The sequence below is a fragment of the Salmo salar genome, chromosome ssa04 (assembly GCF_905237065.1).
Source record: "Salmo salar chromosome ssa04, Ssal_v3.1, whole genome shotgun sequence".
NCBI classification, from domain to species: domain Eukaryota; kingdom Metazoa; phylum Chordata; class Actinopteri; order Salmoniformes; family Salmonidae; genus Salmo; species Salmo salar.
In genome coordinates, this window is record NC_059445.1 from 40677420 (window position 1) to 40820735 (window position 143316).

Here is a 143316-nt window from a genome sequence, read left to right on the forward strand (position 1 = left end):
AGAAGTCAACAAATGAGAGCGCCTGGGGAATAGGAATGGAATTAGGCACTGCAGGGCTTGGATTAACCTCTACATCACCAGTGGAACAGAGGAGGAGTAGGACAGGGTACGACTAAAGGCTATAAGAACTGGTCGTCTAGTGCGTTCGGAACAGAGAGTAAAAGGAGCAGATTTCTGGGCGCGGAAGAACAGATTCAAGGCATAATGCACAGACAAGAGTATGGTAGGATGTGAGTACAGTGGAGGTAAACCTAGGCATTAAGTGACGATGAGAGAGGTTTTGTCTCTAAAGACACCATTTAAACCATGTGAGGTCACCGCATGTGTGGGAGGTGGAACAAAAGGGCTAGCTAAGGGATATTAAGCAGGGCTGGAGGCTCTACAGTGAGATAAGACAATAATCACTAACCAAAACAACAATGGACAAGGCACATTGACATTAGGGAGGGACATGCGTAACCAAGTGATCATAGGGACCAGTGAGTAGCTAGGCGAGCTGGAGACACGGTGATTCCGACAGCTAGCGGGCCGGGGATAGCATGCTAGCAGAAGGGCCTTAGGGGGACGTCGCGACGGAAGAGTCTGTTGTAGCCCCCTCTGACGGTTACGTCGGCAGATGGATCGGCAGGGCTCCGTGTAGGGAGTAAAAGGGTTCAGGCCAATTGGCAAAATAGGTATTGTAGCCCAAGAAATTGGCTGATGGACCTCTTCAGTTAACAGTATGATATGCTCTAGACAGCTAGCGGGCCACGGCTAGCAGGCTAGCGAATGGGCCTTCAGGGGACGTCGCGACGGAGGAGCCTGTTGAAACCCCCTCGGGTGGATTATGTTGGTAGACCAGTCGTGATGGATCGGCGGGGCTCCGTGTCGGCAGTGAAAGGGGTCCAGGCCAATTGGCAAAATAGGTATTGTAGCCCAAGGAGTGGCAGATGGACCTCTTCAGCTAGCCGGGAGATTGGCCTAGCACGAGTCTAGTTCTCTGCTAACTGGTGCTTGCTTCCGGACAGAGACGTTAGCCAGGAGTAGCCACTCGGATAGCAGCTAGCTAGCTGCGCTGATCCAGGTGAAAAGGTTCAGAGCTTGCAGTAGGAATCAGGAGATATGGAGATTTGGTGGAGAAAAAGCAGTCCGGTATGCTCTGGGTTGAATCGCGCTGTGCAGACTGGCAGGAATTGACCGGGCTAAGGTTAGCTGATGACTGCTAGCAGTGGCTAACTGACTACTAGCTAGTAGCTAGTTAGCTGGCTAGCTTCTGTTGGGGGTTCCGGTTCGTTTTAATGGACAGTCCAGCAGCCATCGGCTGTGTAGCCGAGTGATCATAGGGTCCAATGAGCAGCACTAGATAAACAGGGAAGAGTTCGGTAGTCGATTACTACGTTGAGCAAGCGGGAGACACGGCGTTCAGGGAGCTAGCAGGCCGGGGTTAGCAGATGGATCATCACCAAACATCCACGACGCAGAGGCCGGTTGAGAGCTCATCGGCCAAGTTACGTCAGCAGACCAGCAGTGATGGATCGGAGGGGCTCCGTGACGACAAAGGGTCCAGGCGAATTGGCAAGAGAAGTGTTGTAGTTGGTGTACTTCGTTTGCTAGCTGGGAGATGGGCCTAGCTCGGGGCTAACTGGTGCATGCTTCTGGACAAGGGCGTTAGCCACAATAGCTGCTCGGTAGCAACTAGCTAGCTGCGAAGATCTGGTCTAATGGTCCAGAGCTTGCGGCAGGAATCCGGTGATGTAGTGGAAAAGAGCAGTCCGATATGCTCAGGGCTGGTATCGCGCTGTGCAGACTGGCAGGTATTATCCGGGCTGTCTAGGCTAAAGCGGCAAGAGTCCGAGCTAAAGGTAAAGACCGCTAGCAGAGGCTAAAAATGACTAAATAGCTAGTAGCTAATTAGCTGGCTAGCCTCTGATGGAGGTTCCAGTTATAAGGTCTAAAAGAAATAGCTGACCCATACCACAAAGGGTGAGGCGGGTTGCAGGAATGTATATTTATTTTGAAAATGGAAAAAGAGATTGAAATGTATACAAAAAAAATGAAAAAGACAATATTTACATGGGACGAAAACAAACACGTCTTACTGCTGCTCCATCTTGGATGGAACGCAGAGTCTCAATTTGGTGTTTGTCCCATTTTGTGAATTCTTGGTTTGTGAGCGGACCCCAGACCTCACAACCATACAGGGCAATGGGTTCTACAACTGATTGAAGTATTTTTGCCAGAATTGTCTGTTCCTTTTGATGGTGTAGAAGGCCCTTCTTGCCTTGTCTCTCAGATCGTTCACAGCTTTGTGGAAGATACCTGTGGTGCTGATGTTTAGGCCGAGGTAAGTATAGTTTTTTGTATTCTCTAGGGCAACAGTATCTAGAAGGAATTTGTATTTTGGTCCTGGCAACTGGACCTTTTTTGGAATACCATTATTTTTTTCTTACTGAGATTTACTGTCAGGGCCCAGGTCTGATAGAATCTGTGCAGAATATGTAGGTGCTGCTGTAGGACCTCCATGGTTGGGGACAGAAGCACCAGATCATCAGAAGACATTTGACTTCAGATTCTAATAGGGTAAGGCCGGGTGCTGCAGACTGTTCTAGTGCCCTCCCCAATTCGTTGATATATACAGTACCAGTAAAAAGTTTGGTCAAACCTACTCATTCAAGGGTTTTTCTATATTTGTAGTTTTTCTACATTGTAGAATAATAGTGAAGACACCAAAACTATGAAATAACGCATATGAAATGTATGTAGTAACCAAAAAAGTGTTGAACAAATCCAGGTGACTACCTCATGAAGCTGTCATCAAGGCAAAAGGTAGCTACTTTGAAGAAGTAACTTTTTTGGTTACTACATGATTCCATGTCTTATTTCATTGTTTTGATGTCTTCACTATTATTCTACAATGTAGGAAATAGTAAAAATAAAGAAAAACCCTTGAATGAGTAGGTGTGTCCAAACTTTCGACTTGTACTGTATGTTGAAGAAGGTGGGGCTCAATCTGCATCCCTGTCACACCCCACAGCCCTGTGGAAATAAATGTGCATGTTTTTTGCCCATTTTAACTGCTCTCGTTCTTGCTCCTTTCTGTCTCATTTGCAGTTGAGCCTCTGTGAGCATGGCTCTCTCAATCTGATGTCACTTGAAGGTCACTAACCAGGCCGGGAGGCGCATGCCTCAGTGCTGTGGTAATGGAACGGAGACTCACCCTGCTCTGCACCCCTAAGTCCCCAGAAATCTCACCTCTTATTTAATACAACTGCCTGAAATCACTTCAGAAGCCTGTGAGGGCAGCATTCTGGACCTGACACTTCTGTAAATCAAGACCTACCTCATCCCCATCCTAAACATACCCCTCTCCTGGCCTGGCCTGTTATCCGCTGAACAAACATCTTGACAATGCTGGGGCTGTCTGGTGCATACCCCAACACATCAGAGACACACACAACCATCACTCCATCACCTACCAATGTGGTATAACCTATACATCCACCTCATATCATACAAGCACCAGCACTATCCAATTACCATCAGCCATTTACAACCACATTATTGATCACCCCAAACCCCCATTTGCCAGGCTTTGTTCAGTGTTATCATAAACAAATAAAGTATTTGAGTTAGTTTAATTGCAGTCTTTATTTCACCGTGCAGTGCTGTTCAACAGAGGTATTGCTCTTCAGGTTTGTCCCCCATTAATACTATCCCTGCAATAACTCTTAATTACAACCTCTAAAATACGTACCTGACAACAATCAAGTTGTAAATCACACTTTATTTAATCTATAAAAGTAATCTATTTATTTTATTTTGTCCCATTAAGCGACAGCCTGATCCCTAATGAGTCTGACCCCATTCCTCTGTAGTAGTGTATCTCAGAGATGTCAAATACATACTGGCACCGTGATTTTCCAGTCCCCCCCTCTTCCAATGAATACTGGTGGAAAGGGCTGAAGGTGGGAGGCTGTCACAATGCAACGCATGCACCTCTCCCATTATGTCTTATTCCTGGAAAATCAAAGGACACATTTTGTGGTTCTGACAACTGAGAGTACATAATCTGGGAGTGCAGACGAGCATGTGCTGGGGAGAATGTTTACTCAGATCATCTCTCCTCCACCCCTCTCCACCCTCTGGCTCCATCCCTGCAGACCCCTCTCTCCCAGCCCTGGGTGAGTGAGTTACGGCCACAGGCATGGTCCACATTTTCACACGAGGCGGATCCACGGAGCAGATAATGGGTCTAATTTAACTCTGAGGCCGGTGGCCAGTTGCCAAGAGGCCAGGGATCAGACTCCTCACAGTGTTCCACAAACCAGTGGCACAGAGCCACTAGTCGGTAACTTAACTCAATTAAGCCTCACCAAACTGCCCTCTATGGGAAGAAATGACTCTGACCCACATTACCCTGGAGGGATTACACTCAACCAGGGTGCTAGACCAAGTCTACCAGATAAAGGTCAATGCTTGATCCCTTTATCTGGAGACATCAGGGTACATAGAGCCTGGCGTGGTGAAGTAGATCCTGGGGGTGTTGGCTGTGTGCTGCAACACAGGGAGTGCTCATGGATGGTTATTGTATCTAATTAGGCAGTGGGCTAGTTCAACAGCTTTGTGTTGCTGGGTCAGAGAGGGTTATCCTATCAGGTGCTAGTTGTGTCATACGGAACCTTTTCTAAGCAGTAGAAATTGGAGCATGGTCACAATGCCTCAATAATCATTGTTGTTTGTGTTGTATTCTTGGCCTTTGCTAAACAGACCTTTGGCCTTCAGAAGTAGGCCATGTCATCGGGGAACCATTCAGTTCTGGGGAAGACCTGGCCATTCTTAGAAGGAATTCCATCTGCAGCCCCCTCCAAATAGCGCAGGTGTTTGTTGCACGTCAGCTGACCCCCCCACCCTGGCAAGAGGCCACTCAATTCACTTAGATGGCAGGCTACCATTTAACCTGTTTCCAAGAAGCCAGTGGCACCACCATTAATAAAATAAGGGACCCGCTTTGGTTTAAACACCCAGAACAGATTTGGTTCATGAGTAACAATAGAAGGTAAGTGTGATAATCTGCTGCCCTGCATGCCCAACATTACGGGCATACTTCAGCGGTACAGGGACATGGCATCCTGCCACCTCCACTCAGAAACTCCACAAGGCCACAGATCATGTGTGTGTGGCGCCAGGCCTTCTTAGAAGACAAACACTGTTGGAACACCAGCCAGACATGCTAGAGCCAACCCTATTGCCCTACGGTCTATATTCTCTCCATTTTAAAACACACACCGGAAGAATGTTGCTTTACAAACCAGCCTTTGCCAACGCCATGTCATGTAACTAACTCTTTCTCTCTGAGATATGGGCACCATCTGGTTGACAAATAGTACATGCACATCCCTATGCCACACTACACAATCACTGATGCCCAGAACATGTGGGTAGCCGTGCACTCACTGATGCCAACCATCATATGAGTACATAGCCACAAAAAAAACTTCCTTCTACACATCGTTCCTTCAACACATAGAAATCGTTCTATACAATACCATACAATGAAAAGGATTCATGTGGTTAAGGGTTGGAAGTGGATAACCCATACTTACTATCCTCAGAGGTACAGACCTAATGCCACTCTGACAGCCAGCTGATGGCCAACATGCCACAGTGGCCTACAGTCTGTCTGAAGCCTAGCATCTCCTTCAACAACATCTCCCTCTCTACAATCACACATTGGTCCTGAGGGACAGATCCCCTTCCCCAGGACCCATTAAGCCATACCGTGAACAAGGCTGGCCGATACATGAGAACCGTCGTTGAGAGCTTGGCGGCTGGGTGCTGTCTAGTTTGGAAGTGTCACATTTCTCAAGAAAGGTCCTGTCGTGAGTACCTCTCCGTGACTATTGTATGTCAGGATGGGATATTGCGGGGACACTGTGGAGGAGTGGACCCATTCAATCATCTCATTGAGCAGTGGCCATTAATTGGTTAAGATATATCCTAGTAGCCCTTTCCTGCAGTCAAATGACCTAGTGGCCTCATGGTTGAAATGTTATTCATCTTTTGTATCATTTCATAATTAATAAACATTATTATTTTTTAAACTGCAGAAAATCCGGTGTTTCCATGTTAAACGGTTTTGTTATATTTCAGTCTTCTGTGAAGTCTATAAAGTGTAATATTGGGATGCAAACTTAAAATATCTATATTTTTTGGCCCATAACCATGTGTGTGAGTTGTATTCTTTTCTTTCAAGTAGATTGTGACCCTGATTTATCCCACTGCAGTAAAAGGTTAATAGAATTTGATTTGGTATCCTTTCAGAACACTAGCTAAATGGCCCGGCTGTTAAGGTAATATAATTTGTTGATTTGAGTGCTAAGCTGATAATTGGGAAAGCTGGGAACGATGGACAGTGTTCATTTATATGATCTGATAACACCACAGAACGCTTTGCTGAGAACACTGAACTAACAGAGGGTGACCAGTAGCGTTCCAAATGAGTCACATAATGAGGCCCAGAGCACTTGATTTGTCCCATTTGATCCCAGCGCAACAGCCCCAGTACTGTCTGTCCCCCCATAAGCCATCTATTAATCAAGGAGACACGCGCAGCTGTTTGACACCCCCGTTCCTCCCTCTCAGGGCCCCCCAACCCAATAGAGCAGATAAAAGGATTCTTCACGGTATTACCGCATGCCCCCCCCCCTCCCCCCACCCACCGTCCCCGACAGAACAGGTGTTCACTTGTGTGATGTCACCCCCACAGACCCCAAGACTGACTGACAACCCGGTTATGTCGGCAGCAGGGACCAGCGCAAATGTTCAGGACCTCTTACCAGTTGCTTTATTTCATTACCCATCAGTATGTCTTTTCTGAGATCTCAAAATTTCAATGAATGTTAAACCAGTCTCAATGAGCATTCAACCAGTCTTTCCAATGTTTCCAATGCGCAGTCGGCACAATATTTTGGAAAGCATTATTTTTTTGCAGCGCTATAAACTAGTACTCTACTGCCCTCCACTGGTTTGAAACTCCAAGGGAATAAAACACGATTTACGTATGGCACATTTAATTCAACACAGCGAATAGTGTGCTTAACTGTGACAGATACATAATATGGTCTGCACTTTGCAGAAACTGTTATTTTATCAACCGTCTCATAAACACTGAATTACAAACTCTCAAGGAAAAGTATGACGCCATGGTGTGTATTACAGCATGATGGAGATCAGGACACAACATCAAATCAAATCAAATGTTATTTGTCACATACACATGGTTAGCAGATGTTAATGCGAGTGTAGCGAAATGCTTGTAAAAAAAATGTCTACCTCCATGACATACTTTCTGATTCCACATAACCATCCACCCTAGACATTATTCTGAACAGCTGAAAGTCTTTACTGATAAATAACATGCTTGACAACAGAAATGGAATTGACCACAGACTTGTTGCGGAGAGTAGGTCAAAACAAAGGCTTTGGGTAACAGTTCCTTAAACTTCTCACTATTGCCAATGATTTGCTACCACTCAAATATTATTTTCAGATCATCAGGCTTTCCCCAATCTTGCTTCTCGAGTTCACCCTTACAAAAAAAAAACGTTTAAAAAAGCACATGCTTTTCAGACACGTGAACACACCTGTGAATAAATAACGTGATTTTTTTAAAATAAAACAATTCACCACTTCCAACGATATCTGGTCCTCATCCTCCGATCCAGGATCAACCCTGCTTATCTTCAGAGGAAAACCAGCAGTGGGGTGCAGGGTGCTGGAACAAATGTTAAAAAACTTCCAACTAGAAAAAAGGCAGCGAAAGCAAAGGCCAAGGTAACACAACCAAAGACAGGAAAGAGGGAGTCGTTTTATTTCATTGAGTATCATAAAATGTGATCCATTCATAATAATCAATTATTTTGGGTTGATGTTTTTCTTTCAATTTTAATTATTTTGGTTTGCAATACTAAGAATGTTGCGTAGTAGTAGTGTAGTCTCAAATCCATAGACTACACTACGGATGCAGGGACTGACCGTCCATGATATTCAAATGATAGTTTTAACCATGTTTTTAGGCTAAGCAGTGTACGTTTATATTTACAAAAATTGCTCATTTGTCATGTGTATTTTTGCAAGGGAAGGCCTAGCCTATAGCTCAGTGGGATAATACAGTCTTACGTTATAGTCCAAATGTCCATGGGCTGATTCAGGCATAAGGGCAAAGTGTCAATGTCCATGGGGTGATTTGGAAATCATGATCAAGCGGAATGACAGTCACTGATGTGTCGTGTGGGCCATTAATGACGTTGCTTGATTGATTGAGCTTTCAGTAAACATTGCAGTGGAGTACATAGACAGGCAACTTTAAGCTTCCTCTTGACCCACTGGAACAGCTTGTCCCACTACTATGTCTGGGTCCAAAGGTCGCCCCAGTCAGATAATTTTTGGGAGCAGTTTCTATTCATGAAACTCGGAAAAATCATGTTAAAAATAAAATTATAGTATTCCACGAGACCAAGTTGAACGACTGTTTCCAGTAGACACGCCAAAAACGCCACTTATTACTTTACACGTGTAAGAAAGTTCATAACAGCATGATTACATTTGCATATCATTTATAAGCTTAGACCATAAAATAAGAGGGCAGTCAGATTGTAAATGTCTGTTTAGGCCTACATGGGGAACCCTTGGTCCACCTCCTTTCCTTTACAGAGCCTGAAGTATCAACAACCCTTTGCCTTGAACTTTGCACATTAGATTTTCTTGTCACCAGGGTCAGACCAGCCAGCAACATGCAAACTTTCAAACTCCCTCATAGATAGCAGGAGTGCAACACTGACAGGCTTGGAGTACGAGCAAGCGGACGAGGCGCCAGTCGACAGGTAAACAAGGCAACAGAATATCCAGCATGGTGGGAAGGAGACGTGGCTCCAGAGCCAACGGCGGACCACACCAGCCCCAACAGCAACGCAGTGGGGGACCCCGCAAGGTGAGTTAGACTACCTATAGGAGGCTTATCAAACGGTTAATAAAAATAAAATGTAGCATATAATGTCTAATCTCTGCCAGGACTGAGGTGATTTACAGTCAGAGACTACTGATCCACATTTTCAGCCTATTTTTCAGTACTTCATTCTCAATGACAAACCCTATATGCAGCCAGCATTGCTGACTCAGCAAATGTTGCATTTTCTACAATTCTATATTTGATCTATCATTACTAATAATCATACCATAGCCTAGTGAAGCCAACAGCAGTCAATTATTATGTTGCTCTGGAAATAAATCTTGTGTAATATGATCTTATTGTACGCTTTAGTGAATCTGTGTACAGTATGGGAGTGCATGCGTCAAAGGTAGGCTATACCTGACTCTGTTCCCCAGTATATTGTATAACATAGGCAGCTACAAACGATTCCTCAATAAATGTCATGGTACCGTCACTGCTGTAAATGTCGTAATGTTAAAGCATTGTGGTATAGCTCTTCGCATGGTAAATTGATCTCTACCTTCAATGAAAACTTTTTCTTCCGCAGGGATTGAAGTCAATTCTTAAATCATGTACAGATGTCAAACAGCTCAGAGTTCAAAGTATACTGACAACTCTACAGATTATTCCTAGCAACCATGTACACACCCACTAGCCCTCACATGCAGATATAAACACTAATGAAGCCAGAAATTCCTCACATATCCAAACACTTATCACAGCCCCGATGATTTCCATCACTGTAAACATAAAATACTTTACTTATAGAGTATTTATTATCCCCAAATCATTTATGTACCAATATCCCCTCCCATGAGGTCGGTTAACTCTTTCTGTGTCATCTCAGACTCTGAGGGAGCCAGCATTATTTGCCAAGAAAACAGGATATGAGTCAGAAGTTCCTCATGAAAAGATGACCATCGCCCAGGCCAAGAGAGGCACGCCAGGTCAGTCTTCATTACAGGTCTCCACAGGTCAGACCAATCACAGACCAGTCAGACTGATCATAGGTCAGTTTCACCACCAGTTTTATCAATCCTCACTGGGAATATTGAAGGATGGGCAGCGGAAGAGAAGAGATAAGGGCCAGTCAAGAGAGAGAGAGAGGGATGTGAACGTGAGAGGTGAGACAAGGAGAACGCAGCGAGACATAGATACAGTTATTTTTGCTTTTCTTGTAGCAATCCGGCCAGTGCGAGTCTATGCCGATGGGATCTTTGACCTCTTCCACTCTGGACACGCGCGTGCTTTGATGCAAGCAAAGAACTTGTTCCCCAACACACATCTTATAGTCGGAGGTAAATAATATCTTTTGAATTTCAAGTGCCTTTCAAAGACTGTACAAACAAGCATGTACATAAACCACACACAGAGAGAATGTCATTGTGTGTCTGTCCTTGCAGTCTGCAGTGACGAACTCACACACAAGTATAAGGGCTACACGGTGATGACAGAGTCGGAGCGCTACGAAGCCCTGATACACTGTCGCTATGTGGATGAGGTGGTACGGGACGCTCCCTGGACCCTCAGCCCTGAGTTCCTGAAGAAACATAAGGTCAGCACTTCTGGGTCATATACAGTACACCACTCAATATTACAAACCATCTACATTGCTTGCGGTTCTGGGTTTTAGGCTGGGGTTTCTGTATAAGCACTTTGTGACATCTGCTGATGTAAAAGGGCTTCATAAATATATTTGATTTGATCAGTCCTAAAATATGATACAGATGTACATAGCCCATGTCGCTTTCTTCCACATAAAATCATTTTAGTGCTATTCTGGGATTTCACCAGATTGACTTTGTGGCCCATGACGATATCCCATACAGCTCTGCAGGATCAGAGGATGTCTACAAACACATCAAGGAAGCAGGTAAACAAATCTGCTCTGAAACAGACATGAACTTGTAGCCATTTGAGATTGTGTCTCTGTGTGTTTGCTGAGCTACCTACCGCCTATTCCCTTACCTGTGCCATCTTGGCTGAGCTGTGTTCTCTCTGTTGGGTCTCAGGGATGTTTGTGGCCACACAGAGGACAGACGGTATCTCTACATCCGACCTCATCACCAGGATAGTGAGAGACTATGACCTTTATGTCCGACGCAACCTGCAGAGAGGCTACACAGCCAGAGACCTCAACGTTAGCTTCATCAGGGTATGAACGGCATCACCTAATTAACTTAGAACAATGAATTAAGTTGGAATAACCATTTGTTACAATAGTTTGTATTTGAGGAAGTGAAGTGGTTGTTACAGTGTTGGTGGTTGATAAACAGAAGACCACCTTTAGTTGATGCCTTATAGCTGACCACTTGACTTGTCATAGACTGTTCTCTCTGCTATCGCACGGCAAACGGTACCGGAGCGCCAAGTCTGGGACCAAAAGGTTCCTGAACGGCTTCAACCCCCAAGCCATAAGACTGCTGAACAGTTAATCAAATAGCTACCCAGACTATTTACATTGACTTTATTATTTTATTTTTAATCCTTATTATTTGCATTGACTGTAGCACTGGCTCTATGCACACTCACTACCCACACACTTACACATACTACACTGACACTCCAACACACACACACACACACACACACACACACACACACACACACACACGTATTTTGAAGCTACGTACACACACACTCACACATAGACACACTTTCACAGTTCACATACACTGCTGCTACTCTGTTTATTATCTATCCTGATTGCCTCGTCACTTTTACCCCTACCTACGTGTACACACTGTATTACCTCAACTACCTCGTACCTCTGCACATTGACTCAGTTCTGGAACTTTACTTTCTATCTCTGCATTGTTGTGAATGGTCTCATAAGTAAGCATTTCGAGTAAAGGCTACACATTTGATTTATTCTGCAGGAGAAGAAAATCCGTCTGCAGAACCAGGTGGATCGTATGAAGGAGACGGTGAAGACAGTGGAGGAGAAGTCCAAGCACTTTGTGTTCAAGGTGGAGGAGAAGAGCCACGACCTCATCCAGAAGTGGGAGGAGAAGTCACGGGAGTTCATTGGGAATTTCCTGGAGTTGTTTGGTCCAGATGGAGCGTGGGTGAGTTTACCTTTAGCCCACAATAGATACTATAGTAGGAAGTGTTAACGGTCAATAGGGGAAGATAGTTAGTATTGATCTCATTCCTCTAAGCAAGTGACCACTCATTATGAACAAGTAGTTTAGTAAAGCAACAAAAAAATATTCATTCACTCTTTATCTCTCCCTCTCTCTGTCTCGCCCTCTCTCTCTGTCCCTTTCTCTCCCTCCCTATCTCTCCCTCTGTCCTGCACTCTCTCTCTCTCTCTCTCTCTGTCCTGCACTCTCGCTCTCCCTCTCTGAGCAGCATGTGATCCAGGAGCAGAGTGGGCGCATGCTCCAGGCCCTGTCACCCTACGCGTCACCCGTTGCCTCGCCCCGTGGCTCCCCCAGTAGCAGCCCCACCAGAGGGCGCTCCCCATCGCCCCCCTCCTCTCCCACATCCCCTTCCTCCCGATCCCCTCGTTCCTCTCCCACCTCCCCTTCCTCTCGCAAGGGTGCCTCTGCCCATCCCTTAACCTCCCTCAGCAGCACGAGTGAGGGGGATGACGACGAGTAGAGATGGCACTGTCATTCCCAAACAAACACAGACACAAACACTCAGTGTACATGGTTACTTTGTGCACTTCGTGTATGTAAGATGTCGCCCAGTTTACCATATTTGTGTTATTTGATTGTGTATGTTGTTAAGGTAACTGAATGCACTGTGGTATCTCAATCAGTTGACTCACTCCATTCTCACTTCTGATTCCTGTACCACACAAATACATCAAAATAATACCACTATTTCACTGTCTGCATTTTGCATCAACCAGGCTTTAGTTTTCTTTAGAAATACTTAGCGAAACACTCAAATTTGCATTCAGTTGTCTACGATATGCAGTAAAACAAAACATTTCGGACATTTTCTTTTTAAAATAATACACTGTTTCTATGAAATATTAAATACAAAACAATCATTTCGGAGAGTATTTTGTCATGCAATAAGTAATCTAAAGTAAGATATGTCTCAAATGATTTAGATATTGTTCCATGCATTTCATAAGCATCCAAAGTGATCATAATCTCTTATAAACATACAGTACCAGATTGCATCATCATGCATTCAAATACCATCCTGAGTAACATTTCATGTCACATGTCACAAACACATACATACTAACCTAATCCCTTTTTCTAAGCTGGGAAAATGCCCACTGGGTGAATCTATTGAAAACCATTGCACACTGCCATAAGATTATAAACTAATATTCTTGTTTGACACAGTATACTGTTACGCAAGGCCATTATTTGCATTAAGGGGAAAAGTACATTATTTCCCGTGGTGTCACTCTCACGTGACACTTATTAAACCTAATAACAGAGTCATGCTATCTGACGAAGGAGGTCACCAATCGCAATCTGCTACCATGGAAACTGTGGTCAATAATAACATACCAGCAAACAAGGAAATAAAGATGATCTGGATTAAAACTGTGTTTTGGCTTTACCTGCCTGATGGAAATAAATATGTTACCTGTTCAGACAATATTTCAGTCAGTGCTGTGCTTTAGTTCTGTGCTTCACTGTAGGAGTGGAAGGTAACTTAATTTGTTTGTCAGGTGACTAGTCATGACCTATGGCATGCAGCGTTGCCTGAAGGCCAGACTCAAGAGTTATTTGATCTTGTACTTGGCTGCATCACGTGGGTCACTGCTAGGGTTGCTCCAGTCATCTGCCTCAGGGCCAGTCTGGTAATGTCTCCACGCTGACTTGTTGAAGACGGGGAGACGTTCAAAGGACTCGCTGGACAGAGCCTGGAGGTCAGAGAGAAACAAATATGAAACCACAGCCAGATGATAACGACAGTATGCTACTTAACTAAACGCAAGTCCTTAACGCACCTTCAGATAGATGACAGCGTCTGTACCCACCCCCTCCATGGAGTAGAGGTTCAGGTCTCCTTGGAAGTAACGTGCATAAAGTCGAGAAATGGGGAGACCATACCCAAAGCCAGCCTAAGGAGGGAGAAGAAAGAGTGGTTCATACTACAAACTGCGGGTTAGTAGACTGGCCGCGTCATGAAAAGTTGCGGGCGCAGTTCCTCGTCAGAAACCAGCTCCTTTCTACTATGCAGTGGATACGAGAACATGCAACTTCAAATGCAGCTTGTGCTTGTTAACAAACACATTATCAGATGGTTATCGTCTCTAACATCGCTATGTCATCAGAGGATTGATTACCAAGCCAGCGAAGCAAGGTCAAATGTCACAAATAGAGCTAGATAAAGCCAGAAGAATAATATACTTGTTGAATATAGATAGCTATAGCCATCCGTCTGGTCTGTTTTCATGGTCATCACTCACTCCCTGTTAAGTTTGTCAAGGTCCCGGCATCAGTGTTAGCTATCACTCGAACGTGATGCTTGCTTGTAAACCAAAAAATGTCTCTATACACCTATTTGGGATGTGTTACCAGTGGTGCAGCCTGAGTTCCATTTCCTGGTTCAAGGCTCGGGGTGGGCGCGGTGGAGTACATGTAGCTAAAGAGCTTGTCGATCTTCCTGAGGGGCACGCCCCCTCCTCTGTCACTGATCTGAGGGGAGAGGACAGGCGTGTGACAACCATGAGGTCATCTAAAAACACCAGACCGGTGTCCGTGCCAGTAACAGACCTTGATCGAGAGGTCTTCCTTTCCAAGCGTCACCATGGCCTTCACTGGGGGGAGTCCAGCACTACTGTTCTCATGAAGCTCCACTATGGCCCGCATCGAATTCTACAGAGTCATTCAATAAACATTAATGAATACACATAACTCAATTGGAACGTATAAATACAACAGGATACAACCAATGATGATACACACATACATGTTACACACCTACAGTGCATTCAGAAAGTATTCAGAACCCTTGACTTTTTCAACATTTTGTTACGTTACAGCCTTATTCTAAAATAAGTGAATCCATTTTAGAATAAGACTGTAACGTAACAAAATGTTGAAAAAGTCAAGGGGTCTGAATACTTTCCGAATGCACCGTACACTGCAAATTAGGACCAGTTAATTGATAGCCTAGAGAAGCTTTCGTTCAGTACAACATAAATGCCAGTCACCTTGAAGAGCTCAAACAGCATATGGAACAGGTGAGATGGAACATAAACCACCTGGATAGCCTTCGAAGGGGCCTTGGCTGAGGAAAGAGACATGTATGTTGATGTGAAATAAAGGCAATCAATATGAATCAATCGTTCTCTGTTCACATATCATTACAGTAGTCATGTTTCACGTAATATCACACAAAATAGATTTCCATTGGATCTGCTCCTCTGTTTACATTTGCAGGTTCGGACAGGAGCCAACGGGAAACTCTGAGATGAGGCCAACTTTCCATTCCAGATGACTTTTTCCATTACAGCTAATAAACCTGCCAAATCCTAACCAAGAGCTTAGCGCATACTCAGATGTTTACAATCTCAGCGCCAGTGCCTTCTATCCTACCAATATTGCATTATAGACATGCTTACAAGCCTTCATATAAGCGAATGGCTCCGTACAACAGCTTATAAATGCATAGACGGCTATTCCTCTTTTATAATGCATACACAGGTGGCTCAGTGTGTTTAATTACATTTCAACTTACAATTGTACTCTTCTATGTTGAGCTCAGGGGCGACCATGTAGTACTGCTCACAGAGCATCTTAGCGGTCTCATAAGCATCTGTAAAAGACAGTAGCATAGGCACAGAGGACTAATATTACGTGGCACTGTGTTCAACTTTGACCAAATATCCGCCTCATTTGAAGAGAAAAAAAGTAGTAGTGCTAGGTTTTACACAGTCAGACGTAACAAATAACAAACAAAAAAAAGACATATAGAAATGTATAAATTATACATTTGTGATATCGGTATTTAAATACAATCAAAAATAATAATAATTCAATACAGTAATATTGAGATCTGTATGTAAAACATTTACATTTGCCATTGTTGTCAGTTAGCAGATTCATCTTAAGATTAATAATATTTTACACACACATATGAAGGTGTCCTCCATTTCAATAGTAATCATCCGCGACATCTCAAAACCAATATCCCGACTGGTGTGCACTGGGCTATTCTACAAACAGAGCCTGGTGGAAAGTCACCCCCTTATTCTAAAATGGATTCAATTGTTGTTGCTTTTCTCTTCAATCTACACACAATACCCCATAATGACAAAGCAAAAGCAGGTTTTAGAGTCTTCTGGGGTATGACGCTACAAGCTTGGCACACCTGTATTTGGGGAGTTTCTCCCATTCTCCTCTGCAGATCCACTCAAGCTCTGTCAGCTTGGATGGGGAGCGTCACTATTCAGCTATTTTCAGGTCTCTCCAGAGATGTTCAATCGGTTTCAAGTTCGGGGTTTGGCTGGGCCACTCAAGGACATTCAGAGACTTGTCCCGAAGCCACTCCTGTGTTGTTTTGGCTGTGTGCTTAGGGTCGTTGTCCTGTTGGAAGGTGAACCTTCGCCCCAGTCTAAGGTCCTCAGTGCTCTGGAACAGTTTTTCATCAAGGATCTCTGTATTTTGCTCCGTTTATCATTCCCTCGATCCTGACTAGTCTCCCAGTCCCTGCCTCTGAATAACATCCCCACAGCATGATGCTGCCACCATCATGCTTCACCGTAGGGATGGTGCCAGGTTTCCTCCAGACGTGACGCTTGGCATTCAGGCCAAAGAGATTCATCTTGGTTTCATCAGACCAAAGAATATTGTTTCTCATGGTCTGAGAGTCCTTTAAGTGCCTTTTGGCAAACTCCAAGCGAGCCGTCATGTGCCTTTTACTGAGAAGTGGCTTCCGTCTGGGGACCCTACCATAAAGGCCTGATTGGTGGAGTGCTGCAGAGATGGTTGTCCTTCTGGAAGGTTCTCCAATCTCCACAGAGGAACTCTGGAGCTCTGTCAGAGTGACCATCGGGTTCTTGGTCCCCTCCTTGACCAAGGCTCTTCTCCCTCGATTGCTCAGTTTGGCCGGGAGGCCAGCTCTAGGAAGAGTCTTGGTGGTTCCAAACTTCTTCCATTTAAGAATTATGGAGGCCACTGTGTTCTTGGGGACTTTCAATGCTGCAGAAATTTGTTGGAACCCTTCCCCAGATCTGTGAATTGACACAATCCTGTCTCGAAGCTCTACGGACATTTCCTTCGACCTCATGGCTTGGTTTTTCTCTGACATGCACTATCAACTGTGGGACCTTATATAGATAGGTGTGTGCCTTTCCAAATCATGTCCAATCAATTGAATTTACCACAGGTGAATTCCAGTCTCATAGCAAAGGGTCTGAATACTTACGTAAATAAAGTATTTCAAAGAAATGTTTTCATATAAACCTGTTTTCGCTTTGTCATTATAGGGTATTGTGTGTAGAATAATTTAATCAATTTTAGAACAAGACTGTAACATAACAAAATGTGGAAAAAGTAAATGGGTCTGAAAACATTCCGAATGCACTGTACTCTTTATTGAATACAGTTTGAATAAGCTGATGTTTCCCTGATGCAGTCTGACTCAAAGTTGCTATTTGTCAAGCATTAGGATCAGTGGTATTCTGCTCACCTTTCACCACCTCAGGGACATTGCAGGAAGGATCAATACCTCCTATGTGCTTGGGATGGGAGGTGGTTCTGTCATCACCAAAAAGGAGTGCTGAAACAAAAAGTCTCACCTGATCAAGATCCTCATCAACATCCACTATAAAATCCAAGTCATACACATGCACTATTTTTACACAACATCCTACACACATATATAAATAGCTGTATTGGCTGGTGGTGTCACTTACTGTGCTGGTTGATGAGCATGCGGAATGATATCCTGTTGGTGTAAAAGCGATCCAGGAAGTACTGAACGTTGCTGCTGATAAAAGGATCAAAGCCAAACTTCTGCTTGTACTCTATGACACCCTGGGCCATGGTGGGGACCACTTCATTGTGCCTATTACGGATTTTGACCAGGGTGTCTAGAAAGCTGTTCCAGAGAAATATGGTGTGAGGACTCTCAGAAGTCTCAGTGCTGTCTGAAGTCTCAGTGCTGTCTGAAGATGTGGTGGCTGCCTGGTGTGACTATGTACATGTCAACTCACTCGTTTAAGGTGCGGCTGTCCTCTGGACCCCTGTGTTCATAATTCAACAGCTCTTCAAAGCTCTGTATGTACCTGAAACACAAAGACCACAGCACACTCTCATACCCTCATACCCGTACACACAGACGGATGTCACCATGCATCCCAGAATACTGTGCTTACAGTCACCCCTGAATCAGCACAGAGGGACAGACAGAGGTTCTCACCAACTGTGCACCAGTTTGACGGACGGCTGGGTACGCAGGTCACTGGGTAACAGGTTGATTTCCTTCATGGTGTTGGCCCCCCGCACCGCAAGCTCCTTACGCAGGAACACGTAGGAGGTCTTCTCACATGCATTCTCCCTACCTGTGGAAAAACATGAGGTCAATAAACTGGTGACTGGTAACAGAGCAATACTTGTGCTGTGTTCATTTGACAGAGGTTGTAAAACAAGATTATATCAACAGACCTCTCATGCATGTCAGTTGGAACTTTCAAAGTGTCTGTCTCAGAAACACCTGAATTCTTGGAGCTTTCCACATCTGCCTCATTTGATGGAAGTTTGTGACAAACCACTGACGGAGGTTTGTATTAGTCCAAGACCATGGCCATAAGTACATATGAGGACACTGAGGCCTGGACCTCTGTAATGTTTTCTAATTTGAAAATAAAGAACTGGTCAACATTTAGCCAGCAGCTTACCACCCTGCATCCCACTTCTGGCTTGCTTCTGAAGCTAAGCAGGGTTGGTCTTGGTCAGTCCCTGATGCTACTGGAAGTGGTGTTGGAGGGACAGTAGGAAGCACTCTTTCCTCTGGTCTAAAAAAAAAAATCCCAATGCCCCAGGGCAGTGATTGGGGACATTGCCCTGCGTAGGGTGCCGTCTTTCGGATGGGACGTTAAACAAGTGTTCTGACTCTCTGTGGTCACTAAAGATCCCATGGCACTTATTGTAAGAGTAGGGGTGTTAACCCTGGTGTCCTGGCTAAATTCCCAATCTGGCCCTCATACCATCATGGCCACCTAATTATCCCCAGTTTCCAATTGGCTCATTCATCCCCCTGTACCTATTCCCCAGGTCGTTGCTGTAAATGAGAATGTATGCTCAGTCAACTTACCTGGGAAAAAATAAATCTAAACATTGCTCCCAGCGTTGATCACAACGCTTATATTCTTGATCTAACTTTGTCCTCTCGCGGCACAGGCAGTGGGCCTGAGACGTGAAACAAACTACCCGAGCTCGCAGTCGGCTCAAGTAGGCAACTAAAGACGCTGCGGACAGCGTGTTTGTGAGATGCCGGACAAAAGGCCATTTTAAAACCGTCACGCGACTCCTGCCATATCTACAGACATCCCCCAAACCAACAAAAACTGACTCTATGAGAATGAGTGCACAACTGGCAAACAGTCATTTATAGATAGCCCATGTCAGCCAGTCAGGTGGCTAGCTGCCGCCAGCGGCTTTTATTGCAGCAACGTTGAATGTCTCTGGCTAGTATTACTTAGCTTCTTACTTCATCCTTCTAACTGGCTAACGTTAAACAGAGCCTCTCAGCACTATCAGAAAATACACTGCTAAATTCTCATAATAACTTTGTTATGGGTGAAGCTGAGGCAGGCTGCAATGCACACAGGAGGAAGCAGAGGAGACAAGAGAGAGAGAGGAAGCAAGCAGAGAGAGAGATTAGTACAGTGGCTACAAAACATGCCCCATTCCCCTGAGAAAATCTGTACTAATCTTATCAAACAAGTTAGGAACTTAAAGAAAGGAAGATGTGTTTTAATATGAACATAACATGAACATCTGTAATCAAGATGCAAACAATGCAGTTCTATAAATGTCATATGTATCAGTGGGAATCATTTGTCATAACTCCCCCCTTTCAGAGGTATAACATTACAAATTGTATAGTTAATAGGCCATGTGTTTGTAGATCGACTGAGGTAATAATGGCTGTTTTTTTTCCTGTTCTCCAAAGAGCATTTTTAAAATGTTTTTATTGTAAAGAAATGCAGTAAATGAGCTTCCAATAGTATTATTATTTGCCAGTTACTCTATGAATATGTCTGCCACACATGCAGCAATAGGTCAGTGGCCAGCTCTCAGAGGCAGAACGACATGGAGCTATTTATAATGAGCTGCTGCTACGAACAGTGTTGTGCAACTGTGAGCCAAAGCAACGAGTGGACAGACAGAGAGCCTTCAGGGTTGACCTTAGACAGTTCAGCCGGCACAGTTTGTTCTCCAAACTTAAAACACTGACTCTCACAGAGCACGTGGCTTACTGAGAGACTGAAGCAATCCATCTCTACACCAACACACAAACTCTAGAATGACAGACAGTGGAAATGTATCAAGGCCTCTGTGAGGCTGATGTCACATTACTTAAATGGAGGTGGTAGCTGATGTAACTATCTACTGTTTATCAAAGCCACACTCAGGCATTATTGGGAAAGTAAGCGTTTTAAATATGCCGCAGTCCCATATATCGCGTAAACACAGTAATGTTCTTATTGCACACTAACGACAACATCTGAGGTATATTCATTCCTGCCGACTCTGTCGCAAAACGTTTCTTAAACTGAAGCAAACGAAACGGAGAGGGACCTACTTGAATTAGTCCAATAGAAACTCTCGTTTGGCTATGTTGGCTTCCGTTAGGAAATGGTCAACGTTTTCCATATACACCTGTTCGTCAATTAAAGCCATCAGTTATTTTTTTTTCAATCAAATGGCAACCCTGTGTCCATGACATTTAAACTCTTGGAGTATTTCTTTTTATACTCACCAAAGTCCAGAAACTGCTTGATAGACATCGGCGAGGGAGAGAACCTCGAATAATATTCTATTTTCGATGTTACATCTTTTAGTAGAAAGTTGAACAGCCTCATGATTGCTTCAAGTAATCACTTTCTAATTGTCAACACATATAAATATGAGTACAGTTGGTGGCATAAGAACGATTTCCAAACAACCCGCTGTCTACTTGCATCGACCAATACAAACACTCAATACAAGTTACATGCTGATATCCCCTATTTAGACAGTAGCCCCCCATGTTACTTTGATGCATTCGGAAGTACAGTGTGTGTGCGTGTGTGTCTTATTCCAACGCACGTGACAGCAGGACGTGCAACCTTATTGGCTGACAGAACCTCTCCCTTCACCAGAATGATACACATTTGCCATTGGACAGTTGGCATCAAAGTGCTCTTTTGTCTAGCTAGCAGGAACGTCACTGTAACTTCTTCAATGCCATTCGGAGGGAATTTACTGTTATGACTTTAGATGAGGGTATATAATTATTGGTTATGTATACCTTCTGGGCTCTTGTTCAGACAAACCGGACATGCAATTCCGTGAACAATACTGTTTAAGAGAAGCCGATGTTCTTCCAACTAATCTCGTAAAAAACGGAATGCATTAATCCAAATGTCATTTGGTAAACAGATAATACACTATATTTATTGATATGAATACAAAATACACATTTTATCCAACCATTAACCCATTTTGGTTTCTAAACGTATTTCCAATACCCTCACATATCCAACTCCACATAGCCGTGCTAAGAGCTGAGGCAATATGGATGGGACAGATATGTTGTTGTTGGAGGTATATGTTCTAACATTATATTCAGCATAATACAACTCAACTTTTAAGATAGAATTTACTGTAGCCTATGTTATAGGCCTACAGGATAAACCGAAAACTACAACAGCAGAATATAGGACACAATCAAGACAAAAGTCATAAAAATACAACAATAGTAACCAGGTTTCCATCCAACCTTTTTATGCGAGTAAAATACATGTCGGATAAAAAAAAAGTCATGACAGGTTTGATGGAAACAGAACATTTGTTGGTAAACTTTCCACAATTCAACGAAACAAAATATACTAGGCAAGGTAGGATTTTTTTATATCGGTAAAATTCCTTATGCGAGAAATGTCGGTGGAAACGCTTTTATTCTCAAATATTGATATACTAACCACAATATAGAAGTACATTTGAAGTCACGTGATGACATGTTGTGTGGTCCTACCACTATGACTCGGGAAGGTATGAAGTCAATTAGGTTACAGATTAAATACATTATGATGAACTTCGCAGGGTGGAAAAGAAGAAAGGGGATACCAAATCAGTTGCACAACGCATTCTAGCGAAATGCCCTCCAACCTGGTCTGGTCTATGTCTGTGGTGAAAGCCCAAAGTGATGAGCTTGATGCTCCTTTCCAATAATTATCGGGGGTCTTATTCTGGTGACATGATGATCGATGCTTGGCTGCCATTTGACAAATAAAAAGTATCTCGTTCTTTTGTCCATAATAATCTCATCATTTAGGCTATACCCGAACGAGCTGTTGGCTAGAGCGCACGTGCCAATACCAGAGTGGGCACATTCGCTTTATAACACAATCTTTTTTTGTGACAAAGCCATCAGTAGAGTTGAAAACGCGATGGAAACCCATGTAACTGGTATTTTTTATTCGGTATATGGGAATTTACCCGCAAAACAATTTTTTATGTGCACTATGTCATCACGCACATACTTTTATCTACAACAAGTACATTTGATGGAAACACATGTCTGGTGGGAAAATTCACATATTTGATTTCTGCATATGTTAGAATATTCGCATGAAAATCTGTCGCCAACAGGATGGAAACCTAGCTAGTGTACATTCATATTTGTTTGGTAGTGAGGTTATTAAAGTCTGTTGATACATCTCTCTCTCTCTCTCACACACACGCGCACGCAACCACACATGTGCACGCGCGCACACACACGCACCACCCTGTCTCTCTATTCACTCCACCACAATCTCTCAGGCAGCATGCTCCCACTGTGGTGCCTGCAGACTGATATTGGTGTTCTGGTCGTTGTCAGTCTCGTGGGGATCGGAGGGCAGTGGGTCATAAGTGCGGCGGTACAATGCCCGGGTGACCAGGGTGATGATGAACATCTCCACAATCATTAGCTGTTGACTCAACACTGCAGACAGACAGATAGACACATACCAGACAGGGTTGGAGGACACAGACGTCATATTGATCAAATAATGGCTCTCGTTTGGCCCTGTTTTGTCACTTACTGGTGCCACGGGCTCTAGAGGAGAAGGGTGGGGAGCAGGCAATGGTTCCATCCAAGGCCAGGACGTTAATAATGGCCGTCTGCAGCTGACTGAGCACCAGCACCAGCTATGGACACATGACCAGTGGCTTCATGGAGATACATTGAATATTAGGATGTAGGAATGGACACTGCCAGACCCAATCAGACAAAACATTCCACAAAGCCAAGGTCAAGGACTAAGTAAATGATAGCAGATGATGTATTCTCATCAATGGCACTTAGAAGAAGGCAGTTCCTTGACCAGCTGGTTGGTGCAGTAAGGTCGGACTCACCTGGTACATGGCATACTTAGGTATGATCCTGACGCTACGCAGTGTGTTGCATGTGTTCATGAACATGATGGCGACAGGCCAAAGGGAGATGATGGTGAGAACCCCTATAAATGGGTTGATCCAACTGGCCGTGTTTGTGATCTCAAGCTAAACATTGAGACATGGAGAAAGGTCAAAGAGGGTAGGTTATGCATAGTGGACCTACATGGCATGCCACCAGGCTCAGTTTGAAACGTAATGTGTAGAGAGGGGGTGTTTGTTTTTGCCGACAGGATTTTCACAAGAAGGAAGTTTATTACTTACATCGGAAGTATCAAAGTTGCCGTTGGTCCACAATATTATGGAGAGGATTGAGAGAAGTGTCTTTAAGATAGCATACTGAAGAGCCCCCAGCTTCAGCAGGAATAACATACGCCTGAATGAAAACAGCCCGGAGTTGTTAACATTTTCTTACCACTGTATACATTACCAACACAAAGAATCATCTGGCCCAAGAGTGACCTGTCATCATGTGACCTGATTTATGTTGAAAGATAAAGTAATGTGACAATTTATATATCTTCATAATAATGATTATCATCATAACCAAACCAGTTTGGCTAAGATATTGCTGTTTGATGACAGGCTCTGGTGTGCCACTGGTTACCGTGTGACTGGAATGCGGGGCAGGCAGGGACAGCAGCAGCAGCATGGTCCTGTACTGATCTTGAAGGTTTTCTTGTAATTACGCTTCAGAAAGGTCTCATTACCCCCACTCTCCTCTATCAGCAAAATTAAGACCTTATACACCACCACTGCAAAGTACCTATAGAGAAAAGAAGAGTGTTTACTTGCAAGATACAGTGTACAGTGCCTTCAGAAAGTATTCACACCCGTATCAATAATTTGTCACTATTTCTGAGGCTATATGATGTATTGTTCAGCAGATTTACTACGTAATATTAATTTATTTGTTTTTATCTCATGATTTATTTTACATGCTATCAAATTGCCGGTGGGGGGGATTTAAAAAATATATATCTATAAATGTATTGTATAAATCCTATGAATAGAAATAATAAAAATTGGATGTACATTTTGTTTTCATAAGGTATTCACACCCCTTCAATTTTTCCAGATTTTGCTGTGTTACATCCTGAATTTAAAATGGATTAAATGTAGATTTTGTGTCACTGGCCTACACACAATACCCCATAATGTCAAAGTGGAATTAGGTTTTTCTAAAGTTTTACAAATGAATTAAAAGTGAAAAGCTGAAATGTCTTGAGTCAATAAGTTTTCAACCCCTTTGTTATGGCAAGCCTAAAGTTCAGAAGTAACATTTTTCTTAACAAGTCACATAATAAGTTGCATGGACTAACTATGTATGCAATAATAATGTTTAACTTGATTTTTGAATGACTACCTTATCTCTGTACCCCACACATACAATTATCTGTAAGGTCCCTCAGTCGAGCAGTGAATTTCAAACACAGATTCGACCACAAATACCAGGGAGATTTTTCAATGCCTCGCAAAGAAGGGCACCTATTGGTAGATTGGTTAAAAAAAAGCAGACATTGAACATCTCTTTTAGCATGGTGTATTAATTCATTGGATGGTGTATTAATACACTTAGTCACTACAAAGATACAGGCATCCTGCCTAACTCAGAGGAAGGAAGAAAACAGCTCAGGGATTTCACCATGAGGCCAATGGTGACTTTAAAACAGTTATAAAGTTTAAAAGTTATGATAGGAGAAAACTGAGGATGGATCAACGACATTGTAAGAATTTGTTGTTAACTGACTTGCCTAGTTAAATAAAGGTTAAATAAAATTAAGATAAATAAAAAGATTGTAGTGACTCCACAATACTAACCAAAATGACAAAGTGAAAAGAAGGAAGCCTGTTCAGAATAAAAATATTCCAGAACACGCATCCTGTTTGCAATAATGCACTAATGTAACACTGCAAAACATGTGGCAAAGCAATTAACTTTTTGTCCTGAATACAAAGTGTCATGTTTGGGGCAAATCCAATACAACAAATCACTGAGTACCACTCTCCATATTTGCAAGCATAGTGGTGGCTGCATCATGTTATGGGTATGCTTGTAATCGTTAAGTACTTGCGAGTTTTTCAGGATAAAAAATAAATGGAATGGAGTTAAGCATAGGCAAAATCCTAGAGGAAAACCTGGTTTAGTCTGCTTTCCACCATACACTGGGAGATGAATTCACCTTTCAGCAGGCGAATAAACTAAAACACAAGGCCAAAATCTACACTGGATTTGTTTACCAAGAAGAATGTTCCTGAGTGGCCGAATTACAGTTTTGACATGACCTGAAAATGGTTGTCTAGCAACGATCAACAACCAATTTGACAGAGCTTGAAGAATTTTGAAAAGAATAATGGGCAAATGTTGCACAATCCAGGTTTGGAAAGCTCTTAGAGACTTACCCAGAAAAACTCACAACTGTAATCACTGCCAAAGTTGCTTCTACAAAGTATTGACTCAGGGGTGTGAATACTTATGTACATGTTTTAATTTATTTATTTAAATAGGCAAGTTAGTTAAGAACAAATTCTTATTCACAATGACGGCCTAGGAACAGTGGGTTAACTGCCTTGTTCAGGGGCAGAACGACAGAGTTCTACCTTGCCAGCTCGGGGATTTGATCTAGCAACCTTTCGGTTACTGGCACAACGCCCCAACCACTAGGCTACCTGCTGCCCCAGGTAAATTATATATTTCTGTATTTCATTTTCAATAAATGTGCAAAGATTTCTTAAAACATGTTTCCACTTAGTCATTATGGGGTATTGTGTATAGATGGTTGAGAATATATATTTTTTTATCCATTTTGTTTTCAAGCTATAACACAACAAAATGTGGAATAAGTCAAAGGTTATGTACACACATAACGAGTGTGTGACCAACCTTCAAAACCAGTTAGTCTGCACATTCAACTTTTGTTTGTGCCCCAAAAAGTTTGTGTTTGTTTGTGTCATTTACTGTATTTTTGTGGATGTGGTCTGATCTCTGATCTTTTCCATACACTGACACAGCGTAATGATTAAGAAACTGATTAAACTGTAGTCAAATAGTTGAGTGCATTCATTAAAAAGCCTCTGCTTTATGTCAGTGCTCCTTGCTATGGTTCCCTGTTAGCTCATTGTTACAGGAGGAAGAGCACTGCATCTCTATAGTAAAGTACAATACACATGTGTTTGCCTTTATAGGAGAGTATGTGAAAGAGAGAGAGAGAGAGAGAAAGAGAGAGAGAAAAAAGAGAGAAAGAGTGAGCGAGAAAGATAAAGAGAAAAAGAAAGAGAGAAAACAAGAACAATAGAGAGAGAGAGAGAGAGAGAGAGACAGAAGGGGAGAGAGAGCAGTAAGTAGTGTGTGGGTGAGAGGAAACTTACGAATTAGAAGTCATATCTGAAAACATGGTTGCCCTTGGGATCCACATACCAAAACAAGCCATGGTAGCAATGACCTGAAACAGAGACAGAAAGGGAAAGGAAAGGGAAAGGGGGAAACCTAGTCAGTTGTACAACTGAATGCATTCAACTGAAATGTGTCTTCCACATTTAACCCAACCCCTCTGGATCAGAGAGGTGTGGGGGGCTGCCTTAATGGAATGATACGTTCAGCCATCTATTCACTGTCCACACGGTTCTAATTCATATAAATACAACATCAAATAGTTTAAAAAATGTATTTAACCTTTATTTAACCAGGTAAGCTAGTTGAGAACAAGTTCTCATTTACAACTGCGACCTGGCCAAGATAAAGCAAAGCAGTGCGACAGAAACAACAACACAGAGTTACACATGGAATAAACAAGCGTACAGTCAATAACACAATAGAAAAAAAAGAAAGTCTATATACAGTGTGTGCAAATGGCATGAGGAGGTAAGGCAATAAATAGGCCATAGTAGCAAAGTAATTACAATTTAACAGATTAACACTGGAGTGATAGATGAGCAGATGATGGTGTGTAAGTAGTGATACAGGTGTGCAAAAGAGCAGCAAAGTAAATAAAAATAATATGGGAATGAGGTAGGTTGATTGGGTGGGCTATTTACAGATGGACTATGTACAGCTGCAGCGATCGGTTAGCTGCTCAGATAGCTGATGTTTAAAGTTAGTGAGGTAAATGTAAGTCTCCAGCTTCAGCGATTTTTGCAGTTCGTTCCAGTTACTGGCAGCAGAAAACTGGAAGGAAAGGCGGCCAAAGAGGTGTTGGCTTTGGGGATGAACAGTGAGATATACCTGCTGGAGCGCGTGCTACGGGTGTGTGTTGTTATCGTGACCAGTGAGCTGAGATAAGGCGGAGCTTTATCTAGCAGAGACTTATAGATAACCTGGAGCCAGTGGGTCTGGCGACAAATATGTAGCGAGGGCCAGCCGACGAGAGCATACAGGTCGCAGTGGTGGGTGGTATAAGGCGCTTTGGTAACAAAACGGATGGCACTGTGATAGACTGCATCCAATTTGCTGAGTAGAGTATTGGAAGCTATTTTGTAGATGACATTGCCGAAGTCAAGGAGCGGTAGGATAGTCAGTTTTACTAGGGTAAGTTTGGCGGCATGAGTGAAGGAGGCTTTGTTGCGAAACAGAAAGCCGATTCTAGATTTGATTTTGGATTGGAGATGTTTGATATGAGTCTGGAAGGAGAGTTTACAGTCTAGCCAGACACCTAGGTATTTTTAGTTGTCCACGTGTTCTAGGTCAGAACCGTCCAGAGTAGTGATGCTAGTCGGGCGGGCGGGTGCGGGCAGCGAACGGTTGAAAAGCATGCATTTGGTTTTGCTAGCGTTTAAGAGCAGTTGGAGGCCACAGAAGGAGTGTTGTATGGCATTGAAGCTTGTTTGGAGGTTAGTTAACACAGTGTCCAAAGAAGGGCCAGATGTATACAGAATGGTGTCGTCTGTGTAGAGGTGGATCAGGGAATCACCCGCAGCAAGAGCGACATCGTTGATATATACAGAGAAAAGAGTCAGCCCGAGAATTGAACCCTGTGGTACCCCCATAGAAACCGCCAGAGGTCCGGACAACAGGCCCTCCTATTTTACACACTGAACTCTGTCATTTGAGAAACCAAGGCTATTGAGTCTGCTGATAAGAATACGGTGATTGACAGAGTCGAAAGCCTTGGCCAGGTCGATGAAGACGGCTGCACAGTACTGTCTTTGATTGATGGCAGTTATGATATTGTTTAGTACCTTGAGCGTGGCTAAGGTGCACCCGTGACTAGCTCGGAAACCGGATTGCACAGCGGAGAAGGTACGGTGGGATTCGAAATGGTCAGTGATCTGTTTATTAACTTGGCTTTCAAAGACTTTAGAAAGGCAGGGCAGGATAGATATAGGTCTGTAACAGTTTGGGTCTAGAGTGTCACCCCCTTTGAAGAGAATGACAGACATTCTCATTTACATCTTGAAAAAGTTGCCATCAAAGCAAAGAGTGGCTACTTTGAAGAATCTCAAATATAAAATATATTTGGATTTGTTTAACACTTTTTTGGTTACTACATTACTCCATATGTGTTATTTCATAGTTTTGATATCTTCACTATTATTCTACAATGTAGAAAATTGTAAAAATAAAGAAAAACCCTGGAATGAGTAGGTGTGTCCAAACTTTTGACTGGTACTGTCTATGGTGATGGCTACTGAAAACGGGGAGCTTAGTTCTTACCGGTGCAGCTCCATTTACCCACATAATAGTTGTCTTCTTGGGAGACGGGACTTTTCTATAGATAAACACACACTCCTCCAGGTATAGTAGCAGGGACATTGTAGACATGAGGGTCAGCATGGAGTACAGAGCCACCCCAAAGACATCCAGCTCTAGTTAAGGGAGAGAGAGTGAGGAGTTCAGATGATAAAAAGAGAGAGAGAGGTTGTATAGGTCATTGAGAAATCCATTACTGGACCGTTTATTGTAATCTAAGTCGCAGCCCCTGGCAAAAACAACCCCACTTTAGGATAGGTCAGTGCCCTGACCACATCCCCATGGATTGGACACAACAGTACTTGTGAAACAGCATCAATTTAGACTTCTTATTTAGCTACAGCTTCTTTTGAGGTTGAGCGCAAATGAGATCCCAACAATACTTCACTCGGTCCAGTGAAAAGCCAGCTGCCTAAGTGTACCCTGAATGGTTTAATATGGACTGAGATCAAGGCTATCTGCAGAAATGTAAATTACTCTTAAAGAGATGTAACCTGAATGCAAAGGATGAAAGGTCATGCAAGTCATTTGTCCTTCATATCAAATGATCCATCATGCTACTTCTGAGGACAGAAAATGACTGTGGAGAAACCAAATATTCATATCTGTAGCCTACACATGGACATTTGAAAATGGGCAGAAAGAGATTTAATCAAACATAGCGTGAGCACAGCCAATGCTGTCCCTCTAAACAGCCTGTATCACAGACTGTAGCCTACAATTTGAAGGACATTGTAAGGTTCTGTGTTTATTTTTCTCAGTCAACCTTGTGTTCTTTTTCGTTGTGTTCTTGAACGTAGCCCTTGTTCTTTGTGTTCTTGAACGTAGCCCTGTCTTTCATTTTTGTTCATTGATTATTTTTTTTAAATTCAACTTTATTTAACCAGGTAGGCCAGTTGAGAACAAGTTCTCATTTACAACTGCGACCTGGCCAAGATAAAGCAAAGCAGTGTGACAAAAACAACAGCACAGAGTTACACATGGGATAAACAAAAGTACAGTCAATAACAATAGAAAAAAATCTATATACTGTGTGTGAAAATGGAGTAAGGAGGTAAGGCAATAAATAGGCCATAGCAGCGAAGTAATTACAATTTAGCAAATTAACACTGGAGTGATAGATTTGCAGATGATGATGTGCATTTCACCTGTGTTAGTTACTCACCTGGTCTCATCAGCCTTTTCCTAGCTCATTTGTGAGAACCAGTTATGGCCTTCAGTCCTAGTTTTGATTCACCTGCCTGTTTGCCTACCTGTGTATGACCATTGCCTGCCTGTGACCATGATTCCTGCCTTCTGCGAAGGCGAAATAATCACCTGCCGCGCTCTGCGCGTGAATCTACACCTTTTTCTCCCTGAGTATTCAGTACAGACATGTTTACTCAGAAGCTGTTTATTGGGCTTGCCTGTGTATTGAAGATGGCTCTGTGAACTGGAAAGTGAATTAATTAAATCAATGAAATAATGAATTTACAAATTAATAAATATGTTAACTCTCAAGCTACCAACTGGGGTCATTTTGACCCCTGAGGCATATTTTTGAATATACATAGGTGGTTTATTCAAACCTTAAAATGTTTCTTGACTTTGACAATCAACTTATCCTTAACGAATCTACATAATTATTTAGTGTTTCTGTATCAATATGGGCATTTAAAAAAAATTGGGGGGCAATTTGAACTTTTCTCTAAATTAAGTTTCTTCTTGCGGTCAAAATTACCCCAGTTGGTAAATGACACATGTAAAATATGTTGCTAACTTGAGAGTTAAGTTACTGCAGTAAATCAAACATTAAAAACCGTCTCCCAAGTCCCACAAATGTGTTATTATAACGTGCTTTAAAATAACACCAAAATCTATAATGAAACACTATTTGCGAACTGATAGATAATGTAATCTGTGTCACTCACGCTTTATGATATCGATAGCCAGCGGGGGTTCTTGTAAACAGGTCGGATGTATAGTGCTGTTGAGGGCTTCTTCCATATCCCTGGTCAGTTGAAGTCGCTAATGTATGGACTCGCAGGTGGTGAAATTATGGATAAAATAAACTATCCGTATCTCTTGGAAGTGGGCAGCAACAGGTAGACTATTGAACCTTCGCCCGCAATTCAATTCTGAGGAATGAGGGTATGAGTAAGATGTCAGCTCAGTGAATACAGCTGGGTCTACTAGTCAATGGGACCACCTCTGGATAGAGAATGGCAGATGCCTTTCATTCAAATCTTAGAACTACTGCACTTACTGAGCAACCTTGCTTATCAGGGATGCCCAATGCCCCACAGTATAGGCTCCTGTACCTCTCAGTGGAATTACTTGCCCATAGATTGTATTTAAGTTCACACAGGAGAATGACCTTTGACTGGGGAGTATGTCTTCTTGCCAGCCAATATACAGGAATAAAAGGTGTGAATCCAAGGGAAAAAATTATGTAGTATTGTTCAACCCACAAACTTAAAAGTTGTGGCTTTATTTAAACAGTATCACCTCTCTCTCTCTGATGACATTTCATTTCAGCATTCTGCCAATTGTATTTATGTCTCGCCTAAATGTCTCCAGAATTCATTGCCTTCACTGTTTTTTCATCATTCTTGTCATCGGATGTGTATCTCTGTCACTTTTAGCCCCACATCATCTGTCGCCATGTACAGTAGCCAGAATAAAGACTGTCAGGCAGTGGGATTTAGCTACTAAATATTGATGGATTCGTAAGGGGTCTCAACACTGAACTGCATAATTGCATTTGAGCTAAGAAAAACATGATTATGTAGTATGTAGGATGGGGAAATGAGGTCTAATCGGCTCACCTGGTTACAAATTAAGTGAAGGGAGAAGTTGGACCATGATCCAAAAACAGACCTGGATGGATTACAGTCAAACGTTGAGGCTTGCAATAATAAAATATGAAGAGAAAAGGAAGAGAGAGAACGTGTGCACGAGAGACAGCCTAAAAGACACTTGTCTGAATAAGAAGCCAAGCATTTGCTTTGCCTACAAAGATACCGGTAGATAGTCATGTGGCTTCACCAAAGACATGGGCTTCTCACACATTTCTCTCCATTCGCACAACTCCGGTGGATGGCAGAGAGTTCATTCCCCCACGGTAGACACTGTCACACTCTGTCCCTTCAAACCCCATCGGGGTTATAATCACATTCCTGTGAAGGGAATGTCCTTGAGATACAAACTAGTGTCACTTCAATGCCATGACCTTGCGGAGAAAACCATCTAAACCTGCCGCTTTATTTCGCCAAGACAAACAATTAATCCTGAACAAATAGTCTCATCAAATCAAAGTTTATTGGTTGCGTACACAGTTTAGCAGATGTTATAGCGGGTGCAGTGAAATGCTTATGCTACTTACTAGCAATGCAGTAAAATGTCAAACAGTTACACAATCAATAAAAAAGGGTAAATGTTAAAAAGAAATCAAGAAATATCGTAACAAATTAAATTAACAACCCAAATAGCACTAACAATAATCCAAATGCAATCTACACGTATCTACACCGGATTAATTTATACAAGATATACTAGGAATGATATGTACAGTAGGTATATTAGTGAGCTATGTCAAGAATGCAGTAATATAAAAAAATATGCGCTGTGTATAAACAGTGCAACTAAAATGCAATTTAAAGTAGTTGAAATATTAGAATGAACTGTCGAGAACAGTATACAGTACCAGTCAAAAGTTTGGACACAACTACTAATTCAAGGGTTTTTCTTTATTTTTTCTATTTTCTACAATGTAGAATAATAGTGAAGACATCAAAACTATTAAATAACACATATGGAATCACCTAGTAACCAAAAAAGTGTTAAACAAAAAAACTATTTTGATTTTAGATTCTTCAAAGTAGTCACCCTTTGCCTTGATGACAGCTTTGCACTCTTGGCATTCTCTCAACCAGCTTCATGAAGTAGTCAACTGGAATGCATTTCAATTAACAGGTGTGCCTTGTTAAAAGCTCATTTGTGGAAATCCTTTCCTTCTTAATACGTTTGAGCCAATCAGTTGTGTTGTGACAATGTAGGGGGGTATACAGAAGATAGCCCTATTTGGTAAAAGACCAAGTCCATATTATGGCAAGAACAGCTCAAATAAGCAAAGAGAAACAACAATCCATCATTACTTTAATCTTACATCTAGACGTTCCGCTAGCGGAACACCTGCTCCAATATCCAATGATAGGCGTGGCGCGAATTACAAATTCCTCAAAAATACAAAAACTTCAATTTTTCAAACATATGACTATTTTACAGCATTTTAAAGACAAGACTCTCCTTTATCTAACCACACTGTCCGATTTCAAAAAGGCTTTACAGCGAAAGCAAAACATTAGATTATGTCAGCAGAGTACCAAGCCAGAAATAATCAGACACCCATTTTTCAAGCTAGCATATAATGTCACAAAAACCCAGAAGACAGCTAAATGCAGCACTAACCTTTGATGATCTTCATCAGATGACACACCTAGGACATTATGTTATACAATACATGCATGTTTTGTTCAATCAAGTTCATATTTATATCAAAAAACAGCTTTTTACATTAGCATGTGACGTTCAGAACTAGCATACCCCCCGCAAACTTCCGGGGAATTTGCTAACAATTTACTAAATTACTCACGATAAACGTTCACAAAAAGCATAACAATTATTTTAAGAATTATAGATACAGAACTCCTCTATGCACTCGATATGTCCGATTTTAAAATAGCTTTTTGGTGAATGAAAAAAAGGAAACCGCACACTGTTCTTGATAGTATCACTGATATTTAATAAGCTTACGTATCGGCCTAACGGCCTTCGTCATAGCTTTTTTGGTGAAAGCACATTTTGCAATATTCTAAGTACATAGCCCAGCCATCACGGGCTAGCTATTTAGACACCCGGCAAGTTTAGCCTTCACCAAAATCAGATTTACTATTATAAAAGTTTGATTACCTTTTGTTGTCTTCGTCAGAATGCACTCCCAGGACTGCTACTTCAATAACAAATGTTGGTTTGGTCCAAAATAATCCATGGTTATATCCGAATAGCGGCGTTTTGTTCGTGCGTCCCAGACACTATCCGAAATGGTAAATCAGGGTCGCGCGCATGGCGCAATTCATGACAAAAAAATTCTAAATATTCCATTACCGTACTTCGAAGCATGTCAACCGCTGTTTAAAATGAATTTTTATGCAATTTATCTCGTAAAAAAGTGATAATATTCCGACCGGGAATCTCCTTTTCGGCAAACAGAGGAAAAATCACAAAGACGGGGGCGGCCAGGGCACGCGCCTAAGCCCACAGTCCCTTGATCAGCCACTTGAGAAAGGCGATAATGTGTTTCAGCCTGGGGCTGGGATGACGACATTCAGGTTTTTCCCGGGCTCTGAGCGCCCATGGAAGACGTAGGAAGTGTCACGTTAGAGCAGAGATCCTTTGTAAAAGATAGAGATGGCAAAGAAGTTCAAGAAATGGTCAGACAGGCCACTTCCTGTAAAGGAATCTCTCAGGTTTTGACCTGCCATTTGAGTTCTGTTATACTCACAGACACCATTCAAACAGTTTTAGAAACTTTGGAGTGTTTTCTATCCAAAGCCAATAATTATATGCATATTCTAGTTACTGGGCAGGAGTAGTAATCAGATTAAATCGGGTACGTTTTTTATCCAGCCGTGAAAATACTGCCCCCTACCCATAACAGGTTAAGATGTGAAGGTTAGTCAATGAGGATAATTTTAAGAACTTTGAAAGTTTCTTCAAGTGCAGTCGTAAAAACCATCAAGCACTATGATGAAACTGGCTCTCATGAGGACCGCCATAGGAAAGAAAAACCCAGAGTTACCTCTGCTGCATAGAATAAGTTCATTAGAGTTAATTTCCTCAGAAATTGCAGCCCAAATAAATGTTTCACAGAGCTCAAGTAACAGACACATCTCAACATCAACTGTTCAGAGGAGACAGCGTGAATCAGGCCCTCGTGGTTGAATTGCTGCAAAGAAACCACTACTAAAGGACACCAATAATAAGAAGAGACTTGCTTGGGCCAAGAAACACGAGCAATGGACATTAGACTGGTGGAAATCTGTCCTTTGGTCTGATGAGTCCAAATTTGAGATTTTTGGTTCCAACCGCTGTGTCTTTATGAGACGCAGAGTAGGTGAACGGATAATCTCCACATGTGTGGTTCCCACCGTGAAGCATGGAGGAGGAGGTGTGATGGTGTGGGGCTGCTTTGCTGGTGACACAGTGATTTATTTAGAACTCAAGGCACACTTAACCAGTATGGCTACCACAGCATTCTGCAGTGATATGCCTTCACATCTGGTTTGCGCTTAGTGGGACTATAATTTGTTTTTCAACAGGACAATGACCCAACACACCTCCAGGCTGTGTAAGGGCTATTTGATCAATGAGAGCTGATGGAGTGCTGCATCAGATCTCCCGACCTCAACCCAAATTAGATGGTTTGGGATGAGTTGGACCACAGAGTGAAGGAAAAGCAGCCAACAAGTGCTCATATGTGGGAAATTCAACTTGGAAAAGCATTCCAGGTGAAGCTGGTTGAGAGAATGCCAAGAGTGTGCAAAGCTGTTATCAAGGCAAAGGGTGGATACTTTGAAGAATCTAAAATCGAAAATGTTTTTGATTTGTTTAACACTTTTTTGGTTACTACATGATACCATATGTGTTATTTCATAGTTTGATGTCTTCACTATTATTACACAATATAGAAAATAGTAAAAATAAAGAAAATTCCTTGAATGAGTAGTTGTGTACGTAAGATGGCGTCGGAGATGAAGGCAGACGTTTTACGTGTCCCCAACCTATTGTGTTTTTTTCATTTATTTGCTTTGTTTGTAACGTATTTTTTAAACTTATTTTGTACATAATGTTGTCGCTACTGTCTCTTATGACCGAAAATAACTTCTAGACATCAGGACTGTGATTACTCACCACAGACTAGCAGAATCCATTTTTTCCTTTCACGACTCTGATGAGCCCGAGGCGAAGGATATACTGCTTTCTCAGGAACAGGCCCAGATCCCTGTGATTTGCGTGAAGAGGCACCGGAGAAAAAGGGGCCAAAGGGCCGCCTTCTGAGAATTCGTAGGCGATCGAATAAACCCCCACTTCCCTAAATTCTGCTAGCAAACACGCAATCTTTGGAAAATAAAATCTACGAGCTACGCGGAACATTAAACTACCAACGGGACATTAAAAACTAACATCTTATGCTTCACGGAGTCGTGGCTGAACGACAACACTATCAACATACAGCTGGTTACACACTAGACCGGCAGGATAGAACAGCGGCGTCTGGTAAGACAAGGGGCGGCGGACTATGTATTTTTGTAAATAACAGCTGGTGCACGATATCTAAGGAAGTCTTGAGCTATTGCTCACCTGAGGTAGAGTATCTCATGATAAGCTGTAGACCACACTATCTACCTAGAGCGTTTTCATCTGTATTTTTCATACAGTGGCTTATGAAAGTATTCACTCCCCTTGGCATTTTTCCTATTTTGTTGCTTTACAACCTGGAATTAAAATGGATTTTGGGGGGGTTTGTATCATTTGATTTATACAACATGCCTACCACTTTGAAGATGCTAAATATTTTTTATTGTGAAACAAACAAGAAATAAGACAAAAAAACGGAAAACTTGAGCGTTCATAACTATTCACCCCCGCAAAGTCAATACTTTGTAGAGCCACCTTTTGCAGCAATTACAGCTACAAGTATCTTGGTGTATGTCTCTATAAGCTTGGCACATCAAGCCACTTGATTTTTGCCCATTCTTCAAGGCAAAACTGCTCCATCTCCTCCAAGTTGGATGGGTTCCGCTGGTGTAAAGCAATCTTTAAGTCATAACACAGATTCTAAATTGGATTGAGGTCTGGGCTTTGACTAGGCCATTCCAAGACATTTAAATGTTTCCCCTTAAACCACTCGAGTGTTGCTTTAGCAGTATGCTTACGGTCATTGTCCTGCTGGAAGATGAACCTCTGTCCCAGTCTGAAATCTCTGGAAGACTGAAACAGGTTTCCCTCAAGAACTTCCCTGTATTTAGAGTCATCCATCATTCCTTCAATTCTGACGAGTTTCCCAGTCCCTGCCGATGAAAAACATGGTGTTCTCGGGGTGATGAGAGGTATTGGGTTTGCGCCAGACATAGCGTTTTCCTTGATGGCCAAAAAGCTACATTTGACCAGAGTACCTTCTTCCATATGTTTGGGGAGTCTCCTACATGCCTTTTGGCGAACACCAAACGTGTTTGCTTATTTCTTTCTTTAAGCAATGGCTTTTTTCCCTATTCTTCCATAAAGCCCAGCTCTGCGGAGTGTATGGCTTAAAGTGGTCCTATGGACAGATACTCCAATCTCCGCTGTGGAGCTTTGCAGCTCCATCTTTGGTCTATTTGTTGCCTCTCTGATTAATACCCTCCATGCCTGTTCCGTGAGTTTTGGTGTGCGGCCCTCTCTTGGCAGGTTTGTTGTGGTACCATATTCTTTCTTTTTTTATAATGAATTTAATGGTGCTCCATGGGATGTTCATAGTTTCTGATCTTTTTTTATAACCCAACCCTGATCTGTACTTCTCCACAACTTTGTCCCTGACCTGTTTGGAAAGCTCCTTGGTCTTCATGGTGCCGCTTGCTTGGTGGTGCCCCTTGCTTAGTGGTGTTGCAGACTCTGGGGCCTTTCAGAATCAAATCAAATCAAATGTATTTATATAGCCCTTCTTACATCAGCTGATATCTCAAAGTGCTGTACAGAAACCCAGCCTAAAACCCCAAACAGCAAGCAATGCAGGTGTAGAAGCACGGTGGCTAGGAAAAACTCCCTAGAAAGGCCAAAACCTAGGAAGAAACCTAGAGAGGAACCAGGCTATGAGGGGTGGCCAGTCCTCTTCTGGCTGTGCTGGGTGGAGATTATAACAGCACATGGCCTAGATGTTCAAATGTTCATAAATGACCAGCATTGTCATATAATAATAATCATAGTAGTTGTCGAGGGTGCAACAAGTCAGTAACACAAGAGTAAGTGTCAGTTGGCTTTTTCATAGCCGATCTTTGAGAGTATCTCTACCGCTCCTGCTGTCTCTAGAGAGTTGAAAACAGCAGGTCTGGGACAGGTAGCACGTCCGGTGAATAGGTCAGGGTTCCAGCAGGTCTGGGACAGGTAGCACGTCCGGTGAACAGGTCAGGGTACCATAGCTGCAGGCAGAACAGTTGGAACTGGAGCAGCAGCACGGCCAGGTGAACTGGGGACAGCATCTTATTTAGGGGATTCATAGCAAAGGGGGTGAATACATATGCACGCACCCCTTTTCCGTTTTTAAATATTTTGAAACAAGTAAGTAACATTTTTTAAATTTAACTTCACCAATTTGTACTATTTTGTGTATGTCCATTACATGAAATCCAAATAAATAGCCATTTAAATTACAGGTTGTAATGCAACAAAATAGGAAAAATGCCAAGGGGGATGAATACTTTTGCAAGGCACTGTAGCTGTTTACATACCACCACAGTCAGAGGCTGGCACTAAGACAGCATTGAATGAGCTGTACGCCATAAGCGAACAAGAAAACGCTCACCCAGAGGCGGCGTTCCTAGTAGCCGGGGACTTTAATGCAGGGAAACAAATTTGTTTTACCAAATTTCTATCAGCATGTTAAATGTGCAACCAAAGGAAAAAAAACTCTGGACCACCTATACTCCACACACAGAGACGCATATAAAGCTCCCCCTCGCCCTCCATTTGGCAAATCTGACCACAATTCTATCCTCCTGATTCCTGCATACAAGCAAAAATTAAAGCAGGAAGCACCAGTGACTAGATCAATAAAAAAGTGGTCAGATGAAGCTGATGCTAAGCTACAGGACTGTTTTGCTAGCACAGACTGGAATATGTTCCGGGATTCCTCTGATGGCATTGAGGAGTACACCACATCAGTCATTGGCTTCATCAATAAGTGCATCGACGACGTCGTCCCCACAGTGACCGTACATACATACCCCAACCAGAAGCCATGGATTACAGGCAGCATCCGCACAAAGCTAAAGGCTAGAGCTACCGCTTTCAAGGAGCGGGACTCTAACCTGGAAGCTTATAAGAAATCCCACTATGCCCTCTGGCGAACCATCAAACAGGCAAAGCATCAATACAGGACTAAGATCGATTCATACTACACCAGCTCTGATGCTCGTCGGATGTGGCAGGGTATGCAAACCATTAGACTACAAAGGGAAGCACAGCCAAGAGCTGCCCGGTGACACGAGCCTACCAGACAAGCTAAACTACTTCTATGGTCGCTTTGAGGCAAACAACACTGAAACATGCATGAGAGCACCAGCTGTTCCGGAAGACCGTGTGATCACGATCTCCGCAGCCGATGTGAGTAAGACCTTTAAACAGGTCAATATTCACAAGGCTGCAGGGCTAGATGGATTACCATGACGTGTACTGCGAGCATGCGCTGACCAACTGGCAAGTGACTAGCACTGACATTTTCAACCACTCCCTGTCCAAGTCTGTAATACCAACATGTTTTAAGCAGACCACCATAGTGCCTGTTCCCTAGAACACTAAGGTAACCTGCCTAAATGACTACCGACCCGCAGCACTCACGTCTGTAGCCATGAAGTGTTTTGAAAGGCTGGCTCACAACAACACCATTATCCCAGAAACCCTAGACCCACTCCAATTTGCATACCGCCCCAACAGATCCACAGATGATGCAGTCTCTATTGCACTCCACACTGCCCTTTCCCACCTGGACAAAAGGAACACCTACGTGAGAATGCTATTCATTGACTACAGCTCAGCATTCAACACCATAGTGCCCTCAAAGCTCATCAATAAGCTAAGGACCCTGGGACTAAACACCTCCATCTGCAACTGGATTCTGGACTTCCTGATGGGCCGCCCCCAGGTGGTAAGGGTAGGTAACAACACATCCGCCACGCATATCCTCAACACAGGGGCCCCTCAGGGGTGCGTGCTCAGTCCCCTCCTGTACTCCCTGTTCACTCACGACTGCACGGCCATGCACAACTCCAACACCATCGTTAAATTTGCCAATGACACAACAGTGGTAGGCCTGATCACCGTCAACGATGAGACAGCCTCTAGGGAGGAGGTCAGAGACCTGGCCGTGTGGTGCTAGGAGAACAACCTCTCCCTCAACGTGGTCAAGACAAAGGAGATGATTGTGGACTACAGGAAAAAGAGAACCGAGCACGCCCCCCATTCTCATCGAAGGGGCTGGAGTGGAGCAGGTTGAGAGGTTCAAGTTCTTTGGTGTCCACATCACCAACAAACTAAGTGGGTCCAAGCACACCAAGACAGTCGTGAAGAGGGCACGACAAAACCTCAAAAGGTTCTACGCCTGCACCATCGAGAGCATCCTGACTGGTTGCATCACTGCCTGGTATGGTAATTGCTTGGCCTCCGACCGCAAGTCACTACAGAGGGTAGTGCGAACGACGCAGTACATCACTGGGGCCAAGCTTCCTGCCATCCAGGACCTCTTTACCAGGCGGTGTCAGAGGAAGGCCCTAAAAATTGTCAAAGACTCCAGCCACCCTAGTCATAGACTGCACGGCAAGCGGTAACAGAGTCTAGGTCCAAGAGGCTTCTAAACAGCTTCTACCTCCAAGACATAAGACTCCTGAACATCTAAACAAATGGCTACCCAGACTATATTCATTGCCCCCCTCCCCCTCTTTACACCGCTGCTACTCTCTGTTGTCGTCGTCATCTATGCATAGTCAATAATTCTACCGAGATGTACATACTACCTCAACTAACCGGTGCACCCGCATATTGACTCTGTACCGGTACCCCCCCCCGTATATAGTCTCGCTATTGTTGTTTTACTGCTGCTCTTTAATTACTTGTTACTTTTCTCTCTTATTCTTTCAGTATTTTTTTGAAACTGCATTGTTGGTTGGGGGCTCGTAAGTAAGCATTTCACTGTAAGGTCTACACCTGTTGTATTCAGCACATATGACTAATACAATTTGATTTGAGTCCAAACTTTTGACCGGTACCGTATGTATGTGAATGGTGTGTATGGACAGTATGTGAATTGAAAAGGTGTGTACAGCAGTAGTTATATATGATGGGCCATGACTAGAATACAGTATATACAAATAAAGTGGGTAAAACAGTATGTAAACATTATTAAAGTGACCAGTGTTCAATGACTATGTACTGTACATAGGGCAGCAGTCTCTAAGGTGCAGGGTAGATAACTGGGTGGTGACAATGTCTGAGGTTCTGGCCAGGGTACTGGGCAGAGGCTGGCAGTGGTGACTGTTAAGCAGCTTATCTCCAGGCCATCCGACTGTTAATCAGTCTTTCGGTATTAATTCATCTGTACTTTCTCCGCCTTCTATACGGTAGCGGGATGAACAGTCCGTGGCTCAGGTGGCTGGGTCCTTGATCTTCTAGGCCTTCCTGATGTAACAGTATTGCTTCCGTCCCTCTCCCACCCTACCTGGGCTCGAACCAGGGACCCTCTGCACACATCAACAGCCACCCTCAAAGCATCGTTACCCATCGCTCCACAAAAGCCACGACCCTTGCAGAGCAAAGGGAACAACTACTTGAAGGTCTCAGAGCGAGTGACGTCATCGATTGAAACGCTATTAGCGCACACACCGCTAACTAGCTAGCCATTTCACATCGGTTACACTGACACCTCGTCTTAATGTAAGTCTTAAGGTGACAAAAGGTTGCGATCTTTCCTATATATTTGTCATGGACACTTCATTCTTTGACCCCACTATGTGTGTGAAAAGTCTTATACTGCTAAACTTTGCCACAGAATTACCATCTTACTAAGTGACTCATGACAGTGGCTTCTATTTGCTTGGCTTTTGTCACATTCAGTGGTGGAAAAAGTACCCAATTGTCATACTTGAGTAAAAGTATAGATACCGTCATAAAAAGTTACTCAAGTAAAAGTCAGCCAGTTAAATACTACTTCAGTAAAATTCAAAGTATTTGGTTTAAAATATACTTACACTACCGGTCAAAAGTTTTAGAACACCTACTCACTCAAGGGTTTTTCTTTATTTTTACTATTTTCTACATTGTAGAATAATTGAACACATCAAAACTATGAAATAACACATATGGAAAGCTGTCAAGGCAAAGACTGGCTACTTTGAAGAATCTTAAATATAAAATGTATTTTGATTACCACATGATTCCATATGTGTCATTTCATAGTTTTGATGTCTTCACTATTATTCTACAATGTAGCAAATAGTCAAAATAAAGAAAAACCCTGGAATGAGTAAGTGTTAACTTTTGACCGGTAATGTATGTATCAAAAGTACAATTATAAATCTTTTAAAATGGCTTATATTAAGCAAAGCAGGCAGCACCATTTTCTTGTTTTTAAAATGTATGGATAGTCAGGGGCACACCCCAACACTGACATTATTTACAAATGATACATGTGTTTAATGAGTCCACCAGGACAGAGGCAGTAGGGATGACCACTTGTTCTCAATAGGTGCATGAATCAGACCATCTGTCTTGCTAAGTACTTTTGGTTGTCAGGGAAAATTGAGTAAAAAGTACATTATTTTCTTTAGGGATATAGTGAAGTAAAAGTTGTCAGAAATATAAAATAGTAAAGTAAAATACAGATGCCCAAAAAAACTACTTAAGTAGTACTTTAAAGTATTTTAAGTTAAGTACTTTACACCACTGGTCACACTAATCTCACCCTATACAGTGGTCCAACAAACGATATCCGGACTGTGCTCAAAATTAAGACAAGTCTTTAATAAAACCACTTTGTAAGTGAGACGGTTTCCTTACTCAGTGGGTATCTAATTTTAACACATGTGTAGTGAGTTTCACAGCATGCAGGTTTTGTGGGAACACTTAAATAACATATGGCACAGAGAGCAAGAGGTACATTGTGTCTCAGATGGAATCACCTAAGACCAATACCAAGGTTACTGGCTTTGGCTGGCTCAGGAATATGTCATACCATGGATGTTATTAAAAACCTGTCTTTCTAGTGTCTTTAAAACAAAATAAATAACATTCAATAATTCACTGTGATCCAGTGAAAAGATGCTGCCTCTGTGGCTGTCTAGGAGTAGAACAATTTTACATACCTGTGTTAAGTTAACCATTTTGTTCAGGCATAACATTTGGGGTACAAAAAGCATTTATTCCCAGCTTCCTGCCTTCAGTTCGCATCTCAGCAGTGCCTGCCCTTATTGATCATGGCACTATCTAGGCCTAGGGTATCAAGTCTAAAAATGGGCAACCAACAGTTAGAAACAATGTAAGAGTCCATTAAATCAAGTATTTGAATGCATTAAACATTTATTAAAAATGTACACAATAATACATACACATTTAATTGTATTAGACATATGAAACTTTGTGCAAACTATTTCCAAATTTAGAGTACATAAAAAGAAAAAAAACATTAGAAAATACTGTCATACAGTTTTGGTTAACTACATTTGTAGCACCCTAACACATGCAAACAGATTCAATAAAATACTAATATTAATAAAAAGGAAATTGAGCGATGATTTAACTGACAGATTGTGAATGTACAACGTAGCGCAAAATATCTGTCATTAATGTAAGTTACTCAAACTAGAAGGTTAAAGCCATGATGCTTTCACTCCACAATAGGGTGTTATACCATCATATATGCATCCAGTAAACAAAACAGCTTGTACATTCCAAACAACACAGATCATAGTCAGTTGGAAATGTAGAAACCTGATCGAAGATCTCCTGAAATAAAGAATTTCTCCATTGAGATGTGATGCCTAGCTCTACCCTCCTCTTGGTGGTCTGCGTCCATACTGACATGATGTCAGACTGCACATGGAAACTGGCCTACCGGTATTAACAAATCTGGTTCAATACATTAAATATTGCTGTACATGTTCAACATTGTACATTTTTCCCGACAAAACAATAAAATAGCTAGAAATCAGGATCATCAGTATCAAAGAAAGCAGCATTCGTCATGGAAAATGTGCTTTTAAAAACATTTTGTTCAAAGCCTTCCTTTTTCTTCATCTTTGGACACCAGACAAAGACACAAGACAGAAATTTAAGAAGTGTGTTTTGCATAAAGTGAACACATAGCTATTCCATATTCTCAAAGATTGAGGTTGAGTTCAAAACACATTTCCCAAGTAAGATTAATTGTTTGATGTTAAAAGTCTTCCCTATTGTCAATGAAAGTGATACTTTATAGATATCTTGCAGACATACAACTCCCTCAAAAAAAAAAGAAAGAGACGTCTAAAAACAAATACATGGCAATGGGGACAATAGACCCTTTTCTAGTACACGACACACTGACGTCACGTACGATTCTTGGCGGCAGTAAGAAAGCCATCTGCCCCCATTAGCATAGATTTACATTTTTATTACTTCTAAACAAAATACACTTAGTTTATCATACACTTACAATGGATGTTTTGACATTTGCTTGAACAGTAGTTAAGATTACATTTGGTTGTGATCTTTGCAAAAAAAGTATTTTGGATGCAGCAGTTAGCTAGAATGCTAACGCTCATTGATATAGGCTGTAGCAAAAGCTAGCCAAAGAGCCATTTTACTGGTTGAAGTGTAATGCAGTTGATTTGCGATGACAAACATATTAAACAGGACATTATTACGAGCCTTAAAATCCAACTATACTCCAAAAGTAGTGTGACATGCACTCTTAAGCAGCATGTAAATAGAAGCTTTTTTTGCAGGTGTTCTGTAAGAACTCCAGTGTTCCGCTACCAACTTGCGGCAATGTTTGCAAACACAGAAAGGTGTCAAAAGCAATAGAAACACAATGGAAAAACAAACTTAAAAGCGTAAACAAATACTTCATGTAATAACAATCCTGTACAATGTTCAAAAACTACAGTGAGCTCCATATGTATTGGGACAGCGACACATTTGTTGTTTTGGCTCTGTACCCCAGCATTTTGGATTTGAAAAGACATCTTCAATTTGAGGGTATATTTGCTATTAAAAATCAGGAAAACAGTTTAGAAATTACAGCACTTTTTGTTATTCATTAAGGACTATCCGTAATCATGGTAGCATTCACATTCATTTAGAAGTGTTAAGAAACATTCTATTTCTTATATACAATAAAAGTGACAATACATTTACCATTCATTTCTATTGGGTACAAAATCTGAAACAACCAAAACCAACAGCAAATGCATCCAACAAGTTCAGAGTCACAAGGCTGATGTAATCATTGTGTGCTAGGAATATGGGACCAAATACACCTCCAAAATTTTTTGGAACAAATTCACTTAGTCCCCTAAAATGTGCAGGGGCCTATGTACAAAAAAAAGTGTGGTAATTTCTAAACTGTTCACCCGACGTGGAGGAAAATACCCTCAACTGAATGCAGACAGTCTGCACTTTAACCTCATAGTATCATTTCAAATCCAAGGTGCTGGAGTACAGAGCCAAAACAACAAAAAGTGTGTCACTGTCCCAATACTTGGAGCTCACTATATACAGTGCATTCGGGAAGTATTCAGAACCCTTCCCCCCTTTTCACATTTTGTTACATTACAGCCTTATTCTAAAACTGATGAAAAATAGATAGATAAAATCTACAATCAAACAATACCCAATAATTGCAAATGTATTAAAAACAAATACCTTACTTACATAAGTATTCAGACCCTTTGTTATGAGACTGGAACTTGAGTTCAGGTGCATCTTGTTTCCATTGATCATCCTCGAGATGTTTGAAAGTTGGAGTCCACCTGTGGCCAATTCAATTGATTGGACATGAGTTGGAAAGGCACACACACACACACACACACACCTGTCTATATAAAAATGTCCCACAGTTGACACTGCATGTCAGAGCAAAACCAAAGCCATGACATTGAAGGAATTGTCTGTAGAGCTCCGAGACAGGATTGTGTTGATTCACAGACCTTGAGAAGGGTACCAAAACATTTCTGCAGCATTGAAGGTCCCCCCCAAGAAGACAGTGGCAGCCATTATTCTTAAATGGAAGAATTTTGGAACCACCAAAACCAAGACTTAATTATTTGGCCTGAATGCCAAGCGTCACGTCTGGAGGAAACCTGGCACCATCCCTACGGTGAAGCATGGGGGTGGCATCATCATGCTGTGGGGATGTTTTACAGTGGCAGGGAGACTAGTCAGGATCGAGGGAAAGATGAACGGAGCAAAGTACAGAGATCCTTGATGAAAACCTGCTCCAGAGCGCTCGGGACCTCAGACTGGGGCCAAGGTTATATATCCAAGATGGCGTAGCAGTCAGACGTCTTGTCCCACACACATATATACATATATTTTTAAATATTTTTCTAAAATCTCAACTTCAACATACTTTCCTTCAACCCACCTCACCCAATGTGGGGATCTGTTTTTTTTTCTAAAATACTTTTATTTACCTCGGTACCAGAATCCCAACAGAAGCTAGCCAGCTCACTAGCTACTAGCTAGTAGTCAGCTAACCACTGCTAGCGGTCATCAGCTAACCTTTAGCTCGGAAAGCGCTCGCCAGTTTGTACAATGCGACTCAAAACAGAGCATACCGGACCCATTTCTCTCCATATCCCCGGATTCCTACCACAAGCTCTGAACCTTTTCACCAGATTATCGTTGCTAGCTAGCTAGCTAGCTACAACCCAAGTGACTACTCCTGGATAACGTCTGTCCCAAAGCAAGCACCAATTAGCCTGGAGCTAGCCCATGCTAGGCCCATTCTCCCGGCTAGCTGAAGAGGCCCATCGGCCACTCATGGGCTACAATACCCGGACCCCTTCTACTGCTGGTACGGGACACGGAACCCCGCCGATCCTTCACGACTGGACCACTGACGTAACCTGCTCGAGGGGGTACTCAACTGGCCCATACGCCGCGAAGTCCCCTGAATGCCCGCTAGCTGTCTAGCCGCGGCCCGCTAGCTGTCTAGAGCATATTGGACTGTTAGCTGAATAGAGACATCGGCCAATTTCTTGGGCCACTATACCCATTTGGACTTGGACCCCTCTGCTACTCGGAACCCTACTAACTCATCACGTCTGGTCTATCGACATCACTGCACACAGAGGCTAAAACAGCCCGCTAGCTGTCTGAATCGCCGTGTCTCCAGCCAGCCCAACCACTCACTGGACCCCTATGATCACTCGGCTACGCATGCCTCTCCCTAATGTCAATATGCCTTGTTCATTACTGTCCTGGTTAGTGATTGTCTTATTTCACTGTAGAGCCTCTAGCCCTGCTCAATATGCCTTAACCAACCATTTAGTTCCACCTCCCACATATGCGGTGACATCACCTTGTTTAAACGTCTCTAGAGACAATATCTCTCTCATCATTACTCAATGCCTAGGTTTACCTCCAATGTATTCACATCCTACCATACCTTTGTCTGTACATTATGCCTTGAACCTATTCTATCGCGCCCAGAAACCTGCTCTATTCACTCTCTGTTCCCTGCCTCATTGCCTGCAGTCAAACGACCACCCCTCATCACTGTCAAACGCTCCCTAAAACACTTCAGCGAGCAGGCCTTTCTAGTCGACCTGGCCCGGGTATCCTGGAAGGACATTGACCTCATCCAGTCAGTAGAGGATGCCTGGTTATTCTTGTGCCTTCCTCACAATCTTAAATAAGCATGCCCCATTCAAAACTTGACCAGCACAAAAACATCCTGTGGCGTTCTGCATTAGCATCGAATAGCCCCAGTGATATGCAACTTTTCAGGGAAATTAGGAACCAATATATACAGGCAGTTAACTTTCCTAAGGCTAGCTTTTTCAAGCAGAAATTTGCATCCTGTAGCACAAACTCAAAAGTTCTAGGACACTAAAGTCCATGGCGAATAAGAGCACCTCCTCCCAGCTGCCCACTACACTGAGGCTAGGAAACACCGTCACCACTGATATATCCACTATAATTGAGAATTTCAATAAGTATTTTTCTACGGCTGGCCATGCTTTCCACCTGGCTACCCCTACCCCAATCAACAGCCCTGCACCCCCCACAGCAACTCACCCAAATCCAGATAGCTGATGTTCTGAAAGAGCTGCAAAATCTGGACCCCTACAGAATCAGCCGGGCTAGACAATCTGGACCATCTCTTTCCAAAATTATCTGCCGAAATTTTTGCAACCCCCATTACTTGCCTGTTCAACCTCTCGTATTGTCTGAGATTCCCAAAGATTGGAAAGCTGCCACAGTCATCCCCCTCTTCAAAAGGGGGAGACACTAGACCCAAACTGCTACAGACCTATATCTATCCTACCCTGCCTTTCTAAGGTCTTCGAAAGCCAACATATTACCGACCATTTCGAATCCCACCGTACCTTCTCCGCTATGCAATCTGGTTTCAGAGCTGGTCATGGGTGATATCATAACCGCCATCGATAAGAGACATTACTGTGCAGCTGTATTCGTCGACCTGGCCAAGGCTTTCGACTCTGTCAATCACCACATTCTTATTGGCAGACTCAACAGCCTTGGTTTCTCAAATGATTGCCTCGCCTGGTTCACCAACTACTTCTCTGATAAAGTTCAGTGTGTCAAATCGGAGGGCCTGTTGTCCGGACCTCTGGCAGTCTATGGGGGTGCCAAAGGGTTCAATTCTCGGGCCGACTCTTCTTTGTATACATCAATGATGTCGCTCTTGCTGCTGGTGATTCTCTGATCCTCCTCTACGCAGATGACACCCTTCTACATACCTCTGGCCCTTCTTTGGACACTTAACTAACCTCCAGACGAGCTTCAATGCCATACAACTCTCCTTCCGTGGCCTCCAACTGCTCTTAAATGCAAGTAAAACTAAATGCATGCTATTCAACCGATCGCTGCCTGCCCGTCCAGCATGGACGGGGAGGCAGCGACAGTTTGGACTTAGAATATGTGGACAACTACATAGGTGTCTGGTTAGACTGTAAACTCTCCTTCCAGGCTCACATTAAGCATCTCCAATCCAAAATTAAATCTAGAATCGGCTTCCTATTTCACAACAAAGCATCCTTCACTCATGCTGCCAAACATACCCTCGTAAAACTGACCATCCTACCGATCCTCGACTTTGGCGATGTCATTTACAAAATAGCCTCCAACACTACTCAACAAATTGGATGCAATCCATCACAGTGCCATCTCAGTGCCAATCCACCAAAGCCCCATATACTACCCACCACTGCGACCTGTACGCTCTCGTTGGCTGGCCCTCGCTTCATACTCGCCGCCAAACCCACTGGCTCCAGGTCATCTACAAGTCTCTGCTAGGTAAAGCCCCACCTTATCTCAGCTCACTGGTCACCATAGCAGCAGCTCACAGATCATAGCCCATCCAACTACCTCATCCCCATACTGTATTTATTTACCTATCTCCTTTGCACCCCAGTATCTCTACTTGCACATCTACCATTCCAGTGTTTAATTGCTATCTTGTAATTATTTCGCCACCATGGCCTATTTATTGCCTCACACCCCTTATCTTACCTCATTTGCACACACTCTATATAGACTTTCTCTATTGTATTTACTGACTGTGTTTATTCCATGTGTAACTCTGTGGTGTGTGTCAAACTGCTTTGCTTCATCTTGGCCAGGTCGCAGTTGTAAATGAGAACTTGTTCTCAACTAGCCTACCTGGTTAAATAAAGGTGAAATAAAAAAAGGTTCACCTTCCAACAGGACAATGACCCTAAGCACACAGCCAAGACAACGCAGGAGTGGCTTCAGGACAAGTCTCTGAATGTCCTTGAGTGGCCCAGCCAGAGCCGAGACTTGAACACAATCGAACATCTCTTGGAGACCTGTAAATAGCTGTGCAGTGACGCTCCCAAGCCAACCTGACAGAGCTTGAGAGGATCTGCAGAAGAAAATGGCATAAACTCCCCAAATACAGGGGTGCCAAGCTTGTAGTGTCATACCCACGAAGACTCGAGTCTGTAATTGCTGCCAAAGGTGCTTCAAAGTACTGAGTCTGAATACTTATGTTATTCATTAAAAAAAAATTATACATGTGCAGAAATGTCTTCAAACCCATTTTTGCTTTGTGAATATGGGGTATTGTGTGTAGACTGAGGGGGAAAAAAACGACTTAAAATCAATTATAGAATAAAAGGGTGTAATGTAACAAAATGTGGAAAAAGTAAACTTCTGAAAACTTTGAATGCACTGCGTGTTGAGTCCCAACCAAATTCTTGAGATGAAAGCGATAAACGTGTCACATACAGTACCAGTCAAAAAGTTGACACACCTACTCACTCAAGGGTTCTTTAAAAAAAAAAAAGAAGATTTTCTACATTGCAGACTAGTGAAAACAAACTATGAAATAACATATGGAATCATGTAGTAACCAAAGTTAAACAAATCTAAATATTTTATATTTGAGATTCTCCAAAGTAGCCACCCTTTGCCTTGACAGCTTTGCACACACGAATTCTCAGCCAGCTTCGTGAGGTAGTCACCTGGAATGCATTTCAATTAACAGGTGTGCCTCGTTAAAAGATAATTTGTGGAATCTCTTTCTTTATGAGTTTGAGCCAATCAGTTGTTGTGACAAGGTAGAGGGGTATACAGAAGATAGCCTATTTGGTAAAAGATCGAGTCTATATTATGGCAAGAACAGCTCAAATAAGCGAAGAGAAACAGTCCATTACTTTAAGACGTGAAGGTCAGTCAATGCAGAAAATTAAGAACTTTTAAAGTTTCTTCAAGTGTAGTCGCAAAAACCATCAAGCGCTATGATGAAACTGGCTCTCATGAGGACCGCAATAGGAAAGGAAGACCCAGAGGTACCTCTGCTGCAGAGGATAAGTTCATTAGAGGTACCAGCCTCAGAAATTGCAGCCCAAATAAACACTTCAGAGTTCAAGTAACAGACTCATTTCAATATGAACTGTTCAGAGACTGCGTGAAATCAGATATTCATGGGCAAATTGCTGCAAAGAAACCACTACTAAAAAGGACACCATTAAGGAGACTTGCTTGGGCCAAGAATAACAAGCAATGGACTTTAGACTGGTGGAAATCTGTCCTTTGGTCTGGCGAGTCCAAATGTGAGATTTTTGGTTCCAACCGCCCTGTCTTTGTGAGACGCAGGGTAGGTGAACGGATGATCTTTGCATGTGTGGTTCACACAGTGAAGCATATTAGGCGGTGTAATGGTGCTTTGCTGGTGACACCGTCAGTGATTTTCAAATTCTAGGCACACTTAACCAGCATGGCTACCACAGCAGTCTGCAACTATATGCCATCCTATCTGACTTGCGCTTATTGTGACTATAATTTGTTTTTCAACAGGACAATGACCCAAAACACACATCCAGGCTGTGTAAGGGCTATTTAACCAAGGAAAGTGATGAGTGCTGCATCAGATGACTTGGCCTCCACAATCACCCGACCTCAACTCAATTGAGAGGGTTTGGGATGAATTGGACCACAGAGTGAAGGAAAAGCAGCCAACAAGTGCTCAGCATATGTGGGAACTCCTTCAAGACGGTTGGAAAAGCATTCCTCATGAAGCTGGTTGAGATAATGCCAAGAGTGTGCAAAGCTGTCAAGTCAAAGGGTGGCTACTTTGAAGAATCTGAAATATATTTGGATTTGTATAACACTTTTGGCTACTACATGATTCCATGTGTGTTATTTCATAGTTTTGATGTCTTCCTATTATTTTACAATGTAGAAATAGTAAAAAGAAAAACCCTTGAATGAGAAGGTGTGTCCAAATGTTTGACTGGTGCTGTAGATCACAATTTTGCAAAACATGCATCTAGAGTTAGGATTTGGCCCTGCGTCATTAGGGTCTGTGTGACACTTCGAATGTGTATTAGCAAAAATGAACAGTTTAAAATTGCAAACAGAAATTGTAAAGTAATTACACCATGCTAAGGTGAACCATTTACTATGGCACTGTACTTAACCTTTGTCCTTCCATACAACAGAACAAAACAAATCTGAACTTAACTGAAGGCACATTTAAAACTAGAATCAGCAGTTGAAACAATGACAATGTGTTACCCTGCCTCTGTTTTGGTAAAAAGCTGAGGGATGGGCCTGGAGAAATGTAAACACTCAAATTCATACAGAGCTATGGATGCAAGGACTTACCGTCAAAAATATAAAAAGGATAGTTTTAACAATTTTTTGAAGCTATAGTGCGTTTACATTTACGTCGTTTACAAACATAATAAAAATTAAAAAAAAATCTGTAGGGGTATGACAGTTGAACTAAGCTCACGAGTCATTTATAGGTTATATTCAAGAATATATATATATATATATATATATATATATAAAATTTATAGAACCAAAAACTAAGTGTTATAGGTTTAAGTTACGATGATGTTGAGCAGGAAAGGATTTGGCATAGGGTCCAACGAAGCCTTCCCCGTAGCTCAGTTGGTAGAGCATGGTGTTTGCAACGCCAGGGTTGTGGGTTCGATTCCCACGGGGGGCCAAGTACGAAAAAATGTATGAAATGAAAAAAAAATGAAATGTATGCATTCACTACTGTAAGTCGCTCTGGATAAGAGCGTCTGCTAAATGACTAAAATGTAAAATGTTCATGCAAACCTACTGTACGACTGCATGACCTGTTGAAATCAATGGATATGCTTAGCGCCCTCCACAGGGTTCAAATGTAAAGTGCATACAGTACACACACACACACACACATACAGTCAACTGAGACGTTGTGTCTTGAGCCCCTAAACATTGTATTCCCTGGGCTTAACCCAATCAAAACCACTAACTGAGTTTCTGGGGTAAGAAACAGTAAACTCGCTACCTTGTTTCCAATAAAGAAAGTGAATACTTATTCAACTGAGGTGTATAAGTGTAAAGCAATTATTTTCCTGCACTTTTCCTGAAATAATCTAACCTAGTGCAAAGAGTCTTTTTTTGGCTTGAATAAACAGAGTAGTCCCAGAGATTAATCATAGTTACAAAAAAAAGCTTTGGTTAAAAACAAAGATGAAGTGTCATAGAGTATGCGCTTGGCGAGGACTTAGAGGGCTGATGTAAGATGTAGCGTCCATGACAGTCCAGGTTGTGTCCATCATGCCAGGAATGCTGTTTGGTGGATGTAAGAATGGCAATAGAAAATATGTCAATACAAGAGCTGTTATTTGACATTTGTCCATGGTAGTAGGGGTGCTGCAGGTGAAAAGGGCTGTTTTTTGTTTAGACAGATTCTGCTGGCTGTAAGGCATCAGTTGATGGCTCAGTTGTCTCTTGGCAGATTTGAGCCAACTGGTAATCAAAGATCATGGATGGTCATCAGTTTCCTCGCTAAGCTCTGTAGGAAACGCGCACACTTCAGCGGGAGTCATCCATAGGCTTACCTGTCTATGACTCGCTCTCTATGGTGACTGTGACCGTCTCGGCTACGTCTGAAACACAAGGGTGAGAGGTAAGAGGTCAAGGTTCAGGCAGCTCACAGACACAGGGCTACATGACATCACAGGGATCTACATACCAGTTTTGTCAAAGCTGCCATCCTGATGGTCCTCAATGTGGTTGACGTTGTCACCAAGGACATGCTTGGGGCTTCCAGGACCATCTACAGAGCTGTTTCACGACAAGGCCAGTATTACCTTCATGAATGAGGTGAGATCATTTACTGAATCGGGAATGAAAGCAAGCAAACCAAGAATTACCTTTTGCCGTTGATCTGGAGGCCCACAGCTATCTGCTCAGGATCTAAGTTCACCAACCGGGTGACAAAACTGTTACCATCACCGTGACTGAGAGAGAAAGGAGAGCGCGAGGGGGAGGGGGGGAGACATTAGGCATTTAAACACCTACAGTGAAACTCAAACTAGGTTTTTGACTAAAAGGCAGTACTGACTAAGATACAAAACTATTCTAAAGCTCCAACAGAATAGATGGATAGGTGACTTCATGTTTTCACCTGCTGTAGATGGGAAACATCCAGTACTTCTTCTGGTCTCCAAAGACCTCAGCCATGTTCCTACTGAATCCCAGAGAGAAGCCATTCTTGTCTGGGCCATTTCTGAAGACAGGAGCCCTGAAAGCCTCTGAAATAATAATTTAAAAAAATTATATTAGTTGCAAGCAGCAATGAACACAGTTCACATGACAGAAGGGAGACAAGATAAGTTGGATAACAAAGCAGCAATATGTACAGTAGGAACCATCTTTATGTACAATCAGTGAAACCATGACCATGTTTATCGCTCAATACCACAAGGATGACATAAGTGAAGATTAGTCTAGTGCTGTACCTTTGAATGCAGCAGGTAATCACTCTTAGTCATTACTTAATGTGTTGAGTTTATTAACCAATTCTGGGGTCAATTTGACTAACGGTTTATGACTTGAAATATTTTCAGCGTTAGTGTATTGCAGTGGAGGCTGTTGAGACGACTTATAATAATGTCTGGAAACGGAGCGAATGGAATGGCAAACGCATTGAATTCTATCGCAGCAGTTACCATGAGCCCTTCCTCCCCAATTAACATGCCACCAACCTCCGGTGGTATATTGGTAGGCTATATTTTTTTCGGTCATTTTTTAATTCTGGAACTTTATTTTGTCAAAATCGGTTTGAAATAATTAACACTCAGTTGGTACACTCCACATTAGCTTTAAAAAAAAAGAAATAAAAATTCTTCAAATATACTTTCACAGCTGTAATACGGTGACTGCACAAGCGGCAGAACTTCTACTTTCCCAAATAAATTACACACTTTTCACTATGTTCAGGCCACATAATACGGCAACAATGTGATTATACAGAAAGTAATCACGATATTTCACATTCATCTGCCCAATTACAATCTAACATACATTTGCATGAGACAAAGTCCACCTGATCAACAGTTACTGCTCTAGTATCCCATGGTGCCACTGGTGCTAATGACATCTATAGAGCCACCAACCGGTCTGGTGCCTACGGTGGCAGTGACTTTATATTCACACAGTTATTATAATTAATTATATACATAAGGTTTACATACAGCAGGTAGCCTAACGGTTAAGGGAATTGGGCCTGTAACTGAAAGGTCGCTGGTTCAAATTCCCGAGCTGACTATTTGGGGGGGGGACTGTCAATGTGCCCTTGAGCAAAGCACGTATCCACAGCAACTTACAGGAGCAATTATGGTTAAGAGAGTCTGCTCAAATTTAAAGAAACAAACCAAATTTATTGGCCCCATGTCCATCAGTTAATTTCTTATAGCCCTGGTGAGATAGGGTGCCATCTAGTGGTGTAATGTGGCCAACTAAGATTTCAGCAACTTAACATTCTGAAATTCATTACAGGCCAATTTATTGGATATATATATATATATATATATATATACCAAATTTGTTGTCAAATCTGACTTATTGTTCATGAGAATATATATATTTTAAAGTATTTTTAGCATTAGCGCTAATGTGGTTCTATTAGGTACAGTGTGGCCATATTTGAATGCAAAATAAAAATAAATTAAAACTCTACATCAGTCTTTCATTTTATGGACCGAGTCTAAGCTTCTTCAGGCTAGGCCCCTATTTTCTCCACTTCCTGTCTGACTGACATGCCCAAAGTAAACTGCCTGTTACTCAGAAGCCAGGAAATGCATATAATTAGTAGCATTGGATAGAAAACACTTTGACGTTTGTAGAAATGTTAAAATAACGCATGAGACTATAACACAATTGATATGGTAGGAGAAAATCCAAAGAAAAACCAACCAGAATTTATTTTTTTGAGATCCCATGCCATCCCATTAAATCCAGCTCCCAGATTACAATTCCTATGGCTTCCAGTATATGTCAGTCTTTGTTCAAGGTCCCAAACAAGGAATCATTTTTAGTTTTGGCACCGGGAGTCAGCTGGAAATCAGTCTGGGCACGAGACTGCACATTTTACTTTTCTATTGAACATACTTCTTTCTGTATGAAATATTATAGTTTAATTACATTTTAGGGTACCTGAGGATTAAAAGAAACGTAGTTTAACTTGTTTTAACAAAGTTTAGCGGTAGCTTTTGGGGATTGTATTTTGGTCCTATGGTTTCATGAGAAGATTATTTGTTAAGCATGTTTAGCATATGTGCATCTACTGGTATAATGTGGCCACCTTTGAATCCATCAATGCTATTTTCTCAAACTCTTTATGGACCATTGTGTTGACTCCAAAGATCACATTTGGAGGGAATCAGACACTTAGTCCATGAGAAGAATGTGTATGATTATTTTAAGCTTTATCGTTAGTCAAAAAAGTAAATTGTTTCCTTATTTTTTAAAGATATCAATGCCAAACTTGGTTCACCATGGTAATGTCTGATGACCCTTAAATGTTTCAAGTTGATAGGCCATTATGGAGTGGATTTTAAGTTCAGATTTCCTGAGCTATCAAAAAAAGCTTTTCTCAAACTAAGTTAAGAGATGGCCGAGTTATGTACCATGAACCTACGGTTCATGAGAAGTTTTTCCCCAAAGGTTTTCAAAAGATATCCTGAGGGACCTTATGGGTCCATGAAGCAGTGAGGAAAGATACCTAAACGCAGCAAAAAAAGAACCTTCCCTTTTCAGGACCCTGTCTTTCAAAGATGATTCGTAAAAATCCAAATAACTTCACAGATCTTCATTGTAAAGGGTTTAAACACTGTTTCCCATGCTTGTGTAATGAACCAAGAACAATTAATGAACATGCACCTGTGGAACGGTCGTTAAGACACTAACAGCTTAGAGACGGTAGGCAATTAAGATCACAGTTATGAAAACAAAGGACAATAAAGAGGCCTTTCTACTGACTCTGAAAAACACCAAAAGAAAGATGCCCAGGTTCCCTGCTCATCTGCGTGAACGTGCCTTAGGCATGCTGCAAAGAGGCATGAGGACTGCAGATGTGGCCAGGGCAATAAAGGGCAAAAAGATGCCCAAGACAGTGCTACAGGGAGACAGAACGGAGAGCTGATCGTCCTCACAGAGGCAGACCACGTGTAACACCTGCACAGGATCGGTACATCCGAACATCACACCTGCGGGACAGGTACAGGATGGCAACAACTGCCCGAGTTACACCAGGAACGCACAATCCCTCCATCAGTGCTCAGACTGTCCGCAACAGGCTGAGAGGCTGGACTGAGGGCTTGTAGGCCTGTTGTAAGGCAGGTCCTCACCAGACATCACAGGCAACAACGTCACCTATGGGCACAAACCAGACAGGAGTGGCACATAGTGCTCTTCACTGACGAGTCTTGGTTTTGTCTCACCAGGGGTGATGGTCGGATTTGCGTTTATCGTCGAAGGAATGAGCGTTCCACCGAGGCCTGTACACTGGAGCGGGATAGATTTGGAGGTGGAGGGTCCATCATGGTCTGGGGCGGTGTGTCACAGCATCATCGGACTGAGGTGGTTGTCATTGCAGGCAATCTCAACGCTGTGCGTTACAGGGAGACCTCCTCCTCCCTCATGTGGTACCCATCCTGCAGGCTCATCCTGACATGACCCTCCAGCATGACAATGCCACCAGCCATACTGCTTGTTCTGTGCGTGATTTCCTGCAAGACCGGAATGTCAGTGTTCTGCCATGGCCAGCGAAGAGCCCAGATCTCAATCCCATTGAGCACGTCTGGGACCTGTTGGATCGGAGGGTGAGGGCTAGGGCCATTCCCCCCAGAAATGTCTGGGAACTTGCAGGTGCCTTGGTGGGAGTGTGGGGTAACATCTCACAGCAAGAACTGGCAAATCTGGTGCAGTCCATGAGGACGAGATGCACTGTAGTACTTAATGCAGCTGGTGGCCCCACCAGATACTGACTTACTTTTGATCCCCCCCTTTGTTCAGGGACACATTCCATTTCTGTTAGTCACATGTCTGTGGAACTTGTTCAGTTTCTCTCAGCTGTTGAATCTTGTTATGTTCATACAAATATTTACACATGTTAAGTTTGCTGAAAATAAAACGCAGTTGGCAGTGAGAGGACGTTTCTTTTCTTTGCTGAGTTTACATACAATTGGTTTCAAGTCTCTAGGTCAAACAGGGCGAAGGCTATGAGGGTTTAAGTGAGACTGCTTATAACAGTGGCACAAATAGGCCAATTGGTGCCATTATTTTGGACCAAGTTACCCATGGCATCTAGTTTGTGTGCCAAATTAAAAAAAAAAAATCTAAAATAAAAGTTCCCAATCTATGCTCAAGTTATTTGACCATGTCAAGAAAATAAAATATTCAGATAATAGGTTCTCTGAACCACTAATTATAACCAACAATAAAAAGGAATCAACAATCAAGACAATAGTGGATGAGTTACTGTGTTGAGTATGGTGAGGCATGGCAGCTACCTATGGTGGTCCTGTTCTTTCCCACAAGCCAGAGATGGTAGCTGAAAAGCGACAGGATGCTGATGAAGAACATGGCCGCCACAAAAAACAGAAACAACACGTGGAATTTGGCGTGAGTGTCAGGCAGCTGATTCTTGAGGGAAGAGAGAGAGGAGCCGTTAGTGACGTCATACTCTTCATCCGCCACATACAGTAATAACGGTCACCTTCTGCACAGACACACAGGATATGACACATCAGTCAGTTGTAAAATGACCATGAAGACCTCATTCTGGAGTAGCAGACGCTTAGCCTACATGACTGTTCAAGTGAATGGCTCCAGAAGGTACTACATACAGCACAGACCTTTTGGTTGTTAGGCAAAATACGACATGCTAAAGAACCAACCCTGTCCGACTCCACCCCCCCCCTTTGGCCAAGATGACAGAGGACATTCATTGTCACAAGCAAGGCAGCATATAACACAAGCAAGGACAGAGGTCTAGTCTTACCAGTCAAGGGGGAACAGACAACGGCTTATGTTGCAAGACAACGGCTTATGTTGCAAGACAACGGCTTATGTTGCAAGACAACAGTGTTTGACAAATACTGAAGAGAATCATTCAACAGCAATTTGTACTTCTGAGAGACAGAAGCCTTGTGAATTCCATTATGGGTTGACCTTTACCTTTCCTTAGTGACTTGACATTAGTGGCAATAGGCTACTCTAAGTGCAACCTTTCTTTTTGACTAACCACAACGATCAGATGGTGACAATCTCACATTTTACCTGAGGACAATCCCCAACAGATCTCCACCGGCAAAGCTTTAGGCAAAGTATTAGAGACAGGCAGACGGTTAGTGCAGAAATTAAAAATGTGCAACCATCTTAGAGAGACATAACAAGGACAAAAAAAAAGAACAGGATTACAAAAGTATCGGCACCTGCGCAATGTCCTCCAGAATGTTAGCACAATTGCACATGTTCCCTCCTCCCTTTCCACACTATACCCTACTGCAAATCACACAGCTAAATATAAACTGGATTCACACAAATTTCTCCTGACATGCAAACTTGAACAGTCTGAGGTGGTTTATGTAGAGGATTTGGGGTATTGGCTAATTGGAACATGCAATCTTACTGCTTTCACTGGTTAACACTCAACTAAGTTCTAGCCAGTTAAGGAAGAAAGGACAGGCAGCTACAGTATTATTCAGTAGTACTTACTGTCCAGAATTTGATGAAATACTGCAGGACGGTAGCGGCGATGAATGCACAATACAGCATGGAGTAGGCCAGAAACAAGACAAAGAACTTGTAGTTTGAAAATCCAACACAGTTATTCACCCTGAGAGAGAGAAACAGAGAAAACAAAAAGTCAATGTGGCTTGTGCCGCTCGGTCTCTTTCTGAGAGCGGAGTAATCCTTTCCACATCACTATACCAGACAGATCAAATACGCTCATGCAGTAGAATGGACAGGATGAAACTCTCCACCGATCCAAATCACTATCAAGTCAGTATTAACAATGGACTTCAAATGAGGGCAGGCATACGTTCTGGAGCGGTATGGTCATGAGTGTACTTTGCTAAGCATCTATACTTCATGAATGGACTGAGGCGTTACATACCATGGACAGTGATGATCCATCTTCAGTACACACCTGAGAGAGAGTGAGAGGTGTATGACAGCATGAAAAACAACATGAAAGAAAGTATATAGGACGTTGCTAGTTTAGACTGCGCCACTCTTGGTTGTATCCTCTTCCATATTTGGCGTTGTGAGGTGGTACCATTTCTTCTGGTAGGACCAATTGAAATCAACTTGATACTTGTCATTTTCACCTCCAGATCTTTGGATTTCATAGCCTATAATGGCAATCAATCTATGTCGAGAGGGGCATTTCTATGGCAATTTAAAGGGAAGGACTCAAATACAAAATGAAAATAGGAACAGATTGTTTTCACAGAAGGTGGATATTGAAATTCAGTCTCTTAGCTTTGTAAATAAATATACATTTCATCCCTATTTAGTTTTATATTCAGCGAATTTCATACACACACACAGTGAGGGAAAAAAGTATTTGATCCCCTGCTGATTTTGTACATTTGCCCACTGACAAAGAAATGATCAGTCTATAATTTTAATGGTAGGTTTATTTGAACAGGGAGACAGAACAACAACAAAAAAATCCAGAAAAACACGTCAAAAAGGTTATAAATTGATTTGCATTTTAATGGAGGGAAATAAGTATTTGACCCACTCTCAATCAGAAAGATTTCTGGCTCCCAGGTGTCTTTTATACAGGTAACAAGCTGAGATTAGGAGCACACTCTTAAAGGGAGTGCTCCTAATCTCAGTTGGTTACCTGTATAAAAGACACCTGTCCACAGAAGCAATCACTCAGATTCCAAACTCTCCACCATGGCCAAGACCAAAGTGCTCTCCAAGATTGTAGACCTACACAAGGCTGGAATGGGTTACAAGACCATCGCCAAGCAGCTTGGTGAGAAGGTGACAACAGTTGGTGCAATTATTCGCAAATGGAAGAAACACAAAATAACTGTCAAGCTCCCTCAGCCTGGGGCTCCATGCAAGATCTCACCTCGTGAAGTTGCAATGATCATGAGAACGGTGAGGAATCAGCCCAGAACTACACGGGAGGATCTTGTCAATGATCTCAAGGCAGCTGGGACCATAGTCAACAAGAAAACAATTGGTAACACACTACGTCGTGAAGGACTGAAATCTTGCAGCGCCCGCAAGGTCCCCCTGCTCAAGAAAGCACATATACATGCCAGTCTGAAGTTTTCCAATGAACATTGGCTCATTAAAATACAAATCATTAAAATCCAGACAGAAAATATTTACACAAGAAGCAACCTAATATCACACAGTTTAAAAAAATTATATAGACCATTCTCCCAATTTCTCTCAATCATTTTTCTTGAGACATAATTGCCTCTCATCACAAAGATGCCTTATTTAACCTTTTAGAAGAATTCAGAGGACAACTGGGTGAAAGCGTTGTGGTCAGATGAGACCAAAATGGAGCTCTTTGGCATCAACTCAACTCGCCGTGTTTGGAGGAGGAGGAATGCTGCCTATGACCCCAAGAACACCATCGCCACCGTCAAACATGGAGGTGGAAACATTATGCTTTGGGGGTGTTTTTCTGCTAAGGGGACAGGACAACTTCACCGCATCAAAGGGACGATGGATGGGGCCATGTACCATCAAATCTTGGGTGAGAACCTCCTTCCCTCAGCCAGGGCATTGAAAATGGGTCGTGGATGGGTATTCCAGCATGACAATGACCCAAAACACACGGCCAAGGCAACAAAGGAGTGGCTCAAGAAGAAGCACATTAAGGTCCTGGAGTGGCCTAGCCAGTCTCCAGACCTTAATCCCATAGAAAATCTGTGGAGGGAGCTGAAGGTTCGAGTTGCCAAAAGTCAGCCTCGAAACCTTAATGACTTGGAGAAGATCTGCAAAGAGGAGTGGGCCAAAATCCCTTCTGAGATGTGTGCAAACCTGGTGGCCAACTACAAGAAACGTCTGCCAACAAGGGTTTTGTCACCAAGTACTAAGTCATGCTTTGCAGAGGGGTCAAATACTTATTTCCTCTCATTAAAATGCAAATCAGCAGTGCCACAGAGTTCTATTGAGCGGTGGCCACTTTTTGATCATGCCTGTGATGACATTCCATTCACGCTACATTCTCAGAGTAAATCGTCAAACTTCTCAAACATAGTTTTTCCTGAAAACGGGTCACATATAGTAAAGACATGGGGTTTGGACACGTGTTTTTCTGACAGAATTCTCTATTGAGCGGACATTTGTATAAACCTTGAATTAATTCATCCTTTTATGGGTGAACACCCTAGAGTATATTACTTTGGAGTTGAAGCACCCAAAAAGACGCTGCATAAAACCCCATGGTGCATCTCATCTGAATTGAACTGAACTCACATGTCACATGTGGAGCAGTGGTGGCAGCGGTCGGGTTTGATCACCAGACAGTGGTCACAGTACCGGACGGCTGTGGAGAACAGGTACACCTGATCAATCATCATTAAATCCAAAGCTTGTGTTTCAACTACAGTCAATATGGAAATATTATTTCATACTATATACAAATGCTCAGTGAAATAGATTTTGCTTAACCTCACTAGGGTAGGGGGCACTATTTTCACCTCCGGATGAAAAGCGTGCCCAAAGTAAACTGCCTGCTACTCAGACCCAGAAGCTAGGATATGTATATAATTTGTAGATTTGGATAGAAAACACTCCAAAGTTCTAAAACTGTTAAAATAATGTCTGAGTATAACAGAACTGAAATGGCAGGCAAAAATCTGAGGAAAATCCATCAAGTGCCATTATTTTGAAATGGCTGATTCCAATGAAAGCCTATCCACCATTTAAAGGGATAGGACCCAAATTCCATTCCCTATGGCTTCCACTAGTTGTGAACAGTCTTTAGACATTGTTTCAGGCTTTTATTCTGAAAAATGAGGGAGAATGACAACTGAGTGAGTGGATAGTGGGATGTCCCCAGAGCCGTTTTCTGCGCACGACCGAGAGCACGCCTTTCTTTTATATTGAAAACACTATTGTCCGGTTGAAATATTATCGATTATTTAGGCTAAAAACAACCTGAGGATTGATTATAAACATTGTTTGACATGTTTCTATGAACTTTACCGGTACTATTTGGAATTTGTCTGCCTGTTGTGACTATATTTGAGCCATTGGATTACTGAACAAAACGAGCCAACAAAATTGAGGTTTTTGGATATTTATTTTACCTTTATTTAACTAGGCAAGTCAGTTAAGAACAAATTCTTATTTTCAATGACGGCCTAGGAACAGTGGGTTAACTGCCTTGTTCAGGGTCAGAACCGCAGATTTGTACCTTGCCAGCTCGGGGATTCGAACTTGCAACCTTTCGGTTACTAGCCCAACGTCCTAACCACTAGGCTACCCTGCCCCCAAAATATATAGAGGGACTTTCTCGAACAATTGTGTAACTGGGAGTCCATGTAATGTGTGTGCTGAGCGCTGTCCTCAGATAATCGCATGGTTTGCTTTCGCCGTAAAGCCTTTTTGAAATCTGACACGGCGGCTGGATTAACAATAAGTGAAGCTTTATTTTGATGTATTACACTTGTGATTTCATGAAAGTTAATTATCTAAATTATTGGCACGCCTAAAGATTCTTATAAATACAATCAAAATCTATCTGCATTAACATTCTACTTTTTTCTCTCTCAGCTTAAATAACTGTAATGTGGCCTTCCATGGCTTCCTGTTTCACTGGGGTATAAAAATGAGGTACGTGCATGTAAAATCCATTTGTCATCCATCCCCATGGGAAAAAGCAAAGCGCTCCCAAACGAAGAGACAAATGGTGGTTGACCTTATTAAAAAATAACCTAAATATAACACTATTAGGAAGTTTAAAACCACTGGAACAGTGGTAAACTTGCCTGGTATTGGACGCAAGTGTATGTTGTCCCCACGCACAGTGAGGAAGATGGCTTGGGAGGCAAAGACAAAACCAAGGGCCAAAGGTGGACAATTACAGAACTCGGTTACATTTTCAGGTCACCAAGTCTCCAATTACACACCAACGCCATGCCAATAGACTCTTTGGAAGGTTTTCCAGAAAAAAGCCTTTATTGTGAGCAAACAACAAATATAAAACGCCTGGAGGTGAAGTATCTTTAATGTAACTAGGCAAGTCAGTTAAGGACAAATTCTTCTTCACAATGACGGCCTACACCGGCCAAACCCGGACGACACTGGGCCAATTGTGCGCCGCCCTATGGGACTCCCAATCATGGCCGGTTGTGATACAGCCTGGATTCGAACCAGGGCCTGTGTTGTGACACCTCAAGCACTGAGATGCAGTGCTTTAGACTGCAACACGCCACACGGGAGGGCATTTTAGCCAAAAACCTGGTTGCCTCTGCCAAGAAGCTGAAACTTGGTCACAAATGGCTCTTCCAGCAAGACAATAACCCCAAGCACTAATCAAAATCCACACAGAAATTGTTTATTGAACAACATTTTTCAATGGCCATATCAGTCTCTAGACATGAACCCCATTGAAAACCTGTGGTTTGAATCGAAGAGGGCAGTCCATAAGGGCAGACAAAAGGATATCAAGGATCTGGAAAGATTCTATATGCAGGAATGCTCCAAGATCCCTCCCAATGCGTTTCTCCAATCTCATAACACTAGAATAAAAGCTCAGTGCCATTATCCTCGAAGAGGGTGCCGGAGTATTGAAACCAGGGGGTGCCAATAATTGACACCTAGCTTTGAGATTTTTTTGTATAACTTGTAAACAAAATCTGAGCAATTGTATTAATACATGTATTAATTATGATCCTTGTTGATCATACAATATAGCATCATTTATTTTATACAGTCTTTTTTCACATCTTTATCAAGGATGCCAATAATTTGGGACCTGACTGTATATCCCAAATACATAAAATAGTACATCAATTCTAATTGGATGTACACATGGTGAGTTGGGGGTGGGTGGCAGTAACATTCTCACCTCCTGTCCCAGTGCGTGTATAGACAGGCAATCCTACCGCCACCTTCTTCAGGATCTCCTGCTGAGTGTCTGGATGTTCCTCCTTCTCATACTGCTCCTTCTCCACTTTGGGCAGACAGAACTGATGGGAGAACAGAAAGGTGTTTCTCAAAGTACGCAATAACATAGGCTAGTTATTACCGGTCGTCATGCATCTAAAAATTAGGGAACAGTTTAAATGTGGAAAAAAGTTACTTGAGATTGAGGGCAAATCCCCTTCATAACCATACACTAGGGTTAGGCAGTATCCAGATTTTCATACCGATTCTGTACCATACAGTATTACCGAATGTGCAAACAAGGGGTGCTATTTAAAAAAGATATGAATACAATAATAAAAACAGTGTAAGGCTTGGGCAGTATCCAGATTTTTATAGCGTCACACTGTCTTCTCACTGTGGGATTTACCATATTACCAACATAGCACACAAGGGGGAAGCCCATTGGGCCTCTATTACCATAATGCTGACAAAATATTAGCTAAATCAAAAGGCGCAGTTAGATAAATGCTAACGAGCAAAAACAAAATAATTGCAAAGATCGGCAAATCCAGCTCAAAGTGATACAAGCATAGCTAGCAGCTACCGAATATCATTTTGTGTGAGTGTGGACATTTACAAGTAAACATGAACGAGAGAAATGGTGTAAATAAAAGTTGATCCATGCTTTTCTGAAGGAAGAGCAGACGGAGAACAGAGAAAAAAAACGTTAGTAGGAAGCGCAGTGAAAAAAAAAAAAATGGCAGCTGTACAGAACTCTTCCAGACCTCTGACAGAAAGGCATAAGATATGTGACGGCAAATATTTAGTAGGGAATGGCATACAAGTAACTTCATCACCTCATCTGCGCCTCAGAGACAGAACGCTATAAACTCACCATCTCGCTTTCTCTATTTACAAAGAAACACATGACTGTTCTGGGGAACTACGGTAAGCTTCATAATGTAAAATAATGTGACAGGTGAAATGAAGAGCGCAATCTGTCTCATCTCTTAACTTATTACACAAGTTGACAGCTGCTGTCAACTTAAAAAGTAGCTACAAATATTCACATTTTATTGGAAAAACTTAAAAGAAATAGTTGACGGTATTGAAAAACCATCCCATGACTTTTTCCAAATACCATGGTATACCGCCCAAGCTATAGAGAGCTAGAGATGCACAACATTACCAAAAGTATGTGGACACCTGTCAGCAACAGGTGTGGCTGAAATACTCTCTACAGATTCTGCTAACCACAGCAGCGATGCAGTTCTTGACAAACTGGTACGCCTGGCACCTCCTTCAAAAGCACTTAATATTTTGTCTTGCCCATTCACCCTCTGAACGGCACACATACACAGTCCATGTATCAAATGTCTCAAGGCTTAAAAATCCTTTAACCTGTCTCCTCCCCTTTATCTACACTGATTGAAGTGGATTTAAAAAGTGACATCAATATGGGATCATAGCTGTTATGTAGTCAGTCTCTCTTGGAAATCTGTTCTTAATGTTTACTCTCATACACATATATAAAAAAAACACAAAGCTTGGACGCACCTACTCATTCCAGGGTTTTTCTTAATTTTTACTATTGTCTACATTGTAGAATAATAGTGAAGACAAACTATGAAATAACACATGGAATCATGTAGTAACCAAAAGTGTTAAACAAATCAAAATATATTTTTGATTTTAGATTCTTCAAACTAGCCACCCTTTGCTTTGACAGCTTTGCACACTCTTGGCATTCTCTCAACCAGCTTCATGAGGTAGTCATCTGGAATGCATTTCAATTAACAGGTGTGCCTAGTTAATTGAATTTGTGGAATTTCTTTCCTTAATGCATTTGGGCCAATCAGTTGTGTTGTGACAAGGTATGGGGGGGGTATACAGAAGAGCCATATTTGGTAAAATACCAAGTCCATATTATGGCAAGAACAGCTCAAATAAGCAAAGAGAAACAACAGTCCATTACTTTAAGACAAGAAGGTCAGTCAATGTGGAAAATGTCAAGTTTCTTCAAGTGCAGTTGTAAAAACCATCAAGCGCTATGATGAAACCGGCTCTCATGAGGACCGCCACAGGACAGGAAGACCCAGAGTTACCTCTGCTGCAAAGGATAAGTTCATTGGAGTTACCAGCCTCAGAAATTGCAGCCAAAAATAAATGCTACAGAGGTCAAGTAACAGACACATCTCAAAATCAACTGTTCAGAGGAGACTGTGAATCAGGCCGTCATGCTGCAAAGAAACAACTACTAAAGGACACCAATAAGAAACATGAGCAATGGACATTAGACCGGTGGAAATCTGGCCTTTGGTTTGATGAGTCCAAATGGGAGATTTTTGGTTCCAACCGCCGTGTTTTTGAGAGACGCAGAATATGTGAACGGATGACCTCCGCATGTGTGGTTCCCACCATCAAGCATGGAGGAGGAAGTGTGATGGTGCTTTGCTGGTGACACGGATTTATTTAGAATTCAAGGCACACTTAACCAGCATGGCTACCACAGCATTCTGCAGTGATACGCCATCCCATCTGGTTTGCACTTAGTGGAACTCTTATTTCTGTTTCAACAGGACAATGACCCAACACACCTCCAGGCTGTGTAAGGGCTATTTGACCAAGGAGAGTGGAGTGCTGCATCAGATGACTTGGCCTCCAAAAATCACCCGACCTCAACCCAATTGAGATGGTCTAGATTGAGTTGGACCGCAGACTGAAGGAAAAGCAGCCAACAAGTGCTCAGCATATGTGGGAACTCATTCAAGACTGTTGGAAAAGCATTCCTCATGAAGTTGGTTGAGAGAATGCTAAGTGTGTGCAAAGCTGTCAAGGCAAAGCATGGCTACTTTGAAGAATCTAAAATATATTTTGAGTTGTTTAACACTGTTTTGGGAACTACATGATCCCATGTCAAAACTATGAAATTACACGTCTTCACTATTATTCTACAATGTAGAAAATAGTAAAAATAAAGTAAAACCCTTGAATGAGTAGGTGTGTCCAAACTTTTGACTAGTACTGTACATGTATTTTTTTTTTTTAATACACTAAACAATTTAGGCAACAGGGATGTTGATCCAGGAGGGGATTGAATGTCTCTGCTGTAGCCAAGATCCCGCTTTGTGGTATCTAGCCACTTAGCTAGCAAACCAAATGCCTAGCTGGAGCCCTGAGCTGGATATAATTTATTATACACTTAGATGTTTTATAGTTATACAGAACTCAGTTATAAGCAGTACCGTAGAACGAGGCAGGGTGCCCCAAATATGATTATTTTATTGAAAATCATATTGTTGGCATTTCAAAATATACCGTTTATACCGGGGTATCGCCCAATCCTACCACACACACACCCTGTCCTATGTTAACATATACTGGATGGTGTAATTACAGAGTGCCTTAGGAACCACCGTGCCTACTGCCTGGCCACGTGGCATTGTGATGTAGCATATCGCGGGAGGTAGAGTGAGTACTACTGACAAAGACAGATACACACTCTCCGCATACCTCTTTAGAGGGGTTGGCGGGCCTGCTGCAGATAGTCTTCCAGTAGGACCAGATGAACATAATGAAGAACAGGTGAAAGACAACTAGGTATGATACTGTTGGAGAGAAGAAGCAAGAGAGACCATTCATACCTCATACCAGAGATCAAATATAATGCAATTATATCCATGAGGTCAAGGGATCAAATGTGGCCCTTTATCTACTTCCCCAGAGTCAGATGAACTCCTGGATTCCATTTTTATTTCTCTGACTGCAATTTGAAGGAAGTTGATAACTTGCGCAATGACTGGAGGTCAATGGGTAACTTCCTTCATACTGGACACAGAGACATAAAAATGGTATGCACAAGTTCATCTGACTCTGGTGAAGTAGATAAAGGGGCTCATTGCTAAAATCCCAAAGTATCCCTTTAACCCTAAATCACAACTTTTCATCCCATGCAAAACAAGTATTTAGTTGACCATGTCTAAATCACAAGTACCAGCGTACATCAGTGTCACGTAGACAGAGTAACGTTTGTGTGGGTTCAAGGTGGTGCAATCATGTGTGGGCCCAAGACAGTCAGTTTTAAATGCACCAGATGTTTCAGAATGTTACTTACTTTTTTCTGCATTATTTGGGATTGTTACTGAAAGAGACAAAGGGGTACAGAGAGAGAGAGACAGGAGTTTAGAGAAGGCCTCCGATTTATGCTTTTGCTGAGTTACAGTACTAGGCTCACATCTACTTCCCCTTTCTCTCAACCCCCAGCAGCAGCCTGGTACTACCAGCAGGAGACCCACCCGTCACAGAACGCTTTGTTTTCCCTGCTGAAGGGATGCCCCCTGACTACAGCATGTCATTGTACCATCAGCAACAGCCCACAGAAACAGGCTAACCAGGTTAGACAGTGAGTGGAAACAGTGTGGTTCACGAGGAGAGAGCAGGTCAGTTGTATTGGAATAAGTCAACTTGAGGCCAAAGTAGCCTCACAGCAAATGGCTCTGAAGATGCTTGGCGGAGAATGTAAGGCAGAATTCCATAGCCAAAATGCAACCGAAGCTAAACAATGTCAAAATAAGAAAGGTCAGAGAAGAACAATTTCCAGTCTAACATTTCCAGTAGATCTGATTAAATAAAATATGAGATCGGACAAAACTAATCCAACATCCCCTCTATTCCAATATGGGACGAGGATATAGTTTCCAGTCATTCGATTACGTCAATTTGTCTGTCCATTTCCTTCTAGCAACAGTGGCTTCTATCTATGGGCATGATTGGCTACCCGCAAAAGGTAGCGAGTGTTTCACTCATTCTATTTCTATGGTTTCACTCAAGTAGCAAGTGTTACATTGGATTTGATCATTGTCATACTTGTACGGTGGTGAAAATGATCCATACATTATCAACCTGATTTCGTCCGACCAAGTTACTGTAAACTACCGGCTATACACATCCTCCAGCTGGGCGGGCAAGCAGTAAGGCAACTTTGTTTCAATGAGGAAACAAACCACAGTAACCCCCCCCCCCCCAAAAGAGAGAATTTTATACTTACAGATACAGAGTTCAACGACGTATGCATAATAAGACCAGCCAACGATAAGGTTTATGAAAATAACAGGTATCCAAGATAAACTCCGCTGACAGCACCTTAGAACATGATGCGGCGCCATCTTTAATCCGCCTGGGGAAAATTGTGGTGTGACGTCAAAGCTTCAGGCTTTTCAATGGACTAATGCCGCGTTCAAACAACTGAGAACTCGGAAACCTCAGACTTCCGACTTCAGTGCGTTAAAACAACTGCGACCTCGGAAAAAACGAGCTCCGAGTGAAAAAAAATAGATTTGAACGGTCATCCAACTCGGAATTTCAATTTGGGAACTCGGGCCTCTTTCTTCAGCTCCGGCTTTCCGACCTGAAAATCCCTGACGTCATGATTTGACCTCCTATTTTTCAGTTTGCTAAGGAGTGCCCCTTCTCCATCAGATGAAACCACCACTGATATGTACAGCTGTGAACTTGGTAAGCTACTGGAGACTTGACATGAATCGACAATCTTATTTATTAATTACTGACTCAAATGAAATTGTATTTGTCATATGCTTCGCAAACAACAGGTGCAGACTAAAAGTGAAATGCTTATTTAAAAGTCATTTTATAACAATGCAGAGTTAAAGATAAATCTATATTTTGAATTATTATTGTGGGGATGGGTGATTCTAGTAATTTAGCTCAGTATTGCAATCTCTGCTGGCAATGTAAGCTACACATTTGGTTCCAGTTCACCACAGTCCTATTCAATTAGCTTCTCCTGACCATTGTATTTAGACTGCCTGAGAAGGGATAGCATTTTCCATTTTGCTTCACTTCATGTGTCAACATGAAAACCAGACTTTATGACCTCGTTGACAAACTAGCCATATTTATTTATTTTTATTTAACCTTTATTTAACTTGTCAAGTCAATTAAGAACAAATTCTTATTTACAATGACGGCCTACACCTGGATGACTCTGGGCCTATTGTGTGCCGCCCTGTGGGACTCCCAACCATGGTCGGTTGTGATTCAGCCTGGATATTTGGGTGGAGATAAGAGATAAGACACAAGATAGGCCTGCAGGTGCTGTTTCTTGTTTTGAATATGCACATTTTTATTCTTTCTGAGGTCTATTTATATAAGATTTGAATTTGTCACATGTTTGCCCCGATGTCAAATGGTCAAACCCTACAAACTTACTCAGACTGAGATGAGATATTGATATATGAATTTATTGGATGAGTTGCCCCAAGCCCAGATCAGCTCCATCAACTACTCAGATAGTATCACAGTGCTAGGAGGTGAAATGTGACTCTCTCCTTATGACATATCTAAATCCCAACCCAACTGAACTCTAAATCATCTGCTGTTGTTGACTCCCCTCACCTCTGCTTTTTCTTTTCACTCCCTCTGACTGATTCATCAAAGTCAAATGCTCCTACCTCCAGCAGAGGGCAGTAGTGCTATTGAAAACACAAAGGCACCCGCAGACTAGTTAGTAGCCTACATGACCCAATTAAAGCTCTTTTAATTCAGCCAACAACCATGAGAATATAGCAGATAAACAAAGTCAACACAATTGATAAACAGGCTACCTGTACAAAAAGGAGTGCAGATACAAAGACACGTTATGCTAACCCCTCAGATCTGATTCAAAACACACACACACACACACACACACACACACACACACACACACACACACACACACACACACACACACACACACACACACACACACACACACACACACACACACAACAAACAAACAGTAATGACTACATGGTTATGTAAAAATGGCTCCTTCCCAGAGCTTACCATTAAAATAATTGTAAATGTCAAATCAACTCCCCTACCCGGGAATACACACACACACACACACACCGGCAAGAAAACATGCTCTTAAACAAACAAACAAGAGTTTGTGAGACAGAACTCATGATTTAGATTTTGCACTGTGTTAGGCCCTGATAAATTACCTCAACATGACATGTGTTTGACACCTTTCCCAGAAGTTGCCCAGAGCCATAATGTGACCTGCCAGTGTCAACCAACATCCCTTGTCTCTGGGATAATGTTTCTAAAGGGTGAAGGGTGAGGCAGAGACAGAGAGAGCTTAGTGTCATCCCATAATTAGATTTTCTAAATACGATTTCAAACACAAGTGGTCCTTGTATTCAGATTACTGGCTATGTGCTTTAGCCCTCTGGGTGGCAGCGCATAAATGAAACAAGCTTGTGAGTATATACTGTAACTGCTGCTTTGGGGGTAATATATGTATTATATGTATGTATCTCTCTGTATATCAGTGTGTGGCTGGTTCTCTGTAACTGTGTGCTTCTTTTTTGTCATGCTGTTCACCCTAAAGTCTTCTGGTAAAAGTAGTACTTCAAGTCTGAATGCAGACTTTGTTTTATTTCAATGTTAGCGAAAAAGAGGAGAGAGAATCAATCAATCAAATGTATTTATAAAGTCCTTTTTACATCAGCCGATGTCACAAAGTGCTATACAGGAAACCCAGTCTAAAAACCCCAAACAGCAAGCAATGCAGATGTAGAAGCTAGAAAGGCAGGAACCTAGGAAGAAACCTAGAGAGGAACCAGGTTCTGAGGAGTGGCCAGTCATCTTCTGGCTGTGTCGGGTGGAGATTATAACGGTACATCACTACTCTGGACGGTTCTGACTTAGAATATGTGGACAACTACAAATACCTAGGTGTCTGGTTAGACTGTAAACTCTCCTTCCAGACTCACATTAAACATCTCCAATCCAAAATTAAATCTAGAATCGGCTTCCTATTTCGCAACAAAGCATCCTTCACTCATGCTGCCAAACATACCCTTGTAAAACTGACCATCCTACCGATACTCGACTTCGGCGATGTCATTTACAAAATAGCTTCCAACACTACTCAACAAATTGGATGCAGTCTATCACAGTACCATCCGTTTTGTCACCAAAGCCCCATATACTACCCACCACTGCAACCTGTATGCTCTCGTTGGCTGGCCCTCGCTTCATACTTCCAGTTTCAGTTTATTTTATTTTTACAGGGACAGTGCACATTAATCAACGTTTCAGTAAAAGTGCCGGTTTTAGCCAGCCGGCTAATTTTCAACCGCAGTCCCTGGGCAGGTTATTAAAAACAATTACAATATAGACAATCATTGAACAGTGAGCACACGCAGAGTAACATAGGACAAGCAAGACATAGCATACAGACAGAGCAACATAGGACAAGCAAGATGTAGCATACAGACAGAGCAACATAGAACAAAAAGCAACAAGACAAAATCCATAAAAACAACAAAGTGTTTCCACACCTCACAAGCTACAGACAACAGACAACATGGAAAGTGGCAATACACAGCTAGTGATTATGTTCACAAATCTGATTGGCCTGTAGCCATGTCTTCCTGCATTTTGTGAAAGTGTGATATGTGGTGCAGTTATGTGTGTCTGATGGCAGTGTATTCCAGACATGGGACGCTCTCACAGAGAAAGCGGATTTAATAAAGGTGCTTTTCCTTAATGGAACTATACAGTCACCTCTCATGGCAGACCTTGTGGATCTGCTGCCATATGTTTGGGTTTTCTGTTTAACAAAAATACTGAGTGGAGGGGGAGCTAGGCCATTTAGGATCTTGAGTACAAGACATGCGTCGGTGTATTGCACAAGATTTTCCCAACTCAGGAGCTCATGCTTTCTGAGGATGTAACAGTGATGATGGCTATTGGGCTTCCTATCGAGCACTTTGAGAGCCTATTTGTAGACAGACTGAATAGGTTTTAATGTTGTATAGCAAGCTTGGGCCCAACTAGTCAAGCAGTATGTTAAGTGGGGGAGTATCATCGATTTGAAGTACAGTCTTGCTACCTCTGTGGTCAAACAATTTCGTATAAATCGGAAATTAGCTAGGTTGAATTTGGTTATTTGAATTACCTTTTTCACATGCTTTTTAAAAGAGAGGTGTCGCCAAGCCAACTGGCTCCAGGTCATCTACAAGTCTCTGCTAGGTAAAGCCCCGCCTTATCTCAGGTCACTGGTCACCATAGCAGCCCCCACCCGTAGCACGTGCTCCAGCAGGTATATCTCACTGGTCACCCCCAAAGCCAATTCTTCCTTCGGCCGCCTCTCCTTCCAGTTCTCTGCTGCCAATGACTGGAACGAACTGCAAAAATCTCTGAAGCTGGAGACTCTTACCTCCCTCACTAGCTTTAAGCACCAGCTGTCAGAGCAGCTCACAGATCACTGCACCTGTACATAGCTCATCTGTAAATAGCCCATCCAATCTACCTCATCCCCATATTGTATTTATTCATTTATTTATTTATCTTGCTCCTTTGCACACCAGTATCTTAACTTGCACATTCATCCTCTGCACATCCTACCATTCCAGTGTTTCATTGCTATATTGTAAATACTTTGCCACCATGGCCTATTTATTGCCTTACCTCTCTTATCCTACCTCATTTGCACATGCTGTATATAGATTTTCCTATTGTATTATTGATTGTATGTTTGTTAATTCCATGTGTAACTCTGTGTTGTTGTTTGTGTCGAACTGCTTTGCTTTATCTTGGCCAGGTCGCAGTTGCAAATGAGAACTTGTTCTCAACTAGCCTACCTGGTTAAATAAAGGTGAAATAAAAATAAATAAAAATGTTCAAACGTTCATAGATGACCAGCAGGGTCAAATAATAATAATCACAGTGGTTGTAGAGGGTGCAACAGGTCAGCACCTCAGGAGTAAATGTCAGTTGGCTTTTCATAGCCGATCATTTAGAATTAGAGACAGCAGGTGCGGTAGAGAGAGAGAGAGTCAAAAACAGCAGGTCCGGGACAAGGACACCGGATAAGACAGGATAAATACTCCAGATATAACAGACTGACCCTAGTCCCCCGATACAAACTATTGCAGCATAATTACTGGAGGCTGAGACAGGAGGGGTCGGGAGACACTTTGGCCGCGTCCGACGATACCCCCGGACAGGGCCAACCAGGCAGGATATAACCCCACCCACTTTTCCAAAGCACAGCCCCCACACCACTAGAGGGATATCTTCAACCACCAACTTACTACCCTGAGACAAGGCCGAGTATAGCCCACGAAGATGATATGGAATCATGTAGTAACCAAAAAGTGTTAAACAAATCAAAATATATGTTATATTTGAAATTCTTCAAAGTAGCCACCCTTTGCCTTGACAACAGCTTTGCACAATCTTGGCATTCTCTCAACCAGCTTCACCTGGAATGCTTTTCCAACAGTCTAGAAGGAGTTCCCACATATGCTGAGCACTTGTTGGCTGCTTTTCCTTCAGTCTGCAGTCCAACTCATCCCAAACCATCTCAATTGGATTGAGGTCGGGTGAATGTGGAGGCCAGGTCATCTGATGCAGCACTACATCACTCTCCTTGGTCAAGAAGCCCTTACACCGCCTGGAGGTGTATTGGATCATTGTCATGTTGAAAAATAAATTATATTCCCACTAAGTACAAACCAGATGGGATGGCGTATCGCTGCAGAATGCTGTGGTAGCCATGCTGGTTGTGTGCCTTGAATTCTAAATAAATCACTGACAGTGTCACCAGCAAAGCACCCCCACACCATCACACCTCCTCCTCCATGCTTCACAGTGGTAACCACACATGCGGAGATCATCCGTTCACCTGTTCTGCGTCTCACAAGGACATGGTGGTTGGAACCAAAAATCTCCCATTTGGACTCATCAGACCAAAGGACAGATTTCCACCGGTCTAATGTCCATTGCACGTGTTTCTTGGCCCAAGCAAGTCTCTTCTTATTATTGGTGTCCTTTAGTAGTGGTTTCTTTGCAGCAATTTGACCATGAAGGCCTGATTCACTCTGTCTCCTCTGAACAGTTGATGTTGAGAAATATCTGTTACTTAAACTCTGTGAAGTATTTATTTGGGCTGACTACCTCATGAAGCTGGTTGAGAGAATGCCAAGAGTGTGCCAAGCTGTCATCAAGGCAAAGGGTGGCTACTTTGAAGAACCTCAAATATAAAATATGTTTTGATTTGTTTAACACTTTTTTGGTTACTACACGATTCCATATGTGTTATTTCATAGTTCTGATGTCTTCACTATTATTTACAAAGTAGAAAATAGTAAAAAAAATATATTTTCAAACTTTTGATTGGTACTCTATGTGAAAGAAAGATGGAGACAGGGTAGAGTGGTGGATGGTAAGGATAAAGTCATAGTAGTTGAGTGCCCCTGTTCTACTCTATTTGAGAAGGTTCATGTCACACATATATCCTAGATGACAAAGGTCCGGATGGATATTGCCACTTATCGGCGTAGTAATGAATCCCAACCTCACGACCCATACGACCCCAAGCTGTTCAAACTGTTCCCACCCCTCTTGAGAATATTTGTAAAGAATATTTGTACATTTTAAAGATAATTTCCTGGAATTCTACACATTTTGCCATGTTGTTTGTGTATTATGATACCTGAGTGGGTCGAGGCCCCTGAACACGTAATCTGGCCATGATAACTACAATATTTAGATAGCTGGTTAGCCCAATTGACCCATCTAGCTAACATGGTCAGTAGTTGATCAACTAGATTTTTTGGACAAATTAAAAATATCTCTCTACGGTCTATCAGTGAATGACTTAAGAAGAGGAAAACTGACCATGCACTACCAAATTTAGAAATTGGACCTTGTACATTGTACTATTACAACTCTCAGCAGCAGTAAGTTAAAAACCTGTGTGTCGGGACCCGGGGTCCATATTGAACCCGTTCTGGGGCCCGATCCGGATGGCGGTCCGCCAGTTCAGTATGACTTTAAGTAGAAGATTGGAAAGATGGAATGGAGTGGAGGGGCAGATCTAAAAATAGAAATTGAGGAATGATCCAAAACTGAGGTAAGATAATAAAGATGGAAGACAGTGGATTCACACTGTCGAAATGAGTTGGACAAGATGGCAACAAGCTCTGAGTGGAGGGCAGAATGAATTCCATTGGTAGATGTGTGTGTATTTGTTTGTGTGTGTGAGAGTGAGAGAAAATTGGGTCTCTGCTTCCAGGCGATATAGAAGGAGCGATCCCCTCCGGGATAAATGCTCAGCTCAGACAGAGCTCTGTGTTATTTAGCAATAATATTTAACATAAGTACGTTAGGGCTTTCATATTTCTCAAATTCCCCTCAAATCCTAATTCTCCACATTTGCACAAATCCTATATGTGAGACAGGAATGGCTCCATGTTTCATTCAATTGGATTTCTGTCATTAATACAAAGGCTTGTTTGTCATCCTCTCTGATGTTGATTTTGATAAGCTGTTGGGGAGGTCATGGCAGTGGTAGGGTTTGTGTTGGAGGGAGATGGTAATGTAGTTACTGTATCTCATGGTCACATCACACTCAGGGCATTTACAGGCAAACACATGCCATGTGCGCTCTTAAAACAAATGGACATGCTTAACAAGACAGGAATGCATACACAGAGACATACACATTCACATACCAAAACCCATACCCGTATAAACACATCAACATAAAACAGGCAAATATGCATATGTAACAACACAAGAGACATGAAGCCTAGACAGAGAGTTCTAAACAGAAATAGACTGCGATATGGAGAGAGGAGGGGGTATCAGCGAAAGAGAAACAGAGAGTAAATAAGGCGAGAACTGTGTCTGGGGTGGGATGATGACAGCTTCTGGCTCCGCTCCATCGCTGACGAAAGCTGCTTAGCCCCTCAGTTGCCATGGAGACCTGCAGGAGCAGCCAGAGAAAAAGAGGGTGAGGGGAGGGGCATGTGAGGGAGAAATAGAGGAGAAAGACCCGGTGGGGAGAGAAAGACAGAGGGAGGGATAGAGCGAGAGGAGAGAGAAACATACTGCAAGCAATTGAAGCATAGCCAGTCTGCAGAAAGGAGAAGGTGTATTGTAAGAGAGAATAAAGGTACATGTTCTGTTAGCTATAGCTGGGTGAGACAAATAGAGCACAAAATCAGAATACAACAGAGAAGAGTATAGAGATTCAAAATGGATATACAGTCAGAGAGTAGCGAACTCTCGCCGTGCGACCCACAGCCTGCTGGAAAAATCAGAAAGGCCTTCAAGCTGTTTGGGAAGCGCAAGCCAGGCAGCATCTTCTCCATGCGCGGCAAAGGCGAGGGGAACAACAAGTCACCTATCGCCAGGAGCAAGACAGTGGAAGGATTAACGGAGTCCGCAGCAGCGGAGCAGGAGCTGGAGAAGGAGACCGAGAAGGAGGAGGAACCAGAGGTGAGTCACAGAGAGGAGGAGGAAGCCCTGGAGGAGGCCCTGGGTGATGCTGGAGATCCCTCCATCCCTTCTGCTGGCCGTCCCTCCATTTCCTCTATGACCTCTGCCAAATCCCTCAGCTTCCTGATGAAGTTGCGGCGCAGCCGTCGAGGAGGACCAGACCGGAGGTTCCGTACAGAGTCCCAGCCAAAGGTACGCAAGCGTCGGGGCCTGAAGGGTCTCTTCAACAGTATGGCATGGAACCAGCGAGAGAAGGAGGCCAGGGACGAGGCCGAGACCCCCCCGAGCCCCCTCCTCATGTCGTCCCGTACAAACAGCGTGGAGATCATCAAGGAGGACATGACTTTGACTCCCAGACCTGCGCCTCACAGCCAGGATGTCCCAGAGCCTGAGCCTGGACAAGAGTCCCCTGTTTCATCGAAGAGCTCCACAGTGAAGGAGAGCTCAGCCTCAAGCCCATCAGAGACGACGGCTCCCTCAGTGACTACAGACAGTGTCACTGAATCTAATGAGGATGTACTGCCGCCTCTGCCCACCACTGAACCACCACCCTTGGATCCTGCTGTGGATCGTCTGAGCTCGCTGCTTGCAGACATCTCCTCTCTGATAAGCTTCGACTCATTGACAGGATGTGGAGACATTTCTGCTGAAGTGGAGGCGGAGTGGGGCAAAGCCTGCCCTACTGTCGGGACAGGACCTGGGACCAAGGGAGCTGTGGCTGGAGAGAAATCCTCATCAACTACTCTTTCAGCAAAACCTACCCCTATTTCTAAACCTATCCCTATTTCTAAACCTACCCCTATTTCCAAACCTACCGCTATTACTAAAGCTACCCCTTCACCTACACCAACCCCTGTTCCTACTGCTACTACTAAATCTAGTCCAACCCCTATCCCAACGCTTACTTCTAAATCCAAACCTACCCCTTCCTCTTCCCCCACCACTAAACCTACTCCCACCTTTACCCCTTACAACCAAACCTACCCTTTCGCCTTCCCCCACCACTAAACCTACCTCCACCTTTACCCCTACAACTAAACCTGAACCGACCAGCTGGTCGATCAAACCTGAACCTACCCCTATTGTGACAACCAAATCCTCAACTATCCCCACAACTGTAACTAGCCCTACCACTAAATCAAGCCCTACCCCTTTAACAAAACCCTCCCCTCCACCAACAACAAAATCCACCCCAAACCCTGCCCCTGTATCCAAACCTTCCCCAGTAGTTACTCCACCTCCTGCCCCTGTATCCAAACCTTCCCCATTAGTTACTCCACCTCCTGCCCCTGCATCCAAACCTTCCCCATTAGTTACTCCACCTCCTGCCCCTGTATCCAAACCTTCCCCAGTAGTTACCCCACCTCCTGCCCCTGTATCCAAACCTTCCACAGTAGTTACTCCACCTCCTGCCCCTGCATCCAAATCTTCCCCAGTAGTTACCCCACCTCCTGCCCCTGTATCCAAACCTTCCCCAGTAGTTACCCCACCTCCTGCCCCTGCATCCAAACCTTCCCCAGTAGTTACCCCACCTCCTGCCCCTGCCTCCAAACCTTCCCCAGTAGTTAACCCACCTCTTACCCCTGTATCCAAAACTTCCCCAGTAGTTACCCCACCTCCTGTCCCAGCCCAAGTGGCCAAACCAGCTTCTGTAACCAACCCTGCCACTCTTTCACCAGCCACTTTCACCTCTGCCCCACCCCCCAAAATGATCTCAGTCCCATGTCTGGATTCCACTACCGCACCACCCTCCCTAACATCCTTTTATCCTAAGGCTGTCCCGAGCTCAGCATTTAAAATGCCCTATATCCCAGTTCCAGTGCCAGCCTCAGTCACTAGCCCTGCTCCTGTCCAAACCCTGTCTCCAATTCTAGCTGACTCAAAGGCTCCCTCTGCCCCTACTCCAAAATCAGGCCCTATGTCTAAGGCTCCCCCTTTCCCTACCCCTGTCCCTACCCCAACTCCAGTCTCTATGTCTAAGACTCCCCCGTTTCCTACCCCCGACCCTACCCCAACTTCAGTCCCTATGTCTAAGACTCCCCCGTTTCCTACCCCTGTCCCTACCCCAACTCCAGTCCCTATGTCTAAGACTCCCCCGTTTCCTACCCCTGTCCCTACCCCAACTCCAGTCCCTATGTCTAAGACTCCCTCGTTTCCTACCCCTGTCCCTACCCCAACTGCAGTCCCTATGTCTAAGACTCCCCCGTTTCCTACCCCTGTCCCTACCCCAACTGCAGTCCCTATGTCTAAGACTCCCCCGTTTCCTACCCCTGTCCCTACCCCAACTGCAGTCCCTATGTCTAAGACTCCCTCTACCCCTGCCTCATTCCCTTCTATGCCCTCTCCTGTTCTCTTCCTTCCCCCTGTACAGTGTACACCCCTTGCCTCTGGTCAGGTGAAGGGTGGTGAGCTCAAGGCCTCTCTAGATACAGGAGAGGACATGACGAGTCCAAACGGCATGGATGTACGGGGTGCCTGGAACAATTCACCCAAGAGAGAAGAGAAAGGCCATGCTTCACAGAATGAGACACACATTGACCCCCAGGGGCCCCCCACAGAGAAGAAGACACCCCCAGTGAAGGCAGCAGGGCTCAGTAAGATCCCTGTCTGCGGTGGAGGCAGGGCAGGCAAGCTACCACTCCGTGAGTCACAGTCCACTGACGACGAGGGGAGCTGGGACCCACCTACTCCAGGGCAGGAAGAGGAGAGTCCATGCCCCAGCATACGGCACGGAGTCAGCAAAGACACAATTAGTAACTCCTCTGCTGAAGCTGAAGTTGAGACCAGTCATGTAAAACATAGCCCAGAGGAGAGTCGTCAGCTCCGCCAACCTACAGTCTACAGCAGTATACCGCGTGACTCCAAGATCCCTGTCAAGCTGGGAGTCCAGTCCAACATCCCCGTCCCCCAAGGAGCTAAGGAGCCCCCACGCTCCAAGATACCTTTGTCCAAGGTTCCTGTCCGCAGGACCGGCAATAAACCCACAGCCACCACAGCTGTGAGCGCTCAAAATAGAAAATAAAGATAAGAGACTGCTTCAAACACCAACACCGAAATGGCTGCTTTCATCCAAAATCACTCTTTTAATATGATCACATGTGCACCATTTGCATCCTTCTTTGTACTGTATATTTACAAGGACAGTCAAATATCTTCATGATTCTCTCAAATGGCACTCTATCCCACATTGTTTTCGTCTCTCTGCTTTAGCACACCACCATCAGCTCCAGAGCAACACTAACATCGAGGCTGAGGCTCAAGCACAACAACACACAAGCACAACAACACATCTCAAGTGGGAACCAAAGTAAGCACTGTGATTCCCTTGTATTGTGCCAACATGACAGATGCATTCAACCAAGGTTCAGGTCTAAACCTGGAGTAGAATGGTGATTAGACCTGTTAAAGGATGCACGGTATGGTAGCGTACCAAGGTCAGAAACAACAACATATGGAAGAGAGTATCTTTCTAAGGTGCTTTTTTCCTACAGACTATCAGAGTGAGAAAATCTACTTTTTCTACAATACTTTTTATCTTTTGTTACTCCCTCTTTTTTGTAGAACTGTCTAAAAACCCTGTCTTATTTTCCTGCAATTCCTTTTGATAAGTGATACTGTAGTCCTTTTTTTCCTTCGTCATGCCAAGAGAGGGTCCACACCTCTGAAGAAATGCAACAACCCAAACCAACATCCTATAACATCTCTGGATGTATGTAGCAGAATGCATGCCAACATGAACCAGAGGACTCCTTTCCTCTACTTTCCTCCATTTCTTTTTTGACACTGTGTGGAATCATACAGCGCCTGCCTGCCTGCTCATAAGTAACACTGTCAATCACACTGTGAACTTTGGGAAAGACTTGTGCTCTGGATGGAGTTCATTATGGATAGGATGGCCCCCGTGGAAGGTTGGAACAGTGGGTAAGCCTGTATAACAGACCCTGTCAAGTTTGAGTGGATCCCGAGAGCATCAGCTTCGGAGGGGTGCATCCCTTTGCTAATCCCACTTATACATAGTCATGCTCAGATGAGGACAATATTTGTGTGTATACATGACCAATGCTGTTCTGTTTCTTATTTAATCAATAAAATAATGTGAGTACACTGTATGTCACCTGAAAACAACCTTATAGCTCTCTTTGAGTGTGATGTTACACAGCCACTTCGCATCTGCTCTTTTCAGTAATGTGAGACTACGATTCAGTGTTTGTATAACAACAGCAATGTCTGCATCAGCTATATCTGAATAGATGGCATAAGGATTTGCTCACACACGTACAGTGTGATGCAGTGTTTCTCATTACAACACCACAGTGTCAGCTGATGGACATACATGTGTCAGCTTTATCTCTATAGATGACATAAGGATTTGCATACACACTCCTCGACCCACAGTGTCTATCTCTCATATTACATACCAAGGGATTTGCTAGCCCTATCTTAAGAAGAGATAAATGACCAGTTGTGCAACTTCATTTCATGTGCGGGTTCATCTACTTGATTGATTTCTCTTTGGATGTATTGGAAGCAGGGAAGGGTAAGTCAATGTGGGTCGTGAGGATAGATAGCGCGCGTACGTTCATGCACGTGTGTGTGTGTGTGTGTGTGTGTGTGTGTGTGTGTGTGTGTGTGTGTGTGTGTGTGTGTGTGTGTGTGTGTGTGTGTGTGTGTGTGTGTGTGTGTGTGTGTGTGTGTGTGTGTGTGTGTGTGTGGGTCGTGAGGATAGATAGCGCGCGTACGTTCATGCATGTGTGTGTGGGACAGACAATATGAGCAGTCAGGGTAGGGCTCAATGGCGTGATGACAAACTGTTCCACACGAAAACAGTCTCTACTGCAGTGGCATTACGTAAGGCCTGACACCATTCGAACAGAGGAGGGGAGGGAAGAAGAGAGGACAGCATGGGAAAGAGGCGTTTTCCTGTCTTCCGATCATTTAACTAACCCCCGGGCCGGTGCCTCAAAATATACTGTAGGCATTGTGATGGTGACCATGGGCTGGGACTGGGATAGTCCTCAGTAGAGCAACATTCTACCATGCTCCAAACCAACTGACCTGAATAAAAAAACGCATGAATGTCAGTAGAGACTGGCCAGTGAGCTGTGAGAGAACACACTGCAGGAGCATGCAGAAACTCCCAGTCATATCAAGAATAGGGTTTATAGTCTACCATAGGTATCATACAGTGTATTGTATTGTATAAAATAGTTTGGTTTAGATACTGTGTGTTTTTAGTACTCCGTGTGATATCCACTCTGGGGGGTGTAATCCTATTGTCATTTCAGCGCCACCATTTCTGGATGGACTAAATGTTCTTTACCACGATATTCGCTGTGACGTTTACGTCGTCACGGTTTAAACGGGGCCACAATACGTACTCTCTGTAATCTCTCGGTGGTAGTTAACTAAGGTTAGGTTCACACGTACTCTATGTGCTATGGTAACACTCTCATCATAAGAGAGTGGAGAACAGAACAACATTTTTTTTGGGGGGGGGAAGAGGAGGTATTGACACGTTCTGGTATCAAGAGTGCACCCACAGTCTTGAATAGTTGGATTGGATTTATGGCATAGTAGATTCACTGCAGAATAGATGGCGTATTACTCTGTGATACTAAATAATATAAGCACATCTCTTTCATGGGCATGAAATGAAAAGAGGAACCAGGCTGTACAGACCCTAGTGAAGGTGAAGGAACCAACCTGAGTCACAGGGAAGGGTTTGGGGGCTGATTTGATCCAACTCAGTCACGGGGAAGTGGGGTGGGCTGGTGATGGGGGGGGGCTGGCCGTTTAGCAAGTAATCGATATATATAGATGAAGCACGACGCGAGCTGCACAAACACAGCTCTGTTCACTAAGTGAAGCCAGAGGCCCTGAGCAGAGGAGAGCAGTCGACGTTGCGCAGGAAAAACACGAGGACTTCACCGTATCGGATGTTGAATTAGACATGAGGACTGTGAAAACATCTCTCCCTGCTAAAAGAACAATATCCCCAGGCTCTATATATTTATGAGGCACGCAGGAGGACATGGTAGAGGCTGGGCGGGGATTAGCTGTAAGTCGTTCAGGATAATAGATAGGAACATGGAACCTCTACGGTGGCAGACTGGTAGCGATGGACTAGGGATGGTGTAGGGTAGGAAGGAGTAGTCAATAGTGGTAGAGCTATGTGGAGCGGGGTGGTTAGAGGCCAGGCACAGAGACAATAGAAGCATTACTGAGGGACAATAATGGATTTCACTGCAGGGAGAGAAGTGTGAAAATGTGGATTATATGGGCCATGAAAAATCTAGGATTATAATGAGCACTGAGCAGTACATTTTGCGCCACTGTAGTAGTGTTTCTCCAGTCTGTTTCTCCAGCCGGTATGTATACATGACACTGGGACAGATGGATAACATTACGTGGCCAAGCATGACTCCAACACCATCATTAAGTTTGCCGACGACACAACGGTGGTAGGCCTGATCACCGACGAGACAGCCTATAAGGAGGAGGTCAGAGAAAACAACCTCTCCCTCAATGTGATCAAGACAAAGGAGAGGATCGTGGACTACAGGATAAGGAGGGCCGAGTACGACCCCATTCTCATCGATGGGGCTGTAGTGGAGCAGGTTGAGAGCTTCAAGTTCCTTGGTGTCCACATCATCAACAAACTATCATGGTCCAAACACACCAAGACAGTCGTATAGAGGGCACGAACACACCTATTCCCCCTCAGGAGACTGAAAAGATTTGGCATCGGTCCTCAGATCCTCAAAAGGTTCTACAGCTGCACCATCGAGAGCATCCTGACTGGTTGCATCACCGTCTGGTACGGCAATTGCTCGGCCTCCAACCGCAAAGCATTACAGAGGGTAGTGCGTTCGGCCCAGCACATCACTTGGGCCAAGCTTCCTGCCACCCAGGACCTCTATACCAGGCGGTGTCAGAGGAAGGCCCTAAAAATTCCCAAACACTCCAGCCACCCTAGTCATAGACTGTTCTCTCTGCTACCGCATGGCAAGCGGTACCGGAGCGCCACGTCTAAGTCCAAAAGGCAACTTCTACCCGCAAGCCATAAGACTGCTGAATAGCTAATCAAATGGCTACCCGGACTATTTACATTGACCCCCCCCCCCCCCCGTTTATGCTGCTGCTACGCTGTTTATTATCTCTGCATAGTCACTTACCCCTACCTACATGTACATTTACATACATTTACATACATGTACATACCTCAATTACCTTGACTAACCTGTAGCCCCGCACATTGACTCGGTACCGGTACCCCCTGTATACAGCCTTGTTATTGTTATTTTATTGTTGCTCTTTTATTTTTTCTCTAGTTTATTTAGTAAATATTTTCTTAACTCTTATTTTTCTTAAAACTGCATTGTTGGTTAAGGGCTTGTAAGTAAGCATTTCACGGTAAGGTCTACACCTGTTGTATTCGGCGCACGTGACAAATAACATTTGATTTGATGACATTACCAAAGGTGAGGGATGGTTTATAATGTCAGTGATAAGCTGCATTATGTATTTGACATAAAGCCTGAAATTGGAGATGAGATTATCTGTGAGAATTACACAGGAAACAGATGAATCTATTCCATGTTACGCTTATGCAATACGGTACATGTTCTATGCAAGCGCATACTGTACATTTAAACAATGCTCTTAACGATACCCCTTTATTGCTCATTATTCAACATGGATTATCAGTCACGTTGCTGACATGTTGAATACAATGTTGATAAACAATGTATTTTAGTATGGTATAAGACATGCAGATTCTATCAGGCTGTACCATCAGGAACATAAAGCTGACTCTTGCTGCTTTCTCTAACGTTGGTCATCATTTCATTCTCAACCAGCTAAAGCCAGTGCAGCCACGGGCTTCTACAAACCAAACCTCCTCCTGCCCCAGATATGTTACACAAATTACCATCCCCACAATGCACTTGGGTAATTCAGAGTAACGTCTCTGTGTGTGTTTGTCTGCCTCTGCCTCAAGAGAAAGGATGTGCTCCTTTAGAACCTAATTTAGCATGCTTCATTTACAGTGTCTCCATGCCAACCCTACCAGGTCAACCAATGAAAGGGCTCGGAGAGTGGGGGGGGGGTCAGATTAATGAATAAGGGCCCCAACGTGCACACTCATCCCATTTATGAACACATGAATAGGATGATTTCTGTAATATTATGCATCTTACAATGCTTGGATGTATATTTAAGCAATAAAGCCTGAGGGGGTGTGGCACGACGCGCTGTATACAGCCCTTAGCCGTGGTATATTGGCAAAATACCACAAACACCCGAGATGCCTTATTGCTATTATAAACTGGTTACCAACATAATTAGAGCAGTAAAAAATTTAATGTTTTGTCATACCCATGGTATACGGTCTGATATACCACAGCTTTCAGCCAATCAGCATTCAGGGCTCGAACCACCTAGTTTATCATTTCAAATGTGTCAGTTAGCTCAAATTCACTCATGAATTGCATAATAGAATAACAACTGTACCTGCACATTTTAAATACATAATATTTTGATGTGGTTATTATTTAGAAAAAAGGGATACATCCAGTTTGTGCAGTGAAGAAAAACTGAGTCAGTCTTGTCTGATGGGTGTTGTCTCTGTCTGGGTACATTCTGTAGACTAACCCCCCCTCCCCAATCTCCATCCCCCCCCAAAAATCATTAAAAAAGCAGCCAATCATTCCCTAATTCCTCATCTATTGTCTGTATGTGGTTAAGCAGAGTAAAATTGGCTAGTTAGTGTGCACCAGATGGATATTCTTGGCCATGTAGGAGTGTACAAATTAGGTCACCCGTTCGCATGAGTTAAGAAGACTGCTGTTGAACGGCATAGTTAGCTAATGTAAAAGCAATGTAACACCTGTGACAGTGGCATTTGATATATCACCATAATAACTGGCTACACTGTATAATCTACATTATACAACAAAACATTAATATGGCCCTTACATGTTGAATATTTACCCGGTTACAATATATTTAGGATTGAAGTATAAATATACTGGAATAGAAATAGTAACATGAAACAAATTAGTAAACGTATATGATTTATTCTTACATTTGTATAAAAAAAACAAACATGCAGGATTAAAAATAACATCTGAATTACCACTGTTCATATAAAAATACCAAATGTATATATATTTTAAATGCATAAAAGTGATTGTTTCCTTGGTACACATATGGAAAATACTTGAAGTGTGCCCATACTGTGTAGTCACACAGGCCGAGCATGAGGGTTCCTGCTTGACATGTCAACTGGTCACAAAGAACTAGTCAGTCCCCTTCATAACATTGTGAACAATTCCCTATGAGCTAATCAACCGTCACCTCAACACTGTCAGAGAAGGCCCTTTGGTCTCGTGTGCACTCTCCCAGTAACGTCATCGACCATGCAACTACTTGCTACCTGTGAGCTCACAGTGATTGAGGGAGCCATTTCAGTATCATTGGATCTTAAAAGGATAATACATTTTTGATCACAGTAATTCAAAATACATCAGCTAAGATAACTGGGTCAAAGAAGTAGAATCATGTGTTCTTTTCTATTTTGACTTCAATATAATCATTACAGAACAATGGAGATTGCTTTGCTCTTTGGTTTAACACAAATGGCTGATTTGTATGTTCAACATGCACATACTACTGACACATATTTATATATTTGTCAAACAAAATAAAAGAGCAGATACAATTAAACCAATATAAATACATGTTCCATTATTTGTGACCCCCAAAAAAGTCATTTTAAAAGCAGTAACTATTATAGCACTACACAGGTCTTACAGCGACTGTGTAATAACTAAAAACAGACCAACGCTAAGGACATCCAATATCACATGGTGCTTTACAATAGGAGCAATGCAAGGCCTTCTAAAGCTTTCCAGAAATTAATGAGCCCATTCATTGGGTAGGGAGCTGCACCCAGCCCACTGGTAGCCTGATATTACACAACCTGTCATAAGACGGACTTACATAAAAAAGGCACAATATACAATGCCAAGTTCCATTAAGACATTTATTTTAAGTATTTTAAGTGCCCTGGAATGTTTTTGCCAACTTATTTAGCTGTGTGGCACACACTAAATGTATATACATACACACAGATCGTCAACGCCTTCCACACCCTGTAAGTATTCCTTTGCAGAGCCTTTAGGTTCCATTTACATGATTTACATACAAATAAGTATGTCTTTGGTACATAGTGATGAGAGGAGGTACTTTTCAAACCCTTCAAGTCTCTGTCGTTTTAGGATTTCCCCTGTTGACCCCACGTTCCTGAGCAACAGTAAGGTACAAAAGACGCATATCAGTTATGTGCATCTCCTTGGCTTTTCCAATGGAGGGCGCTATTGTCCTCTGTCTGTGCAGATGCTAGACAGTCCCCCTGGAAGGTTTGGCACATCAGGAAAAAAAAAAAAAAGACTGTCCAGCTGGAAGGAAAACAGATGGAGAGCTTTGGTTGACCAATCAACAGCCGGCTCAACTTGGATGATGAGAAGGACGAGACAGTAACCTCTAGTACACTGTTAGCCTATCAGACTGCATAATACACCCTAGACAGCAACTCAGGGGCATTAATGTTCCCAAAATATCATGAGGGTAAACCATGTGATTGTGCCAAAAGGCTTCTCTCACACAAAACGATAAGTATTCGAATCTTCTTAGATTGTCCTTTCCAAATGAACAAGCGACACTGGGCACCTAATCCTCCAGAGGAAGTAATTCCCTGCCAGACTGAAGTATCAGATTACCATCGCATCAGCCCCGGAGGAGGAGGAGAGAATTGGGCTCACTGAAGTGAGACCGAAATGAAAGTGGCTGTAAAGGTAAAAACCAGGAGGGTATTGTGCTAGGGTCACAGATTCTCAATCCTGACCAGTCACATTGCTTTGTCTTTGAGGCAGCGATGGGACTGGAGGAGAGGATATCTCCTGTTGATTTGTCATCTGAGAGTCTGTGGTCAGAATGTGGTAAGAGCTCCTGACCATAGGGGGGGGGGTTGGGTTTGTTCAGACCATGAAATGCATGTATCCTTCAGCCCCGGTGACAATGACGTCCATCCAGATGCGCATGGCCTCAGGGGAGGGAGACACCATGTAGTAAACTCTGTCGTGGGTCTTCACGCTGAACGTCAGCGATGGGTTCGGGCTCTGTGAGGGTGCAAGAGAGGGAGAAAAAAAACGATGTCAAGTCTAGTTTAAGAAAAATGGTGCTTCTTACCTTAAAAACAAGGATACTAGAAACGTGTGAATAATTTTTACCTTACCTTGTGTGCATTCTTTAAATGATCATAGTAAACCTCTTCTATGGCTTGGAAGTAGATGACTCCTTTCATCTTGGCCTCGTGTTTGTCTGGAACAGAGCACATAGCATTGGAATGACTACGTTTATGGGTGGTGAAACAAAAACATGACGTAAATCAAAGCACTTCCTAGATTTCCAGAGCAAAGCAGCATAGCCTGATGATGATATCATCGCTGCTTTTCTTTCAGCGCTCTGATTGATCTACCAATTACAGACGCAACAGACAGACATTTACATTTTAGTCATTTAGCAGACGCTCTTATCCAGAGCGACTTACAGTAGTGAATGCATACATTTCATACATTTTTTTTCTTCCCCCCCCCGTACTGGTCCCCCGTGGGAATCGAACCCACAACCCTGGCGTTGCAAACACCATGCTCTACCAACTGAGCCACACGGGGGAGAAAGAGAGAGAATGGAGGTTCTAATCACCTGCATAGTAGGCCAGGGTCCTGCGGTTCCGGTCGAAGACAAACCAGCGTTTCTTCCAGGTCTTGATCTTGCCACCCATCTTGACCAGGAACCCTCTGCAGGTTTTATCAGTGATGGCCAGGTGGTAGCAGTTGTCTGGGTTGTGTCCAGCTGCCTCGATGTGACCATGGAGGTCAAAGTCATCCTTCCTCTGAGGGAGGTAGCGTGTCATTGGCCGGGCCTGGGGACAAGAGTAAGGGGTAGTCTGTGTTGAGCCAATGGTTAAAAGCTACAATCAAGTTGAAGATCTGCTAGACATTTTTATTTCAAAATGTCTTGAATCTTGTCTATTTAATGCCAGGCACCACAACCTAATAGGGTAATATTCCCCCCTTACTCATATCACAATGATCTCTTACCAGTTGAATGTAGACAAAACTAATAACTACACAAACAAAATGTGGGGTTCAACAAGGGTTCTTCTAAGATCCCCATAGGAGGGGGTTCTTGCAGGAACTTAACTGCCCAACTGAAACGTTTGGATTTGAATTTGAAAGGACAGCTGGTGGAGACACTTAACTGAACAATGTAAAAAAATCTCTTCAATTTAACTAAGGTAAGATTTGTCCCTCGTGTGATCTCAATGTATATTGTTTTATGATGATACCAGCTATCTTTTCATATGTGTGCAAATCTTTCTAAAACAGAAAATGGACACAATTCAATGGATATCAATCAACAAAGAGGTTAGAATAGGCTATAAGAATATGTTGAAGGCTAGCTGTATTGAGTGCTGATGACTGAACTGCGCACTTTTCTCTGTGTCTGCAGGTATACAGACAAGGAGGCATACAAAGGTATGTAAATTGGTATTGGTATGTAATGCAGATCACATTTACCATCCTCCTCCCATACCTCGTCAATGAATATCCTATAGGCTTCTACATTATGGACAAGGTATGTGTATGAAAACTATTATCAAAACAGCTGGCTGTCTAAAGCCTTCAGAAAGTGCTTTGAGCATTCTCCTGTCACTAGGCAGATAATAGGAGCTCAGTTTCTGAGTGGACTGCCTGGCAACAAAGGGATTGGATATGCGCGGTCACACGAGCACGCTGTTCCTTCTTTTTCTCCTTGAATGAATACGCTATTGTCCGGTTGGAATATTATCACAATTTTACGTTAAAAATACCATAAAGATTGATTTTAAACAGCGTTTGACATGCTTCTAAGTACGGTAATGGAACATTTTGACTTTTCGTCTCTGGTTCCGCACTCGCGCGTTATGCCTTTGGATAAGTGAGATGTATTTGGACATAAATCTGGATTATTTGGAACAAAAACAACATTTCTTGTGGAAGTAGCAGTCCTGGGAGTGCATTCTGACGAAGATCAGCAAAGGTAAGAGAATATTTCTAATACTAATTCTGAGTTTAGGTTGCCCCGAACTTGGCGGGTGTCTGTATAGCTCACCGTGATGGCTGAGGTATGTACTCAGAATATTGAAAAATGTGCTTTCTCCGTAAAGCTATTTTAAAATCTGACACAGCGGTTGCATCCAGGGGTAGTCTATCTATAATTCTTTAAATAATTGTTATATATTTTGTCAACGTTTATGATGAGTATTTTTGTAAATTGATGTGCACATTCACCAGAAGTTTTGGTGGGAATACATTTTCTGAACATCACGCGCCAATGTAAAATGATGTTTTTGGATATAAATATGAACTTTATCGAACAAAACATACATGTATTGTGTAACATAATATCCTAGGAGTGTCATCTGATGAAGATCGTCAAAGGTTAGTGCTTCATTTAGCTGTGTTTTGGGTTTTATTGACACATGTCCTTGCTTGGAAAATGGCTGTGATTATTTTTGTCTATGTACTCTCCTAACATAATCTAATGTTTTGCTTTCGCTGTAAAGCCTTTTTGAAATCAGACAATGTGGTTACATCAAGGAGAAGTGCATCTTTAAAATGGTGTAAAATAGTTGTATGTTTGAGAAAGTTGAATTATGACATTTTGTTGTTTTTGAATTTGCCGCCCTGATATTTCACTGGCTGTGTCCCGCAGGTACCTAGCCCATAGAAGTTTTAAGGGACCAAAATACAAAAAAAATCTCTAAATTGATGAGTAGAATGAAAAATGTCATTGCAGCCTGTGGTGCCTCGCCTTAAATTACCATGCGTCTGAAATGATTGGTATTGTGATTCTTGGCCCATCCTATATATCCCACCTGTGCCCTCTGTTTCTCACGTAGCTTCACCTCCCTGTCGATCATCTTCTGCCTCCTGTTGGTCTCCTCCTGCAGTCTCTTCTCCAGGTCCTCCCTCCTCCGCCGCTCCTCCTCCAGGGCCTGCCTGCGCACCTCCATCTCACGCTCCTACACACGCCACACAACGATAGTTACAGCATGGTCTCTCACACACACAGGTAGAGATGGGGTTGCTTATGAAGGCTTCATTACCCTGTGCTCAAGGAGACGATTCTTATCAGCCTGGGCCTCTCGTAACAAACGTTCCATCTCTTCAATCTTTGCTACGTTGGATGTGCTGGCACTGTGGGGAAAAAAAAGAGAACCAGAAACACACATCAAGGAAGAGGACACACTCTCACCAGGAAAGGACTGTCCATCCTGGAACCGATTAAGTGTGAGTGAAATTCCAGACTAAGGCCTTTACTATAAAGTTAACGTTAACACTGCACCTCTGCACCAGTCATAAAATCCCATTACGTACAACGTATAGACACTACATTCTCGCTCGTGTTTTTCTGTCCTGTAAATAACGTATGGACTGACCAAGATCACATTCACACACTAAACCAGTGGTAACTCAGAGCTGTTGCGTAGTGTACAGGATTAGTAACATGCAGAAAGCACACCTCTGCTGCTTTTAAAACTGTCTGTGAGAAAGCCGGACAACGTCTGGTGAAGCCACGTTGTTCAGCCTCCTCACCGACAAACGTATAACATACAGATTGTGCAGGACTATCACGGTACATCCAAACGTCTGCAGCAATAGATATAAACATAGATTTACCACTGCAACGAGATTATCCTGAAGATTTAGAATGAGTTGAATAGTTTCGCTTGGAAGAGCGTAACATCTAATGGAAAATCCCAAACAGTTCGCAGAACCACGTTCCTGTTGTCAAGCGTAACCAATGAGCATAATCAACTTTTGTCAGAGAGTTGAACTGATTTCATCTAACTCCTTCCTTCCCACAAGAACTGCCATTTAAACAATAACACACAAGTCGCAAACACTTTTTTGACCTAAAAAGTGTGTTGTTTGCGACTTGTGTGTTATTGTTTAAATGGCAGTTCTTGTGGGAAGGAAGGAGTTAGATGAAATCAGTTCAACTCTCTGACAAAAGTTGATTATGCTCATTGGTTACGCTTGACAACAGGCACGTGGTTCTGCGGACTGTTCTGCGGATGCAACACAGTACTTTTGGTTTGAACAAACACGGCCTCCTCTCTACAACAGACAACCTGAGCGAGCACCGACACACACAAGCGAGCCCTTTACTCACATTAGATTCAGCATCCTGGCACTAGCCCAGCGACACAGTAACAGTACTGATGGTTTGGGTTCCCACAATGCTCTAATAGGTGGTCGGGCCAATTCACTGAGAGCACAGATGTGTTTGTGACCCGACACTCCTGCACCAGCCTCAGCCACACCCCTCCCTCACAGAATTAGGAAAGAACCATACATATGGAATGATGCTGAGTCGCACATTTCTCTAATTCATCAAATGTCTCTTACGGCCATGTCACCCAGCTCTCCTCTAGAACAACAAAAAGAAAATGCTATTTTCAACTAATGTCACATTGAGCTATCAATGGTGCTGCTTGAACCACGGTCCTATGTGGACAGTTCGCTCTCTCTCTCTCTCTCTCTCTCTCTCTCACCTGGAGATGTTGTCTGGGGAGCAGGCAGAGATGCTGGTCTCCATGCTGTCAGAGCTGTCCACGCTGAGCGTGTCGAAGGCATGGCCGTTGTCTGCGTAGTGGAAGGAGTCCAGGAAGACGTTGGACTCTGAGACGGTCCTGCTACACAGGTCAACCAGTCTCTGTCTGTCCTCACTCACGTACAGGTGGCTGTGGCCTGCTGAGAGACAGACGGACACACAGACAGACATACTCTTTCTACGGCCTTTTATCAGATTAGATGGAAGATGTAAAAAGGTTTGTCGCTGGTTAACTGTCCCAACTTGATTGCAGTTGGTCCGAGGCCATTGCTGGTACACAAATAGTACATTTCCTCATAACACTGAAATGGGCATGGTCTTTCAACCCCTTCAGAACTGTTTCCAAAGTCTCTTGTTCCTTCCTGCTGGAAACATCATCAGAGTAGAGGATCCTGAACATGTCATTGCTGCTCAGACCGATTCTGATGGAAACTGGAGGAAGGATGTGGCCATCCATGTTAACTAACAGACTGACCTGTAATGTGGACCAGGTCATGCAAGACAGGGAAAGCTACAAATGTCTAATCCTGCAGCATGTAGCTAGCATGCGGTGAGAAACAGGCAGTAGGTTAGGGTTAGGGAGCGAGGCAGGGAATCCAGGGATGAGAGAAAAGGGCAGAGCGAGACAGAGAGATAATACAATGGCGTTGCTAGATGAAAATAAACAAAGCTCAGAATAAAACTTCAAAGAGAAAGTTTCCTTTCCTCCAACTAACAGTTTCCTTCTAGACAGTACTTCATTAGAGGCATCATTTACTTCAACTTTGGAGTATACACAGATATCGTGTTCACAAAACAATGTTTTGGCTCACCCTTGAGCAGGCGTTGAGATTCCAGATCTCTGGGAGAGACAGAGAGGCCCCGGGGGATGGCACTACCACAGCTGGAGCTCTGGGACAGGGGCACGTGGGACTGCAGAGTAGACAGACAGACAGACACACAGAGAGAGAGAGAGAGAGAGAGAGAGAGAGAGAGAGAGAGAGAGAGAGAGAGAGAGAGAAGAGAATGACCTGGTAAGTGTCTCTCTAACCCAAAGCTCCAGTAATCAGATGAGGGGACTCTGGCATTCAATGGCATTAACAATAAATATTTCAATTATGTGCAACGGGGAGGTTGGTCCCCCATGCTCACCTTAGAGGACAGGCTGCGGCCCAGAGTGGAGCTGCTGTAGTGACTGAGGGCCTGCTGGCTCCTCTTACGGAGATGGTCACTGAGGTGGGAGTTCTCCTTACTGCCCCGCCTCCTCTCCTCCAGAGAGCGGAAGTGCTGCAGAGACCAGAACAGAAACATATGGAAATGATAAAAGCTTTACATTCATTGAAAGTGGTGGTTTTATAAGGCAACTTCCTCTGTTGTTAGGAATTCCAGTCATGCACTGAAGGGCTCTTAGTACAGACACAGCTGCCCTCTGCTGGTCAGACATACACTATGCACTGTGAGTAGTGAATGAATTGTACAATATACCTCTTTCATGGCAACAGGGTTGTTAGGGAAGGCCTGCCCTCCAGTCACTTCAGCATACTTCCTCTCCAGCGAGGCCAGGTTCTCCCTCTCCTAGAGACACACAGACTGTCAGTCAAACAGCGGTGCAGGCAGTCAGATACAAAACAAAACCAGTAACCAAAAACCCTCTTACCCTCTGAAGCATGAGGAGCAGGTTGTTCTTCTCTTTCAGAAAGCTGTCCTTCTCTCGCTGAGACTGCTGGGTAATCTGTGTAGACTGCTTCTTCAGGGTCAGGAGTCTCTCCTTGCGTGTGACAGTACTGCGCTGGTAATCTGCTATCTCTCGGAGTAAATGCTGGTTCCGACCCTCCTTCTCCTCGTCCTGATGACTCTCTCTCTCCAGCTGCTGGAACTCCAGGTCTTCAAACCACTTCCTCTCGGCCTCCAGTACCTCCACATCCTGACGGACACCGCACACACGTACACATCATATAAGATAGAGCATGCACTGGCTTTAAGTGGGTCAGTGTGTGGAGGATTTCAACTCAGACAGACAAATACATTTCCATGTTACAGACAAACAGACCACAGTAACGAACTCCATTTCTCCTGTAATGCCAGTTAAATGCATTAGCTGGATAACAACATACATCTACTCTCTGAGCACATCATTCAAGTCACTGCACTTTCCTTACTTGGCTATCTCAGTCTGAATCATAGGGGAGAGACCATCAAGTGAAACCAAGATCTAGAAAAGGCAGGGGGGATACGAGGACATCTAGAAAAGGAACTGTCTGAGTGAGGCAGCGGGGATACGAGGACATCTAGAAAAGGGAGCGGATGGCCAAAAAGGAGGATTCTGTGTGTGCCACAGAAATAGAATGCAAAAGCAAACACATGGAAGAGGAGGGTGAATTACGAGGAGGAGGAGCGAGGGAGGGAAGCAGAAAGCAACACGTTAAAAGGGAGAAAGGCAGCCATATTAACTGAGGAGGACGAGGGTCCAGTTAGGAGGTTGTTGTGTCTTACTGACCCTGGAGAGCTGCTGCTGAAGCTGCTCCTTGAGCGCCTCGGGACAGTTGTCCAGCTGGGTCCTCTGCTCAGAGACGAGCTCCACCAGCCTCTCTAATTTTACCCTCTCAGCATCGAGCAGGGCTTTCTCCTGCATAGTCGTGGACACACACACACACGCACAAATGCATAGGCACATACGCACAGACACAAAGGCACGCACACATGCATACACACACACACACACACACTAAAACATATGCGCAAGTGCGCACGCATACATGCGCACACACACACACGACAACAGAGAGAGGAAAGAGAGTGTTAGTGAAGGGAGAGAGGAAACAAAGTGGAGGAATGGAGAAAAAAAAAGAGGAAGGACTGCTCTACTGTACTCAGACCTGTGGACTGGACTGCTCTACTGTACTCAGACCTGTGGACTGGACTGCTCTACTGTACTCAGACCTGTGGACTGTAGATTCCTCCTAGTCAGATTCTTACCACTGACATCCCGACTCCCACATACTCTGTCTCTCTGTCCGTCTCTCCCCCTCACGTTCCCTGTGTCTGAGAGCAATGACATCCAACTCAGGGCCGGACTACGTCTGCTGCACTTACCTGGGACTTCTCTGTGAGGGCAGTCTTGTCAGTGCTGCCAATCTTCTCATTGAGTTGGTCCAGTACCTCCTTCTCCCTCTGTAGCAGGGCCATCTCAGAGACCTGCTCCCCCTCCAGCAGAGCCCGCTCTACCTCCATCTGCACGCCACACACACACAGGTAACATTATCCCATTGACCGACACAGCTTTAAATTACAATGATCCATAACTCTAGATAATTCGCTCCCAAAAGCCAGATACCAGCGCTAACCCCCACTAGTATCATTACCCAGCCACCACTGTAAACATTCATTTCCTAACGCCACAAAGAATTCCAACTCATAAACACACACACGTCAACATTAACTCCCACTGACACAAACATCAAACACCCGTTCATGCGTGCAGCTCCGTTCACAATCCCATGGCGTGCGCCGCATACCTCTCTGATGGACTCCTCCATCTGGTTGTCCAGGTCTTTGATCTTCTGCTCCACCTCCTCTACGTTGTTCAGCACCTGGATCCTCTCCTCCTCAATACGGCTCACTTCCTGTTTCAGATGCACATCCTCCGCAGCCTGCTGCTGGTGATATTACGGAACCATCGTTAGTCCACGAACTGCATCTACTCACAATGTGTGTTACTGTCAACACTGTGATGATGTCATGTCTAAATTATTATAAAGGCCCACGCCAGGATCATGCCTCTTGTTTAAAGATATCCACTGTTGTACACAGAGGTATGGGAAGAAATGTGTTATGTTTTCTTCACATCCTGTAATTCCTTCTCATTTGTTGCCATAGTACGTCGGTGAGATGGAGCTGCCGCAGATTGCTGTGAGTGATGGCGAGGTGGGCTAACGCTCCTGCCTCGTGTCTGTAACGCAGAGGAAACCCAAGTCCTTCAGCAGAACAGGGACTGGGTTACTCATACTCTGCTACATCCGAAGGACTCTACCGTACAAGCCATGGGCATGTCCTCTATCAGTCAGAGAGGCCTGCTGCCACCAGACAGAATCAAAACACCCGCTCCTTCTCATCAGCCCCAGGTCAAATCCACACACATGCTGCATCTGACACATCACAGCCTCTACAATATCTGATTCCTACTCCACCTAGGAGCCTAAAGTAGTGCTGGTCTATAGCGGTCTGAACCGCATGTGGCAGGCAGATCGCAGTCCTACGATTTATGGGCTGTTTCAGAGACGGTATTTGACTAACTGTTCCACTGTTCCACTGCCAGGTCTTAGGAATGTGAGTCGGAAGAAGAGTGGATTGGGAGGTTCAGTAACTTGTGTCTTTAATGGGTCTCTGCCTCTGCCTCAACAAATGATATCGGAAATGTATTCTCTACATGCAATGAAACATAATGCTAATCTGGTAGTCAGGGAATAAAGTAGGCCCCAAAATATTTATTTTTTTCCAAATTAAAAAGGTAGTATGATTTTCTATTGAAATGGTATAAATATTCATATCAGCTACAAAGCAGGTACTGGGTATTGTAAGTACTGTAATATTAAGAAAACATCTGTAGAAATACTTTTCTCTTACACACCGTATGCACGCACACACATAGAGAGAGAGAGTTATTCCACTGGGGTTAAAGTCATTTCCTGCTCCCCCTCCTTTCAGATGGTTTGAGCGACTTAGGGCTGTAACTGAACTATTCCCCAGAGAACTCCATTAAAACCAAACACAGCATTAAGTCATTACTGCTCTAGAGTGGAAAAATGCCACAGTTTTAACAGCGATAATATAACTCTAATAGTTGCACTGGGACTGAAACGGGGACCGGGGTTAGGTGCAGAGTCAGACTAAGCTCCTGGTGAAAGACAGAGGAACCAGTGGAGGTGTACTTTGTGTTTAAATACAGCCCTATAGGGAAAGTATAGGATATATCAGGAGGACTCCTTATATCGTCAGCAACACTGCTGCATACCTCAACCCCCACAGGGCTACATAGTTTCCACTAACTTGTGTACTCACATACCCTCTAATGATGGGGTGTCAAACATACAGCCTGCAGGCCGGTTTGGCCCGCGATCCGGTCCAATCCGGCCCACAGGTGGTTTGAGTAAAAAAAACCGTGTACACCCCTTAAAATCAGTGGATTCGGCTATTTCAGCCACACCGTTTGCTGACAGGTGTATAAAATCGAGCACACAGCCATGCGATCTCCATTGGCAAAAGAATGGCCTTACTGGAGACCTCAGTGACTTTCCAGCAAGTCAGTTTGTCAAATTCCTGCCCTGCTAGAGCTGTGCTGTTATTGTGAAGTGGAAACGTCTAGGAGCAACAACGGCTCAGCCGCAAAGTGGTATACCACAAATCCTCACAGAACGGGACTGCCGAGTGCTGAAGCGCGTAGCAACACTCACTACCGAGATCCAAACTGCCTCTGGAAGTAACGTCAGCACAATAACTGTTCGTCGGGAGCTTCATTAAATGGGTTTCCATGGCCGAGCAGCCGCACACAAGCGGCATGGTGCAAAGCTCGCCACCATTGGACTCTGGAGCAGTGGAAATGTGTTCTCTGGAGAGATGAATCATGCTTCACCATCTGGTAGTCCGACAGATTAATCTGGGTTTGGCGGATGCCAGGAAAAAGCTATCTGCCCGACTGCGTAATGCCGACTAACATTTGGTGGAGGAGGAATAATGGTCCGGGGCTGTTTTTCATGTTTCGGGCTAGGCCTCTTAGTTCCAGTGAAGGGAAATCTTAACGCTATAGCATACAATGACATTCTAGACGACTCTGTGCTTACAACATTCTGGGCTCCCGAGTGGCGCATTCATCTAAGGCACTGCATCTCAGTGCTAGAGGCGTCACTACAGACCCTGGTTCAATTCCACCTCACTAATGCTGTTATGGCTGAATGGAAGCAAGTCCACCCCAGCAATGTTCCAACATCTTCCCAGAAGAGTGGAGGCTGTTATAGCAGCAAAGAGGGGCATAACTCCATATTAATGCCCATTATTTTGGAATGAGATGTTCGACGAGCAGGAGTCCACATACTTTTTGTGATGTAGTGTACTTTAACATGACTAAAAACGTAATGTGTGTATTTACATTCACTCTGTCATAGGTGAGCACACGCAGCTATGTCAGGAAATACTGTGTCATGCAGATGCTTTGATAAATCACTCCCATACACAGAATTCCTTGTTTCTTTTAATACTCCCCCCCCCCTCCCTCCCACTTTTTCTATACACTTTTCACTGTGTGAGTATGTGTGCTCCACATGTTTGTCTGTGTATATTGAAGTGCTTGTTTGAGTTTTGAAAGGAAAGACCTCCGGTCTCAGGACAATGTAAGACATGTCCCCCAGGTCTTACCTTGGCTCTGTGGTGAGGGGAGGTGCACTGCTGCGCAGGCTGAGAGCAGGTGACTGGGCCCTGGCATCCCTGTGCCCGCTGTGATGGCGCTCGCGGACATGCCGCTCCTCTGCCAACTGGTATCCCTCGGCTCTGGTGCCAAAGCCGTTCTCCGGGGCAGTGCCACTGACGCTGCCAGGGGAGTCGGAGAACACCGAGTCATCATCAGACACCTGCAACTTCTCCAGCTCCTTGTTGATCTTCTGCAGGTCGGAGACGGCCAAGCCTCTCTGGTCCCGCTCCACACGGCCCAGCTCAGTACACAGGCTCAGGATTGTCTCCAGCCGCTGGCGCTCCTACACACAGATGGGGAGAAACCAGTGGTCAACACAGTCACGTATACAGCCAATATACCACTCAGATTGTGATACTGGGGTCCAATTATTTCGTAGATGGGTGGTTTCATCTAGTTACAGTCTTTCGTCAACACAATGTGATCATGTGATCACCCATAAGCACGATCAAACAACCTATAAAAACGCCCCATAAAAACACAATAAAACCAGAGAAACCAGATTTTTAAAGGGATTTTGATGTGCAAAATTGTATCCAGTGATTTTCTGAGGAACCCAAAGTTCAAAGGAGTTGTAACCAGTCTGACCAACTGGTTTTATGGCGTACCAGTCTGAATGGCTTCCATCTCTTTACAGCAGGAGTGAGTGTGTGTTCAGTCAATTAAACAGGGGGCTTGTGAAACATGGTGAGAACTAGTCAGAAAATCCAATTAGCCTTCTCAAGTAACAGAAGCTGAAATCAAAGCCCCATAAACACTTTCATGTTTTCATAACAGTCCCTAGTGAAGAGACTGGGGACCAGATGAACTGGCAGAATGAAACCAGGTGTCTCAGTCACACAATCAGAACCTTCTAGATTAAACTCTAGACTGAATAATAAAAGCAGGATATTATCATGGCAGAATAATAATGAATAGGAGTAAAATAATTGTTTCTCTCACCAGTCTCTGCACCTCCTGTTCTCGGAGCCTCTCGTCTCTCTGGTGCATGTGGTAGTCTCTCAGCTCCTCCTTCCCATTCAGAGAGCTGATGCTGCCCCTCCTCGATCCCGGCCCCAGTCCCCCCTTCCCAAAGGACAGCCTCCTCTCGCCCAGGCCCAGGTCCAGGCAGGGTGAGGAGCCCTGCAGGCCCCCTCCCTCCAGCTCACAGCCCAGAGAGGCCAGGCTGGCCCGGCGGGGAGTACCCGGTACACTGGCTGTGGCTGGCACAGTCACGTCTGGCGGTCGCTCCAGAGAAAACAGGCTGCGCCTAGACTTGGAGGAGAAGGACACAGAAATCTTCTCCCCTCTGTGGGAGCCCATGGAGCGGCGTGGTGGCAGGGACAGAGCCGGGGAGTCAGCCGACCGGTGGAGGCGGGGTAGAGAGCGGCTGTGGGTAGAGCCCAGGCCGTTGAGTGACCCTGTAGAGTACTTCCTCTGACGTGGTGCAGGGTCCATACCATTGTCCACGTTCCGGCCCTGGGCGTATAGCCTGCGGCCTAGACGAGGGCTGGAGGGCATGCTGGCCGCCCCGCTGTGGCCCCGAGGTGGGCGGGGGGCAGGCTCCCCATAGGAAGCGGAACCATTCCACATGGACAGCAGAGAACTGGCTACAGGGGGGCGGCGACCATCAGAGGAGTTAGAGAGGAGCAGGCTGTCCTGTGATTGGTGGCGTGAGCGTGTGTATGGCGGGTTGGGGCTGAGAGGACGCTCGCCCTGGCGAGGGGAGGGGGGCATGCTGCTGCTGGTCATGTAGGGGAGGCCTCTGGAGGAGAGGGGGCGCTCAGCGCTCCTGTGGGCCATGGGGGACAGGGGGCTGGGAGGGGGCAGGCTGAGGTAGGTGCGGGTAGATTCTGCACTGGCCCTCAGGCTAGCCTCTAGAGCACTCTTCCTGCGCTGCAGAGTCTCCATCAAGTCCTGCAGCTCCGCCTTCGAACGGGAGCCTCTCATCACGGTGCCACCCACTGAGCCGCCATTGCTGTGCTCAGTCTTCACACAGTCTGAGGAAACATCAGATGAATAGAACTCTCGTTAATGTGGATATATGATCCGGTCTTGGAGCACTCTTATAAACACCCTACTTCAAGCCTAACACCTGAGCTGAGAGAGACTGAGGCAATCAGACTGAGTGTGATCTAATAACCAAACAGTGATCAGCCCCTGCAATGTGCTGACGAAGGAGGGAGAAACCAGTGAAGAACTCCCCTCAGACGGTTCTGGGCCCAACACAAACAGAGTCTGTGGTTAAGGAAAGCTTCTTCTAAAAATGGAAAAATGCTGGCAGAGCAAGACGGGCCAGAATGCCTTTGTACTTTCTAGCACTGAGGGACAGCCTGGACCCTGAGCACCTCTGTCAGCACACCCCTTCCTCCCACAGAACCGGGCCCTGCATGCTCTGAGGCCAACCGGGCTGGCTGGCCTCAGACTTGGTTTATCTGTGCTTACATGCTGTCATTTGTTTTTCTCAGCGGATAAACTCACACTGCATAGCGGAGGATGTGGTGGTCTTCCATTTATTTATACCTTACATGGGCAGTTTGACCAAAGTACTTTGGCTGTGTACATAATCATTTAGCTGAAGAGTATAACTACAGTGTCAGAGAGACGGACAGAAAGACAGAGAACAAGCCCATTCTGGACTCTAAGAACCACTTCCATAACACACATCAATCACACTGACACCTTGGTACATCTGGAGGTTCCTCATGCAAGGGGACAAGAGGGATAAACAGGGGACAATTGCAGTAGGTATGGGGGAAGTAGAGAAATGGGGTTAAGAGGCTAGCACAAGGAAAGGAGAAATGGTTGTGTGTTGTCTTCGGGGTTGTGGGAGAGAGAGAGAGAGAGAGAGGGGTTCCTACCTGAGCCGTAGCCCATTGTGGTGACAGGACTCTTCTGGGGCAGCATGCTCTTCATTCGACTGGCCTCCTCTGGGTGGTTCAAGTGGAAGAAGTAGGATTCACCTAGACAGAGTGTACCCCAGGAAAACAACACACACAGTTAGAACTGCACTCTCTCACAAATACACACACATTCAGGAGAGTACTTTGTAGAATATATTGAACACAGCCATGCGCACACACAACCAAGTAGTCATTACTGTGTGTATGTAAAAATGGACTCCTTCTCAGAGCTTCCCATTAAAATAATTGTTAAACTCAAATCAACTCACACACACACACACACACACACACACACACACACACACACACACACACACACACACACACACACACACACACACACACACACACACACACACACACACACACACACACACACACGAGAATGCTTCTCGGAGCAGAGCTTTGCTGAGTTTCCGCCGATTCCATCAATATCCAAATAAAACACATTGTTTAATGCAGAGAGCAATACAAGATACTGTCACCTACACCTCAGACCAGTCAGTATGTAGAGCACACTACAAAATACCCTCTGTTCTCCAACACCATCTGGAGCTGAGCAGCTAAATGAGAAAACCTTACAGAGTAGGAATACAGTAGTCTGGCTGACGCCTGATTCAAAGTCCTCCTGACTTCAGAGTCTGGAAAAGCTGTTTTGATAATGTCAGCACGATGCGTTGATAATAAAGGCGGCTATGCTTTTTTTTTTACTGATTGGTTCTCCTCTGTGTCTTTCTCACTCAAACACCCACTTGGGCAGTCACACAGAGCCCCCCCCCGAGCGCTGCCCCCCCCTTCCAATACAACTGCTGGATTTTGTTATCCAAACAACGTGAGGTCTCAACCCCCCGGGGAAATAAAACATCTGAGAAAACCAATCAAACTCAGCCAGAAATAAAGTCTGAGAATAGTGCCTTTACAACGGCCTCCTATCCAGACCAGTGTGTCGGCTCTCCCTCTCTGATCACGTGAGTCGAGACAGCCTTGCTAGGAAAACAGATCCCAGGGAAAGAATTCAGGCTCCAGTATTAATGATATCTGAGATGGAAACAAAGTTCACCTCACTTTTGTGGGCAAACAATGGATGGCTGAGAAGGCTGCTCTTTGTCCCTGAATCAATATGCTGTTTACCCTTTATCTATGTCATTGAACTGAGCGGTCTGGTACACTTTGATGATTTCAGCTATATTTACTCTCTGAGACTGGGGCTCTGACAGAGATATACAACTCCCCTCCCCCAAACACACACAAGCACGCACAGATGTACACACACACACACAGAGTCTTTGGGTCTGATAATCCCAAGGTTTCCTGCTCCACCAGGCTGATGGCTGGCTAGCTGGAGGAGGTTCTTCAGGAAGTGGGGGATCCTTTTATACAAATCAGCTACAACCCACAATCCATCAGCATGAGTTCACCCTGCTCTGGCCACCTAAAACAGCTTTCCCTCATACGAGGAGTAGTGGGCTTTTAAACCAACACCAGGGCAACAAGGCAGAGCAAAAACAGAGGATTTCTTTCTTCAGGGAATCTCAATTCACATAGGATGCCTCCTACACATGTGGGTTCTACTCAATGTGTGTGTGTGTGTGTGTTATACGACTAGCCTTACACTGGAACTAGGGTTAATTTGTGTAATAATATAGTGGGCTGTATATTACCAGTGGTGGAAAAAGTACCCAATTGTCATACTTTAGTAAAAATATAGATACCTTCATAGAAAGTTACTCAAGTAAAAGTAAAATACTTCTTGAGTAGATGTCTAAAAGTATTCGGTTCTAAATATACTTAAGTATCAAAAGTAAATGTAATTGCTAAAATATACTTAAGTAGCAAAAGTAAAAGTATACAACTTCAAATTCCTTCTTTTAAGCAAAGCGGACAGCATAATGTTCTTGTTTTTAAATGTATGGATAGCCAGGGGCACACTCCAACACTCAGACATCATTTACAAAAGATGCATGTGTTTAGTGAGTCCGCCAGATCAGAGGCAGAAGGGATGACAATGTGTTGTCTTGATAAGTGTGTGAATTGGTCCATTTTCCTGTCCTGCTAAGCATTCTAAAATGTAATGAGTAGTTCTGGTGTCAAGTAAAATGTATGGAGTAAAAAGTACATTTATTTTCTTTAGGAATGTAGTGAAGTAAAAGTTGTCAAAAATATAAATAGTAAAGTACATATTCACAAAAAACTACTTAAATAGTACTTTAAAGTATTTTTTACTTAAGTACTTTACACCACTGTATATTACTAACTGATAAGACCTCTAACACGTTTTTCAACAAAAAAAAACATTTGTGCAACAACTTAGTCCTCTATTAAAAATATGTATACTACAGAGGATGGTGTTGTGGTACTGTACCTCATATGACCAAACACCCAAGGCTTAGGGAATCACCCTCTCACAGATTCTTAGCCCCTTCTGAGAATTGTACACCTTTTTGTCTAGTTGATTAGCCACATAATGACTGATAAGGATATGGTTACTCCGCAGCAGAGGTGTCATAATTAGGGGTCCAATGCGCAGCCAGCTCGACTTCTCTTTAAACTCTGCATGTATCTGCTGTTATCTCCCAATCATATCAGAAAACAGTAAACACAAGTGATCAAATTATAAGCATATTCTTGGAATTAATTAAGTAGGCCTACAATTTTTTTTTAATCCGAAGGAGTAGGCTATCAAACCACTTCGGGGAAACGGTACCACCATTGAAAAGTACTTAAGGAAAGCGCACTCTGACTTTCCGAGCAATTCAGCTGGAAAACACCCATACATTTATTCTTAAAAATAAAACGAGAATATAGCCTATTTTGCGGGCAACTCTTTCAAAGACAAGTAACCCAACGGAACCATGCCTATATTTGAACAATGAAACAAACCGGAGTTCGAGAAAGATGAACCGAACGACTGGTAAAAAAAAAAAAAAAGGTTATTCTCCAGAAAGATAAGAAGCGAGACCGCGGCGCTGGGTGAAACAGATGCGCATCTACTCTGCCTCTTGCAGCAACCGATAGGTTTCGCCAAACTTTTGATAACTTCTGAGATTTCTTTGTTCAGAAGACGACAACTAACCTTTGTGTGCTGTCTCATTCAAACTGTTGCGCGCTGGTGATGGACAACACTCCACTACCTCGGATTAGCATGACAATAGGACAGAGACGATGCCTGCTGCTACCTTGACTGATTCCTCTGACGCTCCTCCCCATCCTCAGTCGAAGCCCCAAACCCGCGGACTGCGCAAATCTGGTTGGTTGATTTGGGTGGTCGCAGACGCGCTAAATGGGGGAGGGGAGGGTGCTTTGGTGGGACGGGGGAGAGGGAAATAGGGGACCGGGTAACGGGTGTTTTGTAACCGCAATCCTAATCGACCCACGCTGATAAAGCATGTCTAAAACATCACTACATTACGCAGATCTCTAATCAGTGCATACGTTTATTTCATTCCACTGTATGTTCCCCCTAGGACATTCAAAACGACAGTATCAAGAGCCACTACCTGTTATAAACCTATAACAATTTCCAAACCGACTGCTTGAAAACAGTAAACTGATACTACAAACACTAACAAGTAACAACTATTACTTACAACAATAGGCCTAACTAATATTTTTTTTCTTTACACACTAAAACTGGCCCATGAGGCACAATGACCCACACCTGTATCTCATTTAGCAGAACCAGACACTACATCTGCAATACTACTGGCACATGTTTTGCTTTACAATCAGATTGCAATTCTATAACAAACATTTGGCGAAACAACACACAATTCTCTACCTTTGGCACAATCTTCAAAACTAAAATCTCTTGTGCAAATGAAAAGCAACACTGTTCAAGGAGCTAAACTCAATTTATCATTTTCACTCTTCACATGTGCAAACACTAATTGCGTAAATGTTCACTTTGCAATCAGACCTTTGGTATGGATAAGAAGGCCACTCCTGTGTTTGGAAAACAATGGAAGCAAACTTTGCAGAGAGAGGTGGAGGGTGGAGGTGGAGGAAGACCTAGACCTAGACCTAGAACGAGGACAGTAATCTCTGATGCAATTCAGGCTGTGGTAGACCATGTGGTCAACCATGGTTTGACCTTGAGAGAGGCTGGGCAGAGAGTGGAGCCCAATCTGAGCCACTTCACCGTAGCATCCATCATCCGGAAGTTCCAAAATGAGAATAGGTATGTACTGCAGACATTGGACCTCTCTACTACTTTTACTACTTGACAGTAGAACAACATAAAGCACAGTAAAGACTGTAGATTCCAATACATACTAAAAGGGGAAACAAAGTCAATGTTTCATGTATTACTATATGTTTGAAATGGGTAGCTATACTACTTTGTAACATGTTTATCTTGTATGTACTGTAGTGTTTACTGTACGCTATTTTGTTTTTGTAGAACTGAAAGACAACCACCACGTGGGTGCTAGAACACGTCTATTTACAGACGAACAGGAGGCTGCCCATTGTGCAAATGGTAGTTGAAAATAATGCCATTAAACTGCAGGAAATCCAACAACAGATGATGAAAATCCTGCCATCTTCCATAACATCAGACTGAGTTTATCAACCATACCCCACATCCTTAAACATCTCCGGATGAAGCAAATATACAGTCCCATTTGCAATGGCGGTTTTTAGCATGTAAATATTGGTGGGGCAAACGCCATTTTTTGAAAATGTTATGCATGCCAGCAAAGCCACAACACAACACTAAACAATACATGAATTGCACTATAACGGTGCCCACAAACTGTTAGGGCCTACATAAAGCTGTCCCAACAGCAGAGTCCCAACAGCAGTCCTAACACCTTACCACTGCTACACCTGGCTATCAGCGGAGCCTTGTCTGGCAGTCAAACAGTTCATTTAGCCTCATTTACTGCCTTTTAAACGGTGGTGTAAAGTACTTAAGTAAAACTACTTTCAAGTTAAGTCTTTTTTTGGGGTATCAGCACTTTACTTTACTATTTACATTTCTGACAACTTACTTTTACTTCACTACATTCCTAAAGAAAATAATTTTCGAATGCTTAGCAGGACAGGAAAATGGTCCAATTCATGCACTTCTCGAGAACATCCCTGGTTATCCCTACTGCCTCTGATCTGACGGACTCACTAAACACAAAAGCTTCACTTGTAAATGATGTCTGAGTGTTGGAGGGTGCCCCTGGCTATCCTTAAAAAATAATACAATTATCCCATCTGGTTTGCGCAATATAGGAATGTGATTTATACTTTTATGTTTGATACTTAAGTATATTTAAAACCAAATACTTTTACTCAAGTAGTATTTTACTGGGTGACCTTTACTTGAGTCATTTTCTATTAAGGCATCTTTACTTTTACTCAAGTATGACAATTTGGTGCTTTTTCCACCACTGCTTTAAAAAAACATATTGGACTTGCTTAAACAAATGTGGTTTCTACTGACAATTGAGATGTACAAACTATGGCATAAGGCAGGTATTCCCAAACTGTACATTTTTTTTCCCCTTCACATTTTCAAGCAGTCCATTTCTATTTTCCAACGGGGCTATACATTTGGGTGAGTTTTTTTTTTTCTCGCCTGAGTAGCCTCGTTTCACTGCCAAAAAATAAAATGTAACCATCTAGTGTTCAGCGAAATAACAACAATGTCAAATACAGGTAGCCTAGTCAAAGAAATAACATCCAATCACATTAACCGTTACTCTCTCGTGGGAATTCTACTAACGGTCCATATGTAGCCAAACGTAGCTGCTGCTCATGTTGGTATCTGTACTGATGGCGCAAAAGCCATAACAGGGAGACATAGTGGAGTGGTAACGCACGTGCAAGCAGTTGTCCCCGACGCCACTTGGGTACACTGCAGCATCCACCGAGAGGCTCTTGCTGCCAAGGGAATGCCTGACAGCTTGAAAGACGTTTTGGACACTACAGTGAAAATCGTTAACTTTGTTAAAGCAAGGCCCTTGAAATCATGTATTTTCTGCACTATGCAATGATATGGGAAGCGACCATGTAACAATTTTACAACATACAGAAGTGCGCTGGTTATCAAGGGGCAAAGTATTGACAGGTCTTTTTTTAATTTAGAGATGAGCTTAAAGTTTTCTTTACTCACCATAATTTTCACTCGTCTGACCGCTTGCATGATGACGAGTTTCTTACACGACTGGCCTATCTGGGTGATGTTTTTTCTCACCTGAATGATCTGAATCTAGGATTACAGGGACTCTCCGCAACTATTCAATGTGCGGGACAAAATTGAGGCTATGATTAAGATGTTTTTCTCTGTTTGCATTAACAAGGACAACACACAGTTCTTTCCATCATTGTATGATTTTTTTGTGTACAAATGAACTTAAGCTTACGGACAATGTCAAATGTGATATAGCGAAGCACCTGAGTGAGTTAGGTGCGCAATTACGCAGGTACTTTCCCGAAATGGATGACACAAACAACTGGATTCGTTATCCTTTTCATGCCCTGCCTCCAGTCCACTTACCGATATCTGAACGAGAGAGCATCATCGAAATTGCAACCAGCGGTTCTGTGAAAATTTTATCAGAAGTCACTGTCAGATTTCTGGATTGGGCTCAGCTCAGAGTATCCTGCCTTGGCAAAACACACTGTTAAGACTGATGCCCTTTGCAACCACGTACCTATGTGAGAGTGGATTCTCGGCCCTCGCTAGCATGAAAACTAAATACAGGCACTTTTTCCAGACTGTGTGTGGAAAATGATTTAAGACTGAGACTCTCTCCAATACAACCCAACATTGCAGAGTTATATGCATCCTTTCAAGCACCCCCTTCTCATTAACCTGTGGTGAGTTATCCACCATTTTCAATGAACAAATACATTTTTATATCTAAGATGGTTAAATAAAGAGTAAAATTATAGATCATTATTATTTGTGCCCTGGTCCTATAAGAGCTCTTTGACACTTCCCATGAGCCGGGTTGTGACAAACTCACACTCATTCTTATGCTTAATAAATGTATAGTGTGTGTGGCAGGCTTACAATGATGACAAAAAACAACATTTGAGAGTGCACTGACCCTGGTGCTAGAGGGGGGTATGCAGCTGGAGGTTGAATGTTTGAAGGGGTATGGGACTATAAAAAGTTTGGGAACCACTGGCATAAGGGGACGATGAGCGGATAAGAGGCAATCCGTAATTTCGATTAAGACATTAATGAGCAAGCTAGGATGGCCGTAGTCAATATAACTATTTGCTCAGAACTTTTGAAATGTACAGTGACATAATTCAGAACATGGGTCATTCTTACAGTTTTCTCCCTGTACACCAAGTCAGAACCATAGGATAAATAAAGGGGGCGAATAAGCAGACAATGAAAGCTCTTACAATATTCGATGATGATATTTCTCTTAAACAGGATTTAGGCTAAATGTGCACCACCAAGTCAAAACAGTAGGTTAAGTTATGAGGGGAAAAGGGACCAAATTATTAGGGTGAGGCACATGGGCTACTAACAGCTTACTACACAACATACACTTAGCATTACTTTCTTAGCTACCGTATACATATCTCCCTGGCATATTACATAATTTATGCAGCAGCACACAAGACAGTTTTGGACTCACCTTGTGCTGGGCTCACTTGAACTGGGAGGTGGCGCAGTGGTCTTTCGTGGTAAATTCTGTCATTGAACTTTGTCATCAAAGTCTGGCATTCTCTGGATTTATAGTCCTTTCAAGACAACTGGGAACTTGGAAAAAAACAAGGTTGAATCATGACGTCAGTGATCTTCAGGTCGGTGCTCTGGAAAGAGGCAAAGTTCCCGACTTGGAATTCCAAGTTTGATGACCGCTCAACTTATTTTCCCAGTCTGAGCTAGTTTATTTCCAACTTGCCAGTTGTCTTGACCTCACTGAAGTCTGACATTTCCCAGTTCCGAGTTTGCAGTTGTTTCGAAGGCAGCAGAAGTCATGCTGGATTGACAGCATGGCCAATGTTGAATGTTTATCCTTTTAAGCTTGGAAAAGAGACCCTTAAACCAAATCTGGACCACACACTGACTCCCCCAAATAGCAGGTCTAGTGATTGCTTGCAGTTAGCCACTGATTCCTCCCAAACAACTTATTGTTGAATTTGCGATTTCCAACTTGTTGTGGAATGTTTATGGCCGATGAGCACCGATAAGGTTTATCAATAATTAGTCTTCATATGACAAGGATTGGAAAGTATTTGCCAGTATATTGTCGACATGATTCATGATGATAACTGCTAGTTCGCTAGCTAAGATTTTGAAAGTATGATGTTGACATGATCAGTCCAATTAAAACTACAGTACACATAACGGGATTTGACAACATTTTATCTGTGGCCGACGACCTTGAGCCTTCTTGGATGGGCATTTCAATTGTAACTCTATGGCAACACCCAAGGGCTTGAATTTTAAACTTCTCCCCGTGGATTTTGCGGTGATGTGGTTTCCCTATGAGTAAAAGAATACTGAGCCGATCACAGCGCAATTAGAGAACATTACCAACCCCTACACTCCATATTTTCCTCTGGCTGCCCCACCACCACAGAATGCACTGAGTTTGGCTGAAACACCTGCATTTTGGAGCTGCCTTAGTCAAGAAAGCAAAAAAGAGACCATGTTTGTTTACGGCTTAATTAACTCAGTTATTTTGACATTAATTGCAAACTGACATGTGACATATACAGTGCATTCGGAAAGTATTCAGAAGCCTTGACTTTATCCACATTTTGTTACATCACAGACATATTATAAAACTGATTAAATTGCTTTTCCCCCTCATCAATCTACACACAATACCCCATAAAGACAAAGCAAAAACTGGTTTTAGAATTTATAAAAAACAGAAATGTCAAATTTACATAAGTATTCAGACCCTTTACTCAGTACTTTGAAGCACCTTTGGCAGCGATTACAGCCTTGAGTCTTCTTGGGTATGACGCTACAAGCCTGGCACACCTGTATTTGGGGAGTTTCTCCCATTCTTCTCTGCAGATACTCTCAAGCTCTATCAGGTTGAATAGGGAGTGTTGCTGCACAGCTATTTTCAGGTTTCTCCAGAGATGTTCGATCGGGTTCAAGTCCGGGCTCTGGCTGGGCCACTCAAGGACATTCATAGACTTGTCCTGAAGCCACTCCTGCGTTGTCTTGACTGTGTGCTTAGGGTCATTGTCCTGTTGGAAAGTAAACCTTCACCCCAGTCTGAGATCCTGAGCACTCTGGAGCAGGTTTTCATCAAGGACCTCTCTGTACTTTGCTCTGTTCATCTTTCCCTCAATCCTGAATAGTCTCCCAGTCCCTGCCGCTGAAAAACATCCCCACAACATGATGCTGCCACCACCATGTTTCACCGTAGGGATGGTGCCAGGTTTCCTCCAGATGTGACGCTTCGCATTCAGGCTAAAGAGTTCAATCTTGGTTTCAGCTGACCAGAGAATCTTGTTTGCCATGGTCTGAGTCCTTTAGGCGCCTTTTGGCAAACTCCAAGTGGGCTGTCATGTGCCTTTTACCGAGGAGTGGCTTCCGTCTGGCCACTCTACCATAAAGGCCTGCTTGGTGGAATGCTGCAGAGATGGTTGTCCTTCTGGAAGGTTCTCCCATCTCCATAGAGGAACTCTGGAACTATGTCAGAGTGGCCATCTAGTTCTTGGTCACCTCCCTGACCAAGGCCCTTCTCCCCCGATTGCTCAGTTTGGCCGGGCGGCCAGATCTAGGAAGAGTCTTGGTCGTTCCAAACTTCTTCCATTTAAGAATTATGGAGGCCACTGTGTTCTTGGGACCTTCAATGTTGCAGACATTTTTTGTTACCCTTCCCCAGACCTGTGCCTCGACACAATCCTGTCTCGGAGCTCTACGGACAATTATTTCGACCTCATTGTCACTGGTGTAGAGAGAAGGCAGGAGGCAGTCGCAGGTTTAGGACTACTGGATTTATTTAAGCACCATAGATCAAAGCGGGTCGAAACCCAAAGTCTGTGCTAAAAATATATCTTCATAGACAAAAAGGCACAGGGCGAACCCAAAGTGCAAAATATAAAGTATAGTAGCATAGATTCCTCTCAGGATAACAAGTAACAATTACAATGATGACAAAGACTGGCAGAGGGAGTATATATAGAGTGGGGATTGGAACCAGGTGTGTGTAATGATGAAGACCGGGGTTGATGAGTGAAGGGCGTTTGCCAGCAGTAGGTTCAGCAGCAGCTAGAAGGCCGGCGACGCCGAACGTCTGAGCTGGCCTTGGTCTGGACAGACCATACAATTTTGGAAGAGTAGGTGAATGCATGCTCTCCGCATGTGTGGTTCCCACCGTGAAGCATGGAGGAGGTGTGATGGTGTGGGGTTGCTTTGCTGGTGTCACTGTCTGTGATTTATTTAGAATTCAAGGCCCACTTAACCTGTTAGGGCTAGGGGGCAGTATTGACATGGCCAGATAAAAAACGTACCCGATTTAATCTGGTTACTACTCCTGCCCAGTAACTAGAATATGCATATAATTATTGGCTTTGGATAGAAAACACCCTAACGTTTCTAAAACTGTTTGAATGGTGTCTGTGAGTATAACAGAACTCATATGGCAGGCAAAAACCTGAGAAGATTCTGAACAGGAAGTGGCCTGTCTGACAAGTTGTTGTTCATCTTGGCTCTTTTTATTGAAGACTGAGGATCTTTGCTGTAACGTGACACTTCCTACGGCTCCCATAGGCTCTCAGAGCCCGGGAAAAAGCTGAATGATATCGAGGCAGCCCCAGGCTGAAACACATTATCGCATTTGGATAGTGGCTGGTCAGAGTACTCTGAGACTCAAGCTCGTGCACGAGGGCACGAGATGTTTTTATTTTCTCTCTCTTTGTACGTATACACGCTTTCCCGGGCGGAATATTATCGCTTTTTTAGGAGAAAAATGGCATAAAAATTGATTTTAAACAGCGGTTGACATGCTTCGAAGTACGGTAATGGATTATTTAGAATTTTTTTTGTCACCAAATGCGCCATGCTCGTCACCCTTATTTACCCTTTCGGATAGTGTCTTGAACGCACGAACAAAACGCCGCTATTTGGATATAACAATGGATTATTTGGGACCAAACCAACATTTGTTATTGAAGTAGAAGTCCTGGGAGTGCATTCTGACGAAGAACAGCAAAGGTAATAACATTTTTCTTATAGTAAATCTGACTTTGGTGAGTGCTAAACTTGCTGGGTGTCTAAATAGCTAGCCCTGTGATGCCGGGCTATCTACTTAGAATATTGCAAAATGTGCTTTCACCGAAAAGCTATTTTAAAATCGGACATATCGAGTGCATAGAGGAGTTCTGTATCTATAATTCTTAAAATAATTGTTATGTTTTTTGTGAACGTTTATCGTGAGTAATTTAGTAAATTCACCGGCAGTGTTCGGTCGGAATGCTAGTCACATGCTAGTCACATGCTAATGTAAAAAGCTGGTTTTTGATATAAATATGAACTTGATTGAACAAAACATGCATGTATTGTATAACATAATGTCCTAGGGTTGTCATCTGATGAAGATCATCAAAGGTTAGTGCTGCATTTAGCTGTGGTTTGGGTTTATGTGACATTATATGCTAGCTTGAAAAATGGGTGTCTGATTATTTCTGGCTGGGTACTCTGCTGACATAATCTAATGTTTTGCTTTCGTTGTAAAGCCTTTTTGAAATCGGACAGTGTGGTTAGATTAACGAGAGTCTTTTCTTTAAAATGGTGTAAAATATGTTTGAAAAATTGAAGTTTTTGCATTTTTGAGGTATTTGAATATCGCGCCACGGGATTACACTGGCTGTTGAGTAGGTGGGACGCCCTGCCCATAGAGGTTAATAAGCATGGCTACCACAGTATTCCTATCTGGTATGCGCTTAGTGGGACTATCATTTGTTTTTCAACAGGACAATGACCCAAAACAGACCTCCAGGCTGTGTAAGGCATATTTGACCGATGAGAGTGATGGAGTGCCGAATCAGATGACCTGGCCTCCACAATCACCTGACCTCAACCCAATTGAGATGGTTTGGGATGAGTTGGACCGCAGAGTGTAGGGACTGCATAGTGAAGGAAAAGCAGCCAACAAGTGCTCAGCATATGTGGGAACTCCTTAGAGACTGTTGGAAAATCATTCCTCATGAAGCTGGTTGAGAAAATGCCAAGAGTGTGCAATGTTGTCATCAAGGCAATGGGTGGCTGCTTTGGAGAATCTAAAATATATCTGTTTGTTTAACAATTCTTTGGTTACAACATGATTCAATATGTGTTATTTCATGATTTTGATGTCTTCACTATTATTCTACAATGTAGAAAATAGTAAAGATAAAGGAAAATGTTTGTTTATACCATGTGTAACTCTGTTTGTGTCGCACTGCTTTGCTCTATCTTGGCCAGGTTTCGGTTGTAAATGAACTTGTTCTCAACTGGCCTTCCTAGTTAAATAAAGGTGAAATTAATAAAAAATATTCATAGATGAGGTTGGATTCAATTTAGTGAAGACGAGGAGGAGATTAAGGAATATCATTGGTCAACGCGCCATCATTGAGGTACCTGGCCAGCCTGGGAGAAATGTCACCATATGAGCAGCTATGAGACACAATGAGCAGCTATGATCCACTGCCATGCCACCCTTGGACCATACAACACTGCCCATCTCGTTCATTTCCTGAACACCTTACATGACAATCTTTTTCAGCCAGAGCAGAGAGGGCCAGGTGATCCTGTACAGCAAATGTATGTTCTAATTTGGGACCACGTTTCCATTGGGCTGCTCAGGTCAGCAGCTGGTTCCATGACCATCCCATGTTTACAATTTTCTATCTCCCACCATATTCCCCTTTGAGGAGTTGATTTCAGCATAGCGGTGGAAGGTTTATGATTGCAAACCCCTTGAACATACTGCCCTTTCCAGGCAATGGAGGAGGCCTGTGGTGACATTCCAGTAGAGTCCTGTCAGGGGTGGATGCGTCATGCCAGAAGATATTTCCCCTGCTGTCTGGCCAAGGAGAATACCGCCTCACATGACTGATTTTGTTTTCGCAATGGAGTATTTGTTTCTTGACTTATGATTTTGATTTGACTGTATTTTTTACAGGTTCTATTCTGTTAAATTGATCTAACGTACAGTAGTACAAATAGGCCTATTTTTCTTTCCTTTGTATATGCAAAATATATTTACTGTATGTGTGCTTACAGTATGCTGTTTGACATCTATTGATTCATGTTGAAATATAAAACAAAAAATATAGCGTTTGTGTTCCTTTCTTGTTTGAGTACACACACAGTATATAATAAAATAATCTTAGTCTTTACACTGAAATAGGTTCTGATAGTGTTTTGAATATGTCACATTAGTGTGTTCTCGGTTGTCACTATGTTAGATTCATTTGACGTGTGTGTGTGTGTCTAATTTGTATGCAGAGTTTCATTTTGAGCAGGGGATACATGATTTTGATTGCTGTATTTCATTTTGCAAGATGTTTGTGGGGGTTGGGGAAATTGGATAACTGTTTGGAGTACCTGAGATGTAGTTTCAGCAAATGTGTGTAAACAATTGGGAAAAACTGATACAAAGGAGAACTGACAATGACTGACCAATGCAGAGACAAACTAACACATTCACAGACTGTCATCTCTCAGAGTGTGGACCATGGGATAGTGTATGTGTATGTTTGGTGTCTATTTGTACAAGTGACTGTTAGGCAGTGGAAGGCGTGTCTTGAAAACCCAACCCTGGGCAACAGTGACAAGGGTCAGGTTTCAATGACAGAGTCTTTTGGCATAGAGGACTTACTTCACTGCCCACATCACTACCTTATCTGTTTGAATAAAATACTAAATAGTAGCTAGAGATCAGAGGTTATTTTTATTTCACTAAAACCACTGCAAACTTTGGTTTTGGTTCGTTACGTTCTGGCATGTCTGCCTCATGATTTGTTAGGAGGGTTGTCTGTCTGAAGAGGACTCACCCCAGAATTTTTTTTCCCTTATTATCGAAGTTGCCAAAAGAGTCCATAATTGAAACCAGACCCTACACTTTAAAACGTTTCTGTAACAGTAAAACACAGAACGCACAGGCAAATACAGTATAGGTTTTTTAAAGCATTAATACTGTAGATATCAGGACACAAGGCGAGACCCAAATGCAGACACAGGAAGTAGATGGTTGAGCGCCAATATTTATTAATCCAAGGGGTAGGCAAAAGGTAGGTCGGGGACAGGCGAGAGTTCATAAACCGGGTCAGAGTCCAAAACAGTACCAGACGAAGGGCAGTCTCGAGGTCAGGCCAGGCAGGGATTCAGTAACCAGATCTGAGTCCAAACAGTACAAGGGGATAGACAGGCTTGAAGACAGAACAGGCAGAGTGGTCAGGCAGGTGGGTTCAGAGTCAGGACAGGCAAGGGTCAAAACCAGGAGGACTAGAACCAAAAGACTGGGAAAAAATAGGAGCAAGGAAAAACGCTGGTTGACTTGGCAAACAGGCATAGAGAGACAGGAAACACAGGGATATATACACCAGGGATAATAAGCGACACCTGGAGAGGGTGGAGACAATCACAAGGACAGGTGAAACAGATCAGGGTGTGACAATACCCCCCGTCCCCCTCTAGGGGCGCCACCTGGCGACCTACCTGGGCACATACCTGGTTGACCGGGGTGTCGGCGGTGGAAGTCGGGGATGAGGGCTGGATCCAGGATGTCTCTAGCGGAAACCGAGCACTTCTCCTCCGAGCCGTAACCCTCCCAGTCAACCAGGTACTGGAAACCCCTGCCCCATGGTCGAACACCCAGGAGGCGTTTTACCGTGTATGCTGGATGGCCATCAATGGCATGGGGACGGGGGATGGGCCTGGAGACAGAAGACAAAGGACTGTGAGACACGGGCTTAATCCTAGACACATGGAAAGTAAGGTGAATACGGAGGGTACGGGGTAACAAAAAACGGACAACAGTGGAACTAAGGATTCTAGAGATCGAAAAAGGCCCAATGAAACGGGGGACAGTTTGCGGGACTCTACCGGAAGGGGCAGGTCCCGTGTGGACAGCCATACCCTCTGCACAATAAGGCAGCGGGGAGCTGGAGTCCGGCGACGGTCTGCTTGTTGACAATACCTGGAGTTGGTCTTGAGAAGTGCTACCCGAGCTCTTCTCCAGGTACGTCGACAGTGGCGGACAAACATCTGGGCCGAGGGTACGTTGACTTCCAGTTCTTGTTCTGGGAAGAGCGGAGGCTGATACCCCATGGAGCACTCAAAAGGGGAGAGTCCCACCCAGAACAGTTGTCGGCTCCAAGTAGTGGAGTTTGTTGAGACCAGGCATCTTAGGGTGGTCTCCAGGTCCTGGTTAGCTTGCTCCGACTGGCCGTTAGATTGGGGATAAAATCCGGAGGATAGGCTGGCCAACGCCCCAATAAGGGTGCAGAACGCCTTCCAAAACTGAGACGAGAACTGAGGACCCCAGTCGGAAACCATATCCACCGGGAGTCCATGGATCTGGAATACGTGCTGCACCATGAGCTGGGCCGTTTCCTTGGCAGAGGAACTGTATAGGCGGGAGAAGGCGTCAGGCTTCACATTTTTGGACCCTGGGAGGAAGGAAATGGTGAAGTTGAATCTTGTAAACAAGAGAGCCCACCGGGCCTGCCTGGAGTCAAGGCGCTTGGCTGTACGGAGATAATCCAAATTTCTATGGTCTGTCCAGACCAAGGCCAGCTCAGACGTTCGGCGTCGCCGGCCTTCTAGCTACTGCTGAACCTACTGCTGGCAAACGCCCTTCACTCATCAACCCCGGTCTTCATCATTATACACACCTGGTTCCAATCCCCACTCTATCACTGTATATATACTCCTTCTGCCATTTGTCTTTGTCGTCATTGTAAATGTTATTTGTTATTCTGAGAGGAATCTATGCTACTATACTTTATATTTTGCACTTTGGGTTCGCCCTGTGCCTTTTTGTTCATGAAGATATATTTTGAGCACAACAGAGTTTGGGTTTCGTCCCGCTTTGATCTATGGTGCTTAAATAAATCTAGTAGTTCTAAACCTGCGACTGCCTCCTGCCTTCTCCTCTCTACACCAGTGACCACGAGGTCGAAATAATTGTCTGTAGAGCTCCGAGATAGGATTGTGTCGAGGCACAGGTCTGGGGAAGGGTAACAAAAAATGTCTGCAACATTGAAGGTCCCAAGAACACAGTGGCCTCCATCATTCTTAAATGGAAGAAGTTTGGAACCACCGAGACTTTTCCTAGATCTGGCCGCACAGCAAAACTGAGCAATCGGGGGAGAAGGGCCTTGGTCAGGGAGGTGACTCTGACAGAGCTCCAGAGTTCCTCTGTGGAGATGGGAGAACCTTCCAGAAGGACAACCATCTCTGCAGTACTCCACCAATCAGGCCTTTATGGTAGAGTGGCCAGACGGAAGCCACTCCTCAGTAAAAGGCACGACAGCCAGCTTGGAGTTTGCCAAAAACCACCTAAAGACTCTTAGACCATGAGAAACATGGTCTGATGAAACCAAGATTGAACTCTTTGGCCTGAATGCGAAGCGTCACGTCTGGAGGAAACCTGGCACCATCGCTACGGTGTAGCATGGTGGTGGCAGTATCATGCTATAGGGATGTTTTTCAGCGTCAGGGACTGGGAGACTAGTCAGGATCGAGGCAAATATGAACAGAGCAAAGTACAGAGATCCTTGATGAAAACCTGCTCCAGAGTGCTCAGTACCTCAGACTGGGGCTAAGGTTCACCTTCCAACAGGACAATTACCCTAAACACACAGCCAAGACAACGCAGGAGTGGCTTCGGGACAAATGTCCTTGTGTGGCCCAGCCAGAGCCCGGACTTGAACCCGATCAAGAGAGACCTGAAAATAGCTGTGCAGCAACTCTCCCCATCCAACCTAACAGAGCTTGAGATGATCTGCAGAGAAGAATGGGAGAAATTTCTCAAATACAGGTGTGCCAAGCTTGTAGTGTTATACCCAAGAAGACTCGAGGCTGTCAAAGTTGCTTCAACAAAGTACTGAGTAAAGGGTCAAAATACTTATGTAAATGTGATATTTAATTTTTTTTGTCATTATGGTGTATTGTGTGTAGATTAATGAGGAAAAAACAATTTAATCAATTTTAGAATAAGGCTATAACCTAACAAAATGTTGAAAAAGTCAAAGAGTCTGAATACCTTCCGATGGCACTGTATTTGTTCAATGCCTCAATTCAAATCATAAACTAAACTCAGCTAAAAAAGAAACGTCCCTTTTCAGGACCCTGTCTTTCAAAGATAATTTGTAAAAATACAAATAACTTCACAGATCTTCATTGTAAAGGGTTTAAACATTGTTTCCCATGCCTTTTCAATGAACCATAAACAATGAATGAACACGCACCTGTGGAACGGTCGTTAAGACACTAACAGCTTACAGACGTTAGGCAATTAAGGTCACAGTTATGAAAACTTAGGACACTAAAGAGGCCTTTCTACTGACTCTGAAAATCACCAAAAGAAAGATGCCCAGGGTCCCTGCTCATCTGCGTGAACATGCCTTAGGCATGCTGCAAGGAGGCATGAGGACTTCAGATGTGGCCAGGGCAATAAATTGCAATGTCCGTACTGTGAGACACCTAAGACAGCGCTACAGGGAGACAGGACGTACAGCTGATTGTCCTCACAGTGGCAGACCATGTGTAACAACACCTGCACAGGATCGGTACATCCGAATATCACACCTGCGGGACAGGTACAGAATGGCAACAACAACTGCCCGAGTTACACCAGGAATGCACAATCCCTCCATCAGTGCTCAGACTGCCCGCAATAGGCTGAGAGAGGCTGGACTGAGGGCTTGTAGGCCTGCTGTAAGGCAGGTCCTCACCAGACATCACCGGCAACAACGTCGCCTATGGGCACAAACCCACCATCGCTGGACCAGACAGGACTGGCAAAAAGTGCTCTTCACTGACGAGTCACGGTTTTGTCTCACCAGGGGTGATGGTCGGATTTGCGTTTATCGTCGAAGGAATGCGCGTTACACCGAGGCCTGTACTCTGGAGCGGGATCGATTTGGAGGTGGAGGGTCCGTCATGGTCTGGGGCGGTGTGTCACAGCATCATAGGACTAAGCTTGTTATCGTTCCAGGCAATCTCAACGCTGTGCATTACAGGGAAGACATCCTCCTCCCTCATGTGGTACCCTTCCTGCAGGCTCATCCTGACATGACCCTCCAGCATGACAATGCCACCAGCCATATTGCTCATTCTGTGCGTGATTTCCTGCAAGACAGGAATGTCAGTGTTCTGCCATGGCCAGCTAAGAGCCCGAACCTCAATCCTTTTGAGCATGTCTGGAACCTGTTGGATTGGAAGGTGAGGGCTAGGGCCATTCTCCCCAGAAATGTCCGGGAACTTGCAGGTGCCTTGGTGGAAGAGTGGGGTAACATCTCACAGCAAGAACTGGCAAATCTGGTGCAGTCCATGAGGAGATGTACTGCAGTACTTAATGCAGCTGGTGGCCACACCAGATACTGACTGTTACTTTTGATTTTGACCCCCCTTTATTCAGGGACACATTATTCCATTTATTTTAGCCATATGTCTGTGGAACTTGTTAAGTTTATGTCTCAGTTGTTGAATCTTGTTATGTTCATACAAATATTTAAACATGTTACGTTTGCTGAAAATAAACGCAGTTGACAGTGAGAGAACGTTTCTGTTTTTGCTGAGATTCTAATGGATATATGGCTGTACAGAGGACAAGGTGGCCCAGAGGAAGCCAGCTGTTCTCAATACCTACTTTGCCCCATTCTTCCAATAGCTCTCACTGAGTTTGAATGAAAGCCTCTAGTGAGGTAAGTACATGCACACACACACACGCACGCACACACACACACACACACACCAGCTTGATATGTCCCTTGTCACCAATCTTTTACCCACAGAGTAACAGCCCTGGTGCTCTCAACCTTTCATTCTATTCTTTATCTGTCTATGCTTGTCCTAGGGGTGAGAAGAGCTGACCAATCAGAACTGAGGAGGATTGTTACAGAGCCCCATGATGAACACCCGATGCTGCACTGACGTCTCTCTCCTGGGAGCTCTCCTCTCCAAACTGTCCCGTTGTGTGTTCCACCGCCTCAGAACTCAGAGGCACGCCTCTGCTGTAAATTTACCCAAGTGATGCTGTAATATATTTTACAGTAACACACAATTACAGTATTAAGCTGGTAGCTCTGAATTTACAGGGAAAAGCTTGACAGTGTGGTCACTGTTGCCTACGGTCAGGTTTTCAAGACTAGCGGATGGAAGGGGTCTCACCCACTGAAACCCTTCAGGCTCTGCTCTCCATTACACTCACAACTCCTGTTTCATCATGTTGAGGGGGCGCTGGAGCGCAGCCCAGACCCGCTGATTACTTCCAGACACTGCTCTGGAGTCTGTTAAAAATCTCTCTCAAACACACACACACACACACACACACACACACACACACACACACACACACACATACACACTAATGCATACAGTATTAGCGTCACATAGGCACACACGCTCAGTATTAGTGTGTGACAGTATACAGTATTAAACACACCAACGTTTGAATCAACATATACCAGCGCAACACAATCCAACACACAGTCCAACCTGGTTTTTATCTGTCAAACCAATGATGCAGAGATGATGAGTAGCAGTTGAGTGGTGAACAAGTCGGTATGGAATGTTATTTCATGCACTGCATGTGGAGGAGGGGAGCGAATACTGGCATAAAGAGTTGGATCAGACAGACACCCTGCTTACTATATTTGTGTGCCTAGAAACGGCGTGCATAGAAATCTCTATCGACTACTCCCCCTACTACTGTAAATATTTACCTGTTCCCACGCAGGCTAGGGAGATCCTAGTGAGAAGGATCAGAGGAGGGGAGGAGATAGAGGAGTGGGTGTATGATCAGCTTCAGTAATACTCCTAGGGAGAGTCTGAGTCAGAGCATATGTGACGTCTCACCCCACCAAGAGCCTCGCCCAATCACAATAGGGCGGGCCTATGTCAACAGCCTGGCCTGATGGGTAACCATGGACAGGAAACTATTCATTCTCACAGTTTGTTTTCCTCCCTCAAACTACAGGAGATTATATCCTGAGACAAGGCCAGAGTGGTTCAGATCAGCCTAAACTATTTCTATTGCTGTATGCTTTAATCTGGACCCCTTAACGTGTGTGTGTGTGTGTGTGTGTGTGTGTGTGTGTGTGTGTGTGTGTGTGTGTGTGTGTGTGTGTGTGTGTGTTGATAGACAGAAAAGTCTGGTCTTTGAAAGCTACAACAGTCGTATCTCTACAGAACCCTACTTGAAACAGTAACACATTCTCTTTCATAAATAGAGTAGGATTCTGTACTGTTATTGGCCGTCTAAATATAACACTGGTTTTACATTTAAAAGGCACAAAACTATGCGCTGATATTCTGGCAATCCATTTTGAATAAACCTTTTTGGTTCCAGGTAGAACCCTTTTGGGTTCCATGTAGTACCCTTTCCACAGAGGGTTTTACATGGAACCAAAAAGGGTTTTACCTGGAACCAAAAAAGGTTCTCCTATGGGGACAGCCAAAGAACCCTTTAGGAACCCTTTTTTCTAAGAGTGTAGCAGCCAAGAGAGACACTCACACCGGGCCACTTGCAGTTCAGTAGATCCCTTGGGGAGGTAAGAGGAAGTGTACAGAACTATGTGTGTGTTCTCTAGATATCAGCTGGCCTTTATTTATGTAAATGCATCTGGGTTATTTATTTGTGTGTGTATGTGTATATAGGACATCCCTTAATTTAGGGTTATAAGGGTGATGGCCACACTGAGCCGGCCACTGCCCAGGATGGCCATGTGAGGCGGTCGTCTGCACCTTCAGGCCTCCTCCAGTCTCAATCAGGTCCAGTGATGGCCTCTGTTGGGAAGAGAGAGTGAGGTAGAGTCCTGGAGTTCTGCTGTGACCCAAGCTCTAAAAAAACAGAGAGAGAGAGAGCGTGTGTATGTTTGTGTGTGTATGTGTGTACTCACCATGAAGCTGCTAGACTGGCAGCTAGCTGTACAGCTGCTTGTGTCTGAGTCCTACAAACCAACAGAGAGTGATGCTAGCCTAGTCATAGACACGCACACACACACACACACACACACACACACACGATAGAGACAGAGAAAGACGGAATGACAGTAGGAAGGAGAATGTGTTGGAAAAAAGGAATGCGAGTGTTTCAGGAGAGAAAATGAGGAACAGTCAGGTCACTGTTTATACCGTCATATTATTCCATAACTTTGTAATTGTATTTAACTGCCTTCATGTTGCTGGACCCCAGGAAGAGCGGCTAATGGGAATCCTTAATAAATACAAATGCAAACTCCAGTGCGGTTTGGGATGGACTACAACCTAAATCCACAGATAATCAGAAAACTACGAGAAGTTAGAAACACGTTTAAGCTAATACGACAATCAGACAGTGGATCACAGTACAAAAGTGATTCATGTACCTGGGAGCACATCAGGTCAGTAGGGTGCTTGATGCTGTATTGTGAGACCATTTACATCTATGTGAGGAATGGCCTGTGCAACACTGTCACAGTGTGAAAATAGTGGCCTCTATACCAAGCTGAGTCTGGACTTTACACAACATCTCCAGATCACCCTGTCTGACACCACGCTGAACAGAGACGTTTCCCTGGGTCAGTAAAACACAGATGGAACGGCCGCCTAGGGCCAGTGTCTGTGGTGCGGTTCACAAAAGTAAACATTTGCAAAGAAGTACATTCCTGTCTGTGACTTGTAGGATGTCTCCCCCTTAGACACCAAATCTCTTGGATTATGCACCCCTTAGCCACTCTGTTTAAAAACCCACCTAAGCAGAAACAGATTGTGTGTTCACTCAGCTTTGTTATCGCAGGTCAAAACACCCATACTGTGTTTAGGCTCCGGAAATGGTCCAGAGTGAGTCTTTCTAGTGGGCTATATGTCTGTTTGCGACAAACCTTTGGTAACAATAATATTTATTGCCGCTAGTTGCAAACAGTTCACCAGAGTTTTTTTCTTCTGGCAAACAATTCTCTCAACATTCTATTGTAATCTGTGGCAAACCTGTGGTAACAATATGTATTTCCACCAGTGACAAACAGTTTACAAGAAGTTGTTTCTGGTGAACACAGTCCCATGACTAGTAACTGTTGACGAATTGTCAGGTGGAGAAAAAAATCTGTTGGAAATGGAACCCAAGCGATCTACCTACCAAAGTTGTCCAGTGAGTGTCTAACTTATTGATTTAACTTCCTAATAAACTTTGAATTGTGTTAGCTAATTGATGCCTTGTTAGCAATGTCCTGTTTTATGGCAGTGTTTCCCAACTCCAGTCCTTGAGTACACCCAAGAACAGCACACATCTTTGTTGTAGCCCTGCACAAACTCACCTGAATCAACTCATTGATGGCTTGATGATTGGTTGAATCAGGTGTGCTTGTCCCGGGCTACAACAAAAATGTGTGCTGTTTGGTGTACTCGAGGATTGGAGTAGGGAAACACTGTTCTATGGGATAATAATAACAAATAATTTATTACATTTCTATAGCGCAATTCATAACAATCTCAAATCGCTTCAAAATCAAAAACAAACAAGCAATACTTCATGAGTAGCCTAGCTATAGTTGTCTTAATCACAGGAAGTTGGTCAGGGAGATGGTTGATGTAGATGGAGTCTGGTGACGATCTTGTAGAGGGCTACTCGGGGAAACCAGCCTGAGTCGTGTAGAAACTGGACTTCTTCTCCTTCACACTCCCACTTGGGTGATGCCTCAGCAATTTGGGCGCCAGAAAGCTCACCCCACACAGTTCAGATTAGCATTCAGTCGTCCTCACTACGAGCCCTCTTCCTCAGCGCTGCATTCCTCTGGCATCTCCCATTCCTCTCCATCTCCAGGGGACTCTTCAATTGATGTTTTAAAAAGAACCAGTAGCCAGGTAAAACAAAAAAGCTGGTACAGTGTCCAGATGCATCACTGGAACAAAAACACTTAGCCAGCTGCTACCTAGCCAAACCAAAAAAGAGTAGACCTGCCAGTCTATCTGCAAATCTGTGGGTCAAAACAACCAGAAATATGCAATTTAAAGTCAATGTTATAAAAAAACAACCAATTAAAAAAAGGCCATAGAAAACAGAAACAAAAATCTAAACGCAACATGTAAAGTGTTGGTCCCTTGTTTCATGTGCTAAAATAAAAAAATGCAGAAATGTTCCATACGCACAAAAAGCTTATTTCTCTCAAATTTTGTGCACACATTTGTTTCCAACCCTGTTAGTGAGCATTTCTCCTTTGCCAAGATAATCCATCCACCTGACAGGTGTGGCATATCAAAAGACTGATTAAACAGCATCGCTGAGGAGTATTTTGTCTGTAATAAAGCCCTTTTGTGGGGAAAACTCATTCTGATTTGCTGGGCCTAGCTCCCCAGTGGGCGGGCTTGGCTGCCAAGCGAGTGTGCCTATGCCCTCCAAGGCCCACCCATGGATGCAACCATGCCCTGTCATGTGAAATCCATAGATTAGGTCCTAATGAATTCATTTCAATTGACTGATTTCCTTATCTGAACTGTAACTCGGTAAACTCTTCAGAATTGTTGAACGCTGAGTTGATATTTTTGTTCAGTATATTTACAGGAGCTCTCTGTTTAGGCAACTATCAGTTCATAGACTGAAACTTTGCTATATCAGTTTCAACCTTTCAGTGCCACCGACTAGCTAGCTAGCTAGTGGCAGGTGCTTAACTAGCTAGATAGCTAACATTAGCTATCATATTTTTGCACATTGAATGTGATAGCTGTCACACCCTGATCTGTTTCAACTGTCTTTGTGCTTGTCTCCACCCCCCTCCAGGTGTCGCCTATCCTCCCCCAGTGTATTTATACCTGTGTTCTCTGTTGGTCTGTTGCCAGTTAGTTTTGTTCATCAAGCCTACCAGCGGTTTTCCCCTTGCTCCTGTCTTTTTCTAGTTCCTGTTTTTCCGGTTTTGACCATTCTGCCTGCCCTGAGCCTGCCTGACGTTCTGTACCTTGTCACACCACCCTTGATTATTGACCTCTGCCTACCCTGACCCTGAGACTGCCTGCCGTTCTGTACCTTTTGGACTCTGCTCTGGATTACTGACCTCTGCCTGCCTGTCGTTTTGCCTGCCCCCTGTTCTAGTAATAAACTTGTGTTACTTCGACACTGTCTGCTTCTGGGTCTTCTCCTGAAACATGATAATAGCTAATGATTTGCTGGATATTTTAATCACATCATTTTGAATGATGACATTGCTGTCTTTTAATACCATGCATGTCAATATGCTAGCGTTACTGTTGAGTAGCATGTGTTAGCTAGTACGCACAATAGCTAAGGTAGCAACAATATGACTTGACATTAAAGCAAAGCTCCACTTTCGCAGATGAATACCATTACCCTACCCGTGGTGTTGGACGAGGCTTTGTTGGGAAGAGGATGCAGCAACATCCTGGAAAGATGTTTGTGGTGCATTCATAACACTTTTTTTCAGTGTTACATGAGCGTATCGTCTTTGTTTTTCCCCCTCATCAATCTACACACAATACCCCATAATGACACTGAAAAAACAGGTTTTTAGACATTTTTAAGTATTCAGACCCTTTACTCAGTACTTTGTTGAAGCACCCTTGGCATCGATTACAGCCTTGAGTCTTCTTTGGATATGATGCTACAAGCTTGGCACACCTGTATTTGGGGAGTTTCTCCCATTCTTCTCTGCAGATCCTCTCAAGCTCTGTCAGGTTGGATGGGGAGCGTCGCTGCACAGCTATTTTCAGGTCTCTCCATAGATGTTTGATCGGGTTCAAGTCTGGGCCCTGGCTGGGCCACTCAAGGACATTCAGATACTTGTCCCAAAGACACTCCTGCGTTGTCTTGAATGTGTGCTTAGGGTCGTTGTCCTGTTGGAAAGTGAACCTTCGCCACACTCTGAGGTCCTGAGCGCTCTGGAGCAGGTTTTCATCAAGGATCTCTCTGTACATTGCTCCGTTCATCTTTCCCTTGATCTTGACTAGTCTCCCAGTCCCTGCCGCTGAAAAACATACCCACAGCATGATGCTGCCACCACCATGCTTCACTGTAGGGATGGTGCCAGGTTTCCTCCAGACGTGACGCTTCGCATTCAGGCCAAGAGTTCAAGCTTGTTTTCATCAGACCAGAGAATCTTGTTTCTCATGGTCTGAAAGTCCTTTAGATGCCTTTTGGCAAACTCCAAGCAGGCTGTCATGTGCGTTTTACTGAGGAGTGGCTTCCGTCTGGCCACTCTACCATAAAGGCCTGATTGGTGGAGTGCTGCAGAGATGGTTGTCCATATGGAAGGTTCTCCCATCTCCACAGATGAACTCTGGAGCTCTGTCAGAGTGACCATCGGGTTCTTGGTCACCTCCCTGACCAAGGCCCTTTTCCTGTCTCGGAGCTCTATGGACAATTCCTTCGACCTCATGGCTTGGTTTTAGCTCTGACATGTACTGTCAACTGTGGGACCTTATATAGACAGGTGTGTGTCTTTCCAAATCATGTCCAATCAATTTGAATTTACCACAGGTGGACTCCAATTAAGATGATCAATGGAAAGAGGATGCACCTGAGCTCAATTTCGAGTCTCCTAACAAAAGCTCTGAGTAGTTATGTAAATATGGTATTTAATTTTTAATATTTTTTATACATTTGCAAAAATTTCTAAAAGTCTGTTTTCGCTTTGCCATTATAGGTATTGTGTTTAGATTGATGAGGAAAACATTTTATTTAATCAATTTTAGAATAAGGCTGTAATGTAGTAAAGAAGTGTCGCGCGCATGGCGCAATTCGTGACAATAAAATTCTAAATATTCCATTACCGTACTTCGAAGCATGTCAACCGCTGTTTAAAATCAATTTTTACGCCATTTTTCTCGTAGAAAAGCGATAATATTCCGACAGGGAATCTCCTTTTCGGCAAACAGAGGAAAAAATCACAAAGGCGGGGGCGGTCGGGTCATGCGCATAAGCCCAGAGTCCCTTGATCGGCCACTTGAGAAAGGCGATAATGTGTTTCAGCCTGGGGCTGGAATGACGACATTCTGTTTTTTCCCGGGCTCTGAGCGCCTATGGACGATGTGGGAAGTGTCACGTTAGAGCAGAGATCCTTAGTAAATGATAGAGATGGAAAAGAAGTTCAAGAAATGGTCAGACAGGCCACTTCCTGTAAAGGAATCTCTCAGGTTTTGACCTGCCATTTGAGTTCTGTTATACTCACAGACACCATTCAAACAGTTTTAGAAACTTTCGGGTGTTTTCTATCCATATGTAATAAGTATATGCATATTCTAGTTACTGGGTAGGAGTGGTAACCAGATTAAATCGGGTATGTTTTTTATCCAGCCGTGTCAATACTGCCCCCTAGCCCTAACAGGTTAAATGCACAAGACACATTTCAGTTGAATGCATTCAGTCGTAAAACTGACTAGGTATCTTAATACACTTAAATGTCTTACTCACATGGGCCACGGAGAACGAGAGCTCATAGTCCACGGGAGCGGTGATGGCCTACATCAGCGGCACTGTGTGTTTTCCTCGAAGCGGGCGAGGAGGTGGTTAGCTTGTACAGGGATCAAGACGTCGGGTTCTGCGATGTGATTTTCTGGAGTCCCTACCACATACTGTACGTCTCGTGTCTGAGCTGTTGAATTGTGACTCCACTTTGTCTCTGTACTGACGTTTTGCCTGTTTGATTGCCGTACGAAGGGCATAACTGGACTGTTTGTACTCAAACAAATTCCCAGTCACCTTGTCTGTTTAAATGCGATGGTTCACGCTTTGACTTTTGCGCGAATGCTGCCATCTATCCACGGTTTTCAGGTTTGGATAGGTTTTAATCCTATCCAGTGGGAACAACATCCCCTATACACTTCCTGATGAACTCAGTCACCATGTCAGTGTATATGTCAATGTTATTCTCAGAGGCAACCAGGAACATATCCCAGTCAGCGTGATCAAATAGTCTGAAGCATGGATTCCAATTGGTCAGACCAGCGTTGAACAGTCCTTACCACGGGTACCTCTTGTTTGAGTTTTTGCCTAGGAAGGGAGGAGAAGGATGGAAGCGTGATCTGATTTTTCGAAGGGAGGGCGGGGAGGGCCTTGTAGCCGTACCGGAAGGGAGAGTAGCAATAAATGGAGAGTTCTTGATGCGCAAGTTGGGCAGGCATTGTGTTGATAAAACTTCGGCAGCGTTTTCCTAAGATTTGCTTTATTTAAGTCCCCAGCTACAATAGATACAGCCTCAGGATATGCGGTTTCCAGTTTGCACAAAGTCCAGTGTAGTTCCTTGAGAGCCGTTGTGGTATCTGCTTGAGGGGGAATATATGAGGCTGTGACAATGATCGAAGATAATTATCTTGGGAGGAAATGCGGTCTGCATTTGATTGTGATGGTCGGGTGAACAAAAGGATTTGAGTTCCTGTATGTTAATCATGAAAACGTACACCTCTGCCTTTTTTGTACTGGCCCCCCGTGGGAATCGAGCCCACAACCCTGGCGTTGCACACACCACGCTGGCGTTGCAAACACCATGCTCTACCAACTGAGCCACAGTGAAGACACTTGCCGGTTGGCCAGCGCATGCTCAGAGTACACATCCTGGTAATCCGTCTGGCCCTGCGGCCTTGTTAATGTTGACCTGTTTAAAGATGTTACTCACATCGGCGAGCGTAGAAGTAATTTAGCTCGTCTAGTAGGCTTGTGTCACTGGGCAGCTCGTGGCTGTGCTTCCCTTTGTAGTCTGTGATAGTATGCAAGCCCTACCACATCCAACAAGCATCGGAGCTGGTGTAGTGCGATTCGATTGTAGTCCTGTATTGACACTTTGCCTGTTTGATGGTTCGTTGGAGGGCAGAGCGGGATTTATTACAAGCTTCCGGGTTAGAGTCCCGCTCCTTGAAAGCGGCAGCTCTACCCTTTAGCTCAGTGGGGATGTTGCCTGTAATCCGTGGCTTCTGGTTGAGGTATGTACATACTGTCACTGTGAGGATGACGTCACCAATGCACTTATTGATGAAGCCAGCGACTGATGTGGTGTACTCCTCAATGCCATCGGAAGAATCCCGGAACATATTCCAGTCTGTGCTAGCAAAACAGTCCTGCAGCTTAGCATTCGCTTCATCTGACCACTTTTTTATTGACTTGGTCTGTCGTTTCCTGCTTTAGTTTTTGGTGGTAAGCAGGAATCAGGAGGATAGAATTATGGTCAGATTTGCCAAATGGAGGGCGAGGGAGAGCTTTGTACGCATCTCTGTGTGTGGAGTAAAGGGGGTCTAGAGTTTTTTTCCCCTCTGGATGAGCGTTTTCCTCTTTGCCTATGGCCGTTTACAGCTCATTCATTGAGTGCGGTCTTAGTGCCAGCATTGGTTTGTGGTGGTAAATAGACAGCTATGACGAATATAGATGAAAACTCTCTAGGTAGATAGTGTGGTCTACAGCTTATCTTGAGATACTCTATCTCAGGCGAAACTTCCTTAGATATCGTGCACCAGCTGTTGTTTACAAATATACATAGACCTCTTGTCTTACCAGAGGCTGCTGTTCTATCCTGCCAATACAGTGTATAACAGCTGTATGTTATTCATGTCGTCGTTCAGGCACGACTCGGTGAAACATAAGATGCTACAGTATTTAATGTCCCGTTGGTAGAATATACGTGCTTGTAGTTCGTCCACTTTATTATCCAGCGACTGTACGTTGGCCAATAGTACCGATGGCAAAGGCAGATTAGCCACTCGTTGCTATATCCTTATAAGGCACCCCGATCTCCTTCCGTGATACCTCCGTCTCTTTCTCCTGCAAATGGTGTGGATGAGGGCCTTGTCGGGTGTCTGGAGAAAATCCCTCTCGTCCAACTCATTAAAGAAAAATTATTCCTCCAGTTCAAGGTGAGTAATCGCTGTTCTGATGTCCAGAAGCTATTTTTGGTCATAATAGACGGTAGCAGCAACATTATGTACAAAATAAGTTACAAGCAATGCGAAAAAACAAACAAAATAGCGTTGTTGGTTAATAAAAGCCCATAAAACGACAGCCAACCCCTCCGGCATCATCTTCATTACTTTAAGACATGAATGTCAGTCAATACGAAAATTTAAAGAAGCCATCAAGCGCTATGATGAAACTGGTGCTAGTGAGGACCGCCACAGGAAAGGAAGACCCAGAGTTACCTCTGCTGCAGAGGATAAGGTCATTATAGTTACCAGCCTCAGAAATTGCAGCCAAATAAATGCTTCACAGAGTTCAAGTAACAGACACATCTCAACATCAACTGTTTAGAGGTGACTGCGTGAATCAGACCTTCATGTGCAAATTGCTGCAAAGAAACCACTACCAAAGGACACCAATAATAAGAAGAGACTTGCTTGGGCTAAGAAACACAAGCAATGGACATTAGACCGGTAGAAATCCGTCCTTTGGTCTGATGATTCCAAATTTTAGATTTTTGGTTCCAACCGCATTGTCATTGTGAGACGCAGAGTAGGTGAACGGATTAATACAAACTTTGAGAAATAACAAGGAGCAACCACAATGTGTTTTGTGCGGGGAAGTGCTTAGTAATGAGCCTCTCAAAACGGAACATCAACAACATGACGGTAAACCCAGAGAGTTCTTTCAGAACAGGGCAGAATGCTTCAGGAAACAATGCTTCGACAGTGGAAGAGTAAGTCAGCTAGCAAGGCATTGTTGTCATTTTATAACAGGTGATGATAAGCAGAAATAAGGGAGTATTATTCAATTCAATTCAAGGGGATTTATTGGCATGGGAAAAATATGTTTACATTGCCAAAGCAAGTGAAATAGATAATAAACATAAGTGAAATAAACAATAAAAAATGAACAGTAAACATTACACTCACAAAAGTTCCAAAAGAATAAAGACAGTTGAAATGTCATGTTATGTCTATATACAGTGTTGTAACGATGTGCAAATAGTTAAACTACAAAAGGGAAAAGAAAAAAACATAAATATGGGTTGTATTTACAATTGTGTTTGTTCTTCACTGGTTGCCCGTTTCTTGTGGCAACAGGTAATAAATATTGCTGCTGTGATGGCACAATGTGGTATTTCACCCGATAGAGATGGGAGTTGATCAAAATTAGATTTATTTTTCAAATTCTTTGTGGGTCTGTGTAATCTGAGGGAAATATGTGTCTCTAATATGGTCATACATTTGGCGGGAGGTTAGGAAGTGCAGCTCAGTTTCCACCTCATTTTGTGGGCAGTGTGCACATAGCCTGTCCTCTCTTGAGAGCCAGGTCTGCCTTCAGCGGCCTTTCTCAACAGCAAGGCTATGCTCACTGAGTCTGTACATAGTCAAAGCTTTCATTAATTTTGAGTCAGTCACAGTGGTCAGGTATTCTGCCACTGTGAACTCTCTGTTTAAGGCCAAATAGCATTCTAGTTTGCTCTGTTTTGTGTTAATTCTTACTATCTCTTGTAGTAGTCGATGTGAGTTTCTCTTTCAAACAATCCCCTTGTACACAGCTAATAGCCAGCTAGCTAATGTTAGCCAAAGCAAGTTAGCTAGCTACTGATAGTGCAACCATAAGTAACAGTACATATGACGATGAAACATGATCAGGTCTACTGTGCATCTTGCTGTAGTAATTATTGTTGAACTGTTGCTGTTAAAATACAAGTAATATGTTTTATTCTGAACTGGAATAAACTGATTGAAGCGAGATGCTTTTTGAGGCAAACACACACACATCTACAGCAGGAAGCGGTCTCCTGCCTGTCTGAGAAAGCAGTAGATGTTCTGATCCAGTTTGGCACCACATACCTATGTGAGTCAGGGTTCTCAACTCTGGCATACTTAGAAAACAAGTACAGAAACAAATTCAATGCTGGGCATGACTTCAGGGTTGCACTGTCAAAAACTGAGCCCAGAATAGACCTGCTTGTTGAAAACTTCAACCAGCCACACACCTCTCATTAGAACTGTGTGTGTGTGTTTTCTGGTCTATATCTGTGTTAGATGATCAATCAGTTTATTCCAGTTCAGAATGAAAATTGTTTATTGTATTTTAACAGCAACAGTTCCAACCGAGACAGATATGGAAGAGTGTTTTTAATGGGGAAAAATAAATATGAATCGCTAATTATATGGGTATTTCATTTAATAGTTATTTGTCTATATTGCATTTGTTTGAGGTATAAGGGCAATGAAATGTACCGATGTTTTCATAAGCTTGGGTCCCAGGAAAACACAGAATTTCTCATTTGGGTCCCAGGATGAAAAGGTTTAAGAACCCCTGTGTCACGCCCTGACCATAGAGAGCCATTGTTTCTCTATGGTGAAGTGGTTCAGGGCGTGACTGGGGGTGATCTAGTTTATTTATTTCTATGTGGGGTTGTAGGTTTGATTTTCTATGTTGGTCATTTGTATGATTCCCAATTAGAGGCAGCTGGTAATCGTTGGCTCTAATTGGGGATCATATTGTCACGACTCCCGCCGAAGTCGGCCCCTCTCCTTGTTCGGGCGGCGTTCGGCGGTCGACGTCACCGGCTTACTAGTTGCCACCGATCGATGTTTCACTGTTCGTTTGGTTTTGTCTTTATTGTGTACACCTGTTTTTGATTTTCCCTAATTATGTTCATTATTTAAACCTCTGCATTTCCTGTTTGTCTTGTCGGTGATTGTTTCCTGTTTTGTGTGGTCGGAGGTGTTTCTCCGCAATATGTATTTTCCTAGGAGAAGATTTATTGATTTTTCAAGTAAACACGTTTGTTTACATTGATCACTGTGTCCTGCGCCTGACTCCTCTACTTCTCCTAAAGATAATCATTACACATATTTAAGTAGCTGTTTGTCCCACCTGTTTTTATGAGATATTGTTTTGAGTTAGTGCACGTAGCATCTCTGTAGTCACGGTTCTTTATTGTTTATTTGTCTTTGCTTAGTTTCTCTTTCTAATAAATAATGTGGAACTCAACATTCGCTGCGCCTTGGTCCGACCATCATTACAACGATGTTCGTGACACCCTGGTCTACAATATAAAATAGATTTTGATTTGTTTAACACTTTTTTGGTTACTACATTATTCCATGTGTTATTTCATAGTTTTGATGTCTTCACTATTATTCTACAATGTAGAAAATAGTAAAAATAAAGAAAAACCCTTGAATGAGTAGGTGTGTCCAAACTTTTGACTGGTTCTGTACATGAATCCTAATTCCTGTGTATACACAGGGATAACCCACTGGGCACAGACGCCATTTCGATGTCTAGTTTTGATTTACATTTGGTTGAGTTGTCAACTAACGTGAATTCAATGTGAAATCAACAAAAAATTGCACCATGTCATTGGATTTAGGTTAAATGTTGGATGAAAAAAAGACACAATTCTCTTATGTTGATGTTTTGCAAATCCAATCAGTTTTCCACGTTGATTCAACATCACATTAAAGAAGAAACATTTGACTTGCAAACAACATTGATTCAACCAGTTTTTGCCTAGTGGGAAAGGTTTTCCTGGCACAATTTAGCCTGGCCATCCTTTTGGAATCTGTTGGAGAGCAAGTAACTACGTAGTGTTGCAAGGAAGAATTTGTGTCTGTTTTGCTTGAGGGTGCATGTGATTGGATAGGTGCCTTTAAGGAAAAATGGATGTGGCTGTGTGTGTGTTGTGAAGATATAAGTGAGAAGTGAAACTGATAATTCAACTCATGTGATTTCGATCACAAATTCCCTGTGTCTTCTGTGAGCTAATGTCCTGATGCTTTCAAGCAATTCTCTCCAACTACTTCGTGTGTTGTTTCTGTTCATGTGATGGTCACACACACAGTGCTTATTCCTTACTGACCAGTGCAGTCAGAACAAAAGCAGGAGATTGTGTGTTCTGTAGGGAGATCAAATGTCCCCTTTCTGCTGACCCAGGGGTCACACACGCATCTTTCATGAGTTCTTCATGCAGACTGCTTGTCATCTCCTTACATTAACTTTGGGGTTTCAGTTATCAATAGATATGATAGGGTCAATGCAAGATACGTGTTTTGTGGTCAATATATTCATAAGGTTTACTAAGCAATGAGGGAACTTAATTCCATCTTTCACAGAACCAGAGCAACGTGACCAGTCAATCATTTCCATACATTTCAGGGACGAGTTGCAACCGATGGGATGTGTTACCTCCACAGTGTGAGGCCAGGATAAACATGCATACGTTGACCTCATTTAACACAGGGCAGCCTGCAGTCTCGTTTCCTGTGACTATGCCCAAGCAACGAACAAGGAGTCAGGAAAAGACACAACTTGACCCAGATATCTTTAATAAATATACTGCTCAAAAAAATAAAGGGAACACTTAAACAACACATCCTAGATCTGAATGAAAGAAATAATCTTATTAAATACTTTTTTCTTTACATAGTTGAATGTGCTGACAACAAAATCACACAAAAATAATCAATGGAAATCCAATTTATCAACCCATGGAGGTCTGGATTTGGAGTCACACTCAAAATTAAAGTGGAAAACCACACTACAGGCTGATCCAACTTTGATGTAATGTCCTTAAAACAAGTCAAAATGAGGCTCAGTAGTGTGTGTGGCCTCCACGTGCCTGTATGACCTCCCTACAACACCTGGGCATGCTCCTGATGAGGTGGCAGATGGTCTCCTGAGGGATCTCCTCCCAGACCTAGACTAAAGCATCCGCCAACTCCAGGACAGTCTGTGGTGCAACGTGGCGTTGGTGGATGGAGCGAGACATGATGTCCCAGATGTGCTCAATTGGATTCAGGTCTGGGGAACGGGCGGGCCAGTCCATAGCATCAATGCCTTCCTCTTGCAGGAACTGCTGACACACTCCAGCCACATGAGGTCTAGCATTGTCTTGCATTAGGAGGAACCCAGGGCCAACTGCACCAGCATATGGTCTCACAAGGGGTCTGAGGATCTCATCTCGGTACCTAATGGCAGTCAGGCTACCTCTGGCGAGCACATGGAGGGCTGTGCGGCCCCCCAAAGAAATGCCACCCCACACCATGACTGACCCACCGCCAAACCGGTCATGCTGGAGGATGTTGCAGGCAGCAGAACGTTCTCCACTGCGTCTCCAGACTCTGTCACGTCTGTCACGTGCTCAGTGTGAACCTGCTTTCATCTGTGAAGCGCACAGGGCGCCAGTGGCGAATTTGCCAATCTTGGTGTTCTCTGGCAAATGCCAAACGTCCTGCACGGTGTTGGGCTGTAAGCACAACCCCCACCTGTGGACGTCGGGCCCTCATACCACCCTCATGGAGTCTGTTTCTGACCGTTTGAGCAGACACATGCACATTTGTGGCCTGCTGGAGGTCATTTTGCAGGGCTCTGGCAGTGCTTCTCCTGCCCCTCCTTGCACAAAGGCGGAGGTAGCGGTCCTGCTGCTGGGTTGTTGCCCTCCTACGGCCTCCTCCACGTCTCCTGATGTACTGGCCTGTCTCCTGGTAGCGCCTCCATGCTCTGGACACTATGCTGACAGACACAGCAAACCTTCTTGCCACAGCTCGCATTGATGTGCCATCCTGGATGAGCTGCACTACCTGAGCCACTTGTGTGGGTTGTAGACTCCGTCTCATGCTACCACTAGAGTGAAAGCACCGCCAGCATTCAAAAGTGACCAAAACATCAGCCAGGAAGCATAGGAACTGAGAAGTGGTCTGTGGTCCCCACCTGCAGAACCACTCCTTTATTGGGGGTGTCTTGCTAATTGCCTATAATTTCCACCTGTTGTCTATTCCATTTGCACAACAGCATGTGAAATTTATTGTCAATCAGTGTTGCTTCCTAAGTGGACAGTTTGATTTCACAGAAGTGTGATTGACTTGGAGTTACATTGTGTTGTTTAAGTGTTCCCTTTATTTTTTTGAGCAGTGTATATTAAAATGTTAGTCAGAATATGTAAGTAGGTTACCGTAACTCAAGGCAAATATCAAACAGGGCAAGGAATTTGTGCTACGTTCCAACATTATTCCAACCCATCCCAAACTTTGCTCAGGCAACTACAGTAGCTTTGTTCATAGGTCTGGACTCATTGGTCTGCATTAGACATGGACTCTGTGAGGATAATGATGTAGCCATGTATCCATCAGCTGTGACCACTGTGAGAAGTACTGTATCTCCTCAATCGCTATTCCAATATGATATGCTGTCTAGTTCTGGTAGACCACCCTCTGTTATGTAAGGTCCTGGTGCATCACTACCTAGTCCTGGACATGTGCACCTCTTTCTGAGTCATCTGGTCCCGAGGAATCGACTCCTCTGGTGTTTGGTCGGACGGGACCTCCTTATGTGTGTGGCGGTGACGAAGTCCTACTTCTTCATCATCTCCTGATGTACATGGTCCCGATATATCCCCTTCTTGGGCGTATGATATTGTTGCATCAAAGTCTTGTGCAAAGGTTCCAAGTATAGAGGCATCATTTCCTAGTCCATCACTCTCTGCTATGTGTGGTTCTGGTCCATCATCGCCTGGTGTTTGTGGTCCGATTGTGTCTAGCATCTCACTCAGCAGCGAATGTGATCCTGGTGAATAACCTCCTGCTGTCTCTGGAAAATCATTTGCAAATTCATCCGGTCTTGGAGCATATGGTTGTATTATATCACCCTCTGGTGTGTGTGGTACAGATACGTACAATCCTTGGCTATGTGGTCAATGTTTAGGGGTCCCTGTTTCATCCAGACCTGCTCCATTTTGTTGGTGTATGTGGTCTATGTTCAGCGGATCCTGTTTCATCCAGACCTGCTCCATTTCGTTGGTGTATGTGGTCTATGTTCAGTGGACCCTGTTTCATCCAGACCTTGTTGGTGTAATGTTGATCCAATCATGATTATTTCTGTATCTACACCACAACAATACGGCGTTTTAGAACAGCAAGTCATCCTCCTCAAGAACGGTTTAAAACGTGTTACTGTTATGACCCTCTAGTCTACGGTTACCTGCATGTGAGGGTCTCCATTAGAGGCAACGGTCGCCCGTCTTTACAATTGTCCATCGTTTACTATCCTACTGGAAAGATAGGTGAAAATACAATCAGGTGTCACGTTCTTTTAGAGGTCTGTAGTCACTTACCTCTGTGTCTTAGACACCGTGGAATTGCAACAGAAACTGTGAAGCCAAAAGAAGGCTACAGAGGCTGCTGTTCCCCTCTCACTGTTGTGCTCATCCTCCACTGTGAAACAGATTGTGTTTCTTCATTAACTATCTGCCTGTCTTTGTTTGTAGCGATGTATATGAATAGTGTAAAAAACCTATACATTTAATGAGTATGCGCCTACCTATTGGAGTAACTGTAATGTTGACCTGGGTTTGTTCCACGTGGCTGCTCTGGAAGCCTGAGAATATACAGGTGTAGGTTCCTGTGTGTTCCTCATTCTCTGGGTTGCAAAGAAGGAGGGATCCGTTGCCCATCAGAACCTGGTCATGCTCCAGTCTAGTCCGGCCCTCCCAGAGGTTGGAAGTCCGTCTGGTTCTGCTTTCGTAGTTTAGGATGACTGTGGGCTCATTAGTCCTGGTGAAGGTCCATGTGAGGGAGAAGTTCTGGAGGTTATGTGGAGCCATGCAAGGGATGGACAGCTCTCGACTCTCCAATCAATACCTCTGCAAGTTTAAAAATCACAAATCATGTGTCAATGATACCTCTCCCCTTTGTCAACAACTTCATGACCCCTAAGAAGCACAATATTTAACCATAAGTACCACACTTTTATGAGGCACATATTTAACGTGCCTTTAAATACCACTATATCTCTAGGTCCCGTGTGGCTCAGTTGGTAGAGCATGGTGTTTGCAACGCCAGGGTTGTGGGTTCAATTCCCACAGGGGACCAGTACGGGAAGAAGAAAAAAAATGTATGAAATGTATGCACTCACTACTGTAAGTCGCTCTGGATAAGAGCGTCTGCTAAATAACTAAAATGTAAAAATAGACAGGTTGAAGGTTTTCTCTAGAAAGACTCTAAATAGACTGACCAATAATTCCTAGTTCCTGTTCCAAGGAGCATATCAAATACAAGCTTAGTCAGTTCTTGGTAAAATGCCCTTTCAGGCTAAATCTAGGAGAGAACAACTTGCTCCCTGTGAATTTTCGTGAGACTTGGTTTTATAAACATAACACTGCATTCCAAGGATGTTGATCCATACCTTACTGCCTCATAGAGGCTGTCCATACCTGGGCCTTGTCTGCAGAGATGACAGAGCAGAAGTAGGTGTGGTCAGAGACATGATCTATGATCCTTACTGTGCTCTCCACTGTGTACAGACCTTTGGAGTCTGGGGTTTTGCTGGTGGAGTTCTGTGTTTCTGGGGCAGACTAGACGTCCTGAGACAAACAGGAGACGTCCTCCCAAGTCATCTCTATTCTCACTGACTGGATGAGAGCTGCAAAATAGAAATAAAGTGTTCTTGATAGTGTTGAATAAAGTATGAACCATGAGTTGTTGTTTTTTTACATTGATAACATTAGTTCACTAGCCCTCTAGAGTTTCCATGGCCAATCATGGCATATTACTGTATATCAGTAATGTTTTTTGTTTTATCAAGTGATGCTTGCATTGTTAAAACAACTTCGGTTTTTATGGAAATATGACCACGGTCCCTGTGGAAACATTGTGTGCCCTGTAAACTATTGCCGGCAGGGCCCAGTTAATTAAGTGTTACAGTGGAAAAAGAGAGTGTTTTATTCCACTCTGCTGTCACGACCATGAGGGTAGACTAATTAATTATGGAAGACTAACAAACACTGTCCCACAAAACTCTGTAATGTTCAATACTAGGCTCAAGCTTTTATTAAACTCTATAGATAATCACACTCCGCTTGGCTCTCCTAAAGAGGTTTGAGGAACAAATATTACAAAACAAATAAACAGACAAATTTAACATAGGGATATTGAGACAGATGTAGACATGGCTAACAAAGCCTGCCCACTGTGAATTAACTGGTTGAATCAACGTTGTTTCCACGTCACTTCAACCCAAAAGTTGTAATGTGATTTGAAAAAAGTAATCAACTTTTAACCTAAATCCAATGACAAGGGGATATTTTTTGTTGATTTCACGTTGAAATTATGTTAGTTGTCAACTCAACCAAATGTAAATCAAAACTGTACCCAGCGGGTGCCAGCTTTTTAATGCTTTACACGCCTGGAGAGAATTTGAAATGTGGAATCATACTGATGTCAGAAAGAAGGTGGTGAACTGTCTATTGAGAAATGCTGCATGAAAGAGGAATAAACTAGGAGTAGTTATGGACAGGGATCTGCTGTTTGTACCAGTGGATGACTACAGCACCGGTGGGTTTAAAGCTACAGGGCAGCATGCAGTCCTCATGGAATAGACAGGTCACAAAGGCCTCTGAAAAGCAATGTTTGAAAATTAGAGCCTGCAATTGTCCAATCACTGTTGTGTATGTATCTGATCAAGGGGAATAAATGCCATCTACTGGCCTTTTTGGAAAACCACAGCATTTGTAATTTGTGTTTTAACTTGATAAACAGTGCATTCAGAAAGTATTGAGACCCCGTGACTTTTTCCAAATGTTGTTACATTACAGCCTTATTCTGAAATTGATTAAATAAAAAATGTTCCTCAATAATATACACACAATAATGACAAAGCGAAAACAGGTTTTTAGACATTTTTGCAAATGTATTAAAAATTAAAGTATTCAGACCCTTTGATATGAAACTTGAAATTGAGCTCATCCTGTTTCCATCTGTGGCAAATTAAATTGATTAGGCTATCTTCTGTATACCACCCCTACCTTGTCACAACACAACTGATTGGCTCAAACGCATTAAGGAAAGAAATTCCACATGAACTTTTAACAATGCACACCTGTTAATTGGAATGCATTCCAGGTGACTACCTCATGAAGCTGGTTGAGAGAATGTCAAGAGTGTGCAAAGCTGTCATCAAGGCAAATGGTGGCTTGAAGAATTTCAAATATAAATATATTTTGATTTATTCACCACTTTTTTGGTTACTACATGATTCCATATGTGTTATTTCATAGTTGTGATGTCTTCAATATTATTCTACAATGTAGAAAGTAGTAAAAATAAAGAAAAACCTTGGAATGAGTAGGTGTGTCCAAACTTTTAACTGGTACTGTATGTAAATCTAATATTTTCGTTTTTTTATTTGTAATATGTTTGCAAAAATGTCTAAAAAACTGTTTTTGCTTTGTCATTATGTGGAATTGTGTGTAGACTGAAGACGGAAAAAAACAATTTAATCCATTTTAGAATAAAGCTATAACGTAATAAAATGGCGTAATATTCAAGGGGTCTGAAAACTTTCCGAATGCACTGTATTACATCTTCAGTTGATCTCTTTTTCCTTATTGAAATCAATGGCCAACAGAAAATCCCCATAGATGTTTTCCTCCCACACAAAAATAAGACTGTTGTGCAGTAATATGAAGAAAAAAAATATCAATATCATGTGATTGAAACTATGTACATATACAATCAAATGTAAAATAAAGGTACAGGCCAAAATATTGGCATTGATATTTAATCTGATGATGTTCAATAAAACGGTTCATTTAAGTTATTCATGAATAGATGCAGTTCCTTTCCTGCCATTACCTGAGACATTATTCCCAAAGAAATGTCTCTCTTATCTTTGCTTTGGAAAGTTTCACTGCAGTTCTATCTACTGTACACTATGTACTGGCCGCTAAATTTAGACACCAATACACAAACACTTGTACATAAAATTATTTCATGGGCATTCCAACTTTTTCCTAATAGAGATGTCGCCTAT

The 143316-nt window shown here is 43.4% G+C and overlaps 5 protein-coding genes, 1 long non-coding RNA gene and 1 pseudogene across 9 annotated transcripts; 2 read left to right on the forward strand and 5 right to left on the reverse strand.

The window, feature by feature from the left end:
- The first annotated feature begins 7793 nt into the window (after nucleotides 1-7793).
- On the forward strand, nucleotides 7794-13543 carry LOC106603074 (choline-phosphate cytidylyltransferase B). Of its 2 annotated transcripts, XM_014196234.2 has the most exons (9): nucleotides 7794-7812; nucleotides 8798-8968; nucleotides 9816-9915; nucleotides 10150-10266; nucleotides 10372-10523; nucleotides 10763-10841; nucleotides 10981-11123; nucleotides 11848-12036; nucleotides 12323-13543. In XM_014196234.2, exons 2-9 carry the CDS (start codon nucleotides 8888-8890, stop codon nucleotides 12572-12574), a joined length of 1113 nt encoding a protein of 370 aa, XP_014051709.1. In that variant the 5' UTR covers nucleotides 7794-7812; nucleotides 8798-8887; the 3' UTR covers nucleotides 12575-13543. The 2 variants fall into 2 exon arrangements, with proteins under 2 accessions (XP_014051709.1, XP_045572877.1); XM_045716921.1 differs by lacking the exon at nucleotides 7794-7812 and having other exon boundaries at nucleotides 8683-8968.
- Nucleotides 12812-21071, reverse strand: pdk3 (pyruvate dehydrogenase kinase, isoenzyme 3). Its single transcript, NM_001139694.1, is given in 11 exon segments — nucleotides 12812-13811; nucleotides 13899-14012; nucleotides 14470-14589; nucleotides 14668-14769; nucleotides 15108-15184; nucleotides 15635-15712; nucleotides 17588-17677; nucleotides 17814-17998; nucleotides 18114-18185; nucleotides 18320-18461; nucleotides 20885-21071. Coding segments are annotated over 11 exon segments (1224 nt in total). The 5' UTR covers nucleotides 20988-21071; the 3' UTR covers nucleotides 12812-13670.
- A 483-nt stretch (nucleotides 21072-21554) lies between these two features.
- Nucleotides 21555-31408, reverse strand: LOC106603181 (organic solute transporter subunit alpha). The gene is made up of 8 exons (XM_014196500.2): nucleotides 31141-31408; nucleotides 29195-29346; nucleotides 26914-26987; nucleotides 24152-24310; nucleotides 23809-23920; nucleotides 23506-23652; nucleotides 23193-23298; nucleotides 21555-23092 (listed from the first exon to the last, which is right to left on the reverse strand). The coding sequence occupies exons 1-8, from the start codon at nucleotides 31214-31216 to the stop codon at nucleotides 22926-22928; spliced, it is 993 nt and encodes a 330-aa protein (XP_014051975.1). The 5' UTR covers nucleotides 31217-31408; the 3' UTR covers nucleotides 21555-22925.
- A 12165-nt stretch (nucleotides 31409-43573) lies between these two features.
- LOC106603075 (palmitoyltransferase ZDHHC20-B) lies at nucleotides 43574-70610 on the reverse strand. 3 transcript variants are annotated; one of them, XM_045716922.1, is made up of 14 exons: nucleotides 70182-70610; nucleotides 69249-69275; nucleotides 68648-68742; nucleotides 65115-65235; nucleotides 62516-62585; nucleotides 60174-60206; nucleotides 59771-59891; nucleotides 59333-59368; nucleotides 58564-58696; nucleotides 54177-54303; nucleotides 53923-54009; nucleotides 53742-53833; nucleotides 53608-53655; nucleotides 43574-46023 (listed from the first exon to the last, which is right to left on the reverse strand). In XM_045716922.1, exons 1-13 carry the CDS (start codon nucleotides 70297-70299, stop codon nucleotides 53612-53614), a joined length of 1104 nt encoding a protein of 367 aa, XP_045572878.1. In that variant the 5' UTR covers nucleotides 70300-70610; the 3' UTR covers nucleotides 43574-46023; nucleotides 53608-53611. The 3 variants fall into 3 exon arrangements, with proteins under 3 accessions (XP_045572878.1, XP_014051712.1, XP_014051713.1); XM_014196237.2 differs by lacking the exon at nucleotides 43574-46023 and adding an exon at nucleotides 52151-53335 and having other exon boundaries at nucleotides 70182-70609; XM_014196238.2 differs by lacking the exons at nucleotides 43574-46023; nucleotides 59333-59368 and having other exon boundaries at nucleotides 52151-53655; nucleotides 70182-70605.
- An 18849-nt stretch (nucleotides 70611-89459) lies between these two features.
- LOC106603077 (pleckstrin homology-like domain family B member 2) lies at nucleotides 89460-103791 on the reverse strand. The gene is made up of 17 exons (XM_045716244.1): nucleotides 103442-103791; nucleotides 101544-102580; nucleotides 100550-100884; nucleotides 98021-98090; nucleotides 97657-97797; nucleotides 97235-97372; nucleotides 96639-96767; nucleotides 95799-96065; nucleotides 95627-95716; nucleotides 95294-95428; nucleotides 94975-95074; nucleotides 94104-94299; nucleotides 92652-92742; nucleotides 92421-92567; nucleotides 90203-90422; nucleotides 89733-89818; nucleotides 89460-89616 (listed from the first exon to the last, which is right to left on the reverse strand). The coding sequence occupies exons 1-17, from the start codon at nucleotides 103494-103496 to the stop codon at nucleotides 89476-89478; spliced, it is 3378 nt and encodes a 1125-aa protein (XP_045572200.1). The 5' UTR covers nucleotides 103497-103791; the 3' UTR covers nucleotides 89460-89475.
- Nucleotides 103792-104946: 1155 nt separating this feature from the next.
- LOC106603078 (uncharacterized) lies at nucleotides 104947-108004 on the forward strand. The gene is made up of 3 exons (XR_001328366.2): nucleotides 104947-105044; nucleotides 107398-107660; nucleotides 107883-108004. It is a non-coding gene; the product is annotated as an uncharacterized lncRNA (long non-coding RNA).
- A 9716-nt stretch (nucleotides 108005-117720) lies between these two features.
- Nucleotides 117721-141038, reverse strand: LOC106603024 (uncharacterized; annotated as a pseudogene).
- Between the last annotated feature and the right edge of the window lie 2278 nt (nucleotides 141039-143316).

Bases quoted from the DNA above. Each gene is read 5' to 3' on its own strand.
- LOC106603074 (XM_014196234.2), top strand. From the start codon at position 8,888: ATGGTGGGAAGGAGACGTGGCTCCAGAGCCAACGGCGGACCACACCAG. The intron at 8,969-9,815 runs GTGAGTTAGACT...GTGTCATCTCAG, and splicing joins GCAGTGGGGGACCCCGCAAG to ACTCTGAGGGAGCCAGCATT. The intron at 10,524-10,762 runs GTCAGCACTTCT...GGATTTCACCAG, and splicing joins AGTTCCTGAAGAAACATAAG to ATTGACTTTGTGGCCCATGA.
- LOC106603075 (XM_045716922.1), bottom strand. From the start codon at position 70,299: ATGGCGCCGCATCATGTTCTAAGGTGCTGTCAGCGGAGTTTATCTTGG. The intron at 65,236-68,647 runs GTATGCGGAGAG...TTCTCCCATCAG, and splicing joins CCGCCAACCCCTCTAAAGAG to TTCTGTCTGCCCAAAGTGGA. The intron at 54,010-54,176 runs GTGAAAACATGA...TTTCTCTCTCAG, and splicing joins ATGTTTCCCATCTACAGCAG to TCACGGTGATGGTAACAGTT.
- LOC106603181 (XM_014196500.2), bottom strand. From the start codon at position 31,216: ATGGAAGAAGCCCTCAACAGCACTATACATCCGACCTGTTTACAAGAA. The intron at 23,921-24,151 runs GTAACCAGTGGC...GTTTTCATTCAG, and splicing joins CCCCGCATTCCAGTCACACG to GCGTATGTTATTCCTGCTGA. The intron at 23,093-23,192 runs GTAAGTGACAAA...GTCTGTCTGCAG, and splicing joins CTCTAGAGCCCGTGGCACCA to TGTTGAGTCAACAGCTAATG.
- LOC106603077 (XM_045716244.1), bottom strand. From the start codon at position 103,496: ATGAAGAGCATGCTGCCCCAGAAGAGTCCTGTCACCACAATGGGCTAC. The intron at 97,373-97,656 runs GTATGCGGCGCA...TGTGGCGTGCAG, and splicing joins TGGAGGAGTCCATCAGAGAG to ATGGAGGTAGAGCGGGCTCT. The intron at 90,423-92,420 runs GTGGGATATATA...TCTTGTCCCCAG, and splicing joins GTGAGAAACAGAGGGCACAG to GCCCGGCCAATGACACGCTA.